Source organism: Cricetulus griseus, chromosome X, assembly GCF_003668045.3.
Source record: "Cricetulus griseus strain 17A/GY chromosome X, alternate assembly CriGri-PICRH-1.0, whole genome shotgun sequence".
NCBI lineage: Eukaryota > Metazoa > Chordata > Mammalia > Rodentia > Cricetidae > Cricetulus > Cricetulus griseus.
Window position 1 is genome coordinate 75,537,255 of NC_048604.1, and position 139,257 is coordinate 75,676,511.

The 139,257-nt window shown below is 42.0% G+C and overlaps 3 protein-coding genes and 1 pseudogene across 4 annotated transcripts; 3 read left to right on the forward strand and 1 right to left on the reverse strand.

Annotated features, from left to right (window-relative positions):
• Positions 1–2,722: 2,722 nt before the first annotated feature.
• LOC100765543 lies at positions 2,723–3,628 on the forward strand (annotated as a pseudogene).
• A 20,961-nt stretch (positions 3,629–24,589) lies between these two features.
• Apoo (apolipoprotein O) lies at positions 24,590–83,710 on the reverse strand. Of its 2 annotated transcripts, none has more exons than XM_027431881.2 (9): positions 83,561–83,710; positions 75,239–75,346; positions 72,823–72,942; positions 67,889–67,943; positions 51,735–51,830; positions 47,630–47,721; positions 43,364–43,444; positions 28,747–28,812; positions 24,590–24,845 (listed from the first exon to the last, which is right to left on the reverse strand). In XM_027431881.2, exons 1-8 carry the CDS (start codon positions 83,567–83,569, stop codon positions 28,777–28,779), a joined length of 597 nt encoding a protein of 198 aa, XP_027287682.1. In that variant the 5' UTR covers positions 83,570–83,710; the 3' UTR covers positions 24,590–24,845; positions 28,747–28,776. The 2 variants fall into 2 exon arrangements, with proteins under 2 accessions (XP_027287682.1, XP_027287681.1); XM_027431880.1 differs by lacking the exon at positions 83,561–83,710 and adding an exon at positions 83,372–83,554.
• Positions 75,628–75,834, forward strand: LOC118239408 (protein transport protein Sec61 subunit gamma-like). The gene has a single exon (XM_035450086.1). It carries the CDS (start codon positions 75,628–75,630, stop codon positions 75,832–75,834), a length of 207 nt encoding a protein of 68 aa, XP_035305977.1.
• A 2,295-nt stretch (positions 83,711–86,005) lies between the features above and the next one.
• On the forward strand, positions 86,006–111,464 carry CUNHXorf58 (chromosome unknown CXorf58 homolog). The gene is made up of 8 exons (XM_027431865.2): positions 86,006–86,120; positions 89,552–89,649; positions 92,330–92,424; positions 92,785–92,896; positions 101,453–101,584; positions 106,038–106,267; positions 109,090–109,246; positions 111,291–111,464. Exons 1-8 carry the CDS (start codon positions 86,006–86,008, stop codon positions 111,462–111,464), a joined length of 1,113 nt encoding a protein of 370 aa, XP_027287666.1.
• Positions 111,465–139,257: the final 27,793 nt, after the last annotated feature.

Sequence of the window (139,257 nt, forward strand, 5' to 3'; positions counted from 1 at the left end):
ATGGGTGAACAGCGGAGGATAGAGGAGGAAAGGGAGGCGAGAGGGATGGAAAGAAAAGAGGCAGTTTAATCACTTTAATATATTGCTCTGAATCCTGTCTCATTTTTCCTGCTTAGTTCCTTTTATGTAAAGTTCGCACACAAACAAAACTTTGTATGCTTATAGACATCAGTAACCACACAAGTTCTAAATATATAGGCATATAAAGAACTATTTAGATCCAGCATAGAATCACCCCTAAGGGGACCAAAAATAATGCAAGAGATAAGGGGTGTGAGATGAGCTTCATCTCTCTGACATGCTTTTTTTTGCAATTTTAAAAAATCTAAAATATAATTATATCATTTCCTCCTCCTCTCTCTACCCCTCTCGTGTCTGCCCCTAACTCTCTCTCAAATTTATGGCCCCTTTTTATTATTCTTTCATATACATATGTAAGTGTACATATGTATACATATGTGTACATACATAAATATATAGATACAATCTTCTGAGTCTATTTAATGTTACTTGTATGTATATGATTTTCAGGATTGACTCCTTGTGGATAACAAATTTAGAGGCTCATTCCTAGGGGAAGACTAATTCTCCCTTTTTTAGCATTCATTAGTTGCCTGTAGTTCTTTGTCTAGGGGAGGAGTCCCAGAAGATTTCCCCCTGCAAACTAAGCATGCCCATTGGTGTGGTCATTATTCAGGTCCACTTTGCAATATTTTTGAAGAATCATGGGTGTAGCTTCACTGACACTTCTAGTAGACACCATCTCACAGCAAACTTACCAGTCCTCTGGCTCTTGAAATCGTTCCATCCCCTCTGTGATGTCCCATGAACTTGAGACTTGGGAGTTGTGTGGTAGATATATCAATTTGGGTTGGGCACCCCACAATCAGTTGTTCTCTGCACTTCGACCACATGTAGTTTTCTGTAACTGTCTCTTGTCTTTTGCAAAGTGAACCTTCTTTGATGAGGGGTGAGAGCTATATTTATCTGTGGGTACAAGGACAAATATTTAAAATGCACTTAGCAGTAAACTACTGTTACCAGACATGGCACCAGTAGGTTCTCCTTGAAGAACCAGGACCTCATTAGCAACAGGTAGTTGGCTGGGTTTATAGTACCAGACAATAGTTGAGCAGGGCTATAAGTCCAATTAGACAACAGTTAGTTGCCACCAGAATATAAGTGCCACCATTGCACATTTATAGATACCTTCACAATGCTGCTAATGTTTTGGTTATATGCCTCACTATTGACTGCTTCCCTCTTTTTAGCAGCTTGCCTAGCACCTTCCATTATGATGAAAGCTAGCCCTCAGGGAAGAGACTTTCAGGTCAGGTTCAGCTCAAATCCTCCAAGTCCTGTGTCTAAAGAGCAAGGTGTCATCAACGCTAGGGATTTCTCTTCAATTTCTGAGGGGCAAAGGCAACAGCAATAGCCTATATTGTTTTGGGAGTCTCTTAGACTCCTATGACCAACAACAGGAAAGGTTTCTCAGGCTTGATACTGTGGGATTTGTTAGATAGTCTATGGCTCTTTGAGGAAGCATTAGTACCCCAAGGGAGATTACTTCACTGAAACTATTTATACATATATGTACACACACACACACTTGCTACAGAAGGTCCTGCAGATGGAGCCCCAGATACACTGCCCACTAGAATTTGGACACAGTACCCTGGACCACCCCTCACTTGGACTGACACCTCTAGATTCTACTTCCTCTGAGAAGTAAGTAAATAGAGCAGTTAACACCCACCCACCCCTCCATCAGCAGTCAGTACAAATCTCTGAGAGGGGATGTGTCTTAGTCACTGTTCTATTGCCATGAAGAGACACCATGACCACGGCAACTCATAAAAGAGAAAGCATTTAATTGGGAGCTTGCAGAGGTTTAGTCATTATCACCATGGCAGGGAGCATGACAGCATGCCAACAGGCACTGGAACAGTATCTGAGAGCAATATCCTTATCTGTAGGCAGAAAGAAGGACACTGGGCCTGGCATGGATTTTTGAAATCTCAACGCCCACCCCAAGTGACACACTTCCTCCAACAAGGCCACTCTTCCTAATTCTTATAATTGTTTTGAATGCTGTCGCTCTCTGGTAATTAAGCATTCAAATATATGAGCTTATGAGGGCCATTCGTAGGCAAACCCCCCACAGGGTATTAAGCAGAGCTGAAAGGACATAGGTAAACAAGGAAAGCAAAAGCAGGCTCTATGAAATGGCTGCGTTTTGTTGCCAGAAGACTCTGTAAGGAGAAACAGTAGGAAGGTACAGGGCAGATAACTAGACAGGACCAGTAGGGGAAAGAAGAACCAAGAGCCCTTATAAAGTACCCAAGTCAGTCTCTGTTTAATGGACTTCCAGACTTAGGCTTCTCCAATCGTGACAGGTTGTTTTCACCTCATCTGTGGCTTTGTCTTCTGCCTTCCCTGGTCATTCAATTCTTTGTTCATGTCAGGAAGCAAATTCAGCAATCCCCTAGACAGCTGTCACATCTCCATTACAACAACCTGCCAGAAACAGGTCACATGGGGAGGGTGGGGGTGAGGGGGGCCTCTCTAGCTTACAGCCCATGTCTATGTTCTGGCCCATAGTGTCCAGCTGCCTGGGACCGATCCCCGGTATATGGCGCCGCAGGAACTGGCTCCCGGGCCCAGATAAAGGGCCACCTCCACAGCTCTTGGCTGGGCAAGAGGAGATCTCCCTGCTCCGAGAATGGCTACCTCCCGTTATGAACAGGTGGCTGAAATCGGTGTCAGTGCCTATGGGACAGTATACAAGGCCCGAGATCCCCACAGTGGCCACTTTGTGGCCCTCAAGAGTGTGGGAGTTCCCAACGGAGGGGGAGCTGGAGGTGGCATTCCCATGAGCACAGTCAGCGAGGTGGCCTTACTGAGGATGTTGGAGGCCTTTGAGCACCCCAATGTTGTACGGCTAATGGATGTCTGTACTACCTCCAGAACTGATCGAGACATCAAGGTCACTCTCATGTTTGAGTATATAGACCAGGACCTGAGAGCATACCTGGATAAAGCACCCCCACCAGGCTTGCCGGTTGAGACCATTAAGGACCTGATATGACAGTTTCTAAGCGGCCTGATTTTCTTCATGCAAATTGCATTGTTCACCGAGACCTGAAACCAGAGAACATTCTGGTGACAAGTAATGGGACAGTCAAGCTGGCTGATTTGGCCTGACCAGAATCTACAGCTACCAGATGGCCCTCACACCTGTGGTTGCTATACTCTGGTACCGTGCTCCTAAAGTTCTTCTGCAGTCTACATACGCAACACCCGTGGACATGTGGAGTGTTGACTGTATCTTTGCAGAGATGTTCTGTCGAAAGCCTCTCTTCTGTGGAAACTCTGAAGCTTACCAGTTGGGTAAAACCTTTGATCTCATTGGATTGCCCCCAGAAGATGACTGGCCTCGAGAGGTATCTCTTCCCCAAGGAGCCTTTTCTCCCAGAGAGCTGCGGCCAGTGCAGTCGGTGATACCGGAGATGGAGGAATCTGGAGTGCAGCTGCTGCTGGAGATGCTTTTAACCCATGTAAGCATACTTCTGCCTTCCAATCACTGCAGCACTCTTACCTACACAAAGAAGAGAGTAACCTAGAGTGAGAAGAGTAGCTGCCTCTCCTCGGGACACTTGAGCAACAATGAGAACCTCAACCTGTGCCTTCCTTTGGGGCTGTGGAGACACCTCCAGTTTTTTACAGAGAATATTTTAACCCTTAAATGACATTTCCTCCCCTCCCTAGGAGGCTTGTCCTCTTGTCCTCCCATCTCTCTACACTAAAGGGTGGGTGTCTCTGTCTTCTTCCCTCCCTGGTTTATACTGGGATCTTTTTTATACAGCAAAAAAAAGGACAAAAAAATATGCCAGAAACATACACTGAACAGAAGACAGCATCCCCAACAAATGGTGCTGGTAAACATGTACAATGAAATTAGACTCCTATATATCACCCTGGTTAAAAAAAAGCTCCACATGAATCAAAGAACTCAATGTGAAACCTGAAATGCTAAAACTTAGAAAAGAAAATTTGGGGAGTATCCTACAAGAGCTAGGTGTAGGAAATGACTCTCAATTCTTTTTTTGTTTGTTTTTTGTTTTTTCAAGACAGGGTTTCTCTGTGTAGCTTTGGAGCCTGTCTTGGCACTCACTCTGGAGACCAGGCTGGCCTCAAACTCACAGAGATCCTCCTGCCTCTGTCTCCCGAGTGCTGGGATTAAAGGCACGCGCCACCAATGCCCAGGAAATGACTCTCTTTGTCCAGAAATTAAGGCCAAAAATTGACAAGTGGCACCTAACAAAACTAAAGAGGTTCTGTACAGCTATGAAAACAACCAATTGGGTGAAGAAGAAACTCACAGAGTAGGAGAGAACCTTGGCCAGCTTGGATTAATATCCCAAATATTTAAAAATAGTCATGAAAACAAATGACCAACTAAAATAGACTATGGATCTGAACAGAATTCTCAAAAGAAATTTAAAAATAGCTTAAAATGTTTATAATCTTAGCAATTAGGGAATTCAAATTGTAATGACTCTTAATCTTTCACCTTACCCAGGCAGAATGGCTAAGATCAACAAAAAAACAGCAACAAATACTGTTGAGGATTTTGAGAAAAGAGAACCCCCATTCACTGTTGGAGGGATTCAAAACTGGTAAAGCCACTCTGCAAACAGTTTTAAGAATTCTCACAAATATAAATAATAAGTCTAACATATTACTATAGGACTCCTTGGCATATGTGGTGAAATTTATCTCTGTGAGTTCAAGACCACCCTGGGCTACACAAAATTAATCCAGTCTAAAAGAGAAACAGAGCTCACATAAAAGTGATCCCAGCACTTGGAGTGACACACCTTTAATCTCAGCACTAGAGAGGTGGAGACAGGGGTAATATGGCTGGGCAGAGAGAGGAATATAAGGCAGGAGGCAGGAGAGAGATGTAGTCTGAGGAGCAGTAGAGTCAGTCTGAGGATGCAGTCTGAGCACAGGTAGGGGTAAGAACTCTGTAGTAGCTGGCTGCTTTGCTTCTCTGATCCTCAGCATTAATCCCAATTTATGATTCTTTTATTATTAAGAACAATTAGAACCAGGTGTTTGTGGTGCACGCCTTTAATCCCAGTACTTGGGAGGCAGAGGCAGGCAGATCTCTGTGAGTTCGAGGCCAGCCTGGTCTCCAGAAAGAGTGCCAGGATAGGCTTCAAAGCTACACAGAAAAACTCTGTCTCGAAAAACCAAAAAAAACAAAAAAACAAAAAACAAAAACAAAAACAAAAATTAGAATCTGTGGTACAGGCATATGTCTAAAAACCTCAATATCCTGCTCCACAAATGCTTGCTCAGCAGTGTTCATAGCCACTCTATTCACAATAGCTAGTTTGGTGGTTTGAATAGGTATGCCACCACAGACTCATGTGTTTGAATGCTTGGCCTAAAGGGAGCACCACTATTAGGAGGTGTGGCCTTGCTGGAGGAAGTGTGTCACTGTGGGGGTGGGCTTTGAGGTCTTATATGCTCAAGCCATGCCCAGTGTGGGACACAGTCAATTTGGCTGACTGTGGATCACCTTCTTCTCCAGCACCTTGTGGGTCTGCGTGCTGCCATGAAGATAATAGACTAAACCTCTGAAACTGTTAAATGTTTTCCTTTATAATTAACACAATTAAATGTTTTCCTTTATAAGAGTTGCTGTGCAGCTGGGCAGTGGCAGCGCATGCCTTTAGTCCCAGCACTTGGCAGGCAGAGGCAGGTGGATCTCTGTGAGTTAGAGACCAGCCTGGTCTACAAGAGGTAGTTCCAGGACAGCCTCCAAAGCCACAGAGAAACCCTGTCTCGAAAAACAAACAAACAAACAAACAAACAAACAAAAAGAGTTGCTATGCTCATGCTGTCTATTCACAGAAATAGAAACCCAAACTAAGAAAGCTAGGAAATCAAAAATATCAATAACTAATGAATGAATAATGAAAATGTAGACACTATATGTGAAGAAAAATTAAAACATAAAATTTGCAGGTAAATGGAACTATAAAATACTATATTGAGTGGAGTAACTGAGACCAGAATGACACACACTGCATGTTCTCTCTGTCATCTGTGGTTTCTAGCTCCAAATCTTCAGATGTAAATACATAACCTTGAGTAATTGCAGTAACCAAGAATTTAAAAAAGGACCATGTAGTGGGGGACAATCAGTAGAGACAGGAATAGTAGGGTATAAGTGGTATGAAAAGGAAAATAGGAAAAACAAGGAGTGGAGTTTTAACTGGGAAAGGAAGAAGAAGAACAATGCAGAACGAGGGAGAACAAATAACAACAAAGTACATTTGAAAAATTAACTGTGACTCATTTTATGTTGTATTAACCTAAAAGTACATAAAATACATATCAACACTTATGTATACATATACATGAAGGTTTCAATTGATACAGAAAAAGACCTTTGACAAAACTAAGACCTATTCATGATAAAATCCCTGAAGAGACTAGCATGAAGGGAATGTATCTCAACATAATATGCTATTAATCATAAAGCCAAATGGATGAAAGTTGGAGTAAGTTCCACTGAAATCAGAACAAAACAAGGGTATCCATGTTCCCCACTCCAATTCTATATAGTGCTTAAAGTACTAGCTAGAGCATTAAGACAAGAGAAGGAACTGAAAAGAAGTCAAAGTATTCCTATTTGCATATAATTTTTCCGTAACTCAAAGACCCTAAAGACTCCCCTAAATCTGATAAACACTTTTCAGCAAGGTGGCAGGTTACAAAATCAACATACAGAAATCAATGCCCTTGTTATATACCAAAGGCAAACATACCTTCACAATATCCTTAAACTTAAATTAATAAAATACCATGGAATAAACCTAACCAACTATGCTTGTTTTAATAAGAAATGTCAAGCTAGACAGATGGCTCAGTGGCTGCTCTTCCAGAGGTCCTGAGTTCAATTCCCAGTAACCACATGGTGGCTCACAGCCATCTATAATGGGATCTGGTGCCCTCTTCTGGCCTGCAGAGATACATGGAGACAGAGCACCATAAAATTAAAGAAAGAAAAAAGGAAAAATGTACCCCATAGGCTCTGATATTTGAATACTTGGTCCCCAGTTGGCAACACTGTTTAGGGAGGTTGAAGCAATATGGCCTTGCTGGAGGAAGTATGCCACTGTGGGAAGGCTTTGAGAGCTTTAAGCCTTGCCCTACTTCCAAATTGTTCTCTCTGCTTCCGGCTTATGGCTAGGATGTGAGATCTCCACTTCCTGCTCCAGCTGACATGTCTGATGCTGCTATGCCTCCCTGCCACGATGGACTCTTTAGCCTTCTGGAACCATAAACCCAAATTAAATTCTTTCTTCCATAAGTCACTTTTGGGAATAGTACTTTATCATAGCAACAGAAAAATAACTAATACACCAAGGAAATGAAACCTTAAAACAATGAAGAAATTTAAAGAAAGCATCAAAAGATGGAGAGACCTCCAGGCACATAGATGAATAGGATTAATATTGTAAAAAAATATTGGCTATCCTTTCAAAAGCAATCTCCAGATTCAGTGTAATCTCCACCAAAATTTCAGAGCAATTGTTCATGGATATTGAAAATACAATCTTAAACTCATATGGAAGTACAAATGACCTTGAGTAGCACAAATAATCCTGAGCAATACACATACTGCTGGAAGTATTATCATGCCCGATTTCAAAGATTACAGAGCTACAGTAATGAAAACTGTATTGCACTTGACACATAAACAGGCAATGGATCAGTGCAAAGAGAACTGAAGATCCAGATATAAATACATGCACCTACAGTCACCTGACTTTTTTCAAGTTTTTATGATTTACATTTTTCATTTATTTTACATCTCAGCTGCTGCTTCCCCTCCCCCTTCCTTTGATTCCTTCCCCCCCATATCTCCTCTGCCCCCTTCTCCAATCTACCCCTCCTCTACCTCTGTTCAGAAAAGAGCAGGCCTTCCATGGGTGCCAACAAAGCATGGCTTACCAAGTTGCAGTAAGACTAAGCTCCTCTCTTTGTATTAAGTCTGAGCAAGGCAACCCAGCATTAGGAACAGATTCCCAAAAAGCCAGCCAAAGCATTAGGAACAGGCCTCACACCCAATGCCAGAAGTCCCACAAGCAGACCAAGCCACACAAACATCAAACATTTGCAGAGGGCCTAGTCCAGTCTCATACAGGTTCCCTAGCCCAGCCACCTGATTTTTGACAAAAGTCAAAAATTCACGTTAGAGAAGATACAGTATCCTTACCAATTGGTGTTGTGAAAATTGGGTATCTAAAAGTAGATTAAAATTTGACTTTTATCCACACCCTGTGCAAAACTCAATTCCAAATGGATCAAAGGTCTCAATGTGACACCTAAGACCTGAAACTCTAAAACTTCTAGAGAGTGTACTTCAGGACAGGCTCAGATAAGGACTTTCTCAGAAAATAGGACCAACAATCAAAAGGATTTTGTACTGCAAGAGAACTATTAATTAACTGGAGTCAACACACAAAAGCATGGAGCAGAGGCACAAGTCTTCACATCTACACCTTACAGAGAACTAGTGTCTAATGTACACAAAGAACTCAAAAAATGAAACAGCAACAACTGAATTTTAAAATTGGCTATGGAACTGAACATGACATTTTCAAAAGAACAAACACAAAAGGCTAGGAATATTTTTTTAAGTATTTGATACACTTAGCCATTAGGGAAATGCAACTTTAAAGCACATTTAGATTCAATCTACCCTAGTCAGAAATGGCTAAGATTAAAAAAAAATAAGTGACAACAAAGGTTGGTGAGGCTGTGAGAAAAGGTGAGTCCTCATTAACTATTGGTGGCAGTGCAAACTGATTTAAGTGTAAAAGACTTTAATTGGAGTTACGCTGCAGAAAGGATAATGTTTTTCCCAGAAGCCAGAGGTTGCCAAATAAAAATCGCAGTGCCAGGTATGAAAAGCCTCACTGCAAGCTGTTTGTGTGGCTTGTCCCAGACTTCTCCCAAACAACACAGTCTGTTGCTACTGCTCTTGGTTGCCTACTAGAACTTGATTGTAAAAAATCCTATAGGTGAAGACACTATTTGGCCACAGGCCTTAAAGGAATCAAATTGGTACTGAGTGGGGAGCTTCCTCCCTACAGGCTAGCTGTCATACTAATGAAAGGTACTGTGCAGGCTGCTGGGAAAGAAAAGCCATGAATAGTCCTACCTAGCTGTGAACACTACAAGCTATAATAATGACCATCCTGTCAAGGTATGTCCATAGGTACAGTGGTAACTTAATGTAAGGCATCAAGGAATTAAATTGCTGGTGACAAGTACAAACAATGCTAAAAATAAAAGGAAGTTTAACAGTAGAATTTATATTATCGTTGTGAGGGAAAGGACATCTCCCTTTCATTTTTTTTTCATTTTATTTTAAGAAAAGTCAATACCGCTACAAAATGACTAGTGGATTTCTTGGTATATACATAGCAATGAAAGGTAACTTCAGCCGGGCATTGGTGGCGCACACCTTTAATCCCAGCACTCGGGAGGCAGAGGCAGGTGGATCTCTGTGAGTCTGAGGCAGCCTGGTCTCCATAGCGAGTGCCAGGATAGGCTACAAAGCTACACAGAGAAACCCTATCTCAAAAACCAAAAAAAAAAGGAAAGGTACTTCATTATTATATAAAGAACCACTATAGCAATCAAATAACTTAGACACAAGTATATTTCTAGAGATACATATCATAGTATAAGTGTGGCAGCATTGTGTTCAGGGTCATTTCAAAAATCATTAGAAATATCTACTATTCCTGTTTTCTTTCATTTTCAAACATACCAGAGGCAACTGCTGTACATACGGGTCTGGCCTGACACAGGATGTATATAACCTCTCCCCTCGCTCAGTGGATGCTGCCAGAACCACAATGCTTTCCAAAGCATGGCTTCTGTCTCAGTATACCCACTTCAGTCCACACATAATTCTCCATCAACAGTTATATTACCGCACTGGATGCCTCCTAACCCCCATCTCCACAACTCCAGCTTTAGGGATCTGAATCTGTCTCCCATTCAATCTGCCAAGGGAGAAGGAGAGCCACCTCCTGCCCCTTCAGAATGGCACATGCCAGTCTCTCAGTGTTGACTGACCCATGTTAACTGCTGTTCATCTACTCTTCTAAAATAGACTAGGCATTAACTAAGGAAAATAAATGAAAAGATTAAACAACTGTGTTTCAAAAAACATAAGAAGGACATGGTTAGTGGCTTTATTCCCAGAACTAAAGGCCAGCCTGGTCTGTATAATGAGTTTCAGGCCAGCCAGGGCTACTTAGTACAACCATATTATTATAAAAAAAATAGGAAGAGTACTTCATGTTAACAATGTCATTTTAAAAAAAGTTGAAACCACTATGCAATATGAACTTCATTGTGTTTAACAAGTACTTTTGTTTTTAAAATATTTTCAACTTTTCTACCATAAATGATAAATGGTGTAAACTAAAGTTCTCAGGGGAAAAGCCACATCTACTTTAAACATTCTACAAAGCTATAGACAGTTGGAATGTTGCAGGACCAAAGCCAAATTATCTTGGACTATCATAACTCCTAAATAGAGTTCCACTCAGTAGATGTGATTCAATATCCTTGTGACTAGTACTTAAGTCCCAAAAGCTAAGAACAGTATCTGATGCCTACATTAGAGCTCCCCTACTCCCTCGCTATAGCCACTGTCAAGGAAGAAACAGGTCTCACCTTAAAGTAGTAAGAGATGTGGCTTATTCTGGAGTCAAATATGAGTTGCCATGGTCCAGGAACAGAGATTGAGATCTCCCCAAAATACCATGTTCCAATGAGGTAGCAATTTCATACACTTTTTATAGTGACAGAACAAAGAAGTCCATAAATCAAGACACTTTTCCAAATGCATTACTGGGCACATCAGGCAGGCAGATTATACAAGATAGGTAGAACCCTGCTGTAGGCCTTCAATGCCACGTGACAATACTCTTCACCTTTGGTTGGTAAAAACTTGGATTTTGTTAAGTTAACTCCTTCTTAAATGTTTTATGTGTTTTTAGGAAGTTAGGTCTCACAGAGAGTGGAAAGAAACGGCTATTCAGTAGGCTAAAGATCACCCATAAACTGCAATTAGGCCCTGAAACTGCAACACGCCAGCCTCTCCACATCACTGAGGTGGGTTGTTTTGTTTGTTTGTTTATTTGAGACAGGGTTTCTCTATGCAGCCATGGCTGTCCTAAAATTCACTATGTAGACCAGACTGGCCTCCAACTCACAGAGATCTACCTACCATGCCCCACAAGGTTTTAAAGTCAATAAGCCTTTGCACTCGATTTCTTTCAAAGAATTCTCACTCAAATCTGGCTACCTAAATGGATTTGAAAAAGAGTCCTCAATTGTAATTTCCTTTGTCTGTTACTATAAAAATTCATGAAACCGTTACTATATCTAAAGATGGTATTTGGGGTAACCTAAATCTGTGTTCCAGGACCATCTCCAGAAAAACTTTCTCTTCTTTCACCATTAGGAATGAAAAATTTGTAAGGAAAAGTGTAAGATACTATGGTCATAGTGACTGGACACCTAATCTGGATTCCTCATTTTCTACAGTGATGTTAACTGATGTCTATGAATCAAACAGTCTGTGGCTTCAATACAAAAGTAGATCCTTACATGCCAAGACAACCAAAGTAACAAAACATTCAATAAAGAGAAAAGTAGATGGAGTTAACCAGAAACATACATTGTGTTTTGGTAAAAGAACCCTGAAAATACCCCCCACTGAAAATCCCATGGAATCTATTGAATTTAAAGAAGAGGGGAAAAATGAAAGGAGAGGGAGGAAAAAAAAAACAGCTCTGTTGCATTTTTTTTCCCAGGCATGATGGGCGGGGCGGGGGGGGGCAAGCAGCAGGCGGCAGCAAAGAGCAGCACTACCATCTACTGGTCGGAAAAGTCTAGATTCAACCAAGGCAAACGAAAATCTAGCTTTTCTTCGGCTCTTCGACGCACCGCCTAAGAGGTAAACACTGTAGGAGCCAAGCGGCATTAAACGTGGGAGTCACGGGCTACAGGATTATATGTACTAAGTGTGCCCACCCGGAGGACAAGCCCTGCAAAGCAGCCTTTAGTCCCGCCCTCTGGAGCCATAGCAACAGCTGCAGGAAGTCCGAGACACACAGGAAATGCACCAGCCAACAAGTCACTGGATTGGCGGGCTTTGGGTCTGCATAATGATCGGAAGTGAGGTTGCAGGCATTAACCCTCAGTCCCGGATCATAACAACCTGCTTCTGCGCCCACAAGGGAGGGCAGGCTGCTCCTACAGTTCAGGGGCCTTCTGCTTATCCACTTCCAAGTCTCTCCGCCTGCGACTGGGCCCTGGGCAGCACAGAAGACCATGCTCTTCTGTGGTGTCCAGTCGCCAGCATGTATCTGAACAGGACAGGACTCCTGCCCCTATGAAAGCTTTACTTATATAAACAAAAGAGGTTGCAATCCCCTGGCCTACATGATCCCTAAGCTTTTCTCTGTGTTCAGTGCTCTGGAAAGCAAAGGAAACTGGAAGACAAGGAAGTTATGAAAACGAGTAAACTTAGCATTCCTTAGACGTACCAGTTACCCCGAAATAACGTCAAAACTCCCAATTTGCAACACTGACAAGCTATTGCACCGCCCTTTGACTTAAGCAATGATTTCTAAAAAAAACACCAATTTTTTTTTTTTTTTTTTTTGGTTTTTTGAGACAGGGTTTCTCTGTGTAGTTTTGTACACAAGGCTAGCCTCGAACTCAGAGATCTGCCTGCCTCTGCTGGGATTAAAGGCGTGCACCACCACTGCCCAACTGGAAACGCTAACTTTTTTTGTTTCCGAGACAGGGTTTCTCTGTGGCTTTAGAGGCTGTCCTGGAACTAGCTCTTGTAGTCCAGGCTGGTCTCGAACTCACATAGATCCGCCTGCCTCTGCCTCCCGAGTGCTGGGATTAAAGGCGTGCGCCACCATCGCCTGGCTGAAACTTTTTAAAACTATTTTTACTGCCTATAAAATAGCCTGAAGCAAATACCAAAGTACATCATTGAAAACTAAGTTCCAAATAAATTTTAGTCCTATTTCATGTTAGTAAGATATATATGTAGCTATATATATATATATATATATATATATATATATATATATTTGCACATGTTTATGTTTCATCTGTGTATATACACATATTTTTTCCAAATAGCCCATCATACTTTTTTCCTATATTTAATTCCTAATCAAATGTTAAAAATTGTTTTGCTGCAGGACCATTTGTTTACATGTTTAAAGATGCAGAGGAACTCTCCTGCTAAAATTAGGATCCCAGGGCTTGTATATAATCTTACCCATTATACCATCATGTGTGGCTAAGGACTGAATATGTACTTCTAAGAACCAAAGTTTACATGCTTTAGGATGCAAGGAGACATCAGAAAAGAGTGAGGTGTGGGCCTTATGTTGTGACCTGACAGTAGTGTTCCAGAATGCTCTTTGTCTAAAATTTTAGTGTGGAGAGATTGTCCAGGTCATCCAAGACAAGGTATCATGTCAAAAGGAAAAATAAAGTGACTCAAAATGTAAAGGCTATTCAACTGATGCACACAAAGGAGGATAGTGAAGCCAGATAACACCAGAGCTGAGCAGGGTTAGAATTTACTTAGGGATGGAGTATGGCATGTGGCTGTGGTGATTCCCAGGTTTTCAAGCTGTGGTTGAAGATACTGGAAGTTTCTGGCTGACAGAATGGTCCTTACAATGTCTTTCTTTCTTTCTTTCTTTCTTTCTTTCTTTCTTTCTTTCTTTTCTCCCTTCCTTCTTTCTTTCTTTCTTTCATTACATTCCCAGAGATCGATCCCATAGCCTCCGCCACACTATGCATATGAGATACCTTGAAACTATATCTCCAGTCACAAAGTATTTATTTTACAAATCATAGTCTCTTACATGAATTCTAACATATTTAAGCTGAACATAGTGACACACACCTATAATCCCAGCACTTAGAAGGTAATAGCCAGAGGATCATGAGTTCAAATTATCCTCAGTTATGTGGCCCAGCTTATCTTGAACTCCCTGTAAACTAAAGTTCCTAGGGAAAAAATCACTTCTGCAAGGCTGAATGGTTTGAATTTCATGATTGTGGAGAGTTGAAATGTTATAAATCCATAGCCAAAATATTTCAGTCTCCTTAAATAACTTCCTTCCTGCACCTGACCTAACATCCTTTCAATTAGTAGGTAGAAGCTGTATGTGAGTGCACATGCGCACAGCCCTCCCCCACCTTGACATCTGTATCTAGTATAAAAAATCATGCTACACTCCCATCGCTCATTTATGTATCTTAATTTTTAAATTAAAATATAATTACATCATTCCCCCTTCCGTTTCCTCCCTCCAACCTCTCACATGCCCACTGTCCACTCTGTCTCAAGTTCATAACCTCTTTTTTCTTTCATTGTTATTATTATGTTTTATGTTTGGGGATGGTTGCCCCCCTGGGCCTTTTGATCTATAAAGTGTCCACACAAAACATAGTGCTCACCTCAAAACAAATAAGAGGTAGTTCACTCAAATGTAAGTAACCATAGCCTGGGAAAATAGTACTCAGGGCACTGTTTTTAGTTAGGGAACAAAACAAAGTCATAAATGGGACTATTTTTTAAATACTTTGGCAGAAACAGCACATTATGGCAAAGCAGGAGCAATGTTCACAGTATATCTCAGCTACAATCGGCTGACATTCTTAGCTTTGGGACTGGTGCAAGCTCTGACACAGAAACACCTCATGAGGAAGGAATGAGGGGACACTTCACAGAAATCCTTAGAAGTGTTTTACAAAGGATGAAGTCACAGAGTTCAACGGACCCAGATAACCAACAGTATTACAAGCACCATTATTTATCAATCAATATCTAAATGTTGTTCATTGAAGATATTCATTTTACAATGTGCTTTTGCTGTTTTCAGCCAATGATACACATGCATTACTCTAGGTCAGGGGCATGGAAAAACTGCATATTTTAAGATTGTGGCTATACATTAGCTTAAGCTGTAAAAGTTGATTGCATGGAAAATCCAAGGCAAGCAAGGTTTGTGGTTCTATTGTCCTCTAAAAGGCAGGTTAAATAAACAGGCTGGGTACACAGCAGGAGAGCAGTCTCAAGTCTTAAGTGACCTCAAAGTATATTATTAACTCTAGCTGTGAGGTCCAGCCACCTTCCCCCCTCCCTCCCTCCCTCCACCAGTCTCTTTCTCTCTCTTCAAAAAGGAGGCAGTGTTTGAATGTCTGAAGATAAACCAAGTCATCTGGTACTCTAGTCAGCTTATGTATGATAATTACTAACTTGCAAGTATTTGGAAAAAATAGAGGGATTGAACTAAAGATAACCTAAACATTTACTACCTACAAACTGGCTTTATCTTGTACACTTAACAAAGTCCTAGGCAATAAAATTTTCAAAAAACAGAAATAGGCAGCCTGTTTTAATTAAAATGTAAAACAATATATAAAAATACTGATAAAACTGCTAATTTATAATAGAGCTTTTCAAAAAACTACATGAGTTAAATTAGATGCTAAAATAAAGATTTGAGTTTATATCCAAACTAAAAATAAATTTTAAAATAGTTCTCTACTCATCTCTTTCTCTGCCTTTGTTTCTTTACATCACATATCTTACAGTTTTCCTTGAGTAGCGTTCTTCTCCTTTTAACCTATGCTTACATGAAATTCTCTTTATACAAACCAGTCCTAAAATTCCTTCCATCCTTAAAGCCAAAAGTCTCTGTCTGGCCTAAGTGGGGGTCCCTAAAGCTTAGGGCAACTCCTCAGACTGTAAAAGATAGCCAAGTAAAGCTAGGTCTGTGTCCCACCACAGCATTCCTGGGAAGTTATGCTGAGATCCATCTTAACTGTTGGGGGTTTTCCCTGTCATTTGTCTGATGATCCTATAAACCTGGCTTCTGTGTTCCCTGACTTCCGTTTTCCTACCAAGAAACCCACTAAATATCTGAATGCTACTGACACCAGAAATAGACATTTCCTAGAACTCTGTTCCTCAGTTATATGTAATAGCACAGTTTTGGGGGTGGGGGGTTGTTGTTGCTGTTGTTTTTGTTTGTTTTGGGGGGTAACATCATAAAACCTGATTCCCTGTGTAACTGGGAACAAATCGCCCTATGTAACTGGCAAAAATAAAGATATTCTAAAGAGACACAATCTGGCTATCAGACTGTTGAAACATAGACCCTAAAAATACGGAAATATCCCCAAAAATCTCATGCTGGGAGAAGAAAAGGGCACCAACCAGAGAGGGAACTTGTCTTAGGACAACTTGTCAGACCACCTTACAGGGTGAGACTGAAGCCCAGATAAGTGGGCTTGACCGCACATTGACCAGAACTGCTTACATGTGCATATGCTTGGCCTTCTATTTAAACCTTGATCTTACTTAGGGGCCCTAAAAATGGACTTGAGGGGTTTTCTGTATGTCTTTGTACCTCTTCTCATTGTGACAACATTGAATAAATCTCCCTTTTTTACTTGGCTCTTTGAATTGCCTTATTGAGGAAGGGTGACCACACCTGACTTGGTACAAACTATGACCTCCGAGTTCCATAACTCCTACACATCCTAAGCCAATTTCTTACCTCCTAAAAAGTAGTCATGTATACAATAAAAAACCCTTCAATCTCAGTGAATTAGATAGAAAAAGAGGAGAAAGGGTAGAGAAAAAATACGAGCAAACTTCACCTTTTGATCTTTTTTGTTGAGCTTTTCTCATGTCTTAAAGAGAGAGAAACTTTCTACGTGTTATGTGTCATGTGTGTTTAAGATAATTGCTTTGCTGTTTTCATATGTTTTTGTGTCAAAATTTTAACAAGCCATGGCCACTTCAGTTCTCTTTTAATTATTTTTTATTGTGTGCTAAGAATATTTTTGGCATGCCCAATTAAAATGCATTTGCAGTTTTACAAATTTAATATTGACCACATATTTAAAGGCTTGATAAATACCCACTTCCTTATAAATTTGGAACTCTAAATATCCTAAAAGCTATTAAAATGATACCTTTGGGTATAGTGTTTTTCTTTTCTTTTTTTAAGATTTATTTATTTATTTATCATGTATACAGTACATGCCAGAAGAGGGCACCAGATCACATTACAGATGTTTGTGAGCTACCATGTAGTTGCTGGGAATTGAACTCAGAACCTCTGGAAGAACAATCAGTGCTCTTAATCCCTGAGCCATCTCTCCAGCCCCTAGTAAATGTTTTTAAAACCTAATGTTTATATAAAACAATATTCATTAGAGAGCCATAAAGACTTCATTAGGCTCATTAATATTATATACATGTATTTTGATAAAAATTTCCCTATAAAACAGATTGCAGACACATAGTTTTCAAATTTTTTAACTGTGTCATAATAATCATGACTTCCTTTCTAAAATGTTAAGTTTTTTTAAATTAAGGCTGGATTATATAAATTAACATGTATATATTTAGTTATTTACTGAAGATCTGTTAAGTTTCCTTTTCACAATGGGGATTATAAGAAATGTAATCCCACCTGTCAGAATGACTAAGATCAACACAAGTAACAGACCCTGCCGGCAAGAATGTGGGGTAAGAGGAACATAACTCCATTGTTGGTGGGAGCACAAACTTGTACAGCAACTACGGAAATCAATATGGCAGTTCCTCAGAAAATTTGCAATTGATCTACCTCAAGACCCAGCTATACCACACTTTGGCATATACCCAAAGGATGTTCCATTCTACAAGGACACTTCTGCCCAACTATGTTCATAGCAGCTTTATTTATAATAGCCAGAAACTGGAAACCACCTAGATATCCCTGACAGAAGAATGGATAAAGAAAATGTGGTACATTTACATAATGGAGTATTACTCAGTCATTAAAAAAAGCAAATGGGTAGAACTAAAAAAACAAAAAATTCCAGACCCAGAGGAACAAATATGGCATGTATTCACTTATATCTGGATATTGGCTGTTAAGTCAATGATAACCAAACTATAATCTGCACAACCACAGAAGTTTAAGTACAGAGAGAGTAAGGGACTAGAGGAACAGATAGGAAAGGGAAATAGAATAAATAATTATAGATAGATGGGGGATGGGCTGGAACTGGAGAATAAAGTGGGGCAGGGGGAAAGGAGGGGTTGAGAGGGAATATGGAGAGAAACTGCTAAAATGAAGAGGCATCTGAGGGGTCGCATGTAAACCTAATACAGTAGTAACTTCCATATGTATATATATGATGGCAATCTAAATAAAACTGCTAAATAATGGGGGATGCAGAGTCCCAACTGCCCATCTCTTGTCACCAAATGAAGCTTCCAGTACCAGGAATGGATTACACCTAGTTGAATTTTTGGCCAAAGGGTTCTATGGGAATCCCCAAACAACCCAGGCTGTTGTTAAGACAATAGGTTGTTCTCCACAAACTGATGGCAAGGCCCTATTGCTGAAGACAACACCCACACAACATAGAGAGGCAGAGCTAGTGCTAGTGTCTTTGGTGTAGGAAGGTATTCTGCAAGCTACCAAAAGAGAAAGGTGGACACCAACCCAGCCACAAACACTTTGATCTATAATAGTGCCTATCTCTAAGATATGCTAGGACAATGGTGCACAATGCTTGTGGGAGTAACCAACCAATATCTGATTTGACTTAAGGCCCACTCCGTGAGATGGAACCCTTTCTACTGATACTACTAGGGTGACCAAGAATCAGGGACCACATAGCCCAGGGACTAAGGGAGGGGGATGTGGTGCTAAAACATCCTAATGACATTCTGCTATACTCATAAATCATTGCTTCACTCAGCCATCATCAGAAGGGCCTCCTGCAGTAGATGAGAACAAGTACAGTGCAGGAGGCACTAGACAGGAGATAGTGAGGAACGAGGACTTTAATTCCGTCTCTCAATGCTAGGGAACATGAAGATGAAAACATTTGGTTTCTAGAGCAATGTCTTATAATCATCAGGCATCAAAGGACCATGGTGGGGAAAAAGCTCCCAATGAAATTGAGGAACTCATCGACCATGTATTATAGAAAGTTTTGGAAGTTATGATGAGGGAAGAGCTGAAGGAAGGACTGGATCAGAGACAGGAAAGAACAAAGTAGAAATGTAATCCTAACAAACAATGTTTAAAATCTTGGTATAAAAATATCTTATGTATGGTTTTGGATATATACACTGCCTATATGAGATTTTTTTAACATAATTTACTCAGTACCAGACTGGTTTATAAGTAAGTGCTCCCAAATATGACTGAAAAAAAATCAATGAAATTATTCTGATTGATATTCTGCTATACTCATAGATCAGATAAATGCCTAGCCCAGTTGTCATCAGAGAGGCTTCATCCAGCAGCTGATGGGAACAAATGCGAAGACTCACAGCCAAACATTAGGTGGAGAGAGAGCTCAAATTAGAAATCTCTAACAGGTTCCTCCCTTGGAGGTCAGGAAACCACACAGAGGATGGAAAGGAGTAGAGTGAGCCAGAGGAATCAAGGACACCAAGAGAGCATGGCCCATAGAATCAAAAAAGCAGAGGTCACAAGAGCTCACAGAGACTGAAGCAGCAATTGTGGAGCCTACACAGGTCTGTGCTAGGTCCTCTGTGTATATGCTTGGTGTTTTTGTAGGAATCCTAACAGTGGGAACAGGTGTATCTCTTACTCTTCTGCCTGCTCTTGGGACGTTTTCCCTCCTACTGGGTTGCCTCATCCAGCCTTGATGTGAGGGTCTGTGCCTGGTTTTATTGTATCCTGTTGTGCCATGGTTGGTTGATGTCCCTGGGAGGCCTGCTCTTTTCTGGGGGGAAGATAGGGAAAATCTGGGCAGAGCGAAGGTGGGGTAAGAACTGGGAGGAGTGGAGGGAGGAGAAGCTTCGATAAAGATATACTGTATAAAAGAAGAATAAAAAATAAAGTAAGTGCTCATATAAACTAAAGTTATTATTAACTTGGCCCAACTTCCTTTTGGCTTATAGTAAAATTAAAATTTTAGGAACAAAATAATGTCAAAATACAAAGGAATATATTTAATCAATGTGACCATGTAAATAAAACAAATAGAGATGACTGATGGTCTTAAACCTTTCTTTGAGGCAATTAGAATGAGTTTTTAAATTTAAAATTTTTATTTTTTAAAACAAGATATATGTAATCATACAGTTCTGGTAAAGATGTTATCTCCTTAATTCTTATCTCAATTCTGGTTGTACAACATGGTCCCTAGTGATTGACGGTATAAATTATCTTTGAGAGAAGATTTCTCATACTCTAGGATATGCTTTCTTCCCTGCTAAGTGTCCTCCTTTGAACTACTCAACTCCTTATTTCAAAGATTAAGAGGATAACTTGCTCTGTGCCTTTAAGGATATTTTTACAACTACTGCCTTTTTAAAAACAAATAAATGAGCTTTCTAAGAGCCCTATCTGAGCCAAGCCAATATAAAAGAAAACTCTAAATATGTTTTTTATTGTCATTTTAAAAACCTGCTTTAAGACTTACAAAGAGATCTTAAGAGTTTGCAGATAATCTTAATATGTTACATCATAATGAATATTTAAAAATAATCATCTGCTTTTATTTTAAAATAATAATGAAGTCATAAATGCCAAACTTCATCCTGATCTGGAAGTTTTACCCTACTTTTGACAACTCACAAACATTAAAAAAAAGAAATGCTTAAGCTGGGTGTAGAGGCAGATATATGTTATGCCTTAAGTCTTTAACAAATAATTAAAACTGGGTTAAGAATTAAAAAAAAACTATTGATATATTTTATCTTCATGCCTTGCAACATATGCATAGTCACTGATATATGACCACAAACAGGAACTGCACACATGAGAATACTCTCATATGACCACACTTAGAAACTGCAGACATGTGAACATGCACATGTCTGCATATGTTCATGCTCAGGAATTGTAAACATGTGAAAACATGCACATGTATTGATATAACCATGCTGAAGAACTGCTCACATATGAACATGCCCTAATGCACTGATAGATAGCCACGGTCAGAAATTGCATACAAATGAAAACATACATGTCCACTGACATAGGACCATGAATGGGACTGCGTAGATGTGAACATGCATAGATGCACTGATGTGTATGCTGGGAAAGTACATGCATGTGACATGCATATATGCCAGTATATAACTTTGTCTACTGTCTTAGTTAGTTTTTCTACTGCTGTGATAAACACCATGACCAAAAGCAACTTAGGGCGGAAAGGGTTGATTTGGCTTACTTACATATCCCGAGTCACAGTCCTTTGAGGAAAGCCACGGCAGGAACTCAAACTGGACGAACGTTGGAGGCAGAAGCTGATGCTAAGGCCATGAAGAAGTGCTGCTTGCTGGCTTGCTCCCCATGGCTTGCTCGGCCTGCTTTCTTATAGAACCCCGGATCACCAGCTCAGGGGTGATACCACTCACAACTGGCTGGGCTCTCATCCATTAATCACTAATTTAGAAAACGCACTACAGGCTTGACTACATCCCAATCTTATGGGAACATTTTCTTAACTGAGGTTCCCTCCTCTCAAATAACTCTACCATGTGTCAAGCTGACAAAAAACTAGCCAGCAAACCCAAGAACTGCACACATCTGAACACGTGCACATGTGCCAACATAGAAACATGGTCGGGAAATACACATATGTTAACACTATATGCTTTCACTGACATGACCTTGTATAGAATTTCATATAGGTGAGCAGGCACATATGTACCATATGAGCCCACTACATACACGACATATGCGCCCACATGTGACCACACTTAGGTTTCCACATGTATGGACATTTACATATGCACCAACATATTCCCATGATCAGAAATAGTGCACATGTGAACACACATATGCACTAACATGCAACCATGCTCAGAACCACACAAGTGGCTATGCATATGTACCAACGTAAGTCAGGACTCAGATTTTCATGCATGTGAACACACACATATGTGCCAACATATGACCTTGGTCAGGGACTGTCTGTGTGTGACCACACACACACACCACCATGTGGCCATGCTTGGGAACTGCACATATGTAAACAATCATACACACTGGCACGTTCCTGTGCTCAGGAATTGTACATGTGTGAATATCACATATGTACTAACATGTAATCACACCTAGGACTGCCTGCATGTAAACACTCACATATGCTCCAACATACTCCTACCATCCAGGACTGCACACAACAAGCTGGGCAGGGTGGCACATACTTTTATTCCCAGCACTCAGGAGGCAGAAGTAGGCAGACAGATCTGAGTTTGAGGCCAGCATGGACTACAGAGCTTGCTCTAGGACAGCCAGGGCTACACAGAAAAACTTTGTCTCAAACAAAACAAACAAACAAAATAAAACAGAACTGCATACAAGTGAACATTTGCATACATACTGACATATGTGGAACTGCACATGTGGAACATAAGAACCACCTGTGGAACTGCACACAGGTGAGCATACATATATCAGAAACGTGACTGTGTTGGTAAACACATGTGAACTTCTCTGTGGCACCAAACATGGAACATATACTATCAGGAGACAGCTCTGAAATACCCAATCCCATCTCCCCACGGAGAAGGTAAGTCTTAAAGTAACGTTCAATCATGACTAAAAAGATAGTAGTGGAAAGCAATACCTTACAGTTAGAAGATACTCAGGTCATTATTGAAAAATAATCTTCAAAGCGTGCTGAGGTGTAAATCAAGTAATCTCAGTGAAGAAACTCATGTGGCATCTCTACTTTGTAGAGGTGACGACAAAGATGAGCCAAATGAAGAAAGTCTAAAATAACAAGAATAAATAAAGTCTTAAATACATGCAGAATATTGGTCCAGTAATACAAAAGCACTTCATCATAAGAGAAAACAAATGGTTTCTGGGAAACTAGGAGAATTCTTATAGAGTCAAATTTGTTTCAGCCCATTAATCAAATAACAACACAGCACTGTTCCTGTCACTTTAGCTCTGTTAAAAGTATTTGATATTAATTTAATAAGTATACACCTAATTTGTGTGTTTCCTGTCTTTCCACTTGCTACCAAATCTGCAAGATCAACAATTAGGAACTAAACTGACAGTGCAAGAATGCAAAGGATTAGTTTCCAAATCTTATTGAAATTTGAAAATTCTACATCCCTTCTCACATGCTGTATACTTGCCAACCTTCTGGGCTGAGTGACCGACCAGTCAAAAGAGGCTCCTGATGGTCCCATTCACCCTAGAAATACAGAGTTCCAAGAACATTAAGGAACCACAAAAAGGGAAGCCACAGACAGGGAGCTAGTACACATAGCAGTATCTTCATTGCCCCGCTAGCCATGAACACACTACTTCAGTATGCATTTCTCCCTGGAAGACCTACACAAACTAGGAGGCAACCAAAACAATCAAAGTCATTATTACTATTTTCTGAATGTGTCAGTGTCTTAATTACTGTTCTACTGCCATGAAGATACACCATGACCAAGGCAACCCCTATAAAAGAAAGCGTTTAACTGGAGGCTTGCTTACAGTTTCAGAGGTTAGTCCACGGTCATCACAGCAGAAAGCACACAGGCATGGCTCTGGAGCAGTGGTTGAGAGCTTTACATCTGGATCCACAGGCAGAGAGAGTGAACACAACTGGGCCTGCCGTAGGCTTTTGAAACCTCAAAGCCCACCCCTAGTGACACACCTCCTCCGACATAAGGCCATACCTCCTAATCATTCCCAAACAGCTCTATTCACTGTGGACCGAGTATTCAAACATGAGTATTTGGGACCATTGTCATTCAAACCACCTCAGTTGAGAATCTGGCTCCTTCTGTTGGTTTCTGAAGCATCATCTCTAAGCTCTTCTCCTCACTTCTGGGTTGTGGAGTCCACTCTTCTAACTGCCAAATGGTCCTGCCCTAAAGAGTAAATATTGCCAGGGAAGAGCACACTAATTGGTTATCCAGTGCCAAACAGTTGGCCCAAAACATACATACAAATAACATTATATGGACTGAAGAGGTTACAGTTGGGAATATATACGTATGTGTATGTATATATGTGTATACACACATACACACACACACACACACACACACAATAACAAATGATGCCAAAAGAGGCCATGGAGCTAAAAGAGAGCAGGGAGGGGTATATGTGAATATCTGAAGGGAACAAAAGGAAACAAGAAATGGTGTGATGAAAATAAATTTCAACAATAAGCAAGCAAACAAACAAAAGATCTCAAAGTGAGGCAAATAAAAGCCAATCCTTAAAAAAGTAAAAACATTGCCTTTAGCACACACGCTCATGCATGCATACATCCTCCATCCACTGTACATGTGCATGCAGACAAACAGATACACACACTGATGCACAGAAATGAGCCTCTCACAGTAACCATGTGTACACATAAACCATACCATGCTCACTTAACCCGTTACTCATATCAGTAAAGAAAACAGGCCAGCTCTGTTTGAATCTGGATTTTAATTATGTACATAAATAGTGATATAAGAATGAGGAGTTCTAAGGCTTATACATATTTCCAAATGAAAAGTTGTAGATTAGTTGGTCTAGAATATGGCATCACCCAAGATGATAGCAAAGAGGCTCAGTGTTGTTTTTCCTGAAGAAAGCCAGTTTACTATATCCAATACTGACTCTCTGCCATTTGTTTGTAGAAATACTGATTTACCGTCTGGAGTTTCCAATGTTTACCTATAACTAAAAGAAAGAAAGAAAAATATGTTAACTGTACCCAGGAAAACAAAAATGACTCTAAAATCATGCATTTTGATATTTATTTAGGTTTAAATTAATAAACAGTATAATTTTACATTACTATTTCATCACCATAAAGAGAATGAACTAGAGAGCACAGTGCCTAGTCTCATTTTGCAGATGAGTGAACCGAAACTCAGATTTGTTCTCCATCCACACTACATTCAGACTTCCAACCAGCTGAGTACCCAAGCATACTAAGGTATGTGGATGATGCAAAGTACATGCCTACATGGCACAGCAAATGCCATGTACCTCTTGCCCTCTGAAGACCAAGACATACTTCTGTGTATCAGCTGAAGGAGAATACAATTCCATCATCCTCAGACCACTGGATGTCTTTTCTTTATACCTTTGTCTACCTCATACCCTTCCTTCCACGAATGAAGCACACACAAACTTACACCAAAGCCCAGATTGTCTTTTCCTTCATATGTGATGAACATGCTCAGCAACTGGAAGTATATAAATATTTGTATTGCTGGGGATTGAACCTAGGGCCTCACGCAAGTTAAGCAAGCACTCTAGCACTGGGCATATAGCCCAACATTGGAGAAACCAGTGATTGACTATTCACTGATCTTTTAATGTAAAAATCAAAAATTCTTAAACATGCAAACAACTAGCTAGTTGTTCTCTCTCAATTTATTAACCTTTTTTTTATTTCTAAGAATTTAGCAGATTTACTGTTTTGTTAAATACTGGAAACAACCTATATTAATTGGCAAAGATTAATTAAGCCACAGTAAAAGTATAGACTAGGAACTAACTATGTAAATAAGGAAGGAGCAAAATGGATCTACAAATACTGATGGAGAATATACACAATACATTAAGCTGAAGAATCAAAGTCATTACTTAACACAATTAAACATAGTGCTATTAGATATATAAACAAAAATCACAGCCTAAATCTAATCAAGCTTTCAGATCCAACTGTTGCTGTATGGGAAGAAAGGATGAAGAGAAAAGTGTAGTTGGCACTAAATGGATAATTTAGCCACCATTTGAACATGGCAAACTTAAGACCAAAAAAGCCAAGTTTTTCGATGAATAAATGAGGAACAGGAAACTATTACATTTAAAAGACAATGAAGAGACTTAATCACTAAAATGTGAAGGACAGATGATGTTTGAGTCCTGGTTCAAATAAACCAACTACAAAAGTTATTACTGAAAGGCCAGTATGGCTGTACAAAGCCGTATCCCCAGCACTCAGCATGCTGAGGCAGAAGAATCACAAATCCAAGATGTATCACAAAAAAATAATAAAGTTATTACTGACACAAACAGGAAAATCTATACACTAACTCGACATTAGACGGTATTAAGGAATTACTGTTAGTTTCTTTTGGTATGATGATAAAATTTTACATACTCTTCATGGAATTTTCCGTGCACTTGCAAAACAATATAAAGAAAATGAGCAATGCATTGTTAGGCAAGCTTTTAAAATGTTTATCTGGGGCTGGGGTATACTCAGAGATGGGGTGCTTATCTACTGTGTGTAAAGCCTCAGCTTCCATTCCTAGCTTCCAACAAACTAGTTACAACCAACATATACTCTCGGTATTTTATGTGTGCAGTATGTGTGTGTATGCATGTGTTCATTCATGTGGACATATAGTTGCACATGAACCTGTTGGACAAAGGTTGACACTGGGTATCTTTCTCATCACTCTCTACCTTAGTTTTGAGACACGGTCTCTCAATGAACCTGGAGCACACTGTATTGTCCAGATTAACCAGCCATCACACTCCAGGAATCCATCTGTCTCCACTGCTCCGGCGCTAGGATTACAGGAACATGCCACCACACCTAGCTTTTTAATTGGTGCTGGGAATCCAAACCTAGGTTGTCATGTTTTACATGGCAAGCACTTTGCTGACTAAGTCAGCTACCTAGCCCCCTACTGGTTTTATAATTAAAAAGCAAACCACCAATAAAGTTCTAAAGATTCAGGACTAAAAATCAAGGTTGTATATGCAGTAAGTTGAGAACCTGGTCTAGAATGCCTCTGAACACTGAAATGGCTTATTACCTACTTTTGCTTTGTTAGATCTTATCCCTATAGAGAAATACAAGCACATTCTATGTAAAGGATCTAAAGGACGTGGGGCTCTCTGGAAGCCCACTAGTCTCCCTTCTGCTAACATATTCACAGAAATGCCAATTCTAGGGTAGAGCCTAAGCCTCTGCCTTTTTTAAAAGATTTATTTATTTATTATGTATACAGTGTTCGGCTTGCATGAATGCCTGCAGGCCAGTAGAGGGCACCAGATCTCATTGCAGATGGTTGTGAGCCACCATATGGTTGCTGGGAATTGAACTCAGGACCTCTGGAAGAGTAAGCAGTGCTCTTAACCTCTGAGCCATCTCCCCAGCCCTAAGCCTTTGCCTTTTAACAAGAGCTTAGTGTCAGTTATTAAATTATTTGTATAACAGAAGAGAACTACTGACTTCGCATTAGTATAAATGTCAAAGGGGAACTGGATTTGCTCTCTGTGACCCATCAACCAGGATCAAAACCACTAGATAGGATTTACAAGGAAGTATCTTTGGATTAATACAAGCAACAGCTTCCTAAACTATCAGAACTGTCCAAAGACAGCTGCCCTGTGAGGTGTTTCCTATCAATGGAAGTGTAAAAGGGGGTGACTAGCAGAGCAATGGTGGATTCTGCTTGAGGCTTGGGGTTGCACCGTATGATCTCTCAAATTCCTAGTGATATGACTCTCTGGCTCTCTAAAAACATGGAGATAGTTGAGAAAGTAAAACCTCAAACCCAGAGTTCTGTGAATTTTAAAAAGTAACTGTGATATACAGTAATATAACAACTTTTTAAGATGGGCTGAGTTTTAGCCCACTAGTAGAATGCTTACCTGGCATGTGTGAAGCCTTGGGTTCAATCGTGACATACACACACACACACACACACACACACACACACACACACACACACACACCTGATCATAAAAGAAAACCCATATTCATGGCAGGAAATGTGAACATATATTTAGAAATAAAAATATACATTTAAATTTCTATATACCTCCTAGTCTAACAAAATATACTGCCTTTATTCTCCATTTAATAATTGTGGTTCTGGGCCTGTCATCCTAGCTACTCAGGAAGCTGAAGCTTGAAGATGGCAAATTCAAGGCCAGTACAGGCAACTTTATGAAAAAGTGTCTAGAAAATAAAAAGGAGAGGAAGGGCTATGGGTATAGCTCAGGCAGGAGTGGAGAGAGTACTTGTCCAGCATGTGTGAAGTCATGGGTTCAATCCTAGTACCACAAAAAAATTCACGCATGCTCCCATGCAATTGAGTTTTATTAAAACAATATTAATACTCGTTATAGATCTATCATAACCAAGCTAGTTTCATGCAGCTGAATATCTAAGTTAATTTTTAATTCCTTATAATATTCTCACTATCAGGAAATCACAAGCCCTATTACGTACTTTTAACATATACACAAAATACTAATATAATTAATGTTTTGGTACTTAGCAAGTGCTTGGTAAGTAAATATTAAACAAACAGATGAAGAATAATAGTGAGATGAACATAACACCAAAAGAAATTGCATTGCATTTCTAACCTATGTCTGGTTCTAGCTTATCTAAAAGACCCTGGTACTTCCCAGAAAGAAACAAAAATATAATTAAAAAAGCCATGGATGGCACTTAAAGCCAGAAATTAAAGACATTATAAAATATGACCCTTACGTTTCCACATCAAGGTGAAAGTGCTAGTTAACAATAAATCACTTTAGCCAACACTAACAATGCTGAAAATAACCAGAGGTTTTTTGCTTGTTCACTTGTTTTATTCTTTACCTGATTAAAATGGGCAGAGCATGGAGTTTTCTACTTATTTCCAGGTGAATTCTTCACATTTCCTGGCTTGAAAAAGAGAAATGAAAGTTTTAATGCACTTAAAAAGAAACAGTGAGTATTAAATATGTAAGGTCTTAAAAAAAAGAAGGGATTTTGAGAGCCTATCCCTTGTGAAGGGATGCTCTCTTGACCTGGACACATGGGGTAGGGCCTAGGCCTGGCCCAGGATGATGTGGTAGACTTTGGGGAGCCCCTTTTGAGGGCCTTACCCTACCTGGGGAGTAGAGGGAGGATAGCTAGGGGCAGGTGGGATGTTGAAGGGGAGGGGAGGGAGAGGGAGAAGGGACATCTGAAGCAAGCTTGTTCCTAATTTGAACTAATAAAATAAAAAAAAAGGAATAGTGAAATATGGCAAAGTGTCTTCAGTATTTGGCTGAATATAAACATGAAATATTATTTTCTTGGAAGGTGGTCAAGCCATTTTGTTGAAGGTCTGAGGTAGGGTGCCAAATAAAAGTTTGAGAGGTACCAAAGTCTCAACTGGGGCTGCAGTTAGAGATGCTAAAGGTGGTCATAATACAGGACAACCCATTTCTCAGTAAACTGAAGAGATTAGCCAGTTTCCTTCAAGTGCCCTGTTATGGATAGTAACTTGGGTACAAGGAATAGGAAAAAAGGCTACAGGAATACTTATTCTACAGACTCAGACAAACAGTTGATTCCATAAAAGCAAAATCAAATCAATAATGAAGATTTCTTATTTCTTAAAGGTTAGATTTATTACTGCATGCCACTATCACTGCTGTAGAGGGTTTGACAGATATAAGAAAGCTTCATGCATTATCCACAAGGACCAATTCACTAAAGAACACTCTCAGAGTTGAACCACAACCATTCTGCCTGACTACCCTTGGGGGGTTTACAATTAATTAGGTCATATCATCCATGAGAAGAAGTAAAGAAAAGTTTCTAGTGAGGAAAATTCATGTGCTAAAGTTGAAACTTTCCTTTCCTGTATGTTTTTAAGACTTAGATTCTGAAATTCTATTAATAAGACCTGGTTGGATATCATGAACTGGCAGTCTGAACAACTCTGGATTACAACTGGACAGGCCATAAGGCTATGCTTCTATAGACCAGACTTGGTACAGGTGGCCCTGGTGGCCCTCTCTCCTCAGCACTCAGGGGTGAAGAGAGGGTGAGAAAGCAAGACCATGTAACTGACTGTCATTGCACAGCATAGCTTCTTGCAACTTTAAAAAAAGCCTGCCGGAGTGGTTTAGAAAAGTTGTCTATGTATTGCTTTATGGCCATTATACCAGCATAATTAACACTGTCCTCTCTCTCATTCACAAGAATATCCTAGTTTGGATGATAATACGGTCACCCATCTACATACCACATCACTTTATAGGGGAGTTCTGAGGAACAAGAACATATGCATTGCTTGGTGATTCAACATAAAATACAGACGCTTTGCCTGATGGGATACTCCCCACCCCCATCCCACATGGAAATGCAGGTGAACACATAACCTCACCGCAGCCCCTTGGGCCTTTCTGCTGTTACTCAAGCTTGTCAAGCTGCTTCCCGAGACATGGATTTTGCAAAATGTACTCCTTGCCCTAGAATGATCAATCCCAATTTTTGCCTGGCAAAATAATTATTCACCCATTTCTCAAGATTTTCTTTGTACCTTGCCTTTCAACAACTTAGGTTATATTAGAACCTTTGACACTTTCACTATTCCCATCATCTCCCTGATTTGTAGTATTTCCTTCATGTTTGAGTCTTTCATTAACCTAGATCCCTATGAGCACAGACTAGCCCTGGAACCTACTATCACATAGCATTCAAATGTTTGTTGGATAAATAAATGGAAAAGTAGAGAAATTAGGGATCTAGTGAGGATCTTTTTTTAAAGTCTAGGACCAAGCATGGTGTTACAAACCTATAATCTAAGCAATTGGAAGGTAAAAGAAGGAAGACTGAGCTTATGGCCAGTCTGGTTTACATATAGAGTCTCAAAAAAGGGGGGAGGTTGGGTGGGTGATTCATTAAAAAATAAGAAATAAGTCAGGTGTGGCAGCGCACACCTTTAATCCCAGCACTCAGGAGGCAGAGGCAGATGGATCTCTGTGAGTTCAAGGCCAGCCTGTCTACAGAGAGAGTTCCAGGACAGACTCCAAAGCAATACAGAGGAACCCTGTCTCGAAAAACCAAATATTTAAAGAAAAAAATGACATAAAAGAAGGTTACGATAACTACTGTGTCTGCATAAAAGTAATATGGCTTCCCACCTAATTAAAATATATTTACATCTCAATTAACTAACTGCTTGCCAAGTATATCTAATGATCTTCTTAGATACTCTAACTCTATACCTGCCAGTCCCTCGACCTCAAAAAATAGGGTGTCAAATTTACAGGTTTTTCAAAAATCATTCAGATGAAGAAAACAAGCACATGAAGCATTCCATTCAGCTGATTGAGAAAACCAGACTGTTGCAAAAATATGGCCGTGTTTCGATGTGTATCACTTATAACAATACAAATCAGAACCATTGTCTCACTAAAAGATAGACCCACCCAAGACCACATTACAAATTATGAGCTCTCTTGCCACAGCACCATGATCTCAAAGGAAATAACATTCTCACTCCAAAGGTTTTAGTTGGGGGGGTGGGGGAGGAAGGAAGGGAGAAGGGAACTGGGATTGTCATGTAATTCAATCTTGTCTGTAATTCAAATTTTAAAATGTCAAAAAAAAGGAAAAAAGAAAGTAGTTTTCGATTTAAGAACAAGCCCAAATTCCACTGTTGTATTTTCAGAAAAAGTTTTCTTAAAAAATAATAATCTTCCTGACAGGCTTTGGTGGCACAGGCCTTTAATCCAAGCACTGGGGAGGCAGAGGCAGGGGGATCTCTGTGAGTTCGAGGCCAGCCTGGTCTCCAGAGCTAGTTCCAGGACAGATTCCAAAAACAATACAGAGAAACTCTGTCAGGAAAAAACAAAAATAATAACAACAATAATCTTCTTTATAATGTGATTTTAATGCATATTTGTTTTTGTTTTTCAATGTATTATTACCATGTCTATGAGCACAAATAACAACTGAAACAGTTTCTAAAAACATCAAAACACTGTTTCCTGATTACTGTGCACTATTCTATAAAGGAGGATTGTCAGTGTGGTGGTTAATCTTCATTGTCAATTTAACTGGATTTGGAATCACCTAAAAGACAGACAGGTGTGTCTGTAAGAGTTCCCAGAGAGGTTTAACTGTGGAGTCAAGTCCTCCCCAGAGCAGGTGGCAGCTTCCATGGTCATGGTCTCAGGTCCCAGACTAAACATAAGGAGAAAGAGAGTGGAGAAACCAACAGTGCCTGCTCTATGCTTCCTGTTCTGTTAAGATGTGAGGCAGTAAGAATCCCAGCTGAGAGCCATTCCCATCACTAGGCCTTTCCAGCCATGATGCACCACACTTTCAAACCAAGACCCCAAGTAAGCCCTCTGCCTCTTAAGGTGCCCTTATCATGTACTCCATCTCAGCAATAAATAACTAATACACCAGCCAAAAATCGGAAGCATTGCCATGCTCCTAAAATGTGTGAGTCCTAGAACTAGACAGGCGTTTGTGAGTTTGATTCCCAAAATCCACATTTAAAAAAAATCCAGGTATGGTGGCATGTGCTTGTAATCTCAGAAGTAGGGAGGTGACAACAGGAGGATCCCTTGGGCTCAGAGGCCAACCACCCTAGGCTACTTGGAAAATCCCAGGTCCATAAGAAACCAAGTCTCAAAACAAAACAAAAGAACCCAGGTGAAGAGCACTTGAGGATGACACTGTCCTCTGGACTCCACTTGTTAGTATTCAGGCATCTGTACGGGCCTGTCCTTGGTGTTCTGACAGGATACCCCTTCAGCTGCAGACACTAAGAGCACCACCTGTCCACATTCACTACAGTCCCTTTTAAAGGGGCTCTGCACACCTCCCATCCTCCCTCCCTCCCTCCCTCCCCCCTCTCTCTCTCTCTCTCTCTCTCTCTCTCTCTCTCTCTCTCTCTCTCTCTCTCTCTCTCTGCCTCTTTCCTCTCTCCCACTGCTCCTGTCCCCAAAGGTCAATCTTCCCCCCTCCCCTTTACCCTTTGTACAATCCCTTCCGCCTAATTAAAAAAAAATCCCTCTGCTTGAACTCTGTCACATGGCATCTTTCCTCTTGACCGGCTTTTCTTAAATTACACCACCACTCCCACATGTGAATGCACAGCACAGCACAGCACAGCACAGCACAGCACGCATGCACAATTTTCATCAATTGCTTAACTCCTCCAAAATGCAATTTCCTTACTTGCAAAATGGAAGTAATAAAAAGGTGCCTGACAGGCTCCTGAGTAAAGAGCACCCTGAGCTAGGCTGTGTTAATGTGACCTACTGTACAGGATAAATCACTTCTTTTGTTTTTTTGTTTGTTTGGTTGGTTGGTTGGTTTTTCGAGACAGGGTTTCTCTGTGGCTTTGGAGGCTGTCCTGGAACTAGCTCTTGTAGACCAGGCTGGTCTCAAACTCACAGAGATCCACCTGCCTCTGCCTCCCGAGTGCTGGGATTAAAGGCATGTGTCACCAACGCCCGGCTAGGTCACTTCTTTTGAATAAAGCAGCTAATAAATGGAACCAACCTAAATGTAGATGAACAGACAAAGAAAATGTGGTATGTATTCCTTAGGAGATAGACTATAAATAATGAAATTTTTGAAATATTTGCAAAAAAAAGTATTTGCAGAAAAAATGGATACAACTGAAGATTATTATGTTAAGCAAAATAAGCCGGACTTAGCAAGACAAATACTGTATGTTTTCCTTCATATGTGGCTCCTAGATTTTAATTTGTATATGGATATATACATGTGGTGCTGGTACGGGTGTAGGTATATGTATAGTCATGAAACAAGAAAGGGAACTATGTGAGGTAAAGAAGGGGTCTTTAGGGAAGGGGGGACTAAAATATATCTGATATTAAATACAGGGTTTACAGTATAAAGAAAGAAGGCTAAGAGGGGGCCAGGGGGACAAGAGGTGTGAGGAAGGAGGACCAACAAGAACAAAGTATGTATGAAAAGGCCAGAAGAGAATCCATTAGTTTACAAGCAAATGTAAGAAAACAATGCAAAAGTATACAATAAATAGGTGAGGACAGCTGACCTGTTAAAAGTCCCACAAAAATTCCAGTTCTCTGCAACGTGATAGGCAGAATGATGGCTTCATAGTTGAGTGTCTGAGAACCTGTTACTGTGACACTGTCAGATGAAGCATACATCAGAATGACTTGACTATGTGAATGGACCCAGGTGAATTTGAAGAGTTAAGAGGAACCAAGAAGGAGTCAAAGCAAGGGGATCAGAGAGAGGAGACTTGAAAAAGACCTGTGCTGCTGGTTTTGAGAAGGAAGGAAGGAAGGGACTGCCAAGGAAAGTCCCCAGAAACTGGGTCAGCCTCAGTTGCCAGGCAGCAAAACAGACCCTAGGTTTACAGCAGCAAGGAACTACATTCTGTCAAGAACCTAAGTGAACAGGAATTCTGTTCTAGGGCCTCTGGAGAGGAATGCAGACCTGCTGACACCTTAACTCAGTACTGGATTTCTGACCTGCTGTGCAAAGATAATATATCTGCATTTTGTGTTCGGCTTGAGTGTATTTATTGTTTCAGAGACAACAGGAGCTGTAACTTCAAAATCTGTTACCAGCAGTGAGTTAGCCTATAGGCAGCCAGCATGGCAAAACAGTACCTGTCTGTTTAGAGCGTAGGTCATTTACTGTTCCTACCTTAAAAATTAAAAAGAAAGTAAGGACAATGTGGTAAATTTTCCAGAAAGCTAAAGTTGTTCTGAAAGAATGTCATTTCTCTTATGTAAGACTATTAGAAATAAAGGAACTAGTAATGGTTTTTCTTTCTTTTTTTAAATAAAGTTGAAGAGCATACCTTCAGATCTTATTCATCTTGTTTGAAACTGTCTACCCGTCAACTTAACACCTTCCCACTTCTCCCTCCTCCAGCCCCTAGCTACTACCATCAGTCAATCTTTGTTTCTATGAGCTTAGTAACTCCATATACCTCATATAAGTGGAATCACATGGTATAGGCCCTTCTGTGACTGGCTTATTTCAAAGGCAATTTTTTAAATATGTAACATAATTCTTTATTGACTCTGGGAATTTCACATCATGTACCCAAATTCCACTCACCTCCCAGCCCCTCCATATTCACCCCTCACCCCTGCATCATTCCCCCCAAAAGAAACCACACACAAAAAAATTAAAAACAAAACAAAACAAAAAAACCCACCTTGCTCTTCTGTCTTCCTGCCTCTCCCCCACCTCTTCATTTATCCTAGTGGCATTGGGTGCTGCAGTGTGTCACACAGTATACCTCTTGTCCAATCAGCCCCACCCACACAATGTTCATTGCAATGAGTGGTTGGTCTTGATCAAGGCCTCTGGCCTCTCTGACACACCATCATCACAGGACCATGACAGAAACTCCTCTTGGATATTCAAAGGCAAATCTTCGATGATCACATAAGTTACTCTCAATTAAACTTGTGTTTAAAGAGCTAAGAAATCCAGAATGCAGGAAGAGAATGCACAGTGTTTACTTAGGATGGTGGCTGCTGTTTCTCTTGCATTTTCCTGCTGAGCCAGCAAAGGCTGGACTAAAACTATTAAAAGCTCAGCTTGAGAAGTTCTATTCAGTTTTCATGCTGAGAAAAGTTTGTATTTCTGTGTTTTCCTGACCTTTAAATAATTATTTTTGGCTTTAATACTCATTTGAAAGTAACTTTTTGCAGATTTTAAAAACCTGGTGAAAAGCAAAAATCTGATATTTACTGGGAGATGGTTGGTTTAGCTAATTATAAGAGAACTCAAGCTCTGTGGAGCTGCCTATGGTAGTCACCCATGTAAACCTCCCAAAAAGTAGGAGGCTGAAACACAAAGACAGCCACATAATCAAAGGATCAAATAGGAGGTCATTCAAGCAGCCTCTGTGTTAGCTTGCCCTTTTGCAGGCATTAAAAAGCACTGTATGTGTCGAAGCAGCAAAACCCATGTTAGAAGAAATGGGTCAATTGTGCCAGATTCTTTCAACAAAAATAACAGAAAAGTAAGAAGGCACAAAAGGACTTGTAAATTAAGAATCTTAAAAAGAAAAAAAGGTAACTAGATGTAATAAAAAAAACTTGGAGAGGAGGTGCATGCCTTAATCTTAGCACTAGAAGGCAAAGGCAGGCAGATCTTTTGAGTCCAAAATCAGTATGGTTTACATAGTGAGTTCTAGGCCTGCCAGGATTACATAGCAGAGAGAGAGAGAGAGAGAGAGAGAGAGAGAGAGAGAGAGAGAGAGAGAGAGAGAGAGAGAGAGAGAGAGAGAGAGAGACTGAGACTGGTGGCTCATGCTTACAATCCCAGAACTGATGAGGCAGAGATAGGTAGACCACCAAACATTGGGACCCACCTGAGTTACACAGTAAGATCCTGTCTCATAAAGAAAATGAGAAAGCTATCGACATAAAAACCAGAACAGCAGATGTTTTTGACAAGGTGGAAAGGGCTGGGCCTCAGATCACCTACACAGAGGATTACGTGGAAAGCTGGCTGATTCTATTTATTTTTCATCTTAGGTCATGGTTAAAAGGCATTTATTTGCCTTTTAGTAATTCACAGCTATAAAAAGGGTTTTAGAATGTTACAAAAGGTTAAAACCAGTTCAATAGGAAAAACTAGAGAAATCTTGAGTGTGGGATATATATTAGATATTACTATCAACAGTGAAAGAGCTTTCCTGGGTATGATGTTACCATTGCTGTTCATATAAATGAAGCTCCAGGTTCTTTGGAAATACATACTGAATTATACATGATGTATGGAAAGTGTAGTGAATAGCTATAACTTTCAAATGGTTCCATAAAAGAATGCACATGTGCATATGTGAACAAAATGCATGTATTAAAAATGGTAAGACAGTTGGGCAGTAGTGGTGCACACCTTTAATCCCAGCACTGGGGAGGCAGAGGCAGGTGGATTTCTGTGAGTTCAAGACCAGCCTGATCTACAGAGTTCCAGGATAGCCTCCAAATCTATACAGAGAAACCCTGTCTCGAAAAACAAAAACAAATAAAAATAGTAGGACAACACAGCAGGTGTTAATCAGCACATCTAAGTCAACAGTGCTAATTTTACAAATGTCCAGTAGTTTTAAAACTTTTCCAGCTGGGTATGGTGGCTCATGCCTAAATTTACGCCCAGCATTTGGGAGAGACAGACAGATGGATCTGTATAGCCAGAGTTACATAGAGAGACCCTGTCTCAAAAACAACAACAATCATTTTCCAAAATAAAATTCCCTGTCTCTCAGAGTTAAATGTGGTGGTGTACGTCTTTAATCCCAGCACTCAGGAAGTAGAGGCAGGCAAATCTCTTGAATTCAAGGACAGCCTGGTCTACAAAGCAAGTCCAAAACCAAAAACAAAAAAGCAAACAAAAAACTATTCATAGTTCTGTGTACTACAACAGTATGCTGAAAACTACCAAATTAGCCATCAATGGCCATATTTTCCACACAAAAATAGTCTATATAAGTTAAAATAAATAAGCTACTGCCTTATATTGCTTATAATCATAATATTAAGGGAAAAACAATATAAATAATAAGACTCAATTGAGATAGTTTATATGTCTACATGTGGTATATTTATAAGCCAAGATAAAGGAAAATTATGCAAGCTGAATTGGGTGTGAGGGCCCACACTTATAATCCTAGCACTCAAAAGACTAAGGGAAGAGGTTCAGGAGTTCAAAGTCATCCTCAGCTATAAAGTGAATTCAAGGCCAGTCAGGACAACATGAGACCATGGCTAAAACAAACAAACAAAAAAGAACATGGAAGATCAACCATAATGTTTTATAATACACAGATACATGGTTAAACAAAAAATAAAACTTTAAAGAAAAACAAGGAAATAAAAAAACACATTTCAGTTAATTGCTCCCTTTGGGAGATAGGAGGGGCCTTGGTAACTTCCTAGTTCTAAAGTAGGTAGATGGTTCACACATGTATTGCTATATTGTTGGACCAGAAACTGCACTTATGTCATATATCCTTTTTTTTTTTTTTTGGTTTTTCAAGACAAGGTTTCTGTGTAGCTTTGGAGCCTATCCTGGCACTCACGCTGGAGACCAGGCTGGCCTCGAACTCACAGAGATCTGCCTACCTCTGCCTCCCGAGTGCTGGGATTAAAGGCGTGGGCCACCAATGCCCGGCCATATATTCTTTTATAGAGAAAAGAAACACAGACTATGTTGCAATGGCAGTATTTCTGGATATAGCTAACTTTACATTTTAGATAGTTGATTTTAGCTGAAGCAAATAACTTTTCTTTAAGTAAGCAATGACAAAATGAAATATGCCTTTATCCTAATAATTACTAGAAGACAAATGCCAATGTTTAGAATCAATTCCAAAAAGGGAGATGGGATATAACAGAGCAGCAAAATGCCACAGATTTCTTTTAGGTACTTGAGAGTACTATAGTTCCATGGAAAAGAATACAGCTAAGAACTGAGCCACTGATGGACAGGGCAGCACACACCTATAATCAAAGCTACTGAGGAGACTAAGGCAGTGTTTGAGGTTCCAGACTCTCCTACATGGGAAGACAGTCTCAAACAAACAAAAATCCTGGTTATCCTTCACACCATTTTAATTTGTGTGTGTGTGTGTGTACGTGCAAATACACATGTGCACAGTATACCTGCATGAGCATAGGGGGGGCGTGTGTGTGGGCCAGAGAACAACATTAGTTGTTATCAGGTGCCATTTGCTAGTTTGGAGGAAGGGGTCTCTCACTAGCCCGGAGCTCTCCTATTAGATGACGCTGGTTGTCTAGAGAACCTGGGATCCACTTACATCACCTCCACAGGGTTAGGATTACAAAGGCATGTCAGCATGCCTATCTCTTTTTATGTGGGTTCTAGGGTTCAAACTCAAGTCCTCATGCTTGCAAGGTAAACACTTTACTACATTATCTTCCCAGACTGCATTTAAGACTTTAGCTTCCTGCTTTAAACATAGTAGCCATTAATCTCTTTGACTTACACACCCAAAAATATGTACTACATCACTATAGCACCAAAAAATATCCAAATTAGAAGACACTTAATTGAGACTGGTAATTACACTTAACTTGAGGGCAGTGGTGCTTCTCACCTTTAATCCCAGAAAAGGGTGGCAAAGGCAGACAGATCTCTGAGGCCAGTCTGGTCTACAGAGCAAGTTCCAGAACAGCCAGTGCTACACAGAGAAACCCTGTCTTAAAAACAAAAGAAAAACCAACTTCCAAACAAGTCTCCCTTTATGAAGTACCCCACCCCACCCCCAATTCCCTTTAGAAAGTCTTTGTCTGTGTCTTTATTCTGACACTTGTTTTGCATTTCAGTTGTATGCTTTATCCCCTTAAATATATTGTAAGTTGATATATATTTAATTATCAGCTTCAAGGCCCCTAAAGATTCCTGTTCCAACATAGCTTAACTCTTTGCTCTCAATTAAAAAACAAATTAATGGGGCTTAACTCAGAGGTTAAGAGCTGCTCCTGCAGAGAACCCAGATTTGGTTCCCAGCACCCACGTGGTAGCATACCACGTAACTCCAGTTCCAGGGGATCTAATACCTTTTTCTTGCTTCTATGGGCACGAGGCATGCACATGGTGCAGACAAAACATGCAGGCAAAACACTCATACTCATGTAAAATAATAATAATAATAATAATAATAATAATAATAATAATAATAATAATGCATTAATGAAAAGAAGCCCATCACCATATGATTAATATGCACAATGAAAAGAAACACATGGAGGGATGGCTCAGTGGTTGAGAGCACTGGCTGTTATTCCAGAGGACCTGAGCTCAATTCAATTCCCAGCACCCGCATGGCAGCTCATAACTGTCTGTAACTCCAGTTCCAGGGGATCCGACACCTTCACACAGACATAAGTGCAGGCAAAACACCAATGCACATAAAATAAGAGTAATTTTTTAAGTTTACAAAAAGAAAAAAATAAGAAAGGAAGCCCCCCTATAAGGAGGTAATCAACTAAAGGTTAAACCATTTCTTTTCTGCTTTCAATTTATTCTCAACTACAAATAGCCTTGAACCATGCTGTGCTTCTATTGGGTTATAATTAGCATTTGATGAAATAGTTCATTAAAATGTACCTGTGTTTAAAAGAAAATCCAAAGACCTCTGAAAACCATGAAATCCAACAAGGTGCTATGGGGGTCATAAAATGTCATCAGAGAAAAGGGTACTTCATTGTGAAATAATTTCTGAAATCTAAGTCTTGAGCTAATATGACTTTCTGTTTTTTACCGAAAACTTGTAGTAAACATCAGTCTTTTTCTTATTGAGGACTGCCATCAGGAGGAGTATGCTTTGCTAGGTAAATACATGAAAGAGCACTATAAAGTTCCCATTAACTTTGAAAAAGCCAGAGGTGTAACAGACAACACAGAACTGTAGACCCATAATGATGACTTATTTATTCATTTATTTTTTATTTTATCACTATGGGTATTTGCCTACATGTATGTCTGTGTACCATTTGTATGGCTGGCACTCACAGAGGAGCACCTGAAGATCTGCAGCACCTGGACTTGGAGTGACAGTTATTAACTGTCATGAGGAAATTGAATTCACATTCTCTAGAAAAGTGCCCAGTGCTCTTTGACCACTTAGCCATCTCTCTAGCCCCTAGTGATGAGCTACTCAGAAATCTTTACCATTCAGCTACAAGAAGACTTTCATAAAAATCTATGAATAGCTTTAAATGCCTTGGGTTTTATCTTTTTTTTTCTTCCTGGGGTCTTCATATTACCACAAAATGCTGGTCTGTTTAATTTGTTCCAACTACAGTCCTACATTGGGTTGAATTCTCTGACCAGAAAAAGGTGTTTCCCAGTGACACCAATCTTTGCATTGGTGTGAATACATGTCTAGAGACATCAGAGAAACCCACAGAGGCTCCTAGAAGATCACCCTCTAAAGTTAGTATGGCCTAGTCTGTGGTTGCACCACAGCCCAATGAGTAGTAGATACTGATTTGGTCTCTTTCATGATTCTTTCCAGAGACATGTACAATTTTTTTTCTCACATTTTAATTCTTTTCCCATAAAAAACTTTGGTGTGTGCTTGTTAAGAAGTTTTTTAAACAGGTAAGAAGGCTTCCAAAGAAAATACCAGAAGAAAATAAAACTGGGTTTATTCTTTAAAAGGGAGTGCCAGGTAACATGTGATATCAATGCAGAATTTCCCTCTAAAGAATTATTCAGCCAGCCCTGCTGGTTCAAACTTACTATCAGATCACTTGGGATGCCTAAGCAAGGACTGCTATGAGTTGGAGACTAAAGGCTGGGTTGGGTTTTTTGTTTGTTTCTTTTGGTTGGTGTATTGAGTGGTACCAGGGACTGAACCTGGGATCTTGTGCATGCTAGATAAGCAATCTTTCCCCAGCCCTTAATAAAAGAGCTAGTTTAAATGGGCTCAAAAGGAACTAACTCCTTATAAGCCACCAGTATAAAAACCAGTCTTGGCCGGGCGTTGGTGGCTCATGCCTTTAATCCCAGCACTCGGGAGGCAGAGGCAGGTGGATCTCTGTGAGTTCAAGGCCAGCCTGGTCTCCAGGGTGAGTGCCAGGATAGGCTCCAAAGCTACACAGAGAAACCCTGTCTCAAAAAAAAAAAAAAAAAAAAACAAAATCTTTGAGCTGGAGGTATTGCTCAGTGATTAGAGCTTGTTCTTGCAGTGAACCCATACTGAATTCCCAGCACCCACATGGTGACTCACAACCATATGTAACTCCAGTACCAGGGAATCCAACACCCTCTTTTGACTTCATGGGCAACAGGCACACACATGAGACATAGGCATATATGCAAGCAAAACATTCATACACATAAAATGAATAAAACCAGTCTTAAGATTGCACTGAAAGATTATTTATATATACAATGAGGAGGGCTTATAATTTATTCTGCAATGTTATTCCTAAATCCTGATATATAGGGGTGTGTGTGTGTGTGTGTGTGTGTGTGTGTGTGTGTGTACGCGCGTGCTGGGGCCTTTCACATGCTAAGCTCACATTTTTCTTTTCCTTTTTTGCTACTAAGCCACAATTCTTGTGAATTTATTTAAAGACATTTTGATGAGTATATTAATGGTACAAAATAACAGGCTTCATTATGATATTGTTATGCATGTATTTAATTTACTTTGATCATATTTGCCCGTTACCTTCTACTCATATATTTTATGTGTTTTCTTTTGAAATTGGTGTCAAAATAAACTTTCTTTGATCTATGCTGCAGAAAGTTTGTTAACATAAGAACCCCAGTTTGCCTTTAGCTGAATCTCTGAACACACAAGAGGTACAATACCTTCTTCCTTACTATGTCTTCTTTATCACAAAAAAGACCATTTCTCCAGGCCACATGCAATCAGCTAGGTGGCCACTAAGAGACTTGAAAAGTGACACATCCTTATGATGGCACAACCTCCTTTCTCTGCTACTCAGTCACTAGATGGCATGGAGAATGTGTGGCCTATGACTACTTCCCAGCACACTGAAGTCTCAGATGGGAGATGAACAAATAATACTAAAGACCAGAACAGAGCTTATGATTAAGTATAAAATCAAGGGAAGGTATATGCCTCAATTATGCATTTTTTCTTGAAAGCATAATATATTCCATTTGAATCCAGGACTATGTTTTCCAGGCAGAATTTCTCTGTATAGCCTTGGCTGTCCTAGAACTCACTCTGTAGACTAGGCTGGCTTTGAACTCACAGAGACCTGCCTGCCTCTGCCTCCCGAGTGCTGGGACTAAAGGTGCCACCACTGTCCAGCAAACCCAGGGCTTTTTTTACTCTACTTAATTACTTTATCTGTATAGATGTGTTTGCACATATGCATATACATCATGTATGTGCCTGGTACCTTTGGAGGTCAGAAGAGGCAGACTCCCCAGGAATGGAGTGACAGTTAAGCCACCATGTGGGTGCTAAGAATCTAACCCAGGTCTTCTGGAAGAACAGCCAGTGCTCTTAACTGCTGAGCCATCTCTCCAGCCCCAAGTATTTTAATCACATTTATTTACCTCCCCACTCTCTCTCTCTGTGTATGTATGCGCACACGGGAATGAATTTTTCTCTTTTCACCATGTGGGTTCCCAGGACCAAACTCCGGGTTATCTGACTAGGCAGGAAGCACCTCTACCCGCTGAGCCATCTCACTGGCCTGAATCTATTTATGGTAAAAATTTTAGACAATATACTACACTCTGAGGAAACTATATATGGAACAGAATAGAAATTACAGTCTAAGGCTACATTGGGATGCATTTTTTTTTTTACCATTTTTGACCTGTTGATAATAATCAAATACTCAGATATTCTACTACTCTTCCAAAAAAGACATTTAAGGGAATAAGGTTATTTAAGTATTTTATAAAACTTTAGAAGAACCACATATTTAAACCAAAAGGAAGATAATGAAATGTTTCTCACCTTCTGAAAATGTTGCTTCCACAAATCTTCTACAACTATGTAACCTCGTAATCCCCAGTCATATAACTTCTCCCCGCTGACCTTGAAACACAAATAGAAAAGATTGATAAACACTCCATTTGTAAGATAAACAAGAGAATTTCTTTTCTCCTGTTTCCAAAAGCACTGCAATTGACTACTGTCTGTGTGTGCGTGTGTGCGTGCGTGCGTGCGTGCGTGCGTGCGTGCGTGCGTGTGTGTGTGTGTGTGTGTGTGTGTGTGTGTGTGTGTGTGTAACTACTACAGGAAGTCTTGAGACAAATCCATTAAACCTACATACATGCTGGGGATATAGTTCAGTGGTAGAGCACTTGCCTGGGAAACATCCTGGCTTCAATCTCTATCACCACAAAAGAAAAAGAAAAGACAATCCTACCTCAGTATTGGTGGCTCACATCTATAATCTCAGCACCCAGGAGGCTGAGGGAGGTAGATTGTTGTAAATTCAAGGCCAGCCTGAACAACAGACTGAAATCCTGTCTCAAATGCAAAAAATTATAAAAACAGAAACAAGTAAAAACAATAAAAAGAAATGAAAAATCAAAGATAGGAAAAAGGATAAGAAAATAAATATTCTAGTTACATTTAGTTATCTCTTAAAATGGCTTGCTATAAATTATAAGTACATATCTTTTATTACTAGTGCTAATGCTCAAACCTGGGCCATTATATATGTTACTGATACCTACCTACTTCCCAGCTCTCAAAAGAAATATCTTCTAAATGTAGGAGACTACTAATGATATGGGGTATTCCTAAAATCATACAGAGGAGGAAACATCTAACTAACCCATCTAGTACCCAGCCTGGCACATTACAATCAACCAAGTTGCCAAGGTGAAAAAAATCATTCATTCATTTTAAAGACTTAGATATAAAACATGTGAAGATATCTCCAATTTTCCCAGGCACAGGCATGATGAAGTCTTTTAATTCCTATAGGAATTTTGTAGGTAGCATGGTCCATAATCATCCTTCCAACATCCCATGAGGCCCTGCCTTAGAGTGGTCATGACCTTAAAATGTGTTTATCTATCTTTGGCTAGCTGGCTTGAATTACTAGAGTGAGTGTGTGTGTGTGTGTGTGTGTGTGTGTGTGTGTGTGTGTGTGTGTGTGTGTGTGTGTCAGTGTTTTGCCTGTACACATGTAGCATACCACACAGGTGTCTGGTGCCTGTGGAGGTCAGAGGAGGTTAGAAGATGGCATCAGATCATCTGGGACTAGAATTACAAACACTTGTGAACTGCCATATGGGTGCTAGGAATCAAACTTGGGACCTCTGCAAAAACAAGTGCTCTTAACTACTGAGCCAACTGGAATTTTTTCCCCAAGTCATGGGTCTTCAAAACAATGCTTCTAGCAATCTGCATTCATTGGTTCTATTTATAACAAAGAATACTGATTGATCTACTCCGTGATAATACTTCAAAATTGTTTTTATTTGCTGTGTGTGTGCTTGAGTGCACACAGGCACATGTATGTCTTTCATGTGTACACAGCTACACATGGAGACCAAAGGAGGGCATCGGATCCCTTGGCCTGGTTGTGAGCTGCCTGATGTGGGAACTATGATGAGCAGTAACAGCTTCTTCTGGATGAGCAGTAACAGCTCATAACCATCTCTCCAGCCCTGACACTTAGAATTTTCTATTTCATTTTTTGTGTATTTTTATTTTATTTATTTAATTTTTTGGGTGGGGGCATTGAGAAGACAGGGTTTCTCTGTGTAATAACCCTGTTCTAGAACTCACTTTGCAGACCAGGCTGGTCTTGAACTCACGGAGATCTGTTGCCTCAGCCTCCCGAGTGCTGGGATTAAAGGCATGTGCCACCACTTAGAATTCTCTTCTTAATTTTTATAAGTAATCTTTGTATAGTGCTGTTTTACAAAACACTTTCACATAAGTTATCCCTATCCTACAGAACAGTAAGGACAGGAAGACTGTAAGGATAAACTCAAAGGCCAAGTGACTTGTCTAAATGCTTGTAAATAAAAAAAAAAGTGGTCTTTGTAACATGCTGATTTCTGCATGTCATATTCCTCAGTTGTACCTACTGCTTTTAAAATATATGACATGCTAAGAGTCTTAGGATCCTTGTTAGATACGTTGAGCATTTACCACATGATACTGCTGTTCTTAGTGTTTCACATTTCTGAAAGGAAAATAACATTTTCCATCAATATGAGGGTATTTTATTTTTTTGTGTGGTTTGGACATAGAACCTTACATATGCTGGGCAAGTGCTCTACCACTGAGCTACTACTTCCACTGCCTCAATCTGTGGGATTTTTATACTATTTTTAGCAATACCACAGAACAGAATTTAAGGGGCTAAGTGGTTTGTCAAAATTTGAGGTTTCTAAAAGAGAAAACTAAAACTGTAAAAAAGGATCTAAACAACATGATACAAGATCAGAAAATCTTTTTTTAAGTTGGTACTCTTCTGACTTGGTTTTCTTATAGTAAAATATGCATGGTGTGATTTTTAAAAGAAACTAAAATTAAAAAGAAAAAAATATATATATATCACAAAATGTACCATCTTAACTGTTTTAGGAGTATACACCAATGGTAATAAGGATATCTTTACTGCCCAACCATCACCACTACCCACTTTCATCACGTCCTACTATCTTGGTGGTGAATACAGAGAATGTTTTGCAATAAATGCTGAAGCACAGAAGGCAAAAAGTGCCTCTCTCTGAGGACAAGCACAACTGCTTCATACTCAGCAGCCAGCCCCTGCCTGCCATTTACATCTTCAACTATAAGACTAGAATTATGTTTAGTTTTCTTCTTGTATCTAGGCAAGGCAGACATTATTCATTCTTCCTAAGCTGGAGCAAAAGCAGGGACAGGAACATTAACTTCCTGCTTCCAGGACTGTTAGAAACAATCTCATAGCCAAAACCATCAATTTCCCCCTGGTGTGGCCACTAGATTCCCACCTACAACTGCAGCCCAGTCTGGGAATTGAGACTTCTGTCATGAGGCATCCAAGGGGCCCAGTGTGGAGTTGGCCTGATTCTGAGGACTACACTGCTGTCTCTTTCTAGGACAATATCTTCATGTGATATGGAAGTTCTGCCCAGTGGGTCCCTATGTCCCTAAGCTGTCGAGGACCTCAAAACCTAAAGCCCATCTTCCTCTTGTCAGTTTTCCCAGGGATTATATGTTTACAGTACCATTGACTCCAAACCAGCATCTAAAGCTTGTCTGTGTAAAACAATGGTTCTCAAATATCCTGGAAGCCCTGCTAAAACAGAGATAGCTAATCTACACCCTTACACTTCCTGATTCAATAAGTCTGGGGTGGGGCCTGAGGATCTGCAACTCTGACAAGTTCCCAAGAAATGCTGATGCTATTGATCTTCAGGCCACGGTTGGAGAACCTGTAGTCTATCTTTACCCAAGTCATCAGTCAACTAATGATCCATCTACTTGACATGATATCATCAAACTGAGGTCTGATGGGTATGAAAAGGACAGTTAACTAATTGAAAACCCCAAATAGGAGCTGGGCAGTGGTGGCACATGCCTTTAATCCCAGCACTTGGGAGGCAGAGGCAGGCAGATCTCTGTGAGTTTGAGGACAACATGGTCTACAAAGCTACACAGAGAAACCCTGTCTCGAAAAATAAAAAAAGAAAAACCCAAATAGGACCTTCACACCAGAAGAGACTAACACCTCATGTTGCAATAAGGAAAGTGAATATGGTACCAATACCATGGAAAAAGCATGAAGGCCAGAGTGCAATCTGTGCAGACAATGCCAGTAAGGGCAGGCTGAAAATAGTCTGTAATTTCAGCTTTGCACACTGAGTCTTTAGACTTCTGCATAAGTATATACATGGTATCTTAAATTTAATATTTAAATTACCATGAATTCTCTGAACATTGACATTATTGGAAGGAGAACTGGTACTGAGGTAAATAGTGAAGAGAAACTTTTTTTGGTTTTTTGAGACAGGGTTTCTCTGTGCAGCTTTGGAGCCTACCTTGGAACTCGCTCTATAGACCAGGCTGACCTCAAACTCACAGAGATCCACCTGCCTCTGCCTCCCGAGTGCTGGAATTAAAGGAGTGCGCCACCGCCACCACCGCCCGGTGTGAGGAGAAACTTTTAAGCTGGTAATTTTTAGTTTGGTGTAATAAGAACTGCAAAATAAAATAAACCAGTGGAGCTGGAATGAAGAACATCCTTGCTTCCTGGGTCTGACTCACCTGGGCAAAGGCAATGGCTTGTTGTGGGTAATAGACAGAGGCACCTAATCCCATGAAAAAAGGAGGATACACCAGCTTCTTTATTTTTGAACCTGATCAATGAAAAGTGGTACACTATCAGATGATTTGATATCCTTACTCTCACAATTTACTTTATACTTTTGATGCCAAACAAGATATCTTTGACCCTAAATTGAAATATTACTTAATAGTACATACAACAAAATAAATCACTACTTCTTTATAGCTTTGTAATATAATTATACATTTTACCCATCTAAAGTACAAACGATAATGACTTAGTAGATTCACAAAGCTCTGTAACCATCATCACAATAGATTCTGTTATTCTCAAAAGAACCTCCCACCTTTGATGGTAAAACAAATGCTTAACATGCACTAGGCCCTGAAATCCCAAGCAACAAGAAACGAAGAAAGGAAGGTAGGAAGGGAGGGATGGAAGGGAGGGAAAGGAGGGGAGGGAGGGAGGGAAAGAAGGGGAGGGAGGGAGGGGGAGGGAGGGAGGAAGGGAGGGAGGGAGGGAGAGGGAAGGGAGGAGGGGAGGGAGTGAGGGAGAGGAGGGAGGAGGGAGGGAGGGAGGGAGGGAGGGAGAGGGAGGGAGGGAGGGAGTAAGACAGGCAGGCAGCAACATCCTCCATCCCCACCACCAACCACATTAGGCTGAGAGAAACCTATTTTCAATCTCTATAGATTTGCCTACTCTGGCAATTTCATATACATGGAATCATATAAAGTGTGATCCCTTGTGACTGACTTCCTTCGCTCAACAAATATTTTAATAGAGCCACCATTTATTAATTATTAAGCTGTCAGGTGGTGGTGGCACATGCCTTTAATCCCAGCACTCAGGAGGCAGAGGGAGGTGGATCTCTGTGAGTTCAAGTCCAGCCTGGTCTACAGAGCAAGTTCCTGGACAGCCAGAGCTACACAGAGAAACCCTGTCTCAAAAATAATCAAAAAACAATTATTATGGCAATGTAGCCTAAACTGGTCTACAGGTATGTACTCCTCTACTTTTTTTCCAAGTTTTGTTTATTTATTTGTGTTGCTTTGCTTTTCTGGCTTCATTTTGCTTTTTTGAGATGGTCTCATTATGTAGCCAGACTAGTCTTGAACTTGTGATTTTTCTGCCTCTGTCTCCTATGTGGTAGGATTAGAGGTATGAGATTACAGTGTTGGGACTATCAGCACACCCAACTTGAGAACACTGTTTCAATGAAGAGGAGAAAAGTTTGTTTTTTAAAAACAACAGTATTTTTGCTTCTAGGGTTTGAGTTTTCAAAGCAAACTGACCACCTTCCTATTTAAATGCAAAAGACAATTGTTCCTTTCCTCTCCTTCCTGAGATTTCATTAAAACAGCAATAAGAAAATAAAATACAGAAACCCCATAAGGAAGAGAAAATGTATAGAGGGGCACTGACAGCTCAATCATCCAGGCTGAGGATGTAGGTCAGTGGTAGATCACTTCCTTAGCCTAAGTAAAGCCCTGGGTTTCATTCCCAGCACCACAAAAAATATGTCAATCGCTAGGAATATAGCACAGTTGGTAGAGCACTTGCCTGGCATATATGAGGCCCTAGGTTGTTCCCCAGCACTACACACGCACGCATGCACGCACACATGCACGTGCATACACACACACATTTTTAAAAAGTATAAATGGAAAAGAAAGACCAGTTAGTATTGTCTTGAAGAAGGGACATATGGCAAAGGAGAGAGCATATCCTCCCTAGGTACAGATGGCTATCAATATAAGCAAAAAAAGAGCCAGACAGGAAGACAACTACAAGTCCTGTCCATGGAGTAGGTGACTTCTTCCTTCTGTCCATGTCATCCCAGTGCAAACCTGATCCTGGAAGTTATGACAGGCCAATTTTAAAAGCATGGCAAAGTCTCACTAAAAAAAAAGAAAATCACCAATTTTATGCTGAGAACCAACACTGCATGCACACACACACACACACACACACACACACACACACACACACACACACACACACACACACCAATGTTAGTGCATAAGAATAAAGACCTCCTACATACAACGTCAGCTCCCATCCAGCTTACCCTAACACAGAACCTGCCTGCCAGTAAGCTATATCTATACACAGAGTTCTTACTATCATTTCAATTGCCTCATTCAGAAACATGATTGGACAACCAGGGATCAGCAGACATTAGAGGAGAACCTGCAACATAAAAGAGAAAGACCAAGACAAGCAAAAGAAAATAAAAATGACCCAACAGGAAACAGAAGTTTAAGAACAAACTTAAACCTGTTAAGTGTCATCAAATCAACAGAAGCAAATATTACACTAAAAGAAAACAAGAGTTCAACATAAAAACGAACATCCAGAGAACAAGACCTCATGGAAATGACCAAAGGAAAATATTCAAAAGATAAAAAAATCAGCAAGAAAATATAAGACACACTATGGCCATTTAAAAAAGAACTCAGTTATTAATCAAAAGCATTCAGGAATGAAAAAGAAAGCAAATCCTCAAAGAAAAAAAACAGATATATATCACTCTTGAGCTAAGGAAGGTATACCACCAAAGGCTAAAAGTATCTGTGTGTAGTCCCCATGCCACAGAAATTCAGAATATCCAAGGTCCTCAAATTTTCCAAGAATTAAAAAAAAAAAGAAAAGCAACAAGTATCCAGACTGGCTATCCACCCTGCCACCTGCAATGCCAGATGCTAGTTTGGATGAAAAAGAACTATCCAAACTCTCAGTATGAGGGACAGACATTTAAGGTGTTGGAAAGTTAGCCTCTCACATATAATTTTTTAAAGCAACTTAAGCATGAAGTTCAACAACATGGCTGAATACACCAAGGAGAAGGTGACATAGAAGCCCAGAAAATGGGGCTCAATACTATGAAAGTCCATGACAACAGCTGTGTAAGTCTCGGACCAGGTTACAGGATGATATAGAACTAGGAGGGAAGCATGCTACATACAACAAACAGGAGGAAAGTGTACTGCATACAACAAACAGCAGGATACTAAGTTTGGAGAAACCTAACAAACTGGTAGAGGATGAAACAAGAAAATGTGCAGGACTTTAATCCTCAGGTAAACCACAGAGGGCCAGTGCAGTATTCACCCTCCTGACTCTAAAAAACACTTCATGCACAAAGAGGAAAGCATTCTAAAATTAGAGCAACTGCTATGAAACTATGGTTCTCTTTTATGGTGGTCAGATTGTACAGTTCTTTGTTGGGATATTTCTATTTTGAAATTTTGTTTGTTGTGTTTTGTTTGAGAGAGAATCTCACTCTGTAGGTCAGGCTGGCCAAGAACTATGTAGGCCAGACTGGTCTTAAGGCAATCTTCTTGCCTCAGCCTCCTAAATACTAGAGTTGCAAGTGTGAACTAGCATACTAAGCTTCTAATTGGAATTTTTGTAATATATGCATTTTATGCCATAAACCTTTATTTTACAACTAGTAAAATTCCAAATAGACATAAAAATAATCTCTTCCTAGAGAAGCCTTTATCCCCACTTTTCAATACAGTAGTGGAATAGAGTAATATTTTCTTGTGCTTGGGATAGAGCCTAGGGCCTTAAGCACACTAGGCAAGCATTCTGCCAGAGCTATACACCCCATCCTCTACAGTAATATTTGGGGATACTTACTAGGTCCTTTCATTTTAAGCATTTTTAAAGTTTTTATAGCATCAGTAACTGAAGGTGTGATACCTGAAGAAGTTAATAAACTAGTTAAAGTCCTACTTGCTGTGATTAACATCCTGACCATAACAGTTGAAACATTTACAAAGTTTGTCAAGTGTGAAAGACTTTGTTCACTTTCTGTACCAAAGAACAACAGATATTTGAACAAGTAGATATGCTTATTAAGTATAACTAATTTCTTTTTTTAACCAAGAGTATATAATTTCTATGTATGTTTAAAATCAAATGTAAAGGGGTAAACAAGGAAATGAATTATATGTTAAGAAGTCCACATTCAGGAACCAACTAATCAGAAAACTATTAAATATAGATAAAGAACCTAACATATATCCCATCTCTCCCATCTCTGACTGGGGAATAAACTTACAAAATTGTACCTACCTCGAGCAAAAATGAGTCCAAGAAAACCAGCAAAACCAATAACACCAAGTCTTGGGAAAAATCCAGGAGGCGCATTTTGGAAATAGTCATAGTTGTCTACAATAGAAACAGATTGGGAAATAACTCCATGAATTACTCATTAAAACCAAAAGCAAAAGTCTCATACATAACTAGAACATACAGAACCAAATGTTTCCCAACTATACATTCTTTGCTTTCTGCTAACAGACATTTGTTTTTTGGTTTCTTAAGTCTGGTTTCATTTAGTAAGGAGTGTCTTGAACTCATGACCATCCTGCCTTACCTCCTAAGTGTTGAGACTAGAGGTGTGTATCAGGAAGCCCAGCTCACACTTGGTTAGACAGACAGTCTTGCTATGTGGGCCACACTGAACTTAAACTTGCTTTGTATCCCAAACAGGCCTGGAACTTACTATCCTGCTTCACCTTCTGAGTGACAGGATTACAGATACACACCACCAGGTCCACCTGTGCCAATATGCTTCTTTTCAACACAGTCTTCCAGGAACCAACCACATTCAACTCAGAAAAGCAAGCATCTTTTAGCATCTGAATTCAATATTTGAACTCGAGAACAATATATTTGGATAATGAAGGGAATTTTGCGCTGACTAGGTTCTAGGTTCTTGTCAACTTGCCACAAGCAAAGATCATCTGGCAAGAGGAATCTCAATTGAGAAACTGACTCTATCAGAATGACTTGTCAGCAAGTCTGTTGTCTTAATTAATGGCTGATAATATCGGAAGGCCCATCTCACTGGGGTGGAGCCACCCATGCAAAATTGGTCCTGGGTACTATAAGAAAACGGAACTGAATAAGAAACCTTGGAACACTCAACCCTAAATGGGAAATCTCTACCAAATTTCTCTCCTCAAGGCTCAGTACATACTTCAGAAGAGGAGGCAGAAAGAGTATAAGAGCCAGAAGGGATGGAGCACCCAAAGGAAATGAGGTCTTCTAAATCAACATGAGCAAAGCTCACATGAACTCAAGAGCCTGACATAGCATGCTCAGAGCCAGGTCCTTTGCTCATATATTATGGCTTCCAATTTAGTGATTTTATAGGATTCCTAAGTGCACAAACAAGTGGGTCTCTGACTCTTGTGCCTTCTACTGGGCTCTTTTCGTTCTGTTGGTTTGTCCTGTCAAATTCCAATGTGTTAGTTTTTGTTTTATATTATTATATTCTATTTTCATATTATCTCTTAGAATCCTGTTTGTTTTCTAATTAGTAAGAGGAAAGGAGTAGATCCAGATGGAAGGGGATGTGGAGAGGAACTGGGAGAAGAGGAAGGGGAAACTGTAATCAGGATATATTATGTGAAAAAAATCTAGTCTCAACAAAAGGCAAAAAATAAAATAAAACTGCATTAGTATGAAAAAGAAAAAGAAAACCAGGCTGGGCAAGCCATGTGGAGCAAGCCAGTAAGAAGCACTCCTCCATGGCCTCTGCTTCAGTTCCTGCCCTGACTTCCTTCCATGACCAGATATAAACTGTAAGCTAGAACAAACCCTTTCCTCCAAGTTACTTTGGTCATAGTGTTTTGTCACAGCAATAAAAAGCAAATTAGAATAAAGTTGATGCTAGAAATAAATAGCCATTCTTGGTGGTGAAATAACTTAAAAATAAATAAAACAATGAGCCTACTCATGAAAGAAATAATACAATACATGACCTTATTTGCCATGCCTAAGTATGTCTTGGGGCTTGGATTTGCATGATGTCTCCTTTTCTCTCCTCTCTATGGAGCCAGTCTCATGTCGAACTAGAGCCTGCTGAGGCACTGTCTCCTCTGGAAAGCTCATCCTAAGCTCATCAGCATAGACCCTGCCTCCTTCTCTGAAATACCATCAGATGTTATTCTTTGTACCACCTTTGTTATCTCATTCTAGGGCACCCTGTATTTCATCATTCATGTGTGTATATTCTCCCGACACAGAATATATGTTCCCTCACAGTGGATTGCTTAGACTTGTTTTCAGACTTCACCTGGTGGGGGGGACCACATTCCTTTAATCCCAGCACTCGGGAGGCAGAGGCAGGTGGGGCTCTGTGAGTTCAAGGCCAGTCTGGTTTACAGAGCTGGTTCCAAGACAGCTAGGGCTGTTACAGAGAGAAAACCTGTCTCAAAAACCAAAATAAAATTTAAAAAAAAGAAAGAAAAAGCCAAAAAGCTTCTTTTGACTAGATGCCTCAGCTGTGGCTACTGGAAAATGGACTCACTGTCTTGGCGTAATGGAATGCTTCTTAAGAGTCTTTGTAGTAACTTTGTGCTCGGGAGAAAAGAGAAATGCCTCAAACAATGCATGCTGCCATTACTAAGTGGGAAATGACAGGTTAACAGTGAGGGTAACTCCTCAGTTACACGTGTAATTCCAACATGAGAGAAAACCACTGGAAAAGCAAGAATTCAATATGCTGAGATGCCCTAAAGAAAATGAAATGCTTGCTAATATCTCTACTATTTAACTAAATCCAGGCTGAAATTAGAAAAAAACATAGATGGTAAACTCTGTTTATAAGTGCATGTGAAAAGTGACCTATAAGTGAGACACAATCCAGGACAATAAAATTTAAAAATATAAGAACACTACTATTTATACAAAAATACTTTCCCAAGTATAGAAGCTCAATTCTGTCCTGCATCCATATTTGTACACCTCTTTTGGTTTTGCTTTTTGATTTCCAGACAGGATCTAGATATGTATTCCAGTTATTCTGGAGCTCACTAGGTAGAAGACTCTCACTTGAAATTGCTGTTGCCTCTCTCTGCCCCTCTCTCGATATATCTCTGTCTCTCTCTGCCTCTATCTCTGCATCTATGCCCCTCTCTGCCTCCCTACCTCTCCCTGCCTCTCTCAGGGCCTCTCAGCTCCTCTCTCTGCCTCTCTCTCCCTCTGTCTCCCATGGCCTCTCTCTCAGCCTCTCTCTCTCTCTACATAGAGATGCCCACTCTGCCTCTCTCTCTGCCCCTCTCACTGCTCGTTCTCTGACTCTCTACTTTGTCTCTGGCTCTCTGCCCCTATCTCTGCCTCTTTGCCCCTCTCTCTCTGCCTCTCTCTCAGTCTCTCCCTCTGCTTCTCTCTGAGCCTCTCCCTGCCTCTTTCTATGCCTCTCTGTCTCCCTGTCTGACTCTCACTCTGCCTCTCTCTGCCTCTACACCTTTCTCTGCCTCTCTCTCTCTGCCTCTCTCTCAGTGTCTCTGCCCTTCTTCTATCCCACTCTCTGCCACTCTGCCTCTCTCTCGCTGACTCTTTCTGCCTGTCTACCTCTCTCCCCACCTCTATATTTAACTCTCTACAGCTCTGATCCTCTCACTCTCTCTCTTTGCCTCTCTCTGCTTTTCTGCCCCACTACCCCTCTCTCTACCTCGCTGCGCCTCTCTAGCTCTCTGTCTCTATGCTTCTCTGCTTCTCCTACCTCCATCTCTACCTGTCTCTTTGACTCTCTGTGTCTCTGCCTCTTTCTTCCTCTCTCTCTGCCTATGCTTCACATGACCTCTCTATCTGCTTCTCTCTCTACCTCTCTCTTCCACTCTGGCTCTCTCTCTGCCCCTATCTCTGCCTCTCTGCCCCTATCTCTGCCTCTCTGCCCCTATCTCTTGCCTCTTTGCCCCTCTCTGTCATTCTGACCTCTCTGTCTGCTTCTCTGGCTCTCTCTTCTTCTATCTGCCACTCACTCTGAGTATCACTGCCTCTGCCACTCTGCGCCTCTGCCTCTCTCTCTCTCTCTCTCTCTCTCTCTCTCTCTCTCTCTCTCTCTCTCTCTCTCTCTCTCTCTCTCTCTGCCACTCATGGCCTCTATCTCTGCCACTCAGGGTCTGTATCTCGGCTCTACACTCCACCTCCCTCTCTTTCTCTGAGCCTCTCTACCTCTCTTCCTACCTGTCTGCCTCTCTCCACCCTCTACCTCTATCTGTGACTCTCTACCTCTCAGTTCCTCTCTACAACACTCTCTCTACCTCTCTGTTCCCTCTAACGCTCTATCAGGCCCTCTCTGAGCCTCTATGGCTCTCTACCTCACTCTCTCAGCTTTTTGCTATAATTCTTTCTCTGCCTCTCTCAATCTGTGAATCTCTCTGCCTCTGTGCCCCCCTCTCTGCTTCTCTGGCTCTGACTATTACGCTGTCTGTCTCTGTCTCTGTCTCTGTCTCTGTCTCTGTCTCTCTCTCTCTCTCTCTCTCTCTCTCTCTCTCTCTCTAGCTGTTTCTCTCCCTCCCTCAATCAAAATCTCGACCTCTCTGACTCTGTCTGCCACTCTGCCCTTCTCAGTGTCTCTCTCTGCCCTGCTTTGCCTGGGTGCCCCTCTCACTACCTCTCAGACTCTGCCTCTCTGCCTCTGTCTTTACCTCTTTCTGCCTCCCTCTAAGCATCTCTGCGATACTGACTCTATGCCTCTCTGACACCCTATGCTTCGCTCTGCATCTACCTATGCCTCTCTGAGCCTCTCTCTGACGCGATGCCTATCTCTGTCTCTGCCTCTCTGAGCCTCTGCCTACATGCCTTACTTTCCCTCTCTCTCTGCCTCTCAGAGCCTGTCTTTCTACTGACTCTACAGACCTTTCTCTATGCCTCCCTGTACCTTTGTATACCTCACTCACCCTCTGCCACTATCTGACACCGCCCTCTCTGCCTCTCTGACTCTCTCTACCTGTCTACCCCGTTCTCTGCGTACATGCCCCTCTCTCTGCAACTCTGCCTCTCTCTGTACCTCTCTTCTTCTCTCAGCCTCCATCTCTGCATCTCTGCCCCTATGCTTCCATGCCTCTCTCTGCCACGCTCCCCAGCCCTCTGCCTCTATGACCCTCTCTCTGCCAATCTATCTGCCTTTCTCTGCCTATCTCTGCCTCTGCCACTCTGCCTCTCACGGACTCTCTCTGACTCTCAGGGCCTGTCACTCTGCTCAACTCTCTGCCTGTCTCCTCTGTCTCTCACAGCCAATAGCTGTAAATCCCTCTCTCTGCCTCCCCGTCTGCTTCTCTGCCTATCTTGGCTTCTCCCACTAGATGCCTCCCTCTGCCACTCTTTCTACCTCTCTCTTCCACTCTCACCCTCTCTCTCTAGCCCTCTATCTGCCTCTCAGATTCTGTGCAATCTCTCTGCCTCTCAGCCTTGTTCTCTCACCCTTTTGCTCTGATTCTCTCTCTACCTCTGTATCTCTGTGCATTTCTCTGCCTCTGTGCTCCCCCTCTGCTTTTCTGACTCTCTGACTATTAGCCAATCTCTCTCTCTCTCTCTCTCTCTCTCTCTCTCTCTCTCTCTGTCTGTGTGTGCATCTCTCCAAATATCCCTGTCACTCTCTCTGCCTCTCTACACCTCTCTCTGTGGCTCTACCCCTCTGCCACACAGCCTATCTTCATCTCTCTCTGCCTCTCTGCCCCTCTATCTGCCTCTCTGTCTGGCACTCACATTGTCTCTCTCTACTTCTCTGCCTGACTCTCTTTCTGCGTCTCTCTATCTTTCTGCCTCTCTTCCCCTCTCTCTGCCTATCTGCCTCTCCCTCAGCCTCTCTGCCTCTCTGTGCTTCTCTTTCTCTCTCTGACTGCCTCTGCCTTTCTCTGTGTATCTGTCCACATGCCCCTCTCTCTGCCTCCCTGACACTCTCGCTGTCTCTCTGCCCCTCTCTCTTCTCTCTCTGTCCTGCTCTTCCTAAATCTGTCCCTCACTCTACCTCTGTGCGCCTCACTCTGCCTCTCTCTCTGCAACTCAGAGCCTGTCTTTCTACTTTCCTATGTGCCTCTAAGTCTCTCTGTCTGCCTCTCATGGCCTGTCTCTCTCTCTGGCTCTCTCTTTACCTCTCTCTGCCTCCATCTAAATATCTCTGTGCCTCTGACTCTATGCCTCTCTCTGACACCCTATGACTCCCTCTGCATCTCTCTCTGCTTCTCTTACCCTCTCTCTGACTCTCTGCCTATCTGAGCCTCTGCCTACATGACTTTTTCTGCCTCTTTCTCTGTGTCTATGAGCCTCTCTCTCTCTCTCTCTCTCTCTCTCTGAGTCTCTCTGCCTCTCTCCCAAACTCTCTCAATATCTCTACTTCTCTGACTCTCTCTTTCACTCTCTGCCTCTTTGCCTGGTCTCTCTGCCTCTCCAGGCCTTTCTCTAGGACTCCCTGTACCTTTCTATGCCTCACTCAGCCTCTGCCACTATCTGCCTCTGCCCCTGTCTGCCTCTCTCTACCTATGTACCCCGTTCTTTGCCTACATGCCCCTCTATCTGCAACTCTCCCTCTCTCTGTGCCTCTCTTCTTCTCTCAGCCTCCATCTCTGCATCTCTGCACCTCTGCTTCTATGCCTCTCTCTGCCACGCTCCCCAGCCCTCTGCCTCTATGAACCTCTCTCTGCCAATCTATCTGCCTTTCTCTGCCTATCTCTGCCTCTGCCACTCTGCCTCTCACAGCCTCTCTCTATGCCTCTCAGGGCCTGTCTCTCTGCTTTCCTCTCTTCCCCTCTGTCTCCTCTAACTCTCACAGACACAATCTGTAAATTTTAGGGCTTCTCTCTCTGCCTCCCTGTCTGTTTCTCTGCCTATCTCGGCTTCTGCCACTATATGACTCTCATGGCCTCTCTCTACCTCTCTCTGTGTGTCTCTCTGCCTCTCTCTCTGGGTCTCTCTGCCACTCACATTGCCTCTCTGTATGCTTCTCTCCACCTCTGTCGACCTGCCTCTAAGTCTTTCTGCATCTCTCTGCCACTCTTCCACACTCTGACTCTCCATCTGCCTCTCTACCCTCTCTCTGCATCTCTGCCTTTCTCTCACCCACTCTCTCTGCCTTTCTTCCTCTCTCTCAGCTTCAGTCTCTGCCTGCCTCTCTACCTCTCTGAACCTCTGACTCTCTGTCTCTCTCTCTGTCTCTCTCTCTCTCTCTCTGTCTGTCTCTCTCTGCCTCTCTGTCTGCTTCTCACCACCTCTCTCTCTGCTTTACTCTCTGCCTCTCTGACTGACTCACTCTGCCTCCCACAGCCTCTCTTTACCCCTCTGACTCTCTCTATGATTCTGGCTCTGCATCTCTCTGCCTGCCGCTCAGGCTCTCTGAGCATCTGCCTCTATGTCTCTCTCTGCCACCATCTGCCTCCCTCTACCTGTCTTTCTGCCTCTCTGTCCCTGTCTCTGCCTCTCTCTTCCTCTAGGCCAATCTCTCTGCCTCTGCCACTCTGTGGCTCTGCCTCAATCTCTGCCACTCAGGGCCCTTCTCTGCTCTACACTCTGCCTCGGTCACTCTCCCTACCTCTCTAACTCTCTTTCTACCTGTTTGCCTGTCTCCTCCCTCTCCCTCTATCTCTGACTCTCTACCTTTCTGTTCCTGTCTCTGCCACTCTCTCTACCTCTCTCTTCCTTCTCACACTCTATCTCTCTCTCTGGCCCTCTCTCTGCCTCTCTCATTCTGTGCAATCTCTTTGACTCTCGGCCTTGTTCTCTCAGCCTTTTGCTCTGATTCTCTCCCTAGTTCTGTCTCTCTGTGCATCTCTCTGCCTCTGTGCCCCCCCTCTTTTCTGACTCTCTCTGACTATTAGCCAATCTCTCTCTCTCTCTCTCTCTCTCTCTCTCTCTCTCTCTCTGGCTGTCTCCTTCTCTCTCTCAGTATCTGTGCCTCTCTGACTCTTTCTTCCTCTCTCAGACTCTCTGTGTCTCTCAGGGCCTCTCTACCTTCTCGCTGCTTTTCTGCATGTCTGTGCTTCTCTTCTTCTTTCTGACTCTCTCCGCCTCTCTCCACCTCTCTGACTGACTCTCTATCTGCCTTCCTGACCCCTCTCTCTGTGTCTCTGCCTCTCTGCCACTCATCCTCTCTGACTCTCTCTGTCAATGCCTCTCTCCCTGTTTCTCTGCCTCTCTCTCTCTACATCTCTCTGGCACTCACATTGCCTCTCTCTGGTTCTCTGCCACTCTCAGAGACTCTGTGCCTCTCAGGGCCTTTTTGCCTCCTCTCTGCCTCTTTGCATCTCTCTGTTTCTCTCTGTCTCTCTTCTGTCTGTCTCTGTGTTTCTCTCTCTCTCTTTCTCGTGTGTGTGTGTGTGTGTGTGTGTGTGTGTGGTGTGTGTGTGTGTGTGTGTGTGTGTGTGTGTGTGTGTGTCTGCATCTCTCCACCTTTCCCTCTGACTCTCTTTCTGCCTCTCTTCCTCTCTGTCTCTACACCTCGGCCACTTAGCCTCTCTTCATCTCTGTCTGCCTCTCTCTCTTCCTCTCTGTCTGGCACTCACATTGTCTCTCTCTACTTCTCTGCCTACCTCTCTTTCTGCATCTCTCTATCTCTCTACCTCTCTTTCCGTCTCTCTGCCTATCTTCCTCATGCTCAGCCTCTCTGCCTCTCTCTGTGCTTCTCTTTCTCTGACTGCCTCTGCCTTTCTCTGCATATCTGTCCACATGCCCCTCTCTCTGTCTCCCTGACACTCTCGCTGTCTCTCTGCCCCTCTCTCTTTCTCTCTGTTCTGCTCTGCCTAATCTGGCCCTCTCTAGGTCTCTGTGCCCATCTCTCTGCCTCTCTCTCTGCCTCTCAGAGTCTGTCTTTCTACTTTCCCCTCTGCCTCTCTGTCTCTCTCTGCCTCCCATGGCCTCTCTCTCTCTGCCTCTCTCTGCCTCTCTCTTTACCTCTGTCTGCCTCCCTCTAAACATCTGCACCTCTGACTCTATGCCTCTGACTCCCTATGCCTCCTTCTGCATCTCTCTCTGCTTCTCTTATCCTCTCTCTGACTCTCTGCTTATCTGAGCCTCTGCCTACATGACTTTTTGCTTTCTGTGCCTCTCTCTGCCTCTATGGGCCTCTCTCTCTCTCTCTCTCTCTCTCTCTGTTTCTCACACACTCTCTCTCTGTCTCACTCTCTCTCTCTGAGTCTCTCTGCCTCTCTCACAACCTCTCTCAATATCTCTACTTCTCTGACTCTCTCTCTCTCTGCCTCTTTGCCTGGTCTCTCTGCCTCTCCAGGCCTTTCTCTGACTCTATGCCTCTCTCTGACACCCGATGAATCCCTCTGCATCTCTCTCTGCCTCTCTGACCCTCTCTCTGACTCTCTGCCTATCTCTGTCTCTGCCACTCTGAGCCTCTGCCTACAGGCCTTTTTCTGCCTCTCTCTCTGCCTCTATGAGCCTCTCTCTCTCTCTCTTTTTGAGTCTCTCTGCCTTCCTCCCTCCCTCTCTCAAAATCTCTACTTCTCTGACTCTCTTTCTCTCTCTGCCTCTTTGCCTGGTCTCTGCCTCTCCAGGCCTTTCTCTAGGCCTCCCTGTACCTTTCTATGCCTCACTCAGCCTCTGCCACTATCTGCCTCTGCCCCTGTCTGCCTCTCTCTACCTATGTACCGCGTTCTCTGCTTACCTTACTCTCTCTCTGCAACTCTGCCTCTCTCTGTGCCGCTCTTCTTCTCTCAGCCTCCATCTCTGTATCTCTGCACCTCTGCTTCTATGGCTCTCTCTGCCACGCTCTATGAGCTTCTCTCTGCCAATCTATCTGCTTTTCTATGCCTTCTCTGCCTTTGCCACTCTGCCTCTCCTGACCTCTCTCTCTCCCTCTCAGGGCCTGTCTCTCTGCTCTCCTCTCTGCCTCTCTGTCTCCTCTGTATCTCACAGATTCTCTCTGTAAATCTCAGGGCTTCTCTCTCTGCCTCCCTGTCTGCTTCTCAGCCTATCTCCTCTTCTGCAACTAAATGCCTCTCACATTTCTCTCTACCTCTCCCTGTGTGTTTCTCTGTGTCTCTCTCTGGGTCTCTCTCTGCCACTCACATTGCCTCTCTGTGTGCCTCTCTCCACCTCTCTCTACCTGCCTCTACATCTTTCTGCATCTCTCTGCCACTCTTCCATACTCTAACTCTCTGTCTGCCTCTCTTCCCTCTCTCCCTACCTCTCTACCTCTCTTTCTACCAGTTTGACTCCCTCCTCCCTCCTCCCTGTCCCTCTATCTCTGACTCTTTACCTTTCGGGTCAGGTCTCTGCCACTCTCTCTACCTCTCTCTTTCTTCTCTCTCTCTCTCTCTCTCTCTCTCTCTCTCTCTCTCTCTCTCTCTCTCTGGCACTCTCTCTGCCTCTCTGATTCTGTGCAATCTCTCTGCCTTTTGGCCTTGTTCGATCAAGCTTTTACTCTGATTCTCTCTCTACCTCTGTCTCTCTGTGCATCTCTCTGCCTCTGCGCTCCCCCTCTGCTTTTCTGACACTATTAGCCAATCTCACTGACTCTCTCTCTCTCTCTCTCTCTCTCTCTCTCTCTCTCTCTCTCTCTGTCTGTCTCGTTTTCTCTCTCAGTATCTCTGCCTCTCTGACTCTCTCTTCCTCTCTCAGACTCTGTCTCTCAGGGCCTCTCTACCTTCTCACTGCCTTTCTGCATCTCTCTATCTCTCTGCCTCTCTTCCCCTCTCTCTGCCTATCTGCCTCTCCCTCAGCCTCTGCATCTCTCTGTGCTTCTCTTTCTCTCTCTGACTGCCTCTGCCTTTCTCTGCATATCTGTCCACATGGCCCTCTCTCTGCCTCCCTGATACTCTCGCTGTCTCTCTGCCCCTCTCTCTTCTCTCTCTGTCCTACTCTGCCTAAATCTGGCCCTCTCTCCCTCTGTGACCCTCTCTGCCTCTCTCTGCCTCTCAGGTGCTGTCTACTTTCCTCTCTGCTTCTCAGTCTCTCTCTGCCTCTCATGGTCTCTCTCTCTCTCTGCCTCCCTCTAAACATCTGCGCCTCTGACTCTATGCCTCTCTCTGACACCCTATGCCTCCTTCTGCATCTCTCTCTGCCTCTCTGAACCTCTCTCTGAATCTATGCCATCTCTGTTTCTGCCACTCTGAGCCTCTGCCTACATGCCTTTTTCTGCCTCTCTCTTTGCCTCTCTCTCTGCCTCTATGGGCCTCCTCTCTCTCTCTCTCTCTCTCTCTCTCTCTCTCTCTCTCTCTCTCTCTCTCTCTCTCTCTCTCTGAGTCTCTCTGCCTCTCTCCCAAACTCTCTCAATATCTCTACTTCTCTGACTCTCTCTTTCTCTCTCTGCCTCTTTGCCTGGTCTCTCTGCCTCTCCAGGCCTTTCTCTAGGACTCCCTGTACCTTTCTATGCCTCACTCAGCCTCTGCCACTATCTGCCTCTGCCCCTGTCTGCCTCTCTCTACCTATGTACCCCATTCTTTGCCTACATGCCCCTCTATCTGCAACTCTGCCTCTCTCTGTGCCTCTCTTCTTCTCTCAGCCTCCATCTCTGCATCTCTGCACCTCTGCTTCTATGCCTCTCTCTGCCACGCTCCCCAGCCCTCTGCCTCTATGAACCTCTCTCTGCCAATCTATCTGCCTTTCTCTGCCTATCTCTGCCTCTGCCACTCTGCCTCTCACAGCCTCTCTCTATGCCTCTCAGGGCCTGTCTCTCTGCTTCCCTCTCTTCCCCTCTGTCTCCTCTAACTCTCACAGCCACTTTCTGTAAATCTCAGGGCTTCTCTCTCTGCCTCCCTGTCTGTTTCTCTGCCTATCTCGGCTTCTGCCACTATATGACTCTCATGGCCTCTCTCTACCTCTCTCTGTGTGTCTCTCTGCCTCTCTCTCTGGGTCTCTCTCTGCCACTCACATTGCCTCTCTGTGTGCCTCTCTCCACCTCTCTCTACCTGCCTCTAAGTCTTTCTGCATCTCTCTGCCACTCTTCCACACTCTGACTCTCCGTCTACCTCTCTGCCCTCTCTCTGCATCTCTGCCTTTCTCTCACCCACTCTCTCTGCCTTTCTTCCTCTTTCTCAGCCTCAGTCTCTGCCTGCCTCTCTACCTCTCTGCACCTCTGCCTCTCTGCCTCTCTCTCTCTCTTTGTGTCTCTCTGCTTCTCTGTCTCTCAACACCTCTCTCTCTTCTTTACTCTCTGCCTCTCTGTATGTCTCCCTCTGCCTCCCATAGCCTCTCTCTCTACCTCTCTCTGTACCTCTCTCTGACTCTCTCTATGATTCTGGCTCTGCGTCTGTCTGCCTGCCTCTCTGGCTCTCTGGGCCTCTGCCTCTATGCCTCCCTCTGCCAAAATCTGCCTCCCTCTACCTGTCTCTCTGCCTCTCTGTCCGTCTCTCTGCCTCTCTCTTCCTCTTGGCCAATCTCTCTGCGTCTGCCTCTCTGTGGCTCTGCCTCTCTCTCACTGCCTCTATCTCTCCCACTCAGGGCCCGTGTCTCTGCTCTACACTCCTCCTCGCTCACCCTCTCCCTACCTCTCTACCTCTCTTTCCACCTGATTGCCTCCCTCCTTCCTCTCCCTCTATCTCTGACTCTGTACCTTTCGTTTCCTCTCTCTGCTACTCTCTCATCTCTCACTTCCGCTTCACTCTCTCTCTGGCCCTCTGTCTGCCTTTCTGATTCTCTGCAATCTCTCTGCCTCTCGGCCTTGTTCTCTCAGCCTTTCGCTCTGATTCCCTCTCTACCTCTGTCTCTCTGTGCATCTCTCTGCCTCTGTGCTCCCCCTCTGCTTTTCTGACTCTCTCTTACTATTAGCCAATCTCACTCTGTGGCTGTCTCCTTCTCTCTCTCTCAATATCTCTGCCTCTCTGTGTCTCTCTTTCACTCTCAGGCTCTCTGTGTCTCTCACAGCTTCTCTCTACCTGCCTCTACGCCTTTCTGCATCTCTCTTCTACTCTTCTGCACTCTGACTCTCTGTCTACCTCTCTGCCCTTTCTCTGCATCTCTGGCTTTCTCTCAACAACTCTCCCTGCGTCTCTTCCTCTCTCTCAGCCTCATTCTGTACCTGTCTCTCTACCTCTCTGCACCTCTGCCTCTCTCTTCCTCTCTCTTCCTCTCTCTGCCTCTCTCTCTCTCTCTCTCTCTCTCTTTCTCTCTCTGCCTCTCACCGCCTCTGTCTCTGCTTTACTCTTTGCCTCTCTGTCTGTCTCCCTCTGCCTCCCACAGCCTCTCTCTACCTCTCTCTTTACATCTCTCTGACTCTCTCTATGACTCTGGCTCTGATTCTCCTTGCCTGCCTCTCAGGCTCTCTGGGCCTCTTCCTCTATGCCTCTCACTGCCACCATCTGCCTCCGTCTACCTGTCTCTCTGCCTCTCTGACTCTCTGTTCCTCTCTCTGCCTCTCTCTTCCTCTTGGCCAATCTCTCTGCCTCTGCCTCTGCCTCTGCCTCTCTCTAACTCTCTGCCTCTCACGGCCTCTATCTCTGCCTCTCAGGTCCTGTCTCTCTGCTGTGGTCTCTGCCTCTCTCTCCCTACCTCTCTATCTGTCTGCCTCTCTCCCCCCTCTCTCTATGTCTGCGTCTCTATCCCTCTGTTCCTCTATCCACCACTCTCTCTACCTGTCTTCCACTCTCTCTCGCGCCCTCTCTCTGCCTCTCTGACTGTGTACACTGTGCCTCTCTCTCAGCCTTTCGCTGTTTCTCTCTCTACCTCTCTCTCTCTCTCTGTGCATCTCTCTGCCTCTGTGCCCCCCTCTCTTCTCTGCCTCTGACTATTACCCTCTCTCTCTCTCTCTCTATCTCTATCTCTATCTCTCTCTCTGCCTCTCTCTACCTCTCTGTCTGCCTCTCTGTCTGCCTCTCTGCCCCTCTCTGTGTGTCTCTTCCCCTCTGCCACTCAGCCTCTCTTCATCTCTCTCTGCCTCTCAGTCTGTTTTTCTTCCTCTCTCTATGCATCTCTGTCTGGCACTCACATTGCCTCTCTCTGCCTCTCTCTACCTCTTTCTGCCTGCCTCTCTGACTTTCTGCATCTGTCAGACATATCTCTGCCTCTCTTCCCTATCTGCCTCTCCCTCAGCCTCTCTCCCTAAATCTGGCCTTCTCTCTGCCTCTGTGCCCCTCTCTCTGCCTCTCAGGGCCTGTGTTTCTACTCTCCTCTCTGCCTCTCAGTCTCTCTCTGCCTCTCCGTCAGCCTCTCCCTGTGCTTCTCTTTCTCTCTCTGACTGCCTCTGCCTTTCTCTGCATATCTGTCCACATGCCCCTCTCTCTGCCTCTCTGACCCCCTATCTTCTCTCTCTGTGCCTGTCTGCCCTGCTCTGCCTAAATCTGGCCATATCTCAGCCTCTGTGCCCCTCTCTCTGCCTCTCATGGACTGTCTTTCTACTTTCCTCCCTGCTTCTTAGTCTCTCTCTGCCTCTCATGGCCTCTCTTTCTGTCTTTCTGCCTTGTTCTTTACCTCTCTCTGCCTCCCTCTCTGACTCTCACTCTGATTCTCTCTGCCTCCCTCTAAGCATCTCTGTGCCTAGGACTCTCTGCCTCTCTCTGACACCCTATGCCTCCCTCTGCATCTCTCTCTGCCTCTCTGACCCTCTCTCTGACTCTGCCTCTCTCTGTCTCTGTCTATATGCCTTTCTCTGCCTCTCTCTTTGCCTGTCTCTACTTCCATCTCTACCTGTCTCTCTGCCTCTCTGCCCATCTACCTCTCTCTTCATCTCTCTTCCTTCTCTCTGCCTCTGTCTCAGCCTCCATTTCTACCTGTCTCTCTGCCCCTCTGCACCCTCTCTCTGCCTGGCTCTCTCAGCCTCTCGCTCCGCTTCTCTCTCTACCTCTATCTCTGTGCATCTTCCTGCATCTGTACCCACCTCTCTGCCTCTCTGCTTCTGACTATTAACATCTCTCTCTGCATGTCTCCCTCCCTCTCTCAATATCTCTTCCTCTCTGATTCTCTCTTCCTCTCTCTGACACTCTGCCTCTCTCAGACTCTCTCTGTGCCTCACAGGTCCTCTCTCTGCCTCTCTGCCTCTTCTTCTCTTCTCTCTGTGTCTCTGCCTCTCTGCCACTCAGCCTCTCTGGCTCTCTGCCCCACTCTCTGCCTCTCCGTTTCTCTGCCTCTCTTTCTCCGCATCTCTGTCTGGCACTCACATTGTCTCTCTCTACTTCTCTGCCTGCCTCTCTTTCTGCGTCTCTCTATCTCTCTGCCTCTCTTCCCCTCTCTCTGCCTATCTGCCTCTCCCTCAGCCTCTCTGAGTCTCTCTGTGCTTCTCTTTCTCTCTCTGACTGCCTCTGCCTTTCTCTGTGTATCTGTCCACATGCCCCTCTCTCTGCCTCCCTGACCGTCTCACTGTCCCTCTGCCCCTCTCTCTTCTCTCTCTGTGCCTCTCTGCCCTGATCTGCCTAAACCTGGCGCTCTTTCTGCCTCTGTGCCCCTCTCTCTGACTCTCTCTCTGCCTCTCAGGGCCTGTCTTTCTACTTTCCCTCTGACTCTCAGTCTTTCTCTGCCTCCTTCTCTGACTGTCACTCTGCCTCTCTCTGCCTCCCTCTAAGCATCTCTGCACCTCTGACTCTAGGCCTCTCTCTGACACCCTATGCCTCTCTCTTCCTCTCTGCCTCTCAGGGCCTCTCCTCCTCCTCTCTCTCACTGCCTTTCTCTGCCTCTCTATTCCTCTCCCTGCCTCTCTCTACCTCTCTTTTTGCTTCTCTCTGCCCGTCTCTATGCCTCTCTGCCTCTCTGCCTCTGTGTCTGCCTATCTGTGCATCTGCCTCTCTGCCCCATCTCTGCCTCTCATGGCCACTCTCTCTGTTTGCCTCTCTGCTTCTCTCTGGCTGTCTCCCTCTCTCTGCCTTTCTCTCTGCCTCTCTGCCTCTCTGCCCCTCTGTCTTCCTCTCTGCCCCTCTCTGCCTCTCTGCCCCTCCTCTCTCTCCCCTCTCTGTCTCTCATAGCCTGTCTGTCCCTCTCTCTGCCTCTCTGCCTGTCTCTGCCTCTCTGCCCCCCCCCTCCCCTTTCTGCCTCTCTCTTGGCCTGTCTGCCCCTCTCTGCCTCTGTCTCTGCCTCTGTCTCTGCCTGTCTCTCTCCCTCTTTGACTCTCTGCCTCTGCCTCTGTCATACTGAGATTGAAGGCATGTGCCACCAAGCCTGGCCAGGGCAACATTTATTAATGGCATCTAATGAATTACTATGATTAAGAAATTCTGGTGAGGAATAAGCATGTTGGATTACAATTTTTTTTAGCAATGGACCTCACAGATGCTAAGAAAACATTCTGGTACTGAAGTGCATCCCCAGCCCTGTACATTTTTTTTAATTCAGGGCACAAGCACTTGTTAGCCCAACAATCCCAATAATGTTGAAGTGATTCAGGAACTACTACTATGAAACCTGAGTCAAACATAGATCATCTTTCCAGAAAACATCTACATAGCTCTAAATTTCTCCATACAATTTCAATGACTTTATGGTCTCCAGCACCTATTCTTGAAAACCCAGTTTAATAGTTCAAATGGATGAAGTAACTGATTATGCCCAATTAAAACTGAACTTACCTAATCCCCACTGGACGAAGCGCTCCACCGGGGGTTTAGTTTGGGAATACTTTTCCTAAGAAGATAAAAAGAAATAGAAGGAGTAGGGTTTGTTGATTGGTAAGGAGCAGAATAAATATACTTGTGTTTAATGAATAAATTACCATTATTAACACTGTTCAGTGTTAGGGATGAATCTTGGGCCTCTAGCAGGTTAAGCATATACATTACCATCCCGTTAGTAACCGTTTTTTAAACAAAGGGATGGATCTACTTTCAGTTTTACTGCTTTTTTTTCTTTTGTAATCTCCCTTTCACTAGTAATCTGTTCTTCAGAATGCTTTACTATTGCCACAGGAAGCAAAGATTTGAATAGAATGGTTTTGACAACCTACTCTTTTCACTCCTAAGACTAAAGGAAATAATAAGGCAGAAATTTGAAATGTTAGAGAGAGCTCAGTGGTTAAGCGCGCACACCATTTTTTCTTTTTTCTTTTCTTTTCTTTTTTTTTTTTTTTTTTTTTTTTTGCAGAGGACAAGAGTTCAATTCCCAACACGCATGTCAAGTGGCTTACAACTATGTGTAACTCAAGCTCCATGAGGATACAATACCTATGTTCCTCACAGGCACCTGAGGTCAAATCAGGTGAGTGCACACACACTCATACATACTAAAAAATTACCAAAAAAATCATAAAAAGGGACAAAATTGACATTCTTAATAATGAGAGGTGATCCTTTCCCCATGAGATGATTAACACTGTCTTTCAAATTATATCTATATTATGATTTGCCATGATTTTGGAGACCACATTTGGAAAATGCTCCTTTAAAGTAGGAATGGGCAAGCTTTACTGAGGCGGATAAGTTGATCACTCAATTTTAAAAAGACATCCCAATCCTAAAGTAAATGAAATTATCAACATCCTCTTAGCAATACAATGGCTTTGAGGAGCTAGAGATGTACCACAGTGTCAAAGTGCTTACCTGGTGTGAGTAAGGAACTGAACTTCATGCTAGCTCTGTCCAGCAAACAGATGTCCCCAACCCCAAATGAAATAAAAGTACAAACATCAAATGAATTGTATATGCGACTGGAGCAATGGGTCAGCAAGCAGTTACATTCTTGCAGAAGACCTGGGTTTGATTGCCAGCACCTGCATGGTGGCTCACATGGTGTCATCTGTAACTGCAGTTCCAGGGAATCTGACACTCTCACCCACATGGAGCACAAACATACATGCGAGCAAAACACCCATACATATGACATAAATAAATGAATAAAAGTCTAAGGGTGGCTTGTACATGAATATCAAATGGCCCTAAAGGAAATGAGGACTTAGCTAAAACTAGTCTTCAAGAACTCTACAGTGAAGAGGGAAAGTAATACAGGAATAATAAAAGATATCAGAACTAGCTGCCACTGAGAAAAGGATTCTTTTATAAATTTCGGTCCAAATCAGAACAAGTCAGCCACATACTTTTAAATGGGCTTGCAAAACAAATGCTAAATGTGGAGGAGGATATATACAACTGCTATCACTTCATTAAAAATCAACTACTAGCCAGGCGCACACCTTTATTTCCAGCACTCGGGAGGCAGAAGCAGGTGCATCTCTGTGAGTTCGAGGCCAGCCTGGTCTACAGAGAGAGTTCCTGGACAACTGGGCCTACAGAGAGAAACCCTGTCTCGAAAAACCATAAAAAATATATGCTTGCGGTACAGTCGTGAAGGAGGTCAGATCCCAGCACCCATATAACAAACCAGCTGTCCCAAAAAACACCTATAACTAGAGCTCTGAGCAATCTGATGCTCTCTTCTGCACTCCCTGTGTGCATACATGCTCACAGGTGCATATATAGGCACACATAAACACATACAAATAATAAAATCAATCTTATTAAAGAGAAAAACTTTATATCAAAGTCTGGAGGGACAGTCTATTCCTTTTGCTGGCTTAATCATTTTGCCATTTTAAAGTTTCAATTACTTCTTCAAGAAAGAACAAGAAATTTCCTGGTCTGAAGAAAAAAGGCCAGGAGTTAGAAATATTTCTCTTCATGAAAAATTCAATGTGTCTAATAAAGCCATTCTAATTACAAGAAAATTTTCCCGCCAGACAGTGGTGGCTCACAAATTTAATCCCAGCACTCGGGAGGCAGAGGCAGGCGGATCTCTGTGAGTTCGAGACCAGCCTGGTCTACAAGAGCTAGTTCCAGGACAGCCTTCAAAGCCACAGAGAAACCCTGTCTTAAAAAAAACAAAAAAAAAGAAAAGAAAATTTTCCCGTTTATCAGTACTAAAATAAGCATCGTGATAACCAGCATATGATGTAGATAGATATTTTGTTATATGAATATCACAGAAAAAAAGTATTTAAAAGGTAAACAAAGTACTTTTCTAAGACAGCTGTGACCCCAGTGCTAAAGCTGCTGAAAGAGGACAGTTGATGCAAGGTTGAAGCTTGCCTAGGCTAGAAAAAGTCTTAGATGAAAATTGAATTTTTGTTTTAGGTTTACAGAGAAATCAGGCACTAGGGAAATGTCTGGAGAGCTACAAAGATGACACCAGCTAACAATCTAAGCAACAGAGGAGAGGCTACCTTAAATGCCCTCCCCTGATAATGAGATTGATGACTGACTTATTTGCCACCCAATAGCCCTCATCCAGCAGCTGGTGGAAGTAGAAGCAGACACCACAACTACTCACTGAACTGAACTGGAATCCAGATGCAGAGAAGGAGGAGTGAAGAGCAAAGGGGTCCAGACCAGGCTGGTGCAACCTACAGAAACAGCTGACCTGAACATCCGGGAACTCTTGCTCCCCATACTGATAGCTGGGATACCAGCATGGAACTGATCCAGACCCCAAGATCATGGGTTTCAGTGAGGAAACCTTGGAAATCTAGAGGACCTCCTATAGTAGTCCAGTACTTATCCCTAGCATAGGTGTGGACTTTGGGAGCCCATTCCATATAGAGGAATACTCCCTGAGCCAAGAAACATGGGGGTGGGCCTAGGCCCTATCCCAAAGGATATGACAGACTCTTATTACACCCTATGGAAGGCCTCACCATCCAGGGGGAGCAGAAAGGATATGTGATAGGTAGGGTTTTAGTTGGGGGGGATAGGGGAGGACGGGAAGGAGAAGGGAACTGGGATTGTCATGTAAAACAATCCTGTTTCTAATTCAAAAAAAAAAAGAAAACTGAATTTTCAGATCTCAATTAAAATGAATCTAGATCATCTTGTATACATCTACATATTTTCCTTCCTTTTCAAAATCAAGATCAAGAACAGCAAGTATGTACCAAAGCCTACAAAAGCATTCTAGCCGGGCGGTGGTGGTGCACACCTTTAATCCCAGCACTCAGGAGGCAGAGGCAGGCGGATCTCTGTGGGTTCGAGACCAGCCTGGTCTACAAGAGCTAGTTCCAGGACAGCCTCCAAAGGCACAGAGAAACCCTGTCTCGGGAAAAAAAAAAAAAAGCATTCTATAGATTGCAAACTTTGGTTTCAGATGTTTTAAAATCAGAATACATTCACTTCCATAACAACAAATGCCTGGAACCTAAAACATGAACAAGGACAGAAGTCAATCTATAGTTTGGTCACTGGAGTGAACAGTTCAGTACTCAAACATGTAATTCAGCCTTCTATTACAGCACTCAAATACTCTACAGGCATGCTTGTAGGGGTTTTGTTTGTTTGTTTGGCTAGTTGGTTTTCCTTGCTTGTCTGTTTTTGAAACAGGATCTCTCTGTGTAGCCCTGGCTGTCCTAGAACTATGTAGACCAGACTGGCCTCACACCTCACAGAGATCTGCCTGCCTCTGCCTCCAGAGTACTGGGATTAAAGGTATGTGTGCCACCACACCTGGGTAGTCATGCCTGTGTGAGTATCCCTTATCTGAAATATATAGGAACAGATGTTTGTTAGGTTTCAGAGTTTTTGGCCTTTTGAGTTTTTTTGATTTAAAGATTGCACATCCCTAGTATGAAAATCCAGACCCAATATAATTAGCGATGCTCAGACTGTAGTGATTTGTAGTTTCTAGAGTGAGACAGATGTGTGTACATGATAAGCAGGTACAGGTAAGTGGAGTGTACACAGGTTTGTGTTGCCCGTGTGAATGCAAGTGTGAGTACAGGTATTCACACATGTGTGTGCAAAGGTTGTGAGGAAGCCAAAAGTCACCCTTGGGTGTCATTCCTCAGGAGCCATCTACCTTGTTTATTAAGATGGAATCTCTCACTACGACCTGGGTCTTGCTGATTAGGTTAGGTTAGCTGGCCAATGAGCTCCAAGGATCTACCAAACTCTGTTACCCCAGCACTGGGACTGCAAGTATATGCCACCATGCCTACCTTTTAGTGGGTACTGGGGACTGAACTCAGGTCCTCACTTAATAACTGAGTCATCTCTCCAGCCCAACATCACAATTTTGATTTACAGGTTTAGGTTATTCATTTCCTTTGTTTACTGTCCCATGTTTTCCCTGATACACATAACAGCTTTATACTAACAAACTAACAAGGTAATTATGTGCCTTCTGCTCTCCAGTCAAGGTGCCACAACCCTTCTGGTGAGAGGGAAATTCCGCTTGCTACCACCAAGTTGCCAGATTTCACTGTATTTGCTCTCTGGTTAGCAATGAAGAACACTTCTAAGTTAGACACACTTAACTTACCACTCTTTATTACACCTTTTTTCTAAAAACAGCAGTCAGGGCTGGGCATGATGGTTTACATCTGTAATTCCAGCACCTATGCTAGCCAGTGAGGCAGAAGGATCACCAGTAGTAAATTCCAGACCAACCCTATAAAGTGAGATCCTAAGAAACTAATATACGTAAATTAAATAAATAAATAAAAGTAATTAATAAAAAATGAAACTAAATATTAAAACATACAACCAATATAGACTTTTCACTATTAAGTCTTAAGTAGATGTACCTGACACCAACTTGTATATGGCTCACACTTATGTCGGAGTTGGGAGATGTTTTCTTCAAGTTGAGTCCTTGGCTCCTCCACAAATTTAGACTGACCCTCAGGAACTGAATAGAGTGAAAGCTACACATGTTAAAACAAAAAGAAAAGCATATACTATGAGATCATGTAACATATGATCAATTTTGTAGGTTAGTATTGCTAATAATTTGTAAATAACAATTACCTTAAGGGTTATATGCAAATGCTAACTTTATTTCAGATGCTTTTTATGCCTTGCTTCCTCACTAAGGACAAGGACAAGGACAAGAGAGCAGGACTACAAAGTGCCCTGTCTTCTCCCATCTACTCTATTGCTTTGGTTTGGCAGTGTGGGGTCACTACTGAACGTAAGACCTCAACCATGCAAGGTAAGCACCTCTAGCCCCCTTTACCCACTTTACAGATTGGTAACTGGTATTTAACCTCAACCTGAAAGTTGAAAAAATTCTACTCTTCTAAAGGGTGAATGGAGGTGGTTTAATTGTGGGGAGGGCACAATTTATGGCACATGTGTGGCATTCTGAAGACAACTTTCTGAGAGTCAGTTTTCTCCTATCATGTGGGTCTCAGGGACCGAACTAAGTCATTAGGCTTGTCAGCAAGTGCTTTTATCACTGAGCAATATTAGCAGCCCTTGAATTTTGCTTTGTTTTTTAAGAAAAGAGCTGAGCAGAATTGAAAAATAACTGGTTCACTAGATCAAATATCAGAATGCTACTGATCAAAGCAGGTGAGGAAATCCATCACCCACCTAGGCAAGAGCCTTTTCAGTAGCCACTACTTGCCACCTCTTTCCCTGACAATGCTACTGTTCTAAAGAGAAACTACCTAGCTTTATGTAAACAAGAGTCAAGTAACCTTGCCTGGCTGCTAGGGACATCTGCACATCATTTTATTTCAAGGCAATTGAATAAAATAAAATAAATCCAAAGAAGTACTGGGAAGTTCAGACAAAAAAGAATATAAATGATGGAAGGAGAATATTTTATTTAATTGGTCTATTATATACTAATATTTATTTAAGCATCTCTAATCTTGCCAGGAACCAAAAAAAAAAAAATCCAGGCCTTTAAATTCTTTGGAAGAAAAATGTGAATAGTTTTTTGTTTTGTTTTGTTTTGTTTTTTGCTTGATAAACAGTCCAGAATCAGGCAGGCTACTCTGAAAATTGATTTGTACAAAGCCCCTCAACTGGACAATATAGAGAAAAGTGAGAAATTTTAGAACACTCAGTCCTAAGTCTTCACCAAATCCCTCCCCTTCCGGGCTCTGGAAAGTATACAGGGGATGAAGGACTTCAAGAAAACAGTGTCTTGTAGACACAACAGGACTGAAACATATAGGAACTCAGCATGCACAGGGCCTGCACAGGTTCAAGCTAGACAGGGTCCCAGTGGACACAGGCTCCCATCTGTAACCAAGAAGGTATCTCCAACTGACTACTACTTGCAAAGGAAAAACTAGTTCTCTCCAATGGAGTTTCACTGGGGATATTAAACACACTTAAGAGCAGATCCTGGGGATGGAGAGATGGCTCAATGGTTAAGAGCACTGGCAGTTCTTCCAAAAGACCCAGGTTCAATTCCCAGCACCCACATGGCAACTCACAGCTGTCTGTAATTCCAGTTCCAGGGAATCTGACATCGTCACACCAATGCATACTAAATAAAGTTAAATGAATTATCTTGAAAAAAGAGAGGGGGTCCCTTGCCTAGCAGTAGATGACCAACACAAAATAAATTCAATGGTACTTTTTTTGGAGACTTGTCCCATATTGCTTCATTTGGGCTTTTTTTTTTCTTACTGGCCTTTTATTTGTATAGTTTCTAATTTTGTTTTTATGGAGTGAGAACATGTTTTTTTGTGATTTTTCTTTTTTAAATTATGGTTTTGGTTTTGGTTTGTTTGCCTACTTGTTTTCTAAAGAAAAAGATAAGTGAAGAGTTGGGTGGATAGGAAGGTGGAGAGGATCTGGGAGGAGTTAGGGCAGGAAAAACAGTGATCAAAATATATTGTATGAAAAAAAGTTTTTCAGTTAAAAAATAAGTACTTACTAAGAAAAAGGAAGTTATGCTTACAATCAACTAAAAATTAAATCTATGGGCTATTCCTTAATTATGTCCCTAGCTATATTCCTCTATAGTCTGTGGAAAAATCAGAGTTCAGAAATTTCCCACAGAGAAAACAAACTATCAGGAAATGTATATGTCTGCCTTTCAAATATTTTCTAAGTATGCTAAGGATATATGTTACTATCTAGTACCTCAAAAAGTAAAACTAAAACTACAAATCTTTTATCATCTTGATACATAATTTATAAAACTTCTCCTAACTAAATCAGATATTCACTATGTACCATACAGTATCAGCACGTTACCTCATCAACCTTTATGTAATTTTTGTGAGGTGAGTCCTTTTTGGGTGCTGCATAGACCCTGAAGGTGAGCAGGCTCAGGCTGGCTGGCCCCAAACATCTCTGAATTACCTGAAATGCAAAGGCAATCTTAAATCTTTTCTCCATGCTACAAATCAAGTACAACAGATGGAAGTGGGCCCATAACCTCAGCTATTCCCACCCAGAAACGTTTACTGTCCTTTCTGAAAAGTAAATGTATTTCTAAAATTCTGAGGATGTCAAAACATCAGCATGTGTTCTGGAAGAGTTCAAATTTCAAGACTTTATCTTAATTTCCCAAAAATAAAAGTTCCAAAGCCTCCAACTGAAAAATTAAGGCCAGGAAAACAGACATCCCGCAACCATCAATCATGGACCAGGTAATGCAGTTTGTTGAGCCAAGTCGGCAATTCGTCAAGGACTCAATTCGGCTGGTTAAAAGATACACCAAACCCTATAGAAAAGAATTCTGGAAGATTGCCATGGCCACAGCCATAGGATTTGCTATCATGGGATTCATTGGTTTCTTTGTGAAACTGATCCATATCCCTATTAATAACATTATTGTGGGTGGCTGAGTGTTTTCTCTTCATGGGAACTAGTGAACAAATAAGGGTGTGAGAAGCTCATGAAGTAATAAGTTGCCTGTATACTTTGTGGTTTATTTTTCCTTTCCTCCTCCCTAAGAGGTTTTCTATTTCTAAATTAAAATAATTTCAAAATAAACATTTTTCCATGACAAAAAAAAGAGAGAAATTAAGGCCGGACAGTGGTGGCTCACAAATTTAATTCCAGCACTTGGGAGGCAGACAGAAGCCTTCTAAGTTTCCAGCCACAAAACTGTATATATGTATCTGAAAAACATCCAACTCTAACTCATTTTTCCCAGCCTAGGCCTCATAGCCAGACCCTGTCTCGAACAAAAACCAAAAAGACTTAAGCATAGATTAATTCTTCAGCTCCAGCTGTAAGAGTAGATTCCTGGAAATTAGCCAAGATAATAAATCTGGCAGTGCCATAAACATTCAAATCATAATGGGTACACAGAAAGCTAAATTGCTTTTGCTGCTTTGCAAGTTGAGTACTGCCCAGAATTCTGCAGCTTGGGAAACACATTGCTATCCCAGTAAAATTGCTTTAAAAACAAATGGAAAACTCGAGTTAATTAAGATGCCTCCAAATCCCTAAATCCCTGACAACTTACCTTCAAGGCATTTTCTCAGTTGAGGTTCCCATCTCTCAAATGACTGTAGCTTGTGTCAAGTTGACATAAAACCAACCAGCACAGGTCTCCTACTCAACTGAGAAAATGTCTCCATAAATTCAGGATGCAGTTTAGCCTGTGGGGCACTTTTGTAATTAGTGATTATTGTGGGAGGGCCCAGCCCATGGTGCCACCCCTGGGCTCTCTAAGAAAGAAGGCTGAATAGGAAAGCAAGCCAGTAAACAGCACCTCTCCATGGCCACTGTATCAGCTCCTGCCTCCAGGTTCCTGTCCTGGCTTCTTTCAATTATGGACTACAGTGTGAAAGTGTAAGCCTAATAAACAAACCCTTTCCTCCCCAACTTGCTTTTGGTTATGGTGTTTTAACACAATGTTAACACTAAGACAAGGCCTTTTATTTATTCTCCCAGAAGTAAATACCTTTCATCTTACCAGGCTTTCCATTTAAATTATGTAGCTCTTTCCTTTTCAATAAAAGGCCTTTTTGTGTGCCTATAGACATGTGGGGTTTCAGAATCATCAGAGGACTGTTTTAAAAGCAAAGATTCTAGCACATTCCCCTAAAGAGTCTGACTCAGTAAATCTAAAGGAACCCAATAACGCATTTCCACCACAAGCCAAGTTTCAAAAATCACTATTCTACAAGATGCTTAGGGAACAGATACTCACCATAAACCAGTCTGGATAATCAAGTGCACTTATTTTTAAGAACATTTTAAAGACAATGAACTGAAATGAAAATTGTCCAAAACATTAAAAACAGTAGCATCAAGCTGGGCAGTGGTGGCACAGGCCTTTAATCCCAGCACTTGGGAGGCTGAGGCAGACAGATCTCTGTGAGTTTGAGGCCAGCAAAACCTTCATACACATAAAATAATATAAATAAATCTAAAAACATTCAAGAGCTCAAGGACAGCCAATGGCTATGCAACAAGTCTAAAACCAGCCTGGGCTATTTGAGACACTGTCAAAAAAAAAAAAAAAAAAAAAACAGGAAAAAAGAAGAAAAACAGAACTATTAATGAGAAGTTTTCAATTCTGTAGTTTTGTGCCAAAGTTGCTGCTATTTCCTAGTTCTTCTGTATCTACTATAAAGACTATAATCTTAAAAGAAAAGCAAAGAAAAAAATTTGAGGTTTGAAAAAAAGATTAACATCTTTTCCTTACAGAAAACCTTTTCATTTTCTTTGGGGGTGCATGACAAATATCACTACAAAATTAGACCAATAAAGCAAAGAATATACATTTCATCTGCAAGTGCTTCATTTTTATCCCTGTAGAAATAGCTATCTGACTTTTTTCAAATATACATAGAAAAAGTAACAAACTTATATAATAAACAGTTAAGAATCTCCTGGCCAAAGAGTATGCTTTAAAGAAAACTGCAAATTTTTTAAGTAAAAATTATGTCTAAGATTCAATTAGTTGATGGCAATCTGGATCTATGGTAAAAATCTTTGTTTAAAAAAGAATAAAGACAAAAATAAATAATATTTGGGTTATATGCAGCAACCTTAACAGAGCTCCTGAACAGATCCTAAAAACAAGCTCAGAGGCAGTATTTTCCAGGTGACATAAGTCACCAACGCACAGCACAGGAGAGCTGCGGGAGTCCTTGTCTCACTCTTTCCTTACTTACCAGTCTATGAGTTCGAGGCCAGCCTGGTCTATAAAGCAAGTTCCAGGACAGCCAGGACTGACTGTTACACATAGAAACCCATCTCAAAACCCCCAAAAAAGAAAACAAAAGAAAGAAACTGGTTCTGCTTAAGTTCCCTACATAAACTAGGGGAAAACTTAGCAAAAGTTATAAAATATATTCTTTAAGATAGATTTTTACTATTTCTGTAGATAAAGAGAATGTTAATGTCTCTCTTGTAACATGGAGTTGTTCAAGGTCATAACATTGCACTCAATTCTCCTTCACTGAAGATTTTTTGTTTTGTTTTGTTTTTTTTGGGGGGGGGGTTGTTTTTATTTTTTGAGACAGAGTCTCTCTACATAGACAGCCCTGGCTGTCCTGGAACCTGCCAAGCTCACCTCTAACTCACAGAGATGCCTGCCTCTGCCTCTGCCTCTCTGCCTCTGCCTCTGCCTCTGCCTCTGCCTCTGCCTCTGCCTCTGCCTCTGCCTCTGCCTCTGCCTCTGGAGTGCTGGAATAAAAGGCATGTGCCACCATGCTAGCTCCTCCATTGCCTTTGTGTGAGGATTTTCTTCATTTAGAAAACCCTTTCAGGGTTGGAGAGATGGTTCAGCAGTTAGAGCACTTCCAGAGGTCCTGAGTTCAACTCCCAGCAGCCACATAGTGGCTCACAATAATTTCTAATGGGATCCGATGCCCTCTTCTGTCATGCAGGCACACATACAAATAGAGTACTCATATACATAAATAAATAAATCTTTAAAACAAGAAAGAAAACCCTTTCAGCCTTGGTCAGAGCAAACATGTTCTTTATAAAGTCTAATACCCCCTGTTGGTGTTCTATGTGTTATATGTTAGTTCTCAAAGTTGCTTGAATGCTCCAAACTGGATGCCTAGATTCCACCTTTAGAGACTCTGATGTCATTGGTCTAGAGTCCACACTGGCCATGGAAACGTCCATAAGCTTCACGGGTGACTCAAATATGCAGTCTAAGTTAAGACCCACCCTGTTATAATGTACTTATTTTATCTGTACCAATAACTACATATGAGATTGAAATCAAAGTCTCACAATTACCTTGAGGTACTGAAAACCTAGAGATCACAGGATACCACCTAACAAATAAATCTTGGGGGCTGGAGAGACAAATCCGCAGGAAATAGTGCTTCCTGCTCTTCGAGAGGACCCAAGCTCAGTTGCCAGGTGCCATGAAGCAGCTCACAACTACCTCTAACTCCAGCTCTAAGGGATCTTCAGGCCTCCAAGGGCACCAGCACACACAGGGCATTCACTCCCACAAACATACAAATGAAAAAATAATTATTTTTATAGTAAAACTGAACTATGTAAAGGGCTCTGGAAATTACATCTTAAGTAATGTTGATGCCTGGCTAGATTTGGGAACTCTCTTCCAGATGAGAACTGAGTTGCAGCCAGGCAGTGGTGGCTCACGCCTTTAATCCCAGCACTCAGGAGGCAGAAGCAGGCAGATCTCTGTGAGTTCAAGACCAGCCTGGTCTACAGAGAGAGTGCCAGGACAGCCTCCAAAGCTACAAAGAGACAGAGAAACCCTGTCTCAAAAAAGCAAAAAAGAACTGAGTTGCAAGTCAGTGGTAGGGCATACCTTTAATCCAAGCGCTCAGGAGGCAGAGGCAGGCAGATCTCTGTGAGTTCGAGACCAGCCTGGTCTACAGAGTAAGTTCTAGCAGGCTCCAAAACGATACAGAGAAACCCTGTCTCGGAAAAAAAAAAAGAGTACATTTTATTCTAAATATTCTTCCAGAGGGCAGGGTTCAAATCCCAGCACCCACATCAGGCAGCTCACAAATGCCTGGAACACCAGCTTCAGGGAGCCAACACTTCTCTGACTTCCTTGGGCACACACATTCACATAAATAAATAATAACATTTTTAAAAGAAAACAACGGCCACAGTTTAAACATTAAATATACCTATAACAAACACTGTACTTCCTTACCAACACCTATACTATCAAGCCTTGTACCTTCCAGTCCTAGTCTTCCCAAACTGGCAATTCCCAAAGCCAGACCAGCCCTATCATTTAATCTGTCCCCTCTAAGCAGAGACTTGTAATAGCAAAACTCTTCGGCAAAGCCTTGCAACCCCTTTTTGTTGTTGTTCCCTGGTCAGTGCCTCTTCCAAGTCCTACCCCATTCATGAAATCATCAACCTCAAAAACATAGGGAACATGCACGAAGGATCTTACTAAATAAAATAATCATTCAAAGTGTGATGACCATCAGCATCAATGACACTGAGATGCTCAAAAAATATGAAAATCTGAGGCCCCATCCCAATCTAGATTTTAATATGGGTCACATGCACATTACAATTTGAGGGACTGTGGCTCTCAATTGCTAATACCTGGTATCACAATAAAATTATTCATTCACTGACACATATGGTTTCGTATGTGTTTTATATGGTTTTTACACTTTGTATAATACCAGAGGAGAAAAGTAAACACCAACCCAGCTACAAACCCTGTGATTTACAATGGTGACCTGCCTGCAAGATATGCAGTTGCAATAGTGGCACAAAAGTTGTGGGTGTAAAAAAAAAGTTGTGGGTGTAACCAACCAACATCACAGATGATTCCTCCTACAACAGATGAGAACACACGAACGTGCGTTCAGCTTGATGGGCGAGAGGGTGGCCCCCTTTCCAGTCATACCCCATTTCCCAGGACAAATGGCTCTCCGCACCAGTCCCTGGTCCAGCTCCCAGCAGGGATGGGGAGCCGGCTATCTGGGACCAACCGAGGCTCCTTTGGCGCTGCCATATCATTCCAGCAGTCAGGATTCTGACTTAGAAGCGGTCAGTCATAATCCCACAGATGGTAGCTTTGCCCCATTGGCTCCTCAGCCAAGCACATACACCATAAAATGGGACAATATTCAGAGAGTGACAGACCTTGGAACACTCAGTCTTAAATGGGACATCTCCCTCAAATCCCTCCCCTCAGGGCTCAGGGAACCCTGTGGAAGAGGAGGAGGAAATATTGTTACAGCCAAAGAGGACAAAGGACACCAAGGAAACAAGGCTTTCTAAACACAGCATAACGGACACACATATGAACTCACAGAGACTGTAGCATCTTGCACAGGGCCTGCATGGGTCTGTACCAGATGGGGGCCCAGCACTGAGAGAAGTGGACCCAGGTTCCATTCCCAGAACCCAAAGGACATCTGACAACCATCTGTAACTCCAGTTCCAAGGGATTATATGCCCTCTTCTGGCCTCTGTGGACACCAGACATACATGCAGGCAAAACACTAATACACAGAAGAATTAAAACTAAAAAAAAATGTTCAGCCGGGCGTTGGTGGCGCATGCCTTTAATCCCAGCACTCGGGAGGCAGAGGTAGGCAGATCTCTGTAAGTTCGAGACCAGCCTGGTCTACAAGAGCTAGTTCCAGGACAGCCTTCAAAGCCACAGAGAAACCCTGTCCCGGAAAAAAAAGAAAATGTTTAACACATCTAAAGACACAAAGAACCCCCCTGCAATTTCCAAAACATACCCAAAGGGGTGGTATCAGTCAGTTGAGAACCACTGTTCTACAATCACATCCTTTTCCTTCTCTCTTTCTCCCCCCCCCCCCCGTTAAAAAAAAAACTTGTCTGAGTCATCAATCTGTGCTAATCTTTCATTTCTATCAATAAACTTACATGTATGAAGATTGTGAAAGATTTTTCAAAGAGTCCAAGTCAATGAACATGTTCACAGACTTATATGAATATACCTGACATGAGCATTGCTGGTTGCAGATTCAGTTTCCATTATACCTCTTCCTTCCTAAAGAACCCCACTGTGCTCATGAAACCATTCCTTTTCCATATGGTAAGCAAAGTGAATCTGTTTGACTGAAGCTAATCAGAGCCCAATATTCCCCTGATAACTGCTATTGGGCTAGGAACAGACACCTGACCCACGTTGGTTCAATCAGACCTGAAGGAAAAACATAATCCAAGCATGGGAGTTTTATCCTCTCCTCTTCTCCTAGTGAATGGCAAAGTAATGTTACTGCCACTCATCTTGTAACTGTAAGGAAAACCAACAATACCATAGTAAACCCAGAAGAGCCAGGTCTTTGATGACAATGAGCCAACAAATCAATGAGTTCAGTGTCCATCCTTCCTCTGGGTTTAGTGAGATAATTCTCCTCAGTATTTTACAATTGAGATTTTTGTTACCCTAATTTCACCAATAGAAAAAAAGTCACAGAGCAGTTAAGTGACATGCCCATTATCACATAGCTAGAAACCGGCAGCAATGGAAGGCAGAAACCATGATCTGATTTGGCAGCCGTTATTAATGCACCCCAAACACTGCAGCTGCAGGAAACTCTTAAATGGGTAGCAGAATTTTGAGATTTTATTAGCACTATTCTGTAAATATTATGTTTCTTGGAGAGTTGATTTTATAGATTTCTGGATGCGTGTGGGGTTTTGGGGGGTTTGTTTTGTTTTGTTTTGGAAAGGGTCTCTTTATGTAGGCCTGGAAATCGCTATGTAAACCAGGCTGGCCCGAACTCACCTGCCTCCACCTCCTAAGTGCTGGGGTTAAAGGCATGTGCAGCCTGTAATTTTTTGAATGACAAAATATAACTGACTTTTAAGAAAGAATAACTTTGGCCGGGCGTTGGTGGCGCATGCCTTTAATCCCAGCACTCGGGAGGCAGAGGCAGGCGGATCTCTGTGAGTTCGAGAACCAGCCTGGTCTACAAGAGCTAGTTCCAGGACAACCTCCAAAGCCACAGAGAAACCCTGTCTCGAAAAAAAAAATAAAAAAAGAAAGAATAACTTTATGATAAAATTTAGGTTTTTCGAAGTCTTCACTGTAAATGTCTATCTTACGGAGGACAGGAGTTCAAATGAAAAAACCCGTAAGGGAGGGGATAAGGATAAGAGTCGACTTTTCCACACTAACGCTCACCAGAGAGGAAGTTCCAGCTTTCCTCAAAGCAGCCTCTCCCTCACCAACCTCCCCGACATCCTCCGAAGCTGACCCTCCCCCCACCCACAAGTGCGGTTCGGAAACCTGATCCTGCCAAGCAACCAAAGCCACGAACGCTGCAGTGCCGGGACCTGGCCTCATCCTACCTACTACCCCAAAAGGGCATTAGCCGAGGAAATGGGTACTATAGCTGCGTCTTAAGTTTTCAAAGTGTTTCATTCCCCTGAGAACTACTCGAGGGCCGATCCCACCCATCTAGGGTTCCATGCCTCAGTCTCACAGGTGCTGGTACCAAGCAGTGAATGAATCGCTGTGACAGGACTTAGCCAGCCCGGAGGTGGGCAAAGCCTTGGGGACACCCGAGTCTGATCCTCAAAGAAGGCCCACGGGAGTGTGGGAAGGGACCCCGGCATCTGAGAGGGGGCGATGACAACTGTGACCCGGCTCCAAGCTCTCACCTTGAACATGTCGCTGGCAGCCGTGGCTCCGGCAGGGTCACCCCTCCCTTGGCCCCGCCCACTGAGAAAAGCGACTACGGTGGCCGGCTTAGATCCTAATTCCCTTGACCGCGAGCAGGTTGTGGTGCACGAGATGGTGATGCTCCCCCGCCCAACTCAACCCGCCAAAAGCTCAAGGCAACCGCTAGGTGGCGCATTGCGTTGCTTAGCAACGGAGAGGGGCCCGCGCGCGGGAGCCTGATGAACCCAAGCCCCGCCTTCTTGTTGGCCCTGTTTCCTCGCCGGCTGTTGCTAGGCGGCAAAAGGCGGCAGCTCCGTGTGGGCGGCAAGTTGTGGTAAGAAGGGGGAGGCTCCTTGGCACCCTGCTGCGCGGAGAACCGGCTTCGCCTCCACCACTGGGCGCCTAGCTGTGCGGATGGGAATCCTGTAAGCCGAGGTAGCCAGGCGGTGGCGCCCGACGGTCCTGGGGTGGCCGCACCAGCCTCTTAGGGAGAAGCCGCGATCGATCGTGGGGCTTCGGTTTACCTCACAAAAGGTTTTTTCCTTAAAGAATTTACCGTATGCTGAATGTTGCTTAAATTTTATGTAATAGTAAATGCACCGCGTCATTTAGTCGCGAAAACTGTCCTTTTTTTTAAGAAAAGTACTAAAGCGTAAATCTGAGAATCAAATATTTGTCCCATTTATTAATTGTAGAAGTAAAATGACAGTATTTAACTATTCGCCAGAAAAAAAGCAAGCTTTAACACTGGTTTAAATGCGTAATTTTATTGCTCCGACACAAGTGGATGGGCATGGTTCTCATTGCCTAGTGTCCAAAACTGCGGAAAATCTAAAGCTAGGATCCAATTCAAGGTAGTCTGCCTTTGAAATCTCTGCGCTAGCTTGGGCAAACGCTAGCGCGTCCCGTAGAGACGGTGTATTTCGTATTTCGTCCTGTATTTCTTGTCCTAATTCAACAGAAGATGGAAGCCACATAGGCATCCTGAAGATCTGGAGATTTGTTCGGTAAAAGGTCACTGTCCTCTTATCCTAGAAACACACCTGTCCTTAAATTAGGTGTGTGGGGTTTTTTTAGTTTGCTGCGAGAAAAAGCAACAAAAATGCCCATCTAGGGCAAACTGGAGCATTTCAGTAAAAAAATGTTAAGTTTGTCATAGTATTTAACCTTTGGCTTAGTGACTTGTGGTTAAGGTTTTTTCTTTTTAAGCAGAACTTGTAGGTGTTAGCAACCTTCAGGGAAGGGAAAACGGTAAGGTTCAGCCAGACCAACTCCCAAATGTTAAGGGCAGCTCTTTCCTTCTCAACAGAACTGTACGTTCCAAGCCATCCCCATCTCCAATCCCTAAGGAGAAATACTGAATAGATTCTGAAGGCACTGCATCAGTAAGGTAATATCTTAAAAGTGTGAAGCATAGTGATAAATTACAGCGGGAGCTCTTAACGCAGGGAGTATGTGAACTGGGGAAAGACGGAAATGACAACTTCACCCTCGCTAAACTCTAACTGAACTTTAGCATTTCTTTCAAGTACAGTGTAGGCAACAAACCTCCCAATATTAGCAGTGCCTGTGAGTGTCACCAATAGAAAGCAGAGATAATTTCATACCATTTACAGTCACGGCAGCTGGCTAAAAATATCACTTATGCGCATTACTACAAAAGTAAAACGGTTATTAGATTTTTGTTTTATGCATAAAGAAGACACGTATTACTGCAATTTCGTTTTAAAAGGTATTTTGAAGATATGACTAAGAATTTGGGAGCTTCATCCAAACTTGTACATAATGCTTCAAACAATGAAAAAGTTACAAGCAGAATCAAGTAATGCCATACATGCCTGCTCACATCACCAAAGGGGTTAAAGTAATTTGCTCAAAGTCTCACAAGTAGTTAATAAAAACTGGACAAAAAACTCTACAGAAAATGTGTAACACAACCCCCCTCCTTTTCCACAGTCAGCAAAGTACCTCCTGCCATTAAATAATTTGTGGAGAAGGAATATCCCTGAATTACTTCAAGAGCCAGGTGTGGTAGTGAACGTCTGTAATCCCAGCACATGGGATGTTGGGACAGGAGGATCAGTTTAAGACTACCCCCTACTACTGATGAGATTGAGGCCAGCCTCAGCTACATGCGACCCTGTGTCACAAGAAGAAATGTTAACTTCAGCTGTAGGGTGAATAGGAGAAAAAAGATAGGAGAGAGGGAAGCCAGTTAGGAGGTTATGGATAGATTCACTGTCTTTCCGACAAACCACTTGGTATTTTTAGTATGGAAAGAATGTAAACTGTAAATGACACTAAAAGCACAATGCTTTCTTTTTAAGGGGGTTCTAAAATTAACACAACATATGACATTTGAGTCTAGTCCAAATATGATAATGTGGGGATTATGACCTTAAAAGCTTATTGTATGTGTGTTCAGATTACTTCTTTGTAGGGAAATGAAAAAGTCCTCAAATACAACAGGTACTGATGCTCCAAAATCAGATAGTCAGCTCCCAGAAAAAATCCACAAGACACAATCGGCACGTGCTGCAAAGATAAAGGCAAGAAAAGAGTAAGAAGCCATTTTTTTTTGCCTTTTTCCCACAACTAGACAAATTACAAACTTACCAAGGGTTTTTTTTTGGGGGGTGGGTTGGTTTTTATTTGTGTGTGTGTGTGTGTGTGTGTGTGTGTGTGTGTGTGTGTGTGTGTGTGTGTTTTCAAAACGGTGTTTCTCTGTGTAGCCCTGGCTGTCCTGGAACTCCGTCTGTAAACTAGACTGACCTTAATCTCAGAGAGCCACCTTATCTGAAGGCTAGGGCTAAAGGTGTACACCACCATGCCCAGCTAAGCTTACCCAAGTTTACTCAGATAATTTTAAACATTTCTTAATGTGCAAATTAAAATTTTGGTGTTTTTAAAAATTACCTTCAAGTTGAATATTATAGCTTTAGAATTTTACAATTAACAAAGCATGTTCACACACCCATGTGATAATACTACAGCCTTTGGAAGCAATTTTGTTATTACATATTATAAGTGAGAAAAAGAGGACTGGAGAGATGTCTCTGTGATTAGGACCCCTCTTCCTAAGGACCCCAGTTCTGTTTCTGGCAACCATGTTAGGTGGCTCACAACCACTTGTAATAGCAGCTCCATGGGATCCAACACCTCTGGGCTCTGTGGGGACCTGCACTCAAATATACATATCCACATGCAGACACACGCATAGGATGTAATTAAAATATTTTAAGTGTTAAAAAGTGAGAAAAAGCCAGACAGTAGTGGCACACACCTTTAATCCCAACACTCAGAAGGCAGAGGCAGGCAGATCTCTTTGAGTTTAAGGCTTGCCTGGTCTTCAGAGTGAATTCCAGGACAACCAGAGCTACACACAGAGAAACCCTGTCTAGAAAACCAAAAAAAAAAGTGAGAAAGAAACACAACTGGGAAGAAAGCTAAACCAGTTAATGAATGACATCAGCTAGAATTCAAAAGGGTTATTTCTGTAATATGGGCCTTTTTATTTCCTTTTTTTAAAAAGAATGAGTGGCCTGGAACTCACGGAGATTTGCATGCCTCTATTCTCAGGTGCTGGGATTAAAGGTGTGCGCCACCATCTTCTAATATTTGGGGTGTGTGTGTGTGTGTGTGTGTGTGTGTGTGTGTGTGTGTGTGTGTGTGTGTGTGCTTGTGTGTGTGTGTGTGTGCTTGTGTGTGTGTGTGTGTGTGTGTGTGTGTGTGTGTGTGTGTGTGTGTGTGTGCTTGTGACAACCTTGGGTGTCATCTTTAGGAATGCCATTCAACTCCTTTGAGACAAACTCTCTCATTGGCCTAGAGTTTGCCAATTAGGCTAGACTGAGCAGCTAGCTCTAGGGAATCCTCCTGATTCCACATCCCCAGCACTGGGATTACAAACACATGCCATCATGCCAGGCATTTTTATATGGGCTCTAAGGAGCAAACTCAGGCCCTCATGCTTGCATAGGAAGCTTGTACCAACTGAGTTATTTCCCCAGACCTTTTCTTCTCTCTCTCTTGTAGTCTACTTTATGCCAGCCGGTGGTGACATTGTACAGATAGATGTCCCTTCCCTGTCTTGGCATATAGCCCTATGAGATATACTGGCTGGATAAGAGAACGCAGAGACCTGTGAAATCAGTTGGTGCTGAGACATTATCTAAAGTAAATTATTTCTCTAGCCTCACTGGAATGAACCTAGCTTGAGCAAAGATCAGAAAAGGGAATTTCTTTTTCTAGGTCATAATCATAAGCCCCTAGAAAAGAAATGGGACCTTGTGTAAATGGTAAATTCTGCTATTTTAGATTGCATTTTCGTTGCACTTGAATCAGTTAGGCAGTGCTTTTAGTAAGTACTTGTAATCCCAGCACTAAGGAACCTGAGGTGGGAGTTGAGTCTGAGGCCAGGCTGGACTAAGTTCGAGGCCAGTATGCCATACATAGTGAGACCCTGTCTAAAAATTTTTAAAAAGCCTGACAATAAATTATTGTATGTGCCGTGGTGTATGTTCATGTTCATGTGGATGTGTGCAAATTTGTGCAGGTGTACACACACTTGAGTATGTGTATGTGAAGGCCAGAGACCTTCCTCAGTAGTTCTCTATCTGGGGGTGGGGTGTGCATGTGTACACATACGTGGGCTATACACATACAGATGGAAGTCAGAGGAAGACACTCTCCACTTTCTTTATTTTTTGAGACAGGGTCTCTCACTGAATCTGGAGTGTGCAATTTCAACTAGACTGGCCAAAAAGCAACTGGAATCCTCCTGTCTGCACCCACCCCACCCAGTGCTGTGATTATGGAAGGTGCACCACAGCACCCAACTTTTATATGGGTGCTCACGCTTGCCCAGCAGTCTTTACCAACTGAGCCATTTCCTAAGCCCCTTCACTTTATTTTTTGAGAGAGCCTCTCTCACTGGACTGAAATTCATTAACAAGGCTAGGCTGACTTGCCAAGGAGCCTCCACTTCCCCAGTGCTGGGATTACAAACACATTTGCATTTGCAAACACATCTACCATTTTATTTGGTTTCGGGCTATCGAACTCAGATTCTCATTCTTTACCCACAAAGCTATGTCACCGGCCCCATGAATGTTTTTAGAAGGCCAGTTTGCCTTCTCACATCTTCTATTTTTTCATATTCTCTCTTTCCCATCCCTTTCCCCTCCATCCTCCCTCTTCCTTCCCCTCCTCTCTTTCTTTCTCCACCCCAACCCCCAGCAATAATAGGAATTAAGTCCCTGGATCTCTGACTTAAGGATGTACTTAGTAGAGTTCTTACCTAGTGTGTACAAGTCCTTGGTTCAATTTCCATCACCACATAAAACCAGGCATGGTATAATCCCAGCACTAAGAAGTTAGAGGCTGGAGGATCACAAGTTTAAGGTCATTTCGTATCCAGCTCTTCAAAGCCAGTCCATGTTACAGGAGACACTGTCCCAAAGAAAGAGGGAGGGAGAGAGGGAGGGAGGGAGGGAGGAGGGAGGGAGGGAGGAGAGAGAGAGAGAGAGAGAGAGACACAGAGGAGAGAGAGACAGCGAGAGAGAGAGAGAGAGAGAGAGAGAGAGAGAGAGAGAGAGAGAGAGAGAGAGAGAGAGAGACTTGCACACACCAGGACTGTACCCTCAACCCAAATTCACTGTGTAGTCAAAGCTGGTCTTGAACTCTTGATCCTCCTGCCTCCACCTGCTAAGTGCAGGGATTATAAGAATATGCCACCATGTCTGGCTTTATATATGTGTCTTGATAAAGGTTTAGGAGAATTTTTTATCTCAGAGGAAATAGTAATTATTCCATATCCTCATTCTGATTAGAGACTACAAAGACTAGTTCCAATTACTCCATCCAAATGTTCCTCAGTAGGTCAGTCTTAGTAATGGGGAAATATAAGAGAATGCATAAATTGAGAGTTGTCTAAGATTTCAAGAAAATGAAAAGTAACTTCATAAATCGCTAACGTCTTTTTCCTCTTATGATTAATAGAGAGATTTCAGCAACAAAAATACAGAAAGCCTGGTTCATTTATGTGGACAAAACATTGTTTAAACTCCTAAAACACACAGTTTGTGCAGCGGTATGTATTTTTTTCTCTGACAAATGTTATTCCTTAACTAGTTAAAAGTCCTGTTAATTAAAGAGAGAGCAAATAACCCTCTTTATCTCTTTGACTTAGATATAGTAATATTATGTCAAGTTCTAAAATTGCTTCTTTTGTTAATCTTAATGAATGAATATTTCTGGTTGTTTTTTAGATTTATTTATTTTTATCTTATTTATGTGTACACATGCCTTCAAGTGTATGTGTGCACTGAGCCATCTCTCTAGCCCTCTGGCTTTAGTCTTAATATGAATGAGAATTACTATTTTTCTGAAATTAATGCAGTTGTGTTTCAGTTTTTGAATTTGTGTCCTTATTTGAAAATAGGAGACAGTCATCTTCTAACAGTAATAATCTCTGAATTAAGAAATGGGGGTGCAAGCCAGGTGGTGGTGGTGTTACACCTTTAATCCCTACACTCTGGAGACAGAGGCAGGCAAATCTCCATTTTGAGGCCAGCCTGGTCTACAGAGCAAGTTTCAGAACAGCCAGAGCTACAGAGAAACCCTGTCTCAGAAAAAAAGAAGAACTAGGGGTGTAGTTCAGTTGTAGAATGTGTATTCAACATGTTTGAGGCTCTGGGTTTGATCCCCAACACTACCGAAAAAAAATCCCTGAATTTAAAAATGCACTTTTCTTTTACCCAGCAGTTTCACTTCTTTTTTAGAAAGGATTTATTTTTTATACATGTGTATATATGTGAGCCTGGGTGAGTTTATGTGCACCATGTGCGTGCAGGAGCCTACAGAGGTTATGATAGAGCATAAGATCCCCTGGAACTGGAGTTACAAGCAATTGTGAGCCACCATGTGAGTGCTGAGAACCAAACCGAGGTCCTCTGCCAAAACAGTACATGCTGTTAACCACTGAGTAATCTCCAGCAGTTTCACTGCTAAGAGTGCATTCTCCAGTGTAATTTCATTGCAGCGTTGATTCATAGACTCAAGTAACTGTTCATAGACTCAACTATCTGTCTTCATGGGTAAAGCTTGCAATATTACCATGATTCTACAATAGAAAGATAACCAAGATAGCTTGATAGTGAAAAGGACAAGTCAGAACAATATGAGGAATATAATCCTATTTGAATAAAAATGGCAAACAGATACCCATCCTCCTTCCCAGAAGAAAAAAAAAAATCCTGGAAACTCCAGCAGAGTATTAAGCCTTGTTTAAAGTAGTCTGCTATCAGAATAGTCTCACTAGAGTCTGAGCAATATGTATTCTTCATTTTCTGACCCACAGACAGATTTGTATTATCATACAAAACTCATTTTTAATTATCATGTTACTGCTTTCCTCATCATTTTTGGCTCTCGGTAAATAAATGAAGTCAATCAGTTATTTTTACATCTTTGTTCCAATTTGCTTCAAATTAATAATGCTTTATTTTAGCCAGGTGGTGGTGGCCCATGCCTGTAATCCCAGTCCTCTAGAGGCAGAGGCAGGGAGACCTCTGAGTTCTAGGCCAGCCTATTATTGTACATTTTATGGAATCGTCACAGGCATAAAATTGAATAGGGCCATTTAAAGAAAAGAATGGAAATTTTAGAGACAAACATATCTAATGGATTTTTTGAGTCTTTATTAATTTACTTTTTACATTCCAATTCCAGTTCCCTGTCACTCCTCTCTTCCCCCCCCCCCACTGTCACCCCCCCATCTGCTCCTCGGAGAAAGTAAGGCCTCTCCTAGGATGTTTATTAAGTCTATCCCATCATCTGGTGGAGGCAGGATCAAGGCACCTCCCAATCCCCACACCCCTGTGTCTAGGCTGAGCAAGGTATCTCCCCATATGGAATGGGCTCCACTAAATCAGTTTGTGCATTAGAGTTAAATCTTGGAACCACTGTCAGTGGTCTCATATATCAGATCTATGTTTGAGACCTAGCTTTCTCATTTATAAAATGAGAGTAATAATATTCTGCTTGTGTTGCTGTTAGGATTAAATGAGGATATATATATATATATATATATGAATGATACCACCATATTACATGGTAAATAAAAGGTGTCTAAAAGCTAGTCACTTAATACCATTATCATCCCCATATTACCATGATTCATTCAACATTAAACACTTTTAAGTTTCTTGTGTGTTTTAGTACTGTATTAGATGCTAGGAATATAATAAAGAAGAAAGATGTTGTCTCTACCTTCATGATGCTTCTAATCTAGTTGGAGACACAGATAAATCTATAGATAAATGCAATAAATTAAGGGAAAGTATTATCATAGGGATCTCAAAATGCCTGTGATCTCAAAAGACATGGATACTCAAACTTGGAGACCCCTGGGTGGAAATAACAGAAGAAAGGCTACATAGATGATAAATGGAGGAGTCAAGAATAGAAATCCACCTCTTTAGAACCCTGAGCCCAGGGTACTGATCATTTCACTATGCTTCCATTCTTTTTGTTTTTGTTTTGTTTGTTTTGCTGTGTTTTGTTTTGTTTTCCGAGACAGGGTTTCTCTGTGTAACTCACTCTATAGACCAGGCTGGCCTTGAACTCACAGAGATCCACCTGCCTCTGCCTCCTGAGTGCTGGGGTTAAAGGTGTGCGCCACCACCACCAGGCCGCTTCCATTCTTGTAATCAGTAAATGACATCTTGCAGGATACTACTTTCTGTTTACAGTGACATCATTTATTTCAGGAATATTGTGTGGCACATGAACTACTGAAGAAAGTAAGCCCCATAGAAGCTGCACTTGTTAAAGATCCTAGCATGAAGTGTAAAGTCAGATTCAGGTAATGTAACTAGCTGATTTATTTCATAGGAGAAATAATAGAAATGCTTTCTTTGATACTGATTATTTCTCAGGACAAAATTCAAAGGTAAGCATTTCCCTGTTTACATTTGTTATGGTTTTGCATAGGCTAAGGCATGACTCTGGCTATAAATTGACATGAGGCCTCACCCCCATTGTGTCCACAAGTATGAGAATAGTTGTGACTTTCACCTTTGGATCCATTTCTTTGCTAGATCTCTATATGTTCTTTATGTTCCCTATATTTGAAAAACTGTATGAGCTCTTCTAGGTACATGAGGAAGAAGCAATAGAGCCCCACAATCGATGCCATATCACTAATTTTTTATCTTTATTTCAGATTTGGTGGTGAAACGTTTCCACCTTTTATCGTGTTCAAAATTTTTTTTAAAAATGATGGCCATGGTTACAAGTATTTCAGTGGGAAAGATTTACTAAAGCCGTCAAGTAAGGTGATGTTTCATGATGGATGTTTTATATTAATTTATATTAATATTGCTTCTTAACATCTGTGTGATATCTAAATTGCATTCCAAGTATACAGGCCATTAGTCAGCCCATCAAGCCTTTCCCTGAGAACCATATTTCAAACTGTCTCCACTACAACAAATTTGAAATGTATTACTTATATGAGGCTCTGGAAAAAAAATCTCCATTTTCTTTGTGTTAAAATTTTAAATTCTGGGGAGGCAGGGGCAGGAATGATCTCTGAGTTAGAGGCCAGCCTGGTCTACGGAGCGAGTCTTAAAAGCTATATATATGTATATTAAATAGTATATAATAATGTATTGGTTTATTGAGACAGGATTTCTCTGTGTATCCCTGGCTGTCCTGGAACTCACTCTGTAAACCAGGCTGACCTGGAACTCACAGAGATCTGCCTGCCTCTGCCTCCTGAGTGCTGGGATTAAAGGCGTGTGTCACCGGCGTGAGAAGTATATTTTCATCTTACTGTTGAGGGATAAATTCATGTCATGTTCATCATAAGCTGAGGTTGTTTCTATATCTTACTATCTATGGTTTCTATTCTAAGAATGTATAATCGGACTTTTCCAGGAACTGAAATTCTCCTGGGTCTGTTCTATTGTCCCTGTTCTTAGTCTTAAGAAAATGGGAATCTCAGAAGGAAGAAGTCAGGGGAAAACAGTATTTATTTATTAAAACTCACTGAAACATTGTCTAATAACCTCAATTTTTATTTATGAAGTAAATGTTGGAGGGGAGGAAATAGCCCAGTGATATAAAAAGAAAATGTGACTTCCCTTTCCTCCAGCATCCTGAAAGCTTCATCCTATTCCTTGCTGTGTCTCCATCATCCACCTGTCTGAGAACCTGCTAACAGACAGGAGGAAGACAGCTGGGTTTCAGGAAATTCCAAATCAACACCTGAGGAAGACTGACAGGACTTTAAAAAGATGGCTCGATGGGTAGATAGTGACACAGACATTGAATTTCAGAATTTAGAGAATCGGAGAAAACCAAGGGAGAGGAGAGTTTTCCCAAGAGAAGAGAATCCCAGAATGAAATGCAAAAACTGTGGGGCCTTTGGACACACCATGAGAAGCAAGAAGTGCCCTATCAAGTCCTGGGATGGTGCCAAGGTACCACTGCCCTTGGGCATAAAGAAGGAAAAGGAGAACCAGGACCCACAAAAGCCAAAGAATCTTCAGAGCACTGAGCCAGTGTGTGAGACAGAGGAAGAGAAAATAGAGAGAGAAAGATTAGAGCAGCGGAGGAAGGCTCTCGTGCTCAAATTTCCCAAGAAACCCCCAGAGAAGAAGCCACAGAGTTGGAAGGATACCACACATTCTGGTGACTATCTGAGGCGTCCGAGCAGGCCATCATTCATCCATATAAACAAGAGATCATCCCTGAAGTCCACTGAAACTAGTCTGCCATCACTCAAGAAATCTGACGGGGAACATGTGTGCCACACAGCACCTTCCACAGAAAAGCCTAATATTACCTTGGAGGTCCCTAACATGCCAAAACCAGCAGTTGGGCACAGTGATGAGCACTCCACTTCCAGTGGGAATCCAACAGACCAAAGCACAGAGCATTGCTTCCATCAGGTTCCCCCGGCTGCCTTCACCCAGCCACCAGCTCAGCTCCTCACCCAGGTTATCCAAAATCCTCCAAAGAAGCAGCGCATAAGCACCTACCAGAGACCTCAGAAGATCACTGAGAAGCCTGCGTTGGAGGCGTTCCGTGTTGTGCCACGTTCTAGTATCAGTCAAGTTGAATCAAAAGGGCTACCTCAAGTGACCAGTGTTGAACAACAGCCTCCACGCAACAGAGCTCTCCTGAATTTCACACAGCCTTTCATTGAGTCCCGTCATCCATTGCCCAGTCACGCTCCAGTCCAACCACTCCGAATGGTCTTCACTAGATTGAGAAATGACTGCTGGAGCTCCAGGATCTTGGAAGCTTCTTCATCCCATCCTCCTGAAAAGAAAGGATCTTCTGACAAGTTCTCAGCCTCCCTGAAGCAGTCTGAGGGACCATACCCCAGGGTCCCACTGAACATCGTCATAAGGGCCCGTCCACCCTCCTCCTTCGAGGAGAGGAAATGAGAAGACCACATGAAAAATGACTCTGTCTCCAGCCTCAGAGGGACTTAGAGGACTGGTGAATGAAGAAGAGAGCACAGGAAGCTGACTGAGCCAGTTGTTTAGGGTCTTTGGAACAGTAAATTGTATGAACTGGTAGAATACTGTCAACTGAGCAACAGACACAGACAACCCTCAGATCATATAAACTGGACTTCAAATGGAATTTACTGGGGTCTTACATGAAGTCTGTAAGAACTTGAGTTGGCATGTACATGTGTTTATTCACATGTAAGTAGAAAACCCTAATTAGCCTGTTTGGCATCCAAGTGTCTATGTTAGTGGGAGGTCTGTATGAACTTTAGGACCTATATCTTCAACCTGACCTCAGAAGGGAGCTCTTGACTATCAAATGCATCAGTGAGAGCCATCGTGAAGAAAACTTTGTTGCACATACATGTTCTTTAATGTCTTATAAATATGTTTTAAAGATAAGTTCCAATGTTAATAATGATCTACAAACTATGCCAAAGAAAAATGCACTGTGATGCCTGTCCCTAATGTGCTGCAGCTGTCACTCCCCTGGAGTAATCAGCCCTAATAGTTCCTTAAGTTGCCTTCGTTTTCCTCATGAAACGAGATTTTATAATTCTGTTTGTTCTTGTTATTAAGATGTTATCATACTACTCAGCCTGACTTTTTCAGTGAACACTATAATGGTCTTTTAATGATCAGAGCATACCCAAGTTGAAGAGAACAGTTTGGACTGCCCTTGTCCTTTCGTTCCTTTTCAAAACAAACTTGGCTAATATGTAAAGTCATGGTTGAAAAAAAAAAGTGCAATGGTGGGATTTTTCCCATTCTAAGTTTACATTTTTGCTCTTTGAATAAAAGTTTTGTTAGCAAATTGATCCAACTATTCTGCTTGCTTACTTCTTTTTGGTGTTTGTTTGTTTGAGACAGGGTCTCTCTATGTAGCCCTGACTGTCCTAGAACTCACTACATATACCAGGCTGGCCTCAAACTCCCAGGGATCTGCCCACTTCTCCCTCCAGAGCTCTGGAATCAAAGACATGCATCACCACACCCAACTCTTACCTCTTTAACTTCTGATCGCAATGTCTCCACCTCCAGAGTGCTAGGATTACAGGTGTGCAGAAAAGCATAGTTTATGCAGTGTTGGGGATCAAACCCTGGGCTTCACGTATACTAGGTAAGCACAAATGAGCTACATCCCTAGCCCTAAATTCATTTATTCTGTTTGTTTGTTTGTTGTTTTGAGACAGGATTTCTCTGTGTATCAACCCGTAGCTATCCTGGAACTCAATTTGTAGACCAGGCTGGCCTTGAACTCACAGAGATCCGCCTGCCTCTGCCTCCCATGTGCTGGGATTAAAGCCATGTGCCACCACCACCTGGCTCATTTATTCTTTTATTATGCAAATGGTGTTTTGTCTGCATGTATGTCTGTGTGCCACATTCGAGTCTGGTGCCAGAGAAGGATGTAAGGTCCCTTGGAAAATGGAATTAGGAATGGTTGTGAGCCACTATGTGAGGGCTGGGAATCAAACCTATATACTCTGTAAGAGAAATCAGTGCTCTTAACTGATAAGCCATCTTTCTAGACCTTCATTTGTTTCTTTATAGAAGTGGGCCAGTTTTAGTTTGTTCAGATATCTAGTCCAAATTCACTTATCTTTGAAAATATTTTTATTATTTTTTAAGTGTATGAATGTTTTGCCTGCACGTCTGTGCACCACATGCATGCCTGGTGCCTGAGGAGGTCAGAAAAATCCCCTGGGACTGCAGTTACAGACTGTCATGAACCTCTAGGTGGGTGATGAGAATTGAACCCAGGTACCCCGGAGGAGCATCCTGTGCTCATAACTGCTGAGCCATCTCTCCAGTCCTACTAATTTCACTTTTAAAGAAGAGGAATTTAACATATTTTTGCTCCATCGTTCCCCTCCATATTTCCGTTTCTTTTTGCATTTCCTTGTCATTTTCTAGCTGTATCTCTCATGTATTCACAAAAACAAAAAGCAAAGCAAGTGAAAGGGAAGGAAAAAAGGAAGTTGGACAATTTTTCCTACCCAATTTCAAGACTTACAAAGCTACTGTAATTAAAACTGTAGAATGGTGGCATAAAGACAGAATCCACTGGGAAAAAATAGAAATACATCTATCTAGAGATTATCAGTATTTTCTCTAAAAGTGCCAAGGCAGGTCAAATGGTTCTAGAACAGTGGTTCTCAACCTTCCCAATGCTGCAAGCCTTTAATTCAGTTCTGCATGCTGTGGTGACCCCAACCATAAAATTATTTTCATTTCTACTTCATAACTGTAATTTTGCTACTGTTATGAATCGTATACAAACACATATGTAATGTAAATATGTTTTCCAGTGGTCTTAGGAGACCTCCATTAAAGGACCCTCTGACCACCCCCCAAAGGATTGAAACCTACAGGCTGAGAACCTCTGTTGTAGAACAATAGAATAATGATGGGTGTGGGGGTGTGTGTGTGTGTGTGTGTGTGTTCTCTTGTTTCATTTCCTACATTGACAATCTATTTTCTCAGCATTGGTAATTTACAAGAGGTTGTCATTATTGTTGGTCCACCAGAGAATTTTCTACAACCTTGCTACCCAAAGCATGTGCAGCCTTACACACTGGCATCCACTGGACCATTTTAAAATGTAGAGCCTTGGAGCTGGAGAGATGGCTGAACAATCAAAAGTGTGCACTACCCGAGAGCCCAATTTTAGTTCTCAGCACCCATATCAGATGGCTCCAACCACCTGTAACTCCAGCTTTGGAGGATTTTGTGTCCTTGCTGGCCTCCTTGGGCACCTGCATGCATATGCACATGTGCACACACAATTAAAGAATAAAATGAGGGGGCTGGAGAGATGGCTCAGCGGTTAAGGGAGCTGGCTGCTCTTTGAGAGGTCCTGAGTTCAATTCCCAGAAACCTCATGATGCCTCACAATCATCTGTAATGAGATCTGGTGCCCTTTTCTGGCCTGCAGGCATACATGCATATATAATATATAAATCTTTAAAAGTTACTACACGGGCCGGGCATTGGTGGTGCACGCCTTTAATCCCAGCCCTCGGGAGGCAGAGGCAGGTGGATCTCTGTGAGTTTGAGGCCAGCCTGGTCTCCAGAGTGAGTGCCAGGATAGGCTCCAAAGCTACACAGAGAACAGAGAAACCCTGTCTTGAAAAACCAAAAAAAAAAAAAAAAAGTTACTACACTTAAAGGCCACAAAAGGATCCCATGGATCCAACTGAAGAGCCTTAACTGTTGGCATCTAGCAACTGTTATTTTATATTGAAAAATACCTGTCCTTTTAAACTTTATTCATATAAGAAAAACATTAATAGCCACCCTTGTTACTTGATTATTCTCTCTTTTTGTCACCCTCCCCTCTCTCTCCCCTTTCTGCTCTTTTCCCCACAGTGTGTCAAGATTCAAATATACTAGGCTGACCGCGAACTCATGCAGTTAAACTTGAACGTCTACTTCCCTATACTTATTAATACAGGTGAACACCATCTTATCTGATTTGTACAGTAAATTCCGAGGATCAAACTCTTGCTAGGCAAGCATTCTACCAACCTTGCTGTATTTGTCAGTCCTGCTTGATCACTTTGAGAGTACGAACTCTGGAGATTAACGTCGAGTGTCTTCCCCATTCATTTTCCATCTTGTTTTTTGAGACAGAATCCCTCATTGAGCATGAGGCACACCAATTTAACTAAGCTGGCTAGCCAGTAAGATTCAGGGATCTGCCTGTCTCTGTCCCACAGCCCTGGGGTTTCAGATGTATATCACAATGAACACTGTGATATATCTTACATGGGTGCTGGTGATCAGAACTCCTGCCCTCACACTTAGGCAGCAAACACTTTACCAATCGAGCCACCTCTCTAGCCCCTCTGGCCCATCTTGATCAATTTCTATTACCTGTAATGTCAAATGTGCATTATGTCATTTCACTCCCATAAAACTAGTCTGTATGTTTTGTTAGTCTATCCTCACTCTTAAAAAAATGAATCTGAAAGTAGAAAGGAGACTAATGGGAAGAGGAAAGGTACCATCAGGAATAGGAGGGAAATATATATGTATAAAAAATGCCATAAGGCCTAATAATGAAAAAATTAAATCACACAATAAATAAATAAATAACCAAGTAACTCGCTTAAAATCTCAGAACTGGAGAGTGAAAGAACTGAGACCAGGGTCCATATTCTTAACCACCAGGAGGTAAGGGATGATACTGTACTTGTTCTCGAACATGGCCCTCCTTCCATTCAGTGTCAAGAGAAATGCTGTTCTCACTTCGTCTGTGGGAAAAGCTAGAATTTGAAGCCGGGCGTTGGTGACACACTCCTTTAATCCCACATTCAAGAGGCAGAGGCATTCGGATCTCCAGCCTGCTCTACAGAGTGAGTTCCAGGACAGCCAGCGCTACAAAGAGAAACTCCTGTCTATTTTCTTCCCGTTCCATTTTCCATGTGCACCATCAAAGCTTTGGAATTCAAAACAAAATAAAAAAGGACTATTCTGGATAATAAAATTAGGATTAGAGAGGAAAATATGTGAAGGCGAGTTATTGTGTTGTGCTTTAAATGAAAAGAACAGAAGCTCTGGGCGTTCGCTCTGACAGATCTCTCTGCATACTCTCCCAGTAGCACATTCTGGGGTCCAGAGGAAACAATTGATCTGGAATAGAAAGAGATTTGGATTTGCTTCTCTGCCAGCCTCCCTCCACATAAGCAGACCCTTTGTGGCCAGAAGCACCAATCCATATTATAAATGGTGTTAGATGATTCAGCACATGTTTACGGCAGCGTGGGAGTATTTAACTCTCCCAGCATGGAGAGAGCTATTAGCAAGATAGATATATGTGGGAGGGTGTGGTATACCTAGAGGCAAGACAAAGAACTTCCACCACTGTGTTTTCTCTCTCGCTGGTCTCCCAGACATTTTCCTTGAATGTAAACTGTTGACATTTTAGAAAGAAAGAAAAATCCTTAATTTGCTTTTCTTTGGCTATGGAGAATGAAATCTAAAGGAAAGGGAGGTGTAAGCAACCTGACACCTCCACTTTTCTGTTGGGAAGCAATGGGTTAACTAACAGAAAAGAGTGTCAGTTCCAACAACACATTGTATTCTAGTTCCCAAGGCACCCTGTTTAACCGCAGGTGAGTTTCTTTTCACTGACAGCACAAGTTAGATTATGGTATTCTTTTGTTTTCATTTAAATGAAAAGAACAGTTTGGTTTGGAGGCAGGGTTTCTCTGTGTAGACTTAGCTGTCCTGAAACTTGCCCATTGCCTCTATAGGCCTCGAACTCACAGAGATCCACCTGCCTCTGCCTCCTAAATTCTGGGATTAAAAGCGTGCGCCACCACCCCCTGGCTGAAAAGAACGTTTTTTAAAAGAAAAAAATATCTTTAAAACTATGGCTCAGGCTGGAGAGCAAGCTTAGTGGCGAAGAGCACAAACTGTTCCTGAGGAGGCCACTAGTTCAGTTCCCAGCATGCACATCAGGCAGCTCACAATGGACTGACTACAATTCCAGAAGATCTGGTGCCCTCTTCTTGCCTCCTTGGGCTCTGTATCCAGATGCTCAGATTCACATGCATATACACATCATCAAATATAAAAATAAAATCTTTTTTTAAGATTTCAAAACAAATTTTATGTTGTGCTGTGTATTGTTTGCATGTCTATCACATGTGTGCAGTGCCCACAGAGGCAAGAAGAAGGCATCAGATTGCCCTGGAATGGGAGTAACCGTGGTTGTTAGCCATTGCGTGAGTGCTCTGGAAGAGTAACAAGTGCTCTTAGTTGCTGAACTGTGTCTCCAGGCCCAAATTAAAACCTTTTCAAAATTAAAAAACTATGCTTCCTTGAGGACTGTAGACTCAGCTACACCTTTAGTTTTATTTTTAAACTGTGCATCAGTGTCTATAGTGGCAAATTTCAAATGGTTTTAAAATCCCTATAGAAACCAGACATGGAGATCCACCCCTGTAATCCCAGCATTTGAGAGGTGGAAGCAAGAAGAAGTATAAATTCATCCTTGACTACTTAGCAAGTTGAAGGCCAGCCATGTCTCAAAACAAATCCCTATATAGCTAGGCGTGGTGGCTCATGCCTGTAGCCCCAGCATTGAGGGAGCTGAGGCAGGAGGCTTACTAGTAAGTGCTTGACCAACCTGGACTACAAAGTAATACCTTATTTAACTCCTTCCCCTCCTCCTCCCAAAAAGCAGCTATATAATTCCCTTTATGTAAATGTAGCCTTTCTATTAATAGCAAGTTCATAAAAGACAGGAACAGTATTTGTCAGAATATATATATATATATATATATATATATATATATATATAATGTGTGGCAGTGATTAAAAATATATTATTTTGAAAATCTACTTTCTTTAAAGGCAGTGGCTGATGCTTGCAAGATAATGGGGGAAAGGAAATTTTGTCAACAAATTATGGAAGATGAGCATTGTTTCCAGAAATTCAAAGTAGCTGACCCCATGGATATTGTCACAGCGCAAGATTACATGCAAGTAAGGAATTTAGATATAGATGTTAAAAAAAAAATTAAGGCTTGCCAGATCCTATCCTCCAACAAGAGAGAATCATAATTTTTATTTTGTTTTTTTTAAGACAGGGTTTCTGTGTGTAGCCTTGGCAGTCCTGTAGACCAGGCTGGCCTCAAACTCACAGAGATCTGCCTGTGTCTGCCTCCTGAGGGCTGGTATTAAAGGCAGGTGCCACCACCACCCAGCTCATATTTTTTGTTGTGGTGGTGGTAAAATACACACAACATAAAATTAACCATTTTGGGGGCTGGAGAGATGGCTCAATGGTTAAGAGCACTGGCTGCTCTTCTTGAGGACCCAGGTTCAATTCCCAGCACCCACATGACAGCTCTCATACCTGTCAAAACTCCAGTTCCAGAGGATCTGACATCCTCACACCAATACACATAAAATAAAAATTAGATCGCATGGGGCGGCACTAGAGAGATAGCCCAAAAGTTAAGAGTACTTGCTGTGCTTCCTGAGGACCTGAGTTCAGTTCCCAGCACCCACATCACACAGTTCACAACCACTTGTAGCACCAGCCTCAGAGGATCCAGTGCCTTCTTCTGGCCTCTGAGGGTACAGCATACACATGCTCAGGCATACATACATACATACATACATACATACATACATACATACATACATACATACTGGGGAGAGAGAGAAAATAAAATTAAAATCTTTTTTGAAAAAAGAAAGAAAAAGTTACCAATTTGAGACCGACAAGATAGATGGCCGAGCAGGTAAAATTTCTGACAGCAAACTTAAAATCCTGAGTCCCACATGGTAGAAGGAGAGAACCAACTCCACAAAGACATCTTCTGACCTCTGACTTCACATAAGTGCTCTCCTCACGCACACACACACACATACACACACACACACACACTGAACACAATGTGATTTTTTAAGCTAATGAATGAGGAGCTGCCTCTGGTTGCAGGATACAGAAAGAATGAGAAAGCAACAAAAGTTCTGTTCAAAGGCTCTTGATACTCCTGGGGAAATGGTGGTTGCTCAGTTTAAGGATGGATGTCTACAGATGCAGGAGAGAGAGTAAAGGCAGTGGGCCTTGGTGACAGATAGGGAGAGAAACTGAAGGAATATGTCTGACATGACTCCTGGATTTCTGGTTTGCATAGCTAGACAGAGCAATGCTGAACTGGTGCATTTAAGCAGCACACCTGAATAATAATAATAATAATAATACATAATAATAATAAATGCTTTTATAACAGTCCCTCCCATTTTTCTATTAACAATCCAAACAGGCAAACATTGATGAAAAATTGCCAATATTCAGATTCCTAATGTAATAATAATAATAGTAATAATAATAATAATGTGTGTGACCTTACCTTCTTCATAATAATGTATGTGCCTCACTTTGACATATGAAGTTAACGCAGAGCCTTAGAGATTCTTGGTTGTGTTTTGTTTCTTTTAGAGACTTAGCCTATGAGACTCAGGAATTTGATCAGAAAGTAACTGAAGCTGGGGATGCCAACCATCTTTGCTAAGGACATGAGTCACAAACTCACAGGTTGTGAATATGTCAAGGATTGGGGTCACAGAGAAAAGGCCCCAAATATTTACACTGGGAAAAGAGAGATAAGATTATTTGTGGGAGTGAATAGCATTTTTAAAGATCTTCCCTGGTATATCATTTCCTTTCATCTTTAAGTTTGTAAATCCTGCAACTCTCTTTATGGATGAGAAAAAATGAAGCTTTAACAAGGTCCAAAAGCTCACCCAAGGTCACAAAGTGAATGAGTGGCAAAGGAGATCAGTGACAGGTCCGAGACATTTACTGATTGTGCCACTGCACTCCTGGGAAATAAAGTAACAGGCATTCTCACTATGCAGGTAGTGTGGGACTAAAAGAATGGATGATACGAGCTAAAACTGTACAAAGCACATTTCACTTTTTTATTGTTTTGAGACAAGATCTCACGTAGCCCAGGCTGACCTCAGATTTGCTATATAGCCAGAGAGAGGATGGCCTCATGAACTCCTAATCTTCCATTCACCACATTCCAAGAGTAGGGACTACAGGCTTGTGCCACCACTCCTTGCTGTTTGTTTTCCAATGTGTGTGGACCTTTTTTTTTTTCAGCATGGGAGCTTGAACCCAGGTCCCTTGCATGATAGGCAAGCACTCTACCCCTAAGCTATGTCCCCAGCCCCATGCAAAGCAAACAGTGATCAGTAGAGAAAATTGATTGGCACATTAAAAACAGCTGGATATGCTGGTACTTGGTTGTAACCTCAGCACTCAGAAAGTTGAGGCAAAGAGGATTTCAAGTTTGAGGCCAGCCTGGGCTGCATAGTGTGCCCCAGATCCAGTCTTAAAACCAAACATTAAAAACTCTTTTACAGCCAGGCAGTGGTGGCACATACCTTTAACCCCAGCACTTGGAAGACAGAGGCAGGTGGATCTCCGTGAGTTCAAGGACAGCCTGGTCTCCAGAGCGAGAGTCAGGATAGGCTCCAAAGCTTCACAGAGAAAGCCTGTCTCGAAAAAGAAAAAAAAAAGCTCTCTTATAATAGAAATGAAAAACATTTAGTGCAGTATTATTTAATACATTGAGAGTGAAAGTTTTATCTCTTGGTTAAAAAAATAATCAGCTGTGTAAACACTAAAAACCAATGGGTGAAGTATATGATATATCAATCTCGATAAAGTTGTGAGTGTAACAGATTGGGAGTGTAACTCGATGGTATGGTGCCTTGAGTTAGTTCCCTACCACAGGCAAAACAAAGAAAAGCTATGGGGAAAAAAGCATAATGAAGAATAATATGAAACCTGTGGCTCAGGAAACTGATGCAGGAGGATCACAAGTTCAAAGCCTGCCTCAGGTACAGAATAAGTGCGAGCCCAGCCTAAGTAACTTATCAAGACTCTATCAAATGTTTTAAAATGTAAGGTTGAGGGGCAGAGAACTAGCCTAGCATGCACACGGCCCTAAGTTCCGCCCTCAGTCCACCCCCTGCCAAAAGAGACCTTGGAAGAATGCCGGCCTTGTTCTCACATGAGTTACATTGGGGACCAAACTGTCTTTGCTGTGTCTCTGTTACTTGTCACACTCCTAAGTTTGAATCGGATGCTGACGTTTTAGTCTTCATATTTTATATGCTGCGAAGTATGTTAGATTTCTCATAATGTGAAGTTTTTTCTTGTCAAGCCCACTTATGCAGGTACGCTCACCTTCACCAAATCCCTCTAGCTATACACTTCCAGTTTCTTAAAGTGCTACCTTGTATAGCCACCTGATGCTTCTACAACTCACTTTACACTGGATTCCAGCCTCACTTCCAGTGATACCACATTTGGTTTCTTTGCTGGCCAAGTCTATCTTTGAAAAACAAGATTTATTTTTATTTTAATCGTGTGTATGGGGCAAGACTGCATGCACACATATGCAGGTGTCCAAGAAGGCCAGAAGAGGCCGTAGCATCCCCTGGAGCTGGAGTTCCAAGTGGTTGTGAGCCAACTGATGTGAGTGCTGGGAATCTCACTCAGGTCCTTTCCAAGAACAGCGTGTGCTCTTAACCGCTGAGCCATGTCTCCAGTTCACAACTCCCTCTTTTGATTATCCATTTTTGTAAAATGGCACATGGGTTTATCATTGTGAGACAAAGAGGTCACAGTACTACATATTTGCTATCTGTATGTGAACTCATTAATGGATTCAGAGTGACCAAACACTGACATTTTTAGAGCCAGGACGTGACTTGGCACTAAATATGACTGCACACTTGTCACTGGTGTAGTAGGCTGTGAATTGAAGATCTAGCTGCAGAGTCTGTGCCTTATGCAAAGGTTTGCAGTTATATTGTGAGAATTTGGAACTGGCTGCTTCTTGTTGAGAGACTGATACTACTCAGCCAAATGGTGGCAACTGACACTTCTGCATGATGTCACATGGGTACAACCTGTGTGTTTGTGTGCATGTGTGCTTTCGAGTGCATGTGAAAGTGGGTGCACACAAAAGTTTGAGAGCCTGTAGTAGACCCTAAAGGCCTTACTCCTAGCACTATAGCTCGTCATCCTTTATAATGTTAAATTGAATATATAAATTATGGTTTTAAATTGCTTCCTTGATAACATTTTAAACTGGAAAAAAAGTAAAGTGAGATTCCTACAAGTATTACAAATAAAGATAATGAAAGCCTCCACTTAGCACGAGAGATTAACCCATCAGTTTTGAAATAGTGTGTGCCAGTGTTTATGCAGTAGATAAACATTTAGTGAGTGTGGTGCCATGTGAACTGAAACTGCATGGCATGGGCTGTACCTTCCAGTAAGGGAATTAAGATGAATATAGACAACAAAAACATCTAGCTGGAATGAAAGTCACAGGAGGGAGATGCCAATAGAGTTTGGAGTTGGGCACCAACAACTGAGCTCTCTGCATTTTTCCCCATATAGTACTGCAGCCTTCTGGATGAAACCCCTGCATCATCTGGAGGCAAGAATAACCACTGGCGAAGATTAAACCTCAAAAGCATTCCCAAAACAATGATGATGTATGACATAGTTGATTATGCAGAGTCTGGAGTAATCTCAAACCGTTTACAAAAAGAAATGAAGTATTTGTTACAGAAGCCACAAACAGAAGCGATGCGTCAGCACCAGCTAGAGATTGTTTCTAAAGTTAGGTAAAAGACCATTATTCTTGAGGTTCCAACACTAAAAGCATTCCTGAAAATGTTCCCTTTCTGATACATAGTCCACTAAAGATAACCACAAGGCACATGGGAAAATTTGAGCTGGGGAAGATTGTCCCAAACATATGCAACTTTGTAAGCAGAACACTAACAAAAAGGTCAGTTGGTCCTGAGGTGATAACTTGTGCCACCAGGCAGCCACCTCAGGATGCCAAGAGGCTTCACTGGTAAATGTGAAAACAGTGCAGTGGTAAAGAACTCTGGTGACCCTTGCACTGGAACAGATAGACATAGATGCTGCTGCTGGAATAGAAGCCTCAGGCCAGCATGAGGCTTCCTTTCAAGAGAACATAAGAAGCTGTTCAACCCGGGAGCCATACTAGGTCAGGGAGTGATGGGGCACAGTAGAGTGTGTCAGGGGGTGGTGAGTGCCTCTCGGGCACTGTTAATATTTTTGTTTTCATAAATACAGCTGAAATGATTCCAATTGCCCATGCAAGGCTTTTGCCTTCCTGTTGAAAGCCATAATTGTACTCTCTCCTGGATCCTGTTGCCTACAATCAATTGTATATAAATTACAGAGGCATTATTCCCTTCTTTACCAATAACAATCAAACCAGATCATATTCTGGACAACTGTGTTGTAGCAAAATATATGTATTAGGGTCTGAAACAACAGGGACAGAATGCTATTATTCCAATTAGATTGCTTCTCATTTCCTTTATAAGAATCACCCAGCCCATCTTATTTATAAATTAATCTGGCTTTCTTAAGAAAAAGAAAGTGGTGATAGGCTGAAAAGGACATATATATGTATATATATATATATATATTCACACATATACTTGCGATGAGATATATTCCTTTAGACTACAAAGAATGCACTGGCAAGCAAACATACTGGGGATTCTCAGGAGTGGAGATGAAAGGTGTTGACCCAACAACGTAATTTAATTCTCTTATTTTATAGTCAAGGCTGTGCACTTTCCAGACAGATAGCCTGGCTCAAGGCACAGTCTATCATCATGAAATAGATTTTCTCTAACTCATACATATGAGCACTGAATATAGAACTTAACCCTATTACCACCAAGGTCAAATAAGTGAGGTCATTTTCCTCACTGCCATATATAACCTTGATTCATGCTACTGATTATCCAAGAATGAGTCATTTAGAAGCCAGATAGCTAGCCAAATTTTAAATCAATTGAAGAAGAAAAATACTTTCTTAAGAGCATCTTTGGATAAAGTCCTAGTCTGAGATCTCCCAGAAACAAACCCCAAGACCAGGAATTGAGATAGAGCAGTTGATTTGGGAGGTGATCCCAGGACCTACTGAGGGGATAGGGCAGTAAAACAGAAGGGAAAGCACTCCAAGCTGTGTGTTAGCAAGCCAGTTACCACTGGGGCTACCAGGAGCTTCATCCCTCCTGGGAATGTTAGAGCCAATGTACAACATGCAACGCAGTTATCCCACTGGGCACACTAATGTTCCATGGCTATTGGTAAAGTGCTGGCCAGCAAGGGTGGTATTCTTGGATGTTTTTAACCTTTTCTGCACATGGACTCTTGTTATGAAAGATAGTTCTAAGGATGAATGAATGATATAGGTGCTGGCAGGTGGATATCCCTGTGATAGTAAAGCCAAAGTGGGGGAGGGTGAGTGATCTGACCCCAACACTGAATAAAATAGCTGCACTAGGCTGGGGAGATGGCTTAGCAGACAAAATGCTTGCTACACAAGTGTGGGAACCAGGGTTCAGATCCCCAGAGCCCATGTAAAAAGCCAGGCAGGTGTGGTAGCCACTTGTCGTCTCAGCACTCAGGACAAGCTCTTTGCTAGACTAGCCAGAAATGGTGAGCTCTACATCCAGAAGAGATTTCTTTATCCTCAATAAGTAAAACTGGACAGCAATTGAGAAAGACACCTGACATCAACCGTGGGCCTTCACAACACAGTCAAACAGTACTTGCATACACAGTACACATGAGCCCACAAACATGTGAACACATGCACACATACATATAACCACACAAATGCATACACAAATAAATAGCTTCACCATGAAACCCATTCCTTTGTATGCTAAACTTAAAATGAATTTCTGAAAGAAGCTTGCTTTTTCAGCTGTTATGAAATGTAAATTCTGGCATTAGTTATGGTATTTTAAAAATTCATGCTGGGTATGGTGGTGCCTTTAATCTCGGCATTCAAAAAAACTGAGGCCAGCCCAGGCAACATAGTGAGACCCTGTGAAAAATTAAAAAAAAAAAATTCAAGTTTTTTTTTTTACACATGCCAGGTAAAGAACGATGCTCTCTCTGCCTTTTTTTCTTTTGAGAAATCCTCTTGCTATACAGCTCAGGCTGGCATTGAGCTCAGTAATATAATCCAGCTTGCCTTGACCTCACGATCTTCCTGCCTCTGCCTCCTCAGTACTGGAAAGAGTGTGCGGCCATGCCTGAATGTTTAAGAACCAAAAATGCAGCTGGGTGTGGTGGCGCATGCTTTTAATCTCAGCTTTCAGGAGGCAGAGGCAGGTGGGTGTGTGAGTTTGAGGCCAGCCTGGTTTACAGAGCGAGTTCCAGGACAGCCAGGACTACACAGAGAAACCCTGTCTTGAAAAACAAGAGCAAAAAAAGAAAAAGTCATAGAAATGATTACTTTAACCTAAAAACTGGCATGCAGTCTTGCTCCACTTACTGAGGTCTCTCAGTGTGCTAGAGAATGTCTTACAGTTTAGAATTTACTTCACATTTAAATCTTATTTTGTGTTCTTTTTATTCTGTCTCTAACACAAATCTCTTCTAGGTATCCATCTATTACAACCGTCCGTCCTTTTTACCAGCCTTGGGAACAGCAAGGTAAGATGAAACATCTGGGCCGTCGATCCAAGCAAGCACAAAAAAAGGTTGAAAAAATGAAAAAAGCCTACAAGGCAGCTAAAGAAGAAAAGGCTTCCTCCCAGGTAACTGCAAATTCAACTAACAGTGAACTCATTAGTTATTTTGAACAGTTTTCAAACTGCCTATGAGTAATTTTGTTTGCACAAAGAGATGCAAGTTCAAGGCCGAAACATCTTTGGCATACAAATACCTGGGTAGTATGAACCTACTTTCTGGTAACACCCATTTTCTTTCTTTCTTTCTTTCTTTCTTTCTTTCTTTCTTTCTTTCTTTCTTTCTTTCTTTCTTTCTCTCTCTCTCTCTCTCTCTCTCTTTCTCTCTCTTTCTTTCTTCCTTCCTTCCTTTCTTTCTTTCTTCCTTTCTCTCTCTCTCTTTCTCTTTCTTCTTTCCTTCCTTTCTTTCCTTCTTTCTTTCTCTCTTGTTTCACTATATAGCCCTGGCTGACCTGGAAGTCTGTATACACCAGGCTGGTTTTGAACTCACCGAGACCCACCTGCCTCTACCTCCTGAGAGCTGAGATTAAAAACATGCACCACCATACCCAGCTGCATTTTTGGTTCTTAAACATCCAGGCATGGCCGCACACTCTTTCCAGAACTGAGGAGGCAGAGGCAGGAAGACCGTGAGTTCAACGCAAGCTAGATTATGTTACTGAGCTCAAAGCCAGCCTGAGCTGTATAGCAAGACCATTTCAAAAAGGGAAAAAAAAGGTGGGGGAAGTGGCCTGGAGAGATGGCTCAGTGGTCAAGATACTGACTTTCTCTTCCAGGAGACTCTGGTTCAATCCCCAGTGCCCATACTGTGGTTCACAGCTATGTTTGACTCCAGTCCCAGAGGATCTGAACTCTATTCTGGCCCCCAAGGTCACTGCATGCACATGGTACACAGACCCACAAGCAGACAAAACACCCATACACATTAAATAAAAATGAAGGTTAAACCTTGTTTTTTTACAAAAGGAATTCTTATACAGTATTGGTAGCTATTCTGTTAAGCGCCTGCTGCTTGGACTCCACATGAGCACAAGCCAGCAAAAAGGAAAGAAAGACGTGCTCCACTGATTGAATCCAGCACATCTCTGCTAGTGCTTGTCTTGGAATGAAAGTCATCTAATGTGTATGCTCAAAACGAAAGCAGCGCCTTACAGGTGCTGTACACTCAGCTCTATCCCTACCTCTGTCATTTTTGAGACATGGGGTTTTTCTGTTGTCCAAGATGGCCTCTCCTTTTGGGCTCAAGTGATGGACTCACTTTAGCCTTCTGAGTAGCTGGAGCTATAGGCTGGTGAGGTTCTGATTAACCATAAAATGCTATTCTATATAAAATCTGCCTCTATACTTCTACACTGACGGGATACTTATAATGAACATGTTTTGATACACTACTGGGTGGTTTTTAAAAATTCTGCCTGGCTAGAAAGATACTCAACAAGTAAAGGCACTTACTGCCAAATCTAATGACCTGAGTTTGATCCCAGACCCCCACATGTTGGAGGGAGAGAACCAAGTCCCAAAAAGTTGTCTCTGACCTTCATACTTGTGCCATGGCTCTTGTGTGTTTTCACATGCACACATATTAAATAAATACATGAAAATATTTTTAATTCTGATAAAAAATTGGAGGGTGAAGCTAAGTAAAATAGAGAATACAAATACAAAGTAGTAAAAGGCAAATATGAAACACTTTATTTTTTAATAAATTTTTATTTAAATTAGAAACAAGCTTGTTTTACATGTCAATCCCAGTTCCCTCTCCCTCCCCTCCTCCCCTGCCCCACTAACACCCTATCCCATTGCCTTTCTGCTCCCCAGGGAGGATGCGGCCTTCCAGGGGGGGAGCTTCAAAGTCTGTCATATCATTTGGAGCAGGGCCTAGGCCCTCCCCAGTGTGTCTAGCCTGCGAGACTATCCCTCTATGTGGAGAGGGCTCCCAAAGCCCATTTGTGTACTAGGGTAAATACTGGTTCAACTGCCAGAGGCCCCATAGATTGCCCAGGCCCCCCAACTGACACCCACATTTAAGGGGCCTGGTTTGGTCCTATGCTGGCTCCCCAGCTGTCAGACTGGGGTCCGGAAACACTGTATTTTTGTTTGTAATTCCACCTAGGAAGCAGAAGCAGACAGATTACAAACAAAGGAGAAAAAGGTCATCTTCTACTCTCCAGCTTTTGATATTGTGGCAATTGAAGAACCCCCAACAGACACCACACTGGAAAAAGAAGAAAAGGAATTGTTTGCCTGGTATCAAGACCTATATGTTAAACATTCTTCATTGTTTTGAAACACTGACAGAAAGCAACAGTTGTTCAACAACTCTGTCCCTGTCTATAAATAAAAATCAGCCAAGCACAAATAAGTCTTTGCTATGCTTTCTTAGCCAGATACATGATGTATTTGTAAGCCCTTTTGTATTACCAGAGGTGGGAATGATTTTTACCCTGAATGGATTACTTCCATTAGATGCCCTAGATCTAGCAGTATACAGTTTTGTTCAAGAAACGAGAAGCAAATTAATCCGTATTTGATTCAATGTTGTTTTTTTCATTCAAAATATTTGAAAGGCCATGCTTAGCATAAATATATTAATTCAGAGGATATAGGGCTATTCTTGAATCGCCCTCCATTACCCTTTCTTTAGCAGCATGTTATTTTTATGGAATGGCTTTGGAATGACCTATTCTGAATTATAATAAAATGATAATAAATCTCTTATGACAGTAGGCATGACACAGCATACCTAATCATTTCTGAGCACTGTAAACGCCTGGGGCAGAATGTAGCATCGGCTTTGGATATTTTTCAAATAGACTGTTTTCTGTAATATTTCTCCATGTTGTTTTGAATTGACCTATCCACTTTCCTGATAAGAGCAAATTATTGATTTCATCTGTGATCCAAGCTACTGAAACATATCAAATATTCCCAGAGACTACAATAGCTAAACAAAATGTCGTTGTTTATTGAACTTTTAAAATGGAATGTTTTCTTTTGCTTGGGATTTCAAATGCCCAGGTTGGTTGTTAAAGGGTCTCATTCACTACTAAAATCCTCTCTTAGATTTTACATGCGACACCAACACCCGGTGATATGTGTCTTTTTAAATATAGTTTATTTTATGTAACATGATCATCTCAGTTCCATCCATTTTTCTGCAAACAACATAATTTCTTTGTTCTTTATAGGGGAATAAAACTCCAATGTGTGTATATACTACATTTCTTTATCCATGGATTGGCATCTAGACAGGTTCTTTTTGTTTGTTTGTTTTGTTTTTGTTTTTTGAGACAAGGTTTCTGTGAGCAACAACTCTGACCCAGGCTGGGCTCAAACTCATAGAGATCCGCCTGCCTCTGCCTCCTGAGTGCTGGGACTAAAGGTGTGCGCCACCACTGCCTGGTTTTAACAGGTTCTTTAGCATTGCTATTGTGAGTAGAGCTGTGACAATGCGTGGCTATGTATCACTACTATATATTGACTTTTGTATTTTGGGTTATACACAGAAGTGGTGTACTTGGCTCAAATGCACGTTCTACATTTAGTTTTGTTTTTTTTTTTTTTTTTTTGAAAACCTCAATAATGATTTCCATAGTGGCAGAATTTGCATTTCCACCAACAGTGTATAAGGGCTCCTTTTCCTCCACAGCTCCACAGCTTCACCAGCACTTTTTTTTTTTAATTCTGTCTTCCAGTTATTATGAGAACTGGGTCTTTTAAATAGTGCCCGCCTGTGTGTGTGTGTGTGTGTGTGTGTGTGTGTGTGTGTGTGTGCCAGAAGAGGGCATCAGATCCCCTGGGGCCAGAGTCACAGACCTTGCTAAGCTACTAATGTGGGTGCTGGGAAGCAAACCAGGGTCCTTTACCTTCTGAACCATCTTTCCACTCCCCAAACTACAACTTTTTTTTTCTCTTTCTAAATTAGAATTTTTATTAAATCTTTTTTTTTAATTTTTTTTTTAGTTCAAATTAGGAACAAGGTTGCTTCACATGTCGATCCCTTCCCCCCTCCCTCCCCCCACCCTCTCCCAACCCTCCGCCTGCCCCCCACTCCATCCACCCTCCACTCCCCAGGCAGGGTAGGGCCTTCGACTGGGGCTCCGCAAAGTCCGCCAAATCTTCCTGTGCTGGTCCTGGACCCTTCCCCATGTGTCCAGGCCAAGAGTGCATCCCTTCACGTGGGATGGGCTCTCAAAGTCCCTTCTTACACCAGGGAAAAATACTAATCCACTACCAGGGCCCCCTAGAGTGCGGAGGCCTCCTAATTGACATCCATGTTCTGGGTTCTGATTCAGTCCTGTACTGGCCTCCCAGACAGCAAACTACAACTTTTAAGAAGTGATTTATTGCCGGGTGGTGGGGGTGGATGCCTTTAATCCCAGCACTGGGGAGGCAGAGGCAGGCGGATCTCTGTGAGTTTGAGCCCAGCCTGGTCTACAGAGAAAGTTCCAGGACAGGCTCCAGGTCTACACAGAGAAACCCTGTCTAGAAAAACAAAACAAAAAAACTGATTGATTTTAGTGTTGGGCATGATGGCAGGCTTATCTCTGTGAGTTCAGACCAGACACAGAGCTCCAGGACAACCAGGGTTACACAGAGAGACCTTGTTTCAAGAAACCAAAAAAAAAAAAAAAAGATTTGTGTTAAGTAATCTGTATGTTTATGCCTGTGTGTGGGTATGTGTCCATGAGTGCAGGTGTTTGAGGAGGCCAGACGATAGTGTCAGATCCATCTGGAGCTGGAAACACAGGTGGTTGTGAGCTTCATGACACCACGATAGAGGTTACAGGATACCTGGTAAGCATCAGTTCTTTTGTTCCCCATAGGTCTGAGGATCAAAGTCAGGTTGTCAGGCTTTCATGACAAGTATTTTTAACCACTGAACCATCTCGTCTGCCCTGTTTGTTTGGTTTTCCTTATATAGCCATTTTGAATAAGGTGTGGTATGATATCAATGTAGCTTTTATTTATATTTCCTTGATATTGTTCTTACATTTTTCAAGTGATTGTAATCATAGGTAGCATACAGGTTTAAACTTTCCACTTAATATTATAGTTCATTTGCCGAGTGGTGGTGGTGTCTTTAATCCCAGCACTCCGGAGGCAGAGGCAGGCAGATCTCTCTGAGCTCGCGACCAGCCTGGCCTAATAGTGATAAAGCCAGGATAACCAGAGCTGCATAGAGAAACCTTGTCTCAAAAATATTATAGTTCATTTAATTAATAATTTTAATGATCACGTGACAGCTCATTAGGTCAATAAACTACAAATTGGCTTAGACATACCCAAATGATTGGATTTTTTTTAGCAGGATCCTAGTAGGTAGCCCAGGCAGGCCTGGAACTAGCCCGAGCTAGCCTCATGATCTTTCTGCTTCAGCGTCTCCATGTGCTGGGATTACAGATGTATGTCACCATTCCAAGCATTCATTGGACAGTTTAAATTTGTTTGTGACAGACTCTCTTGTACTGCAGTCTGTCCTTAAACTCACTATGTAGCCAAGGATAAACCCTTTACAGATCCCTCAGCCAACTGTCATAACTTCCCAAGTGCTGAGATGACAAGCATTCACAACCACAACTGGCCAAGGTTTCACAGCTGTAGGTAACCAATATTATGGAACACACCTTTACACAGTCTTCATTTCTTTGGTTAGTTATGTAACTGTATTATATGACTGTTTGTAAAACTCCTGTATGTGTATGGTGTATATGAAGGGCTCTAGCAGGCCTGAGCATGACAAAAAGGACACCACCAGGTTTTGCCTTTTACCCTTCTCCCCCTTGCTAAAAACCATTAGATTACATTCCTAAAGCTGGCCCCCAAGTTCTATTCCCTTATTTTGGCCACTTCCTCCTCCTGGGGCGGACTACCAATGTCCAGCTATCAAAGTCCTGAAGTCCAGCAATCAAAAGCCCCTTTGGCTGCATAGTTAACATGTCAAATCAAAACTAAATGCCTCATTCTAACATGGGGTTTCTCCTTTTCCCTTTAAAAACTGTCATTTGAGAAACAGAGAAATGGATGAGGTTGGAGGGCAAGCGGGGAGCAGAAGGGAGGGACTGAAAAGAGAGAAAGGGGGGGAACTGCAGTCAGGATGTAAAACCAATAAATAAATAATACAAATTTTAAGAATAAATAAATAAACTGCCATTCACCTATGGGCCACATCTGCTTCCTCTCCATCCTTTACCCCTCCGGGGCAAATATCCTTTCCCCATTTCCCTTGTTCCCTTCTCCTCCTCCCTCATCCTCTATCACCTGCCTTTGTCTCCTATTCCCTGCCTTCTGTCAGTCCCCCCTGAGGCAAATATCCTTTACCCTTTTCCTTTGTTCCCTTCCCCTTCTCCCTAATCTTGCATCTCCTGCCTTTGTCTCCTATTCCCTGCCCTTTGTGCCCCAAGGCAAATACATCTCCTTTGTTCTGAGAACTTGGTCTTGGGGGTTATGTGCTGACTCCAAACTTTTAGTATGCAAGCAGATATGCTGCTGTGAGTCAATGTGTGGGAGTGCACATTTGTGCCTATGTGTGGAGGCCAGAGGTCGATGTCAGATGTCTTCCTCAGTCACTCTCCACCTTAGTTTTTGAGAGAGGATCTCCTACTCAGCCTACAGCTCATCATTTTGGTGGCAGTGGCTGGCCAAAGAACTCCAGGCATTTGCTCGTCTCTGCCCTCCTTCCACCTACACACACACTGTGCAAGAATTAGAGAGATTCCCAGCCATACCTAACACTTTTACATGGGTGCTAGGGATCCAAACTCTGGCACTTATGCTTGCACAGCAAGAATTTTACCCCACTGACTCATCTCTCCACCCCCATATATTTTTGTTTTGATTTAGAGTTTTAAAATATTTTCTTTTTATTTTTAACTATTATATTATATATATATATATATATATATATATATATATATATGGAAGGTGTGTGTGTGTGTGTGTAGGTAGGTAGGTAGGTAGGTAGGTAGGTAGTTCCTATGTAGACCAGAAAAGGACATCAAATCCTCCATGGCTACAACTTATAGGTCATTTGCTGAGTGCCCTTAAAGGGAATGGTGTGACCTCTGGATCCTTCCTTGACTCTTTTCTAGATCATGAGGTGATTTGATTTTATTTCACTATGATCTGTTACCATGATATGACTCCAAAGGCCCCAAACAAGAGGGATAATTAACAGTAGACAGAAATTTCTAAAATAAAGATTTTCTTGATCAGTTGGTTACAGTGGGCACTTGTTGCAGATACAGAAAGCTGACTGACACATCCTGTTGACTTTGCTTTATGTTATTTGAAGATGTGGTTAAATACTTACATAATTTCAGAATTAAATATAAATAAGCCTAGGGTTTAGGGTTTTTCTTTTGTTTTGTTTTTGGTTAGTCTTCCTAGAATATCTAAAATATTTTTCCATCTTTTTTCTTTTTTAGTTAGGAAAATTTAAGCAAAACATTTCAAGATATGTTAAAGACAAGACTTTCTGAACAGGATTTCAATGACACAGGAAACAATTCCAAGAATTGACAAATTGCTGGGCAGTGGTGGCACATGCCTTTAATCCCAGCACTTGGGAGGCAGAGGTAGGCATATCTCTGTGAGTTTGAGGATAGCCTGGTCTACAGAGGGAGTACCAGGATAGGCTCCAAAGCTACTCAGAGAAACCCTGTCTCTAAAAACAAAAAAAAAATTTGACAAATTTGGTATATTGTCCTCCAAGTCTTAGCCAGAGCAATTAGATTAAAAAATATAGAAATAAAAGGGATACAAATAGGAAAGGAAAAAGTCAAATTATCCCTATTTGCACATGACATGATCACATATTTAAAAGACCCCAAAGACTCCACCTAAAAACAGATATGACACACACTTTCAGCAAAATAGCAGGATACAAAATCAACACACAAAATCCAAAGCTTTAGGACAGTTTAGTGGCACAGACTTTAATTGCCTCACTCAGAAGGCAAAGACAGGTGGAAACCTGTGAGTTTAAGGCCACCTTGATCTACATAGTGAGCCAGGCCTACTAAGACACTGTTTCAAAAAAGTCAGTAGCTTTTCTGTGTATTAATAATGAAGCTTCTGTGAAAGAAATTAGGAAAAAGAATCCATTTACAATCACTTCAAAAATATCTAATAATAATGAACCCAATCAAGGAATTAAAAGACCTCTAAAATGAAAATTTTAAGACACCAAAGAAAAAAATTGAAGAAGACCCTAGAAGTTGGAAAAGACCTCCCACGAATTAATACTGTATAAATGACTATTCTACCAAAGGCAATCCACAGATCCAACACAATTCCTTTCAAAATTCCAGTGACATTTTCACAGAAGTAAAAATAATGCTGAGAATCTTAAGCAGAACAATAATTCTGGAGGGATCTGACCTCACACTACTTTGCTACATTACTGCATTTGTCACAGTAATAAAACACAGACTTGTAAACAAATGGAACAGGATAGAGGAACAGAACAGAATAAAAATAAACATAGAGGTACAGACACCTAATTTTGACAAAGGTGTCAAAAAATTCATTCAGTAAAAAAGAAATGAAGAAAGAAAAAGAAAGAAAAAAGAAAGGAAGGAAGGAAGGAAGGAAGGAAGGAAGGAAGGAAGGAAGATAAAACCCAGCCTCTTCAACAAATGATGCCGAGAAAGCTGAATGTCCACATATAGAAGAATGAAATCGGATCTCTAGCTCTCATCTTTCACAAGAATCAATTCATATGGATCAGAGACTTTAAGTGTAAAATCTGAAATCTTGAAACTACCAGAGGTAAACAGGCTAAACCCTTCAAAATGCAAGCACAGGCAAGGAAAAAATCCCCAAATCAGACGAATGGGATTATACAAAACTAAAAAGTTTTGGCCAAGGAAAAAGTCATCAGAGAAAAGAGAAAGCCTATAGATGGGGAAAAATAGCTTTGCCAATGATAGATCAGTGAATTAATATACAAAACATATGAAGTATTCCATAAAAATCAAATGCCATGTTGGCGATCAATGGGTAAAGCATTTGTCACAGAAACTTACAACCTGAATTTGATTCCCAGAACCCGAGAACTGACTCCTGATAGTCCTTTCACCTCTACCAGTGTGCCATGGTATACCACACCCACACTGGAACGCACACACACACACATACACACACACACACACACACACACACACACACACACACACACACACGCACGCACGCACGCACGCACGCACGCACGCACACACGTACGCACACACACACAGGCACAGGCACACATGCATGCACAAACTACACACACTAATAAGAAATAAAAATTTAAACACCAAAAAATCAAAATCATTCAACTAGTAAATGGACTGATAAACTGAGCCAACAGATCTCAGAAAGAAAGGAAGAAAGAAAGAAAGGAAGAAAGAAAGAAAGAAAGAAAGAAAGAAAGAAAGAAAGAAAGAAAGAAAGGGAAGAAATACTGATGAGCAATAAATATTCGGAAGAATATTCAAATAGTGATGATGGGGTAAGAAGAGAGGGTAATGAAATTCATGTGACATGGAAGCAGAAGTCAACCAGAAAATGTCACATGACTTGGTATACTAACATTAAATTTTAATTTTGAAACACCTTGTATTTTAGGAGCTGGAGAGGTAGTTCAGTGATTAAGAGCCTGTACCCCTCTTCCTAAGGACCTGAGTTCAGACTCATGTCCACAGCTCACAACTACCTGTGTCTCCAGCTCCAGGTGGATCTGACACCATCGTCTGGCCTCCTCACACACCTGCACTCATGTACACATACCCACACACAGACACACACATATAGATTACTTAACACAAATCTTTTTTTTGGAGGGGGGGTTCTTGATAAATAGGATCTCTCTGTGTAACATTGGTTATCCTGGAGCTCTCTATGTAGACAAGGCTGGTCTGAACTCACAGAGATAATAAGCCTGCCACCACGCCCAGCACTAAAATGAATCACTTTTTAGAAGTTGTAGTTTGGGGACTGGAGAGATGGTTCAGCAGGTAAAGGACCCTGGTTTGCTTCCCAGCACCCACATTAGTAGCTTAGCAAGGTCTGTGACTCTAGTCTCAGAGGATCGGACGCCCTTTTCTGGCTTCCATGGGCACTGCATGCATATGGTGCACAGACTCGCAAGAGGTAAAACAAATATCCACACGCATAAGATAAAAAATAAATAAATCAGCCTGGCACGGTGGCACATGCCTTTAATCCCAGCACTCCGGAGGCAGAGATGAGTTCATGGCCAGCTTGATCTACAAAATGAGTTTCAGGACGGCCTGGGCTGTTACACACAGAAACCGTGTCATGAAAAACGAGGGGCAGCCGGGCGGTGGTGGCGCACGCCTTTAATCCCAGCACTCGGGAGGCAGAGGCAGATGGATCTCTGGAAGTTCCAGGACAGCCAGGGCTGTTACATAGAGAGACCCTGTCTCAAAAAAAAATCCCACAAAAAAACCCCAAAAACAAAACAAAAAAGGGCTGAAGAGACTGGCTGCTCTTGCAAAGGTCCTGAGTTCAATTCCCAGCACCACACGGTGGCTAACAACCATGTATAATGAGATCTGGTGCCGTCTTCTGGCCTGCAGGCATACATGCAGGCAGAACACTGTATACATAATAAATAAATAAATAAATTTTAAAAATGCAAAAAAAGAAACAGTGAGTTACAGGGACTGTATCTCAGTAGTAGAGTACTTGCTAGTGGCCCTTGGGTTCATCCTCAGAAGCTAAGCAGAAGAGGAGGAGGAGCAGTAGGAGGAGGAGGAGGAATTAAGAATACCAAATCCCTGGTGGACTTGATGGAGCCCCGGTTGGGGGCCCTACCCTGCCTGGGGAGTGGTGGGTGGATGGGGTGGGGGGTAGGTTGGAGGTGGGGGAGAAGGAATGGGGGTAAGGGGAGGGAGAGGGAGAGGGGAATTACATGTGAAACAAGCCTGTTCCCTAACTTGAATTAATAATAATAAAAAGAGAGAAAAAAAAAAGAATACCAAATCCCAGGCTGGAGAGATGGCTCAGAGGTTAAGAGCACTGACTGCTCTTCCTAGAGGTCCTGAGTTCAATTCCCAGCAACCACATGGTGGCTCACAACCATCCATTATGAGATCTGGTGCCCTCTTCTGATGTGCAGATATACATGGAAGTAGAATGTCATATACATAATAAATAAATAAATAAAATCTTTATTTAAAAAAGAATACCAAATCCCTTGTCCACCATAGGGAGCACTAGAGCCACAGGTACCTCCATCTTCCATTTCTAGCCTATCAAGGTCATTGGTGGTGCTGGAATTTTAGACAGACAAAAGCATGCTTGACTCATTTCTGTTATTCTAAACCATCTAATTTGGAGTACTCAGTTACATCCTCTCTAGGGAACCAACATACTTATCCTGAGTCAAACAATGGGCCCTCCTGCATGTGGGCACGAAGATAGACTTTTTGCCTGCAGGGAGTTGAAGTGAAGTTTTCTGAGCTGGTAAACAAGGTACAACTAAAATGAGGGAACCATATCAGATGAGGATCAAACACATGTTCACTCACTGAACGTTAACAAACCCACCCTCTGCTCTGACCAGACACTCATCATTCTGGTAGTTCAAATTACACCCTCTAGGAAGTTTAGAAGAGACTTTTCTGGAAGGTCTGACCAAGAATAAAAAGACTTCAAAACACTGGTATGGGGAAAGACAGTACTACAACCAATGGCTCACCCAGCCAGGGAGGACACAGCAGCGAGTTCTGTTCTACACAGAGCCTAGGCTCTGGTTTTCTGGTACCTGGTTCCTTTTGTTTTGTTTTGTTTTGTTTTGTTTTGTTTTGTTTTGTTTTGTTTTGTTGAGACAGGGTTTCCCTGTGTAGCTTTGGAGCCTGTCCTGGAACTCACTCTGTGGACCAGGCTGGCCTCAGACTCACAGAGATCTGCCTGAGCGCTGGGATTAAAGGCATGTGCCACCACCCAGCGAGACCTGGATTTTAAAAAGAACAACCAGAAAGTTTCATTGTAATATTTTAGGATACTACAGAAAAGAGATAAATGGCAGTCTCCTAAATTTCCAGAAAGGAGAAATTAATCCCACACAAAGGCTCCAGGTAGGCTTCTCACCTGTAACTCTGGAAGCTAAGAGACAATGAAGTGAGGCCTTGAAAATCCCCAGAAAAAGAATTTCACCTAGATTTCCAAAGCAAGGTGGACCCTCACTTCAGGGAAGCTAGAATAACAATGGCTTTTTCCAGCCATGCATGATTAGGGCAGTTTTACCTCCCATTTGCTTTTCTCAAGCAAACCCTAGAGGATATGGTTTCACCAACAGCAGAGTGCAAAGAAAGGAAGATGAACTTGGGATCCAAGAAACAGGGTGCCTAACACAAGAGAAGTGAAAGAAATACTTGAGATAATAGGAGGAACCTTAAAACAGGAGTTATGGGGCTGTCCTGGGAAAACAAGTCACAACTGGGCCAACCAGATGGCTCCAGAAAATTCTTAGGAAGATAAAATCATAAACCTAAGGAACTTCAATTATGAAGTTTCCCTAACCTAAAGTCAGAGGATACATGCTTCAGAAAACAAACTCAGGACAAAATAGGACAATTGTTGACTTCAGAAAAAATGAAAAGATTTCAAGGAAAGGAAGAATAATGGTACTACATATCTGAACATTAAATAACATTCAGACAGGGCTCTTACAGAAATGAGAATATGACCTCATGGGAGGCCTGGATGGATGGCAAGTATGTACATGTACAGTTGTGGAGCTAAGGGAGGAAAGAGAGTTTGATCCTTATCCCCTTTAGTGGGAAAAGGCAGGTGACCTTTAGCTTGGTTTGTTTGGGCTGCTGTAAAAGAACACCAGAAACTAGGTGGCTTTCAAGCAGCAGACGCCTATTTCTTGCAATTCTGGAGACTACAAAGTCAGAGATCAAGGAACCAACAGACTCAGTGTCTGGGAGGAGGACCTGTGTCCTGTCATCAAAGAAAGTCTTTTCTCTGCGTCCTCACATACCAGAAAGGGGCACGTATGTGATCTCTCAGGAGTCCCTTTTCTAAAAAAAACAAAAAAAAATTGACATTATGGGGGACAGGTGGGAGGGGTGTGTGTGTGTGTGTGTGTGTGTGTGTGTGTGTGTGTGTGTGTGCCGGTGTGTGTGTGTGTGTGTGTGCCTTTGTGCATGCATGTGTGTGTGTTACATGGACACATGAGCCACAGTATGAAAATGGAGGGCAGAGCCAGCCAGTTCTCTTCTTCCCCCATGTAAAAACCGTATTTGAAACTATTGCTTCTGAAGATCAGAAAGTGGAGGAAAGAAGGACATGCTCTCATGTGTTTTATGACATCATTGTTTAAGTATGTGATTGTTTTACTTTCTTTATTTTGTTGTGTGTGTGCTCTTACCAAGGAGCACATGTGAAAGCCAGAGAACAACTTGTGGGAGTAAGTTCTCATGTGGGTTCTGAAGATTGAATTTAGGTCACCAGGCTTGGCAGCAAGTACCCTTAACCACAGAGTCATCTCACTGGCCCAGAAGAATTTGGTTTTCAGAATTCTGTACATTGAACCAGCAAGATGGATCAAAACAAAACAAAAAAAAAGTACTTGCTTCAAAAAGCCTGACAGCCTGAGTTTGGCCCCCAGGACTCACATGATGGAAGGGGACACACACACATACACACACACACACACACACACACACACACACACACACACACACGCACTCCACTTCTGCATATGATGAATTTGATTTTAAATACCAAATTAAAAAAAAATACAAGAAAAGCTGGGTGATAGTGGCATACGCCTTGAATCCCAGCACTAGGGAGGCAGAGGCAGATGAATCTGTATAAGTTTGAGGCCAGCCTGTTCTACAGAGTGCGTTCCAGGACAGACAGGGTTTTTATACAGAGAAACCCTGTCTTTAAAAAACTACAAGAAAGTAGACTTGCTAGTATTGTTAAGATGCATATAGGAGTTTGCTGAAGGGAGTTGTTAAATTTTCAGGAATTCTGTGAACTAGTTATTAACTACAGGCATCATTAAAAGACTAAGCTGCAAAAACTCACAACCAAGCAAACTATATTAAAACCAGATTTCAGGGTAGGAGAGATGGTTCCGGTGTTAAGAGCACTGGTTCCTCTTGCAGAGGACCCCGGTTCAATTCCCAGCATCTATTATGGCAGCTCATGACTGTCTGCAATCCAGCTCCAAGTGAGTTGACCCCCTCACACAGACATATGTGCAGGTAAAACACCAATGCAGATAAAATAAATATAAATAAGTAAAAATATTTCACTGCTCAAAAATCATGACGTTTTTGGTGATGGAAACTAAAACTAGAACCTTGCCCACACTAAGCATGTTCCCCATCACAGTTATCATCTGTGCTCCCAAATGGAAACACATTATTCCAATTGTTGCCTTTGAAGCAGTGGCTGGACAGATAGCTCAGCAGTTAAGAGCACTTGTCATGCATGCAAAGGACCAGGGTTCAGTTCCTGGCACCCACGTGTTGGCTAACAATCATGTATAATCCCAGTTCCAGAGCATCTGACACCTTATTCTGGCCTCTGAGGAAACGACACACAAGAAGCACAAGCATACATACAGTCAAAACGTCCACACACGCAAAATTAAAAGAAACGTTAAAATGGTCATGTGTTTATGATGATCTTTGCACTTAATGTTATTAATATCTATTTTCAATGTATGACAGTAGTGCTGTATATTGATAAACCACAAGACAGGTCTTTACTATGTTTGATGTCATGTTGGAAATTATATGTGCATACACATCTTTTCAATTTTTAGTTATTTATCTTTATGTGTATGGATCTTTTGCCTTCACATATGTCTGTGCACCATTTGTGTGCCTAGTGCCCCTTGGAGGCTGGAAAAGGTCATCAGATCCTCTGAGACTGGAGTTACAGACAGTTATGAGCTGCCATATGGGCTCTGGGAATTGAACTCAGATCCTCTGCACGAGCAGCCAGTGTTCTGAACCACTGAGCCATTCTCTAGACCTATACATATATTTTTAAAAGCTTTTACTTTAGGGCTGTAACTCCAGTTGGGAGGGGTCTGATGCCCTCTTCTGGCTTCTGAAGGCACTGTATGCATGTGATATACAGCCATGCAAGCAGGCAAAACATCCGTAAACATAAATAGAAAAATAGACAATTGTTAGAAACTTTTATTTTAAAATATGTGTGCTGGGCATGGCATCGCATGTGTTTATTCCTAGAAGAGGCAGGTGGGTCGCTGTGAGTTTGAGAGCAGCCTGGGCTACAGAGTGAATTCTCAAACAGCCAGGACTGTGTAGGACAACCCTATCCAGATAGATAGATAGATCACAAATGTACAGTTTAAAGATATCTTCTAAATGGTATAACAACCCTTTGCTTTGAAACTTATTCTTTCATGAACTTTTTGATTAGTTTGCTTTTCAGGACTTTATTTGCTCACTGCCTTGTGTAAGGTAGCCCCAGCCCTTCTTTGGAGAAGTTATTTTAATGGGCAGTAGCAGCCACGGGGACAGCTTCACACCTGCCCTCCATAGTCATAAATCCTGTCTACTAAGGACCTGGGAACACTGTGCTAATTAGGTTTTTTTGCTGACCCTTCTTTTCCAGAGCTCACGTCCCACCCCCACTTCTCTCAGAGGCTTCCACCTGGCAAGTGCAGAAGTGAGTGTTCAGGGGTCACCCCCTCCTACCCTTGAGGCAAGAGCAGGCTACTGGAGAAGACAACTCTACAATTTCCACTGTGTCAAAAGAACCCTGACTGACCAGTCCAGCAACCTCCTACCCCTATACTCACCTCCACTAGAGTAAGCATGCTCCTTAGTTTTACAGCAATCGCCTCCATGCTTTAGCGCGTCATCACCTAAGCGCACATTCACAAACATGCTCGTTTCATTCCGCCTTCTTTTTATAAGGCCTTCACTTCTTCTTTTTTTTATCTAGAGGTTCTCTGTCTACCTCTTCTTAAAAGCTTTTTAAAATGTATTTAATTATTTATTTACTTACTGTTTTTGTTTTTGGTTTTTTTTTTTTTTTTTTTTTTGAAGCCAGGTTTCTCTGTGTAGCCCTGGCTGGCCTGAATGTCACTATGTAGACCAGGCTGACCTGGAACTCAGAGATCCATAGGCTTCTGATTTAGCCTCTACCACCCAAGTGATGGGATTGAATTCAGATACCACCATTCCCAGCTTTTTCTTTAAGGTTTTGTTTTTCTTTTATGTGTATCACTGTTTTGCCTCCATTTATGTATGTGCAGCGCTTGTCTGTGGTGCCTGTGCAGGCCAGAAAAGGAAATAGATCCCCTGGCACTGGGGTTACAGGCAGTTGGGAGCTGTCATTTGGGTGCTGGGACCCAAACGCGAGTCCTCTGGAAAAGGAGCAAATGCCGCTGAGCTGTGTCTGAACCCCACTTTTAAAAAGATTTATTTATTTATTTACTCTCAGCTTTCTTTTTATTTATCCTTTGTGCTTTTCACAGCATGTGCCCCGATCCCATTCATTTCCCTATCCACTCACATCTGCCCCCATTCCTGGCTGCAAACCCCCCAAAACAAAATAAAATTGGAGAGAAAAAAAAGAAAAGAATAAAACCAGGAAAAAGGAAAGAATCTTGTCATGGAAGCTGCAGTGTGACACAGTGAGTCACACAGTATACCCTTTAGTCCATACATCTTCACTTGCAAGTGTTTGTTACAAAGGGTCATTGGTCTGGCTCCAGGCCTCTAGTTTCTGCTACACTATCGATGCTGGGCTCTCACCGGGACTCCTCTTGGATATCCTGTTGTTGCCTTGTGTCATGGAGATCCTGCAACTTTTGGTCTGCATGACCTGTCTCTTCACATGCTACCATAGATCACAGATGGGGTGGGCAAACTCATAACCCTGGTTCTGGGCCTGGGTAAATTGAGGGGTTGGTCAGCCCTCCAGGTCTCCCCTGTCCTCACCACTAGGGTGAGCTTTCCAGAACTGATGGGTCTAGTTAACCCATTGCAGTGATGAGCAAGGGGCGGGGCCAGTCCTGCTTTTGTGCCCTCAGGGTTGGCTCTCGCACACCTGGACCATCAGAGCCAGCTCTACTGTGTTGCCCAGGGAAAGTACAGGGGCCACTCTCCAGAGTGCTGCAGCTGGTCACGGACAGGGACAGCCCTCCAGCTATTATGACCACAAGGCCAGCTTTCCCACCTGCCCCAGGTGGTGAAGAGCTGGGAGAGGAAAGGCATCTCTACTCAGCCCACACCACCACATGGCAGATGAGGGGCAGGGCCAGATCTCCCATGCTCATGTTTTGGGGCGATTTACCTGCACCCCTGTCAATAGGGTCAGCTCAGCTGTGCTGCCCAGGCGAAGTGCGAATCCCGCTCTCCTGAGTGCTGCAGCTGGGGAGGAGCAGGCGCAGCTCTCCCACTCTTAGGATCTCAGGGCCAGCTCTCCTACTGACTCAGCGGGGAGACATGTCTTCCTTGCCCGTGCCATCACATGGCAGATGGGAGTGGGACCAGACCTCCCATGCTTACATTCTCAGGGCCCTTAAACAGGGTCAACTCTGGGTGATGCCCAGACAAGGTGCAGGGCCTGCTTTCCCTAGCGTTGCAGCTGATAAAGGTGAGGGTCAGCTCTCCTGCCAGCTAGAGGCGGTAGATAGGGGTAAGCGGGGAGGGCATCCTTCCCTCATCCCAACCACCTCACTGTAGAGAAGGGAGGTGGCACTAGCTATGTCCTTCTCACGTTCTCAGGGCCGGCTCTCCTGTGCATATTTAGAGGGTCAGCTCTACTTTGCTGCCCAGTGCTGTAAGGTGCTGGGTGGACCCATGTTCCCTCCTTGGAGCTCGGGGCATTTGCCTCAGGTCCTCATGTGGGTCTCCTTGTCCCACTCAGTCTATCATGGCACCAGGCAGGACCATACTTCCTCATCATAAAGAGATCATAACAGTGTGCTGAAAACCATTTTGATTTTTTATGTGTATGGGTGATGTGCTTGCATGTCGTTATCAGTGGTACTTGGTCAGCATATCATTATTGAACCTACCTTGAAAAATAGACCAAGCACCACTGATAGTGACTGCAAATTTCCAAGGAGCAGTTTGGGGGGGGGGAGCGTTGCTGTCCTGGAACTCACTCTATAGGCCAGGCTGGTCTTGAACTCACAGAGATCCGCCTGCCTCTGGCCCCTGAGAGCTGGGACTCTCAGTATGCACCCCCATCCCTTTCATTCTTTTGGTTATCAGGTAATCAAGCATTTTTGAAGACAAAAAGAATATCATGGATATTTCTAAATAATCCCCTTAGTGAAAAAGGGACACAGAGTAAGTGACTTATATCCTATGTAAACTCTTCCTATGGTGATCCAAACAGCACAGTTCCCCGAAATAATGCTAATCATCTCTAGAATATTATTGACAACTTGAAGAAATGCTAATTCACATCAAGTCAAATTTCAAGGCTTCTATTTTGTAACCTGTAGTTGGTTATTTTACAGGTCCCTTCATTTAAAATTAGCTTATGGCTTATTTTCACATCACACTGCTGACTATAATATAGTATACACAATTAATCAAGTTTTAGTAACGAGAATTTTTTTTCAATTCTACTATTAAATATTTGCTCAGAAGCAACACGAGAGGTCCAACATCTCTGGCCAGGAAAGGTGCAGAAAATGTGAATATGGCCCAGCATTCAAAACTGTCTGAGCCTAGTCTATAAATTTACAGTATTATATTCAGCTATGATTCATAGAAATGACATTTAGCTTAAAATGTTCAAGTGTGTCGTTTTTTTTAAAGTTCTCAAAGAGTAAATCATTTTCCCTCTGTATTTTGGGGAAAGTGAATATTCATTTCTCCCTGGTGATATTAAATTATGACAATCTTTGGCATTTAAATTAGCCTCTCAAATTACACCCTCCCCAATTCTCCAACATTTACAGATATGAGAAGCTTCTGAAAATGAAAATAAAAAGGTATGATGGTTATGGGCCACAATAACAACATACCACTCCATCACAGAATTTTTTTAAAGACTCAAATACAACATAAGCATATTTTGGATCAATAATTATTACAGATTTCTATAAATAAGCTTTCAGTGTTAAAAGATGTTGGCTTAGCATTTCCAGAAATCTATGACTAATGCCATTATACTATCTGTCTGAAGAGTTTTATTATAACATCATCTCTTCAGAAACTTTAAATATTAATACATAGGTTATTCTTAGCATGTTGTTGTTTTTTCTGATTCAGGGTACTTTGTCACTTTGTACAAATAAATGTTACTCTTTTAGCATGCTAGAGTAAATACAGTCAGATGGCGGTACTTATGTTTGTATACATTTTAGCCAAATTAAAATGCTCTATGCAGTGACGGTTCCTTGCCAGTCTCTCTTTCCCTTCACAAACTACTTATGAATGCACACCATCAAAGGGATTTTTTTGAGACCTGCCTCATCCTGTAGCCTAGACTGCCCTCCAACTCTCAGACTCCAGGGCTTCTCCTGTCCTAGTCTCCAGAGTAGCCAAGACTTGAGGCACGTGCCACTGTGCCTGGGGAACATTATTTCTCACAAAAATTTTAGAGTCACTTGTGTGGAATACATTCCCATAGTTCAAGTAATTTTGCACCAAATTAAATCATGATATTCATGTTTTTCTTCTAATATCATGCAAATATGTCACCAGAAGCTAATTTCTCTCACTGTGTCCAAAATGTAACTTCCAACCCTACTGTGGCAGACGCTGCAATTGGGCTACCTGGATCTCCTCGCCTTTACTGACTACCAGACTTGCCAATCCCTAGGCATCTTTGTTTAGGGCAGTCTCCTCTCCCTGGGCTTATGCAAACATGCAAAAAACAGGTAGGTCAATTGGGCTTTTAAGTTGCTCTCCCTTGGAGGCTGAGAGAAATTGGTACAGAGACATCCCAGATCCTTCTGTCATGTGTCGTGACTGAAGTGTGTGTGAGCTTCATGCTGGTTCTTAGAATTTTCCAGCACAGTAGTAGAGTTTGAGGACCCCACAGTGGCTACTGACGTAACACACCTCCTTTTCTTTGCTGCCTTGCCTCGACTTCCTTCCCTGGTGATGTCCTCATTTTTCCTATGAAGATGTCTTTTGTTTTTGTTGTGTTTTCACACTTTCTCAGGGCCAGAAACCTTTCTTGCCTGCATTGCTCTACAGCCTGTGCGGCTTTGCTTTGTCCTTCTCCCTGCATTTGAATTTGTCATTTCCTGGGCTTACAGCGCAGTGAGCAGAGCAAATGTCAATTTTGTTAGGAAATGGCTTTCCAGCTACTTTTGGATCGGTCTTCTTTGTACTCTGTGTCAAAAACAGTCATTTTATTCCTCAGCTAATCCCTCAAGATAAACAAATCTACAATTGCTTTTTGGCAACCTGGAGAGAAAAAATTGGGTCTCTGGAGTCGCTATAGTCAATCACAGGTTCCAGTCAGTGATTTCAAGGGTATTATTCAGCTTTAAAATTCTGTGAATTTTATCCCCAACTCTACCAAAACCATGCCATAAAATTGAAGAGGAAAGACTATTTCCCAATTCATTTTTTGAAGACAATGTCATCCGAATAGCAAAAGCAGACAAAGGTCATTAAAAAAACCAAACACCTTACAGGACAAGCTTGCTCATAAACTTGAACACAAAAGATTCTTTGAAAAGGTTACAAATCAAATCCAGAAATAGAGAAAAAGAACTGTGTGCACCACAATCAATTGGAGATGTATTTCCGAATAAAAGTGTTTAATATTCAGAAATCAACTAGGGCTGGAGAGATGGCTCAGCGGTTTGACAGCACTCCATTCTCTCATAAAAGGCATGCTTGGGATTCCTAGCACCCCCATGGCTCACTATCATCTGTAACTCCAGTTGCAAGGCAATCTGTCAGACCTTCATGGACACCGGACACATGGTACATACACGTCCGTGCAGCCCAAACACACACATAAAAATTTTTTAAATCTAAAATGTTTTTTGAAAAAAAAAACAATGTAATCCTTTAGCCTATATGGCTAAAGTAATTGATTCAGAAAAATACTTGAAAAAATTGAACACACATACATAATAAACACTTTGAAAATTAAGGGAACTCCATTAACTTGATAAATCCTATAGTTAGCATCATACTCAGTAGTGAAGACTGCTGCTTTCCTCTGAGACCCTAATATTCACTCTTACTCAACACAGTACTGAGAGTTCTAAAGGTTACCATAAAGCAAGAGATGGGAAGAAAAAGCATATAGATTGGAAACAAGGAAGAGAAACCATCTATCCCTGTTTGTAGGTGAGAGGATTGTCTCCATAGAAAATTCTCAGGAATTTACTAGAGGGGGAAAAAAAGCTTGTAGAATAATGAGTTCAGCAAGACTTTTTTCTTTTTCTTTTACTTTTTTTCCAGACAGGGTTTCTCTGGGCAGCCCTAGCTGTCCAAGAACTCACTCTATAGACCAGGCTGGCCTCGAACTCACAGAGATCCATCTGCCTCTGCCTACTACATGCTGGGATTATAGGAGTGTGCCACCATACCCAGTTTATGAAAATTTCATTATAAAAATAAAAAAACACAGCTGGGTATGGTAGAGTACATAAGAGGGGAATAAGATCAGCTATGTAATGAATTAAGGGTAACCTGTGCTGCATGAGAAACCGTCTCAAAAAAAAGAAGAAGAAGAAAAATAATAATGAAAATAAAAAATACAATGCCATTTAAAATTGCTAGTTAAGCCAGGTGTATTTGGTAGCACATGCCATTAGTCCCAACACTTGGTAGGCAGAGGCAAACAGATCTCTGTGAGTACAAAGCCAGCCTGTTCTACATAGAGAGTTCCAGACATAGTAAGAATTCTGTCTCAAAATTTGTATGTTTCAAAAAGCCACCTAGATATAATCTAACAGGACATGCATAAGCTCTTTATATTGAAATGTTTTAAATGTTGATGGAAATAATTCAATTTAGAAATGCCAGACTCAGTAAGCACGGAAATTCTGCCCAAGTTGATACAGAGGTTTAACACGAGTCCTAGCAGAAATCCAGCACTTTTTTGGTAGATTTAAACAGGCCTATTCTAAAAGGAATGTGAAAAAGACAAAGGAATGAGGAAGGTGAAAAGAATTTTAGAAAAAGATGACTGAATTAAGAATAACAGAGGGCCGGGTGTTGGTGGTACACGCCTTTAATCCCAGCACTTGGGAGGCAGAGGCAGGCGGATCTCTGTGAGTTCGAGACCAGCCTGGTCTACAAGAGCTAGTTCCAGGACAGGCTCCAAAGCCACAGAGAAACCCTGTCTCGAAAAAACAAAAAAAAAAAAAAAAAAAAGAATAACAGAGGAATGAGTTGGGAATAATCATCACTAGACATCAGACTTTAGCACAGCTGACTCCATAGTGGAACTTCCATTTAGGCTGTAAAATTCAACATATAGACAGCACCACTGGCCAAAACTAAAATAAAAGCCTAATCCATCAAAATCCGTAGGTCTGGGAAAATCTCTAAATGCACTAACTTTACTTTTTGGCTTCTGGAGTTCCACTTCTGGCTAACTGTTCTTGTTAACTGAAGTATGTCAACCCAGAACATGGGTTTTGTGCTTAAAAGCTCACTCTGAGAAAGGTTCAGTGCTCCAGGGGGATCCGGCATACCCAGTGTAGTCACTGGCTAGCTAATAAACCATCTAGTGGCTTAAAGCCATGTCCTAGCTGTCTTCTCAGTGAATACTCCACAACACTACAAAGGACTTGTTTCCTGAATAGGTAAAAGAAGGAGAAGTGGGAGGGAAGGATGAGAAAGAGGGGAGAGGCAAGGGGGCAGGTAGGCAGGGAAGGAGCTCACTGCTCACCTAACAGAATTACAAAATAAGAAATGGTACCATCAAATGCTTTGTGTGTGTGCTACAACTCAAATAACCACAGGGACTAGAAGAAGGGGAAATAAAATGTAGTGCAACACACAGATAAAGGGGAAACTAGAATAGGAGGATTAAATGGTAAAGGGATGGGAGAGTAGAATAAAAGAAGGAATATGGGGAGGAAGAGCTAATACTAAAGGCCTTTTGAACAACCATATGGAAACCAACTGCTCAAGAAGTTTCCTAAAATATGTGCGTACATGAAATAAATTTAACTGGAGTCACCCTATAATGGAGGAAACAATGGTCCAACTAGACATCTTATGCCATCAAATACAACCTATAGTGCCAGGAATGGGTTATATCCTATTGAGTGATTGGCTAAAGGGGCTTTATGGCTAAAGGGCCCCAACATCACAGGCTATTGCCAGGACTATTGGCTACCCATCATAACCTGATGGTAAAGCTCTATTCCTAAAGACACCATTTACTTAACTCATTGAACAGGAAGAATTAGGTTGGTGCCCACATAAAAGTTTGACCTCTACTGACTAGCATTCATGGTGCTAGAAGGCTCTCTGTATGCCACTGGAAGAGAAAGGTAATCATCAATATCGCCCAACTACAAACCCCGAGACCTAAAACAGCCATGTGCCTGCAAGATATACTGGTGCAATAGTAGCACAAATAATATGGGAGTGACCAGGCACTTTTAAAATTGGATTTAAGACAAAAATCTATGAGACAGAACTCATACTTGACACTGCTAAAGTGGCCAAGCGCCTGAGAATAGCTAGGTCAAGGGCTTAAGGGAAAGCCTACTACTATTATTCTGCTAAAGAAACAGCAATGAAGTGACTCCTAGTGACATATTGTTAGCCCCATAGATCAGTGCATCACTCAACCCTCAACAGAGAGGCTTCTTCTTGAAATAGATGGAAATTAACCCAGATACCCACAGCTGGACAGTGTGCAGTGAATGGGATGAAGGACTCAGTCCTAAGCGGGATATCTTCCTAAAACCCCTACCCTCAAGGCTCCAGGGAAGAGGAGGTTGAAAGTCTTTAAGAGCCAGAGGTGATGGGTGACTCCAAGGAAACTGTCTTCCCAGTACAGAAAGACTGATGCACAGACACACATATGAACTCACAGAGACTGTGGCAGCACTCACAAGACCTGCACCAGTTCCAGCCAGACAAGGTCCCAGCATGAGGCGGGAAGTAGACATGTGGCCCCACCCCTAAACAAGAAGGTATTTGTAGTTGGTAATGACTGGCAAAGGGGAAGTCAGTTTTCTCCAATAGAATGTCACTGGGTATATCAAGCACAATCCAGGGCAGACCCCATGCCCAGGAGGAGTTGGCCAACACAAAACAAACTTCACAGGGTTTTTTTTGCAGATTTTTAAAATTTGAATTAGAAACAAGATTGTTTTATATAACAATCCCAGTTCCCTTCTCCCTCCCTTCCTCCCCTACCACCCCTCCAACTAAAACCCTACCTATCACATATCCTTTCTGCTTCCCCTGGATGGTGAGGTCTTCCATAGGGTGTCATCAGAGTCTATTGCATCCTTTGGGATAGGGCCTCGGCCCATCCCCGTGTGTCTTGGCTCAGGGAGTATCCCTCTATATGGAATGGGCTCCCAAAGTCCACACCTATGCTAGGGATAAGTACTGAACTACTACAGGAGGTCCTGTAGATTTCTGAGGTTTCCTCACTGAAACCTATGTTCCTGGGGTCTGGACCAGTCCCATGCTGGTATCCCAGCTATCAGTCTGGGGAGCAAGAGCTCCCTATTGTTCAGGTCAGCTGTTTCTGTGGGTTTCACCAGCCTGGTCTGGACCCCTTTGCTCTTCACTCGTCCTTCTCTGCAACTGCATTCCAGTTCAGTTCAGTGATTAGTCGTGGGTGTCTGCTTCTACTTCCACCAGCTGCTGGATGAGGGCTATAGGATGGCATATAAATCAGTCATCAATCTCATTATCAGGGGAGGGCATTTAAGGCAGCCTCTCCTCTGTTGCTTAGATTGTTAGCTGGTGTCATCTTTATAGCTCTCCAGACATTTCCCTAGTGACTGATTTCTCTGTAAATCTAAAATGTCTCCCTCTATTATGGTATCTCCATTCTTGTTATCTTCTATTCTTCACCTGACTCAACCTTTCTGCTCCCTCATGTCCTCTGCATCCCTCCTCTTCTTCCCTTCTCATTCTCCTAGCTCCCTCCCTCTCTTCCCATGCTCCCAATTTGCTCAGAGGATCTTGACTCTTTCCCCTTCTCCAGGGGACCATGTATGTCTCTCTTAGGGTTCTCCTTGTTTACTAGCTTCTCTGGCAGTGTGGATTGTAGGCTGGTAATCCTTTACTCTATGTCTAAAATCCACATATGAGTGAGTACATACCATGTTTGTCTTTTTGTGATTGGGTTACCTTGCTCAGAATGGTTTCTTCTAGTTCCATCCATTTTCCTGCAGATTTCAAGATTTCATTGTTTTTTCTGCTGAGTAGTACTCCATTGTGTAAATGTACCACACCTTCTCTATCCATTCTTCCGCTGAGGGGCATCTAGGCTGTTTCCAGTTTCTGGCTATTACAAATAGTGCTTCTATGAACATCGTTGAACAGATGTCCTTGTTGTATGAATGTGCTTCTTTTGGGTATATGCCTAAGAGTGGAATTGCTGGATCTTGTGGTAGACTGATTCCCATTTTCTTGAGGAGACACTATACTGATTTTCAAAGTAGCTGTACAAGTTGGCACTCCCACCAGCAGTGGGGGAGTGTTCCTCTTTCTCCACATCCTCTCCAGCATAAACTGTCATTGGTGTGGCTGGAGAGATGGCTCAGAGGTTAAGAGTACCAACTGCTCTTCCAGAGGTCCCGAGTTCAATTCCCAGAAACCACATAGTGGCTCACAACCATCCCTTATGAGATCTGGTGCCCTCTGCTGGTGTGCAGATATACATGGAAGCAGAATGTTGTATACATAATAAATAAATAAATCTTTAAAAAAAAAACTGTCGTTTTTGATTTTGACCATTCTGACAGGAGTAAGATGGTATCTCAGAGTTGTTTTGATTTGCATTTCCCTGATGGCTAAGGATGTTGAACACCTCTTATGTGTCTTTCAGTCATTTTAGATTCCTCTATTGAGAATTGTCTATTTAGTTCTGTACCCCATTTTTTAATTGGATTGTTTGGTGTTTCGGAGACTAGCTTCTTGAGTTCTTTGTATATTTTGCAGATCAGCCCTCTGTCAGATGTGGGGTTGGTGAATATATTTTCCCAGTCTGACTCCACAGGGTTGTGATTTTTAGTTTTTTGTTGTTTTGGTTTTTGGTGTGGGGTTGCTTTTTCTGTATGTATTACTTTTTTGTTATTAGTTTTTTGTTTTTTTGACTTTTGGTTTTTGTTTGTGGGGATTATTTGTTTTTGCTTTTTTTGTTGGGGGGAAGAAGAGACAGAGAGAACATGAAATTGGACAGGTAAGTATGTGGGGAGGACCTGGGAGGAATTGAAAGAGGGAAAAACATCAAAATATATTGTATGAAAAAAATTCTTCGGGTCTGGAGAGATAGTTCAGTAGTTAAGAGCATTTGCTACTTTTGCAGAGGGCTAGGGTTTGTTTTCCAGCACCCACATGGTAGCTTACAACTACCTGTAACTCTGGCTTTAGGGGATCCAACAGCCTCTTCCGGCCGCCTCTGGCACCTACACATTTGGCACATATACGTATAGATACACACATACACAAATAAAAAATAAAATAAATTTTAAAAAAGAGAAACCTTTTTAAATAATTGATTTATTTTTGGATTTGTGTGCATTGGTGTTTTGCCCGTATGTATGTCTGTGTGAGGGTCTTAGATCCCCTGGAACTGAAGCTACAGACAGTTGTGAGCTACTATGTGGGTACTGGGAATTGAACCCGGGTACCTTGGAAGAGCAGTCAGTGCTCTTAAACACTGAGCCATCTCCCCACCACCTCCCCCAAAAAGAGAAATCTTAATAAATAAAATAATACCAAATATTGGTAAGGATGAGGAGGATTGGATCACTTCATAACTTACTAGTAGAAATGGAAAGTGGTCCAGTCACTTTGGAAAACCTTCAAAACTAAAACATGCATTAATCCATATGATCGAATATTCCCACTGTTAAACATTTATCCTGAAGAAAACTTTGTCCAAAAAAAAAACTGTGTGTGCATGCTCACAGGTAACTTTATTTGTAATAGCAAAATGCTAGCCACATTCTAAATCTATCTCAGTGGGTGAATGATTGGACAAACTTCAGTACATCTGTAGAATGGAATAGTATTTTGAAATCAAAGGAAATGAATTATTGACATTTTAGCAACAATTTGCATGGACCTCAAGCTCATTATTCACAGTGAAAAAAAGTTAACCTCAAAAGGTTATACACTGTATGATTCCATCCATATAATATGCTCGGAATAACAAAACCGTAGAGAAGAACAAATTAGTGGTTGCCAGGCAACAAGAACAGGAGGCCAGAATGGGAACCACATGCAAATGCAAAATTCTGAGATAGTATTCCTTAGTGATGGCAGAACATGTCTGTGTCTTGATTGTGATCATCAGTACACAAATCAACACATACGATGAAATTTATTCTTAAACCTACACAAACAAATGCAGGTTAAAAATGGTGAAAACTAAGCCAAGTATGGCTACACATGCCTATGATTTCTACATTCTAGAGGTGGAGGCAGGGGGATCAGGAATCGAAAACAAGCCTTGGCTTGTTTAAGGCCTGCCAGGGCTACATGCAACCCTGTTTCAAGAAAACAATAGTGAACATTGAAAATCGATAGTACAATTAACAGTAATTAACTGTTTTACAGCAATTTTCAATTTCCTGGTATTTTATATTATGGTACATGGGGTGACTTGCAATTTTTTGACACTTCCTGTAAGATTTCTTCCAAATGAAAGAAAATTGTAATTCTATGAATTTGTCATCATAGAGAGAGAAAAAGTATAAAAGCTCTTTAATTGTTAGAGAAACAATCTTAAGATTATACTTAAAATGCTGTATATCCTTCAAATATAAACATGTTAAGCAAGGGACGTAGCTCAGTGGTAGAGTCCTTGCTTAGCATGAGTGAGACCCTCATTTCCAGGCCCAGTAAAGGAAAAATCACATATATAACTCTAATTATATATACATGCATATAGAGTAGAACAGTAAACATATTGATGTGCATAAATTTCTGGGAAAATGTAAATTACCTGTCACTATAAAAGCCTTAAGAGAATGTCTTGGAGCATGAATGAACAAGAGGAACTCGAGAGCAATGGAGTGGAAATGCTCTGACAGGACATTTTCTGACTTCTCTCATCCCAGTGTTTTAATCTAATCCTCTGTCTTTGTTTTGCTACTGTTGAGGATACATAAAGGTTCATGAATTATACATTATATGATGATAAAATACTGTTCTTTGTCTTATTAAATGTTTGCTACTTTGAATTCTATTTGTCTAAAAAAAATTTCCATAATGCTTTCTTTTCCCAGAATCTGCTTAGTATAGCTTCCCAAATTTTGTGACCTTTGCTTGTTGTTTACGTGTGTCCTTTTCCTCTCTCTCTCCCTCTCTCTCTCCCTCTCTCTCTCTCTTTATTTCTCTTTTTTCTTCCTTCCTTCCTCCCTTTCTTGCTTGTTTGCTTTCTTCTGAGTAATGCTCTCATGTAGCCCAAGCTAACCTCAAATTCATTACATTGCTAAGGATGACCTTGAACTCCTGACCTTCCTGCCTCCACCTCCTAGTGCTGGGAACACAGGCATGTGCCACCATTTCTATTCTTGTGTGTGTGTGTGTGTGTGTGAGTGAGAGAGAGAGAGAGAGAGAGAGAGAGAGAGAGAGAGAGAGAGAGAGAGAGATTGATAGAGAATAAATAACTGTATATTTCCCACAAATGAAAAATCTTTCATTGTTTAAGGAAGAAACTTAAACCAGCTGTGGTGACATGCCTAAAACCCCAGCACTTGGGAGGCTGAGGCAGGAAGCCCAGAAATCTGAAGGCAGCCTGGACTACATAATGAGACTTCATCTCAAAAAATACAAAAGAAGAAATAAGAAATTTTACCCATTTAAAGATTTTTAAAATTGTGTCTGTATGTATCTGTGTGTAGCCAAGTGCCTGTGAGGGCAGGTTCCCAGAAGAGGACATCAGATCCCCTGGGGCTGGAATTACAGGCCTGTGTGAGCTGCACAGCATGGGTGCTGGGGAACTGTGGGAGAGTAACAAGCATCAATGCACCATCTCTCCAACCTCAAGAATTTTACCCATTTGTTTTGTTGCGACAACTTACTCTTTGATTTCATCTTTTTCCATGTTCTCTGTCTCACATGTTTGTGACATTTCATTTCCTTTTTCTTTTTTGATCTTTGCCAGGATAATCCAGTTTTCACTGTTCTCTAATTTTTCCCTCTTGTTACTTGTAAGGTTTATACACTACTTTCATTCTAGCATTATTTTGCTCAATTTCCATATTTGAAATATAGTATTTAGGGCTGTGTGGTGGCCTTTAATCCAAGCACTCCTGAGGCAGATCTCTTGAGTGTGAGACCAGCCCAGTCTACAGAGCGAGTTCCAGGACAACAAGGGCTACACAGAGAAAGCCTATCTTGGAAAACCAAAAAAGTGTACTATTTAAATTAGTTATGAAATTTGGAAAATATCTACATTTACCTCCTGGACCCATTAAGGCTTTTGTCACTTTTACTCTAGTACCTAAAATTTTGAAGTATTTTGCTTGTGTTTGTATGCAACAAAGCTCTTTGGTTTCCTGGAGAGGACTATTCAGTAGCCCCAGAAACATTCTTTGAAAAGATTCTCTCTTTTTATTTTTCGAGACAGGGTTTCTGTGTGACTTTGGAGGCTGTCCTGGAACTAGCTCTGTAGGCCAGGCTGGTCTTGAACTCACAAGAGATCTGCCTGCCTCTGCCTCCCCGGTGCTGGGATTAAAAGTGTATACCACCAACTCCCAGTAAGATTCTCTTTTTAAAAACTCTCTTTGGGGGCCAGCAAGATGACTCAGTGGAAAAAGACATCTGCCACCAAGCCTGAGAGCAGGAGTTGAAATCCCTGGACCCACATGGCAGGAGAGATCTGGCTCCTGCAAAGTTGTCCTCTGACCTACATGTGCATACATGACCACATACAAACACACACATTCAAATGTAATACATTTTTATTTTTTTATT

What these genes read in the sequence shown, in the direction of transcription:
- LOC118239408 (XM_035450086.1), top strand. Translation starts at nt 75,628, where the DNA reads ATGGACCAGGTAATGCAGTTTGTTGAGCCAAGTCGGCAATTCGTCAAG.
- Apoo (XM_027431880.1), bottom strand. Translation starts at nt 83,515, where the DNA reads ATGCCGGGGTCCCTTCCCACACTCCCGTGGGCCTTCTTTGAGGATCAG. An exon ending in CCAGCACCTGTGAGACTGAG is followed by an intron (nt 75,347 to 83,371) that starts GCATGGAACCCT and finishes TTTGCATTTCAG; the next exon opens with GTAATTCAGAGATGTTTGGG. An exon ending in GGAAGCAACATTTTCAGAAG is followed by an intron (nt 28,813 to 43,363) that starts GTGAGAAACATT and finishes CTCTTTTTCAAG; the next exon opens with CCAGGAAATGTGAAGAATTC.
- CUNHXorf58 (XM_027431865.2), top strand. Translation starts at nt 86,006, where the DNA reads ATGAAAAAGTCCTCAAATACAACAGGTACTGATGCTCCAAAATCAGAT. An exon ending in AAAGATAAAGGCAAGAAAAG is followed by an intron (nt 86,121 to 89,551) that starts AGTAAGAAGCCA and finishes TTCCTCTTATGA; the next exon opens with TTAATAGAGAGATTTCAGCA. An exon ending in TACTAAAGCCGTCAAGTAAG is followed by an intron (nt 92,897 to 101,452) that starts GTGATGTTTCAT and finishes CTTTCTTTAAAG; the next exon opens with GCAGTGGCTGATGCTTGCAA.